Source organism: Callorhinus ursinus, unplaced genomic scaffold (assembly GCF_003265705.2).
Source record: "Callorhinus ursinus isolate GAN/ISIS: 27379988/994484 unplaced genomic scaffold, GSC_fseal_2.0 scaffold2, whole genome shotgun sequence".
Lineage (NCBI taxonomy): Eukaryota > Metazoa > Chordata > Mammalia > Carnivora > Otariidae > Callorhinus > Callorhinus ursinus.
In genome coordinates, this window is record NW_027397064.1 from 68,270,029 (window position 1) to 68,406,499 (window position 136,471).

The 136,471-nt window shown below is 39.6% G+C and overlaps 1 long non-coding RNA gene across 1 annotated transcript; it reads left to right on the forward strand.

Annotated features, from left to right (window-relative positions):
- The first annotated feature begins 56,696 nt into the window (after window positions 1–56,696).
- Window positions 56,697–113,497, forward strand: LOC141374774 (uncharacterized). Its single transcript, XR_012381898.1, has 7 exons — window positions 56,697–56,833; window positions 57,806–57,954; window positions 89,229–89,373; window positions 99,800–99,862; window positions 99,968–100,014; window positions 102,255–102,355; window positions 113,340–113,497. It is a non-coding gene; the product is annotated as an uncharacterized lncRNA (long non-coding RNA).
- The last annotated feature ends 22,974 nt before the right edge of the window (window positions 113,498–136,471 follow it).

Consider the following 136,471-nt stretch of genomic DNA (forward strand, 5'->3'; position numbering starts at 1 on the left):
CCCCCAAGTCCCCTTCTATTTTTGAGAATGAATATGTATTCACCTAAACAGTTTTAACCATCATTTTAAAAGTTCAATAAGAGGGGACAACTCTCCTATGTTTTCCATGTGCTCCATTTATTTCCATTTTCCATTTAGGTACTCCATTTTGAAATCACAACTATATCTGACTATTTTAAGAGAATATGGTGACAAATGATGAATGGATTTGAAGGCTACTGATCATTGACTGGGAAACATTAATTATAAATACATTTATTGTAATTCATGAGCTACCAAATCTATTTCAAATGTTTTACTATTGTGTTTTCTTCTTTTTCTTTTTTAATATTTTATTTGAATGGCATGGAGGAACAGAGGGAGAGGGAGAAGCAGACTCCCTGCTGAGTGGGAAGCCCCAAGAGGGGCTCAATCCCAGGACCCTGGGATCATGACCTGAGCTGAAAACAGACGCTCAACCGACTGAGCCACCCAGGCTTCCCAAGCAGTTTGAATTATTGATGTCTATTTCCTATAGAGTATAAATTTGGGGGCATTAGGGATGGTATTTTATTCACCTTGATTTTTCATCAAAGTACCAAGCAAAGTGCCTGGCACATAAATGTGTGGTGAGTTCTCAGAGTCTAGTATGGGAACCATGAAAAGCCAACAGTGTCTCCCTCAAGGCAGATGTCTGGTGTCTGGGAATGATTCTCAACCCCATATTAAGTCACCTGTCTCAGTTCATATTGCAGCTTTGGCTGGTATGGTGAGTGATCGTTGAAATCTTTCAAGTTGTTCAGGGTCAACCTGTATGTTTTGTGTTCTTCAGCTTTTCTTTGGATTATGGTTCTCGGAATTTTTTATTATAATTTTTCTTGGATTTTTCGCTCAGCACTATGATACTAAAGATGCCATACACTGACTCCTATAACCTCAGGAGTCTTGAAATCAGAAGAATCTGATAGGAAAGATTTGAGCTCTAATTGAACAATGACTATTAAGGTGTCAAGTGTTCCACTGGGAAGCAGTCATTTGACTAATGGATACAGAGACAGAATTGCTCTTCTATTACTTTTTTTTTTTTTACTTTGCTTTAGAGATGAAATAAATTTACAGTAGGTATAGTTATCTCTTTTTTTCTAAGTTTATCAGGAAATTTGTAGACTACTTTGGACCTCTGTGTTACCAGAGGCAATTAATTAATTGAATTGGTCCTCATGGCATCACAGTCATAATTTATAATGTCAGTGATAATTTACAATGTCAGCAAGTCGTCAGGGTTTGATGGTGCTTAGTTGCGAGGATATTAAAGAAATGCAAGCCATGATTATAGTAGACATTTGTCATGATTTTTGACTGTCTAGGGCTTGAACACTCTACCTATGTTTGGGGAGTTTTCATCTGAGACAATGCCTTCCTAGCACCAAAGAATGTGAAAATGCTAAATGCTTGCTTTCCTGGCCTTTTTTGCAGCCCCAGCATGGACATATGACTTGGTGCTATGGACCAAACAATTGTGTCTCTCCATAATTCATATATTCATATATTGAAGACCTAACTCCCAATCTTAGACTTCCCACCTTCCAGAACTGTGAGAAAGAAGTGTCTGATGTTTATTCAAGCCACCCAATCCATGGTATTTTCTGATAGCAGCCAGAGGAGACAAAGAAACTTACATCCTACCATCTGGGTGTGGTCACCCCTTTTTTGGAAGCTGATGAAACAAAGAAACTTAGAACACTCGAATTCTCTCCTAGGGAGGGTGGTGGCCACAGCAGCTGCCACTCAGAGGTTTCAGAGGTTGTTGTGGCAACAGTTCTATTTGCCGTGTCCGGTGTCCAGCGGTGGAGGGGTTGGCTGTGGACACTGGGAGGGCCGTGTCCCGTGACGCTGGTAATTTGTCTTCACAGGGCCTCCCCATTCCGTGGTGGGAGCTGGAGCCTCACTTTTGGCTGGATAGCCTCTAAGCCTAATTTTCCAGACATCCTGGAGATTCTGTGACCTACATAATACATTTTAATACATTCCTTTTCCTGCTTTAATTAGTCAGAGTTGGTTCCTATTGCATCTGAGAACTGTGATTGATCTATTGGCCATGCCCTCTGGAATTTAGAGTCTTGGATTGGAGGTGACTATCGTACGTGAAACATCTGGAATGTATAATTGAGTGCATAGTTTTGTCCAATACATTGTGCTTCCTATTAAAAAATACTACAGGAAGAGAGACTAGGAAGAGAAAGTCTAGTGTAATGGTTCAGGCTCCAGACCAGATTTAGGAATCCCCAGCTGAAATGACTTTAAGGGCCGTGCAGATAAAGTAAATAGATGCAAAAGGTGGAGGTTTGGGAAAAATTAAACAAGATGATGTTTATAAAACACAGCGCTTTGTTTATAGTAAATGCACAAAAGCGGTACCATAGTGATAACAGCAACAGTGAGGGCTACACCAATAAAATAGGCGGGACTTGGCGCGGCCTGTGAGCCAGACCCTGTGCTAGGGCTCTCTTCTTAGGTGACTATGTGGCCAGTTTGCCTACGGCGAGCCCTGGCGTAGCCTGTTCAGTTTAGCATAGACCTTGGATTTTTCTTTTTTTGACAGTTTTTTTTTTTTAATTAATAGCTGCATTAAAATAAGTCAGGATAACTTTCTACCATTGCTTTGCCTAACCTATAACAGAATCAACCAATGATAACCCACCTCTTTTTTCCAACCCCTTCCAGGTTGGGTGGAGTTAAGGAAGAGAATTCCATTTGTTGTTCCTGCCGTCTGCTTGGTGACCAGGCAGACATACCAAGGCCTGTGAGACATAGACTACAAGACAGGTAGTGGGGACGGGGCTCCTGGGAGGCTCAGTCGGTTAAGTGGCTGCCTTCGGCTCAGGTCATTATCCCAGGGTCCTGGGATTGAGCCCCACTTCGGGCTCCCTGCTCGGGAGAAGGGAGAAGCGGGGAGTCTGCTTCTCTCTCTCTCTCCCTCTGCCTGTCTCTCTGCCTACTTGTGCTCTCTCTCTCTGTGTCAAAAAAATAAATAAAATCTTAAAAAAAAAAAAAAGACAGGTAGTGGGGACAATATGGTTGAGAAACTGATTAAAATATGTGAATATGTACCAAGAATGATTATTCTGCTTATATTATTATTCTCAATGTTCAGAAAGTCAATATAAAGTTCAAAAAAATTTTTGGCTTTAACGTATATGGATATGTAGTATTTTATTTTCTTTGAAAAAATTTATTTCTGAAATAGTTTTTGAATAGAACTATTTTATAGGTCCACCGATAAGTAAAAAACTGTTGATCAGTAAATAAATATTTCAAAAATGGTACGTATTTTACTTATTTTTAGTGCTGCTTCTCACTTTCAGAAGTATTTTATTTTCTATTTATTTTTTTAAAAGATTTATTTATTTATTTATTTATTTGAGAAAGAGAGAAAGAGAGAGAGTGAGTAAGGAGGAAGAGCAGAGAGAGAGAAGGAGAGAGAATCCCAAGCAGACTCTGCACTGAGCATGGAGCCATATGTGGGGCTTGATCTCACGACCCTGACATCATGCAGAAGTATTTTATTTTAGACAATGAGTTATAAGGTCACCTTATTTATTTTTATTTACTCATTTAATCCTCACAACAACCTTCTCAAACAAATTTTTCTTTTTAAGTTTCTATTTACAGTTAAGGAGCCTGAGGGCCGGTGATATACCGTAATATGTTGCTTAAAGTTAACTAGTCAGTAGCAAGCTAAGATTTCAAACTTGGCAATTTGGTTCTAGATCCCGATGCAGTTCTAGAGTCTTTTCTCACAACCATTACTCACAAGGAGATTTCACAGAAAATATAGGACTCTAGCCCAAAGCCCTCCTCTCCCACCCAGCCACTTATTAGCATATAATATAGGGCAATTCACTTCCCCTCCCTGAGCTTCTGATTCTTTATAAATGGGGGTGCTACTCCCTATCTCAGAGAGTTGCTGGAAGGATTCAATGAATTAACATATAAGAAAGTGCTTTTGTAAGCTGAAGATGCTGTATGTATTTAACATCATCATATGTAGAACTTTCCCTTAAATCTAAGGCAGCATTATGTGGGCTAATGCCCCAAACTGAAATCAGGGACAGGCAATGACTCTTTGTTGCTCCAATTTCTATTTCCACTTGAATAGATTGTAAGAGAACTCTTCAAATGCATGTAGAGAAACACACTGTGCTCTTAAATACTAAGGACCCTCATACTGGTAACAGGAAGCACAAGCATGTGTGGTTGAATTGTCCTGAATTTTCTTTAGTCCAGATAATTTTTGGCACACTAAGGAAATTTATCTGACTTAACGGGAGTTCTCTGCCCTTTCTAGCCAGATTCTATTTAGACTAAATTATTATTTAGAGCAAATATCACTTCATACTCCAATACATTAAAAGTACCCCCTCTCCAAGAGAGAGACAGTCTTCTGCTCAGTGAGACTTGGATGAGAGTCTCCATTAGCCTCCAAACAGGTCTAGACTAGGCTGATCCCAGAATGAGTTGCTGGCAGGAAATCTCAGAATGGACCCTGACTAGTTGGCTTGGGAGTGGTTGGATGTGTAAGCTCAGGAAGATGTTGTTGTAACTGTCACAGTACTTCTAGAGAGTTAGTCACCTCCCACTCATTTCTCAACCCACCCTAACTAGCTCCTACCCCTTCCACAGAAACAACTGTTGCTCAAGTCATCAATGCATTGATTGTCACAAATCCGTTGATGTATTTTCATCCTTGTTTGACTTGAATTCTCATCAGCATTTCGATGCACACCACTGCTGCCTATCTCAACCACTTGCTTCTCTGGTCTTCTGTGACTCCAGCTTTACCTTTACCTTGCCAGGCCTCTTGTTTCAGTCTCTTTTTCAAGTTCATCTTCCTCCACACAGACAACTGGACCCTCAGGCCTCAGTCCTGGCCTTCCTCTGTTGACATTTTCCATTCTCTTCCTACAAGATCTCATCAAAACCCAAGGCTTCAATTATCCCCACCATGTACATGCCTCACAAATTTGTATCCCTAGCCTAATTTTCACGTAAGCATCAGACTTGTTTGTATAATTGTTCCCTAACAACTCTACTTAGATGACATCTCAACATGTCTAAAACCAAACTCCAGATCTTTGATCCCAAACACAGTCCTCCTCACTCTGTGTTTGCAATCTTAATGGAAGAGCACCATCTTTTTAATTTTTAAAAATTAAAAAAAAAGATTTTATTTATTTATTTGGCAAAGAGAGAGAGCACAAGCTGGGGGAGCAGCAGGCAGAGGGAGAGGGAGAAACAGGCTCCCCACTGAGCAGAGAGCCAGATGTGGGGCTCGATCCCAGCACCCTAGGATCATGACCTGAGCCAAAGGCAGACACGTAACCAACTGAGCCACCCAGGCGCCCCTGAGGAGCACCATTGTATATCCATTTCCTCAAGTTAGAAACCCAGATGTCATCTGTGATACCTTGTCTTCCCTTTTATTCAATCCATCTCTAAGGCCAGTTGAATTTATGGGAATATCTTTTGAATCTTTTCATCTATCCAAATCAAAGATTTTGTTCCATTACAATAATCTCCTGAATGATTCTCCAACTTATACTCTTTCCCTCCTTCAGTCTATTTTCAATCCTGTAATAATAATAATTTTTTTAAAAACATACATTTGTTTTGTGTCACCACATTGTTTAAAAATCTTTAATGGCATCCCATTGCTCTTCATTGGACCTTCAAGGCCCTACATGGTCTCACCTTTATCTATATTTCCTGCCTCATTTTGTACCTGTATCTTTGGTTTCTTTAGCTTTCTCTTCTTTGGGTCACATTGGCCCTGATTCAGCCATTCCTTTTTTGCCATGCTCCCTCCCATTACAGGCATTTTTACATGTTCCTTTCACTCCCTTTTGATCTGCTTAAGTCCTACTCATTCTTTAGTTTTTAGTCCAGTGGTCATTTCTTCAGAAGAACTTTCCATGACATGCCACTTGGGCTCCTCCGTGCTCTAACAGTGCTGAGGACCTCCCCTTCATAGCACTAACCACAGTTCTAACTGTATCTTTATTTGTACAATTATTAGATTATAGTCTGTCACTACTACTAGACTATTTTCTTCATGAGGACAAGGCATTCTGATTTTTTTTTCCCTATTAGTTAGGTAATACTACACAATACACCACCCTAAATCTCACCATTACATGAAAAGATGTTCAACATCATTACCCATTAGCAAGATAAAAGTCAAGATCACAATGAACTATTACTTCACACCCATTAGCATGGCTATAATAATAATAATAATAATAATGGAAAATAGGTGTTGGTAAGCATGTGGAAGAACTGGATCCTTTGTACATTTGTTTGTGGGAATGTAAAACAGTTCAGCTGCTGTAGGAAACAGATTGATGTCTCCTCAAAAAGTTAAGCATAAAATATATATGACCCTACAGTTCCAATCCTAGGAATTGCCTCAAATAACTGAAATGGGCACAAATAAATACATGTATATGCATGTTCATAGCAGCACTATTCACCGTGGCCAAAAGGTGGAAACAACCCAAATGTCCAACAGATGAATGGATTAAAAAAATTGTGTTATATGCATAGAATAGAATAATATTCAGCCACAAACAAGAGCGAAGTACTAATACATGCTACAATGTGGATGAGCCTCAAAAACATTATGCTAAGTGAAAGAACTTAGATACAAAATGGCACCTACTGTATGATTCCATCTATGTGAAATACCCAGAATAGGTAAATCCACAGAGATGAAATGCAGATTGTTGGTTGCCAGGGACTGCGGGGAGGGGGAAAATGGGGGAGAAATTGCTCAATGGATGCAGATTCGAATGCTTTGGAATTTTCCAAAAATGCTTTGGAACTAGATAGAGGTGGTGGTTGCACACATTGTGAATGTTCTAAATACTAATGAATCGTTCATTGTAAAACTGTTATTTTTATGTTATGTAAATTTCACTTCAATAAATTATTGAAAGAAACATTAATCATTTATTATTTTACAAGAGTCTACATGGTTTGCTAGACTCAGTTCTGTTGATCTAGGTGAAGCTCATTGATCTCAGATGGGCTCATTCACATGTCTACAGTTAGCTGTGGGGTTGATTGGGGGTTGGATAATCTAGAATAGGTTTGGCTTGGATGACTTGACTGTACTTCCTGTATCTCAAGGCACAGACAGGGATTAAGGGAGCAAGATCTCTCCAGAGCGAAGTTCAGATGTAGAACATTCATTTCCTCTGTACTGAGTTGGTCAAAGCAAATTTCAAGACCAGCTCAGATTCAAGGGGTGGGGAAATCAACTTTACCCCTTTATAGGGAGGCTGAAAGGTCAAATTACAAAGGGTTTGGATATAGGGGGAGTGGAGAATTTGGGTGATTTTGCAACTGATATACCATAGTTTTTATCCTCATGTCTGGCACATGGTGAGCACTCAACTAATATTTGTTCGATTAAAAAGTAAGTCATTAAATTTAGACCAGAAGGGAAGCTGGGTTCCCAATTCAACATTTGAAATTATGAGCACTTGTGGACTGAAAGGAAAAGTAAAACAAGATTCCTGGGGTATTTAAGACCTTCTCAGGTGATTTTAACTTTTCCAGTTATAGATCAGAAGCCTTTTCACCACTGGCAAGGAGGGTGGAAAACCCCTACATCATCTTCTCTGGCCCAGTTCCCTTCTTCTACTCCTTGTTTTGGTCAGGATTTGGAGGACTTTCTCCTGAGGTAACAAAATTTAGTAGCTATGGCAGTTACCACTGATGGTACACTGGCTCTCTTAAGAAAAAGATAAAAAGGCTGATTTGTGCAGATTTCCCTTCTAGTGCAGACAATTTCAAACGGCCAGCCTCAAGTCACTGAATGCAGAGTTGGGAAAAGGTGCACACATGTGGCTCATGAGAGTCCGTGGGAGCCAACTCTAGTCTACCACTGGTATGCCTCTGTCACTCAGGGCTCAGCAACACCTTGCCCGCTCTACTTTCAGGTCTTCTGGAACCACCCAAGTCCAGGATCTGCTGTTGTTTTTTGCCCTGCCATTTAAATTATGCCTTTCATTCATTCACTTAACAGACAACTATTCAGCAACTCCTACAGACTATTATGTTAGGCTCTGGGGGTAAAATGATGAACAACACAAACATGATCTCCATGGTCCTAGAGTGCCCATTCCCCTAACGGAAATAATACTTCCAGATCCTCTCAAGAGAGTTTTCTACCTCTGACATTTTGCTCAGTGATGCCCTGAGAGGGTGTTAGTGTGGTACCCCTCAGCCTAGAGGAAGATCCCAAGTTTCTCTCACTCACACACTATTGTCACTTAGCACAGTCTTTCTGGACTACTTTCTGGGTTGGAACCAAATATTCAATTACAGCTCAACTATGTAATTCAATTTTGATAACATTGCTTCATCACAGTCTGAAAATTGAGAGGTTATTTTAGAACCAAAGAGAACCAGAAGAAATCAGAATGCATTTAATGGTTACTGTATCACATATTATTCAACATAATGTAATCAATACGTAGCACTCTGTATAAATAAACCATTTCGGTTCTCACACATCTGAAGGAGAAAGAGGGCTCCATTCCCAGAAGTTCTTTCTTTCCATTTGTTAAACCATAGTTCACACCTTTGAGGAATCAAATATTCATGTAAAGCCAAATACTAAGCCTTGTGTTATCTTTTTTTCTTCCTTTCTTTTCAGATGTACATAGTTTTCTTTTGGTATACCATTAACCATGGACATCTGTTTTTCATTTTGCTACGTTACTGACACACAGTGTCTTATTTCTCTTCCAAGGGAGGGGAAGGTTGGGTTGGTGGGGATAATCAATATATAAAATATAACAGCTATTGCAAAATATATATGTATTTTTAGATGATTGACTGGAGTTCCTAACACAAATTATGCCTTAGTGAACAAAAGAAAAATTTGTGATTTATTTACTGTGTCTAGGACCCAAACATAAAGCTTAGTACAATCAGTCATCTACAGCACTCATGGCTTTAATATTAATTGCACTTGGAAAAGCAGCAAAATAACAAACTTTGAATGAGACAGAGGAGCCAGGAAGTGTATTTTCAGAATACAAAGCTGCTGGTTACCCTTGATGCATGTAGGGAGATGGAGTTGAAAAATAGTAAGTCATCCCAAGAAAAGAATGCACCCCACTCACCAGCTAAAGTCACAAAAGTCAGGAATCCTAGAAAAGAGGAAAAAGAGACTACTGCTGGGGCAATTTGATTTAACAGACTGTTATTTCCTCATGCAAAATACATTGCCTTCCTGCCAATTCTCATGAGCATGCAAAGAAAAATAACCACTGGCACAATTGCTTTGGGTACCAATGTCATTATGGGCTGTGAATGATGGGTTGTAGTGAAGTCCTGTGGAGGGCTCCCCAGGGATGTAGTGTAGAAAGATCTGTGTTCTGCTAAATTTCATCAGATCTGGTGTGTGTCTTCAAATCAACCCAGTGGCCAGACTCTCCATTGGGAAGAGGATTATAGAGAAGTGATTGAATGTTTCAATTTGACCTAGAACTGAGGGTTGGAAATATTAACACTAATTCTTAGTAACGGAATGAATTCCTCTTTGCTCTTCATTTCTATAACACATTATTCTACTTTTAGTGGAGCATACCTTCCATCCAACTTGAACAGAGAGTCCCTCGAGAGTGGAGGCTGCCCTGGTTCATCTTAATGTTCTCTCTGTTCTTGATATGTATGGAGTGAAGGTGTCTTCACTTAAAGTCAGAGGGAATTAAGTTATTTCACAGACTTTGCAGCCCCCCAGCTGATCACACATTTTCTGTTTAGGTAATAGAGCCTTTGGATCTACTACCCTGGCCACCCCTGGAACATTTGTGCCTCCTGGGTCTTGTAAGGGAGTAATGACATCTCATCTATTTAACAAGGGTTTTTGTAACATCAAATATGAGAACATGTAGAATTCTGAAGATTTAGGAAAGGCCTTTGAGTGACCGTAGTCTTAATTTCCCCTCAAGCGGAAGCCGCTACATCATCCCTACCTAGTGGTCATTTGGCTTCTACTTGGAGGCTATTATTGATTTCCAGGAGCCGGGATGTTTCAAAGCCATATAAATATGTCTACAAACAATATATAACTTTCCTTGTTTTTCAGTGATCGAACAGGAGTGTCTCTCTTAAGTTGCCATTGTACCTAGTGACAGAAAAATTAATCTAGTCAGTTCCAGGGTTTTTAATTATTTCAGGTTGTAAACTCAGCAGTTTAGTCAAATCCATCTCTATGGTGGCAGGTTTTAATGCCATGCGTGTTTATATAGTATCTGGGTATCTGAGAGGCATCTGGTCTTGGAGAAGGTAGTATTTTGACGCTCCCTGCAATATCCAATCCTGCCTGGTTCCTGGGTATAGCCTCTTTTCACATCGGTACCCACTACAATGTCCAAGTCCCCATTTATCTCAAATTATTGACCTGGACCAGCAGTTCTCAAACAGGAGCCATTTACACACTTAAAAATGATTGAAAGCCCAATAATTTTGTTTTTGTGGATTATGCCTACCAATATTTATTATATTGGTTATCACAAGAGGGGATTTTGAAATATTTATTCATTTAAAAACTAAAAAATCATCACATGTTAGTTAAATGACATACTGTTTATGAAAATAACTGTATTTGGAAAATAAAAAAGTTGGTGAGAATAGCTTTAAAAAACATTTCTGTAAATCTCTTTAATTTCTGACTTAATAGAAGATAACTAGATTCTCATCTGTTTCTGCATTCAATCTGTTTTGATATGCTGTTTGATTAAAACACATAAAGATATGGAGTTGGAAAAAAGAGGAATATTTAATAGCTTTTTCAGATAACTGCCCTTATTTTTCTTTAATACTATACCAAAACTCAATAAATGGTAGTTTCTTTTTTTTTTTTGAAAGATTTTATTTATTTATTTGACAGAGAGAGACAAAGTGAGAGAAGCAACACAAGCAGGGGGAGTGGGAGAGGGAGAAGCAGGCTTTCTGCGGAGCAGGGATCCCAATGTGGGGCTCGATCCCAGGACCCTGAGATCATGACCTGAGCCAAAGGCAGACACTTAACGACTGAGCCCCTCGGGCACCCCAATATGTGGTAGTTTCTTAAATGTTATTTGCAACATGGAATCTGAAACTATAGGAATAAACTTTCCATATTTTGTTATATTAAAGTCCGTTGGTCTATTTTGCACTCTGACTGGGTCTTCTACCTATGCATGATTCCATAACATTGTGCATTAGTCATTTGGAAAATTGATTCAGTGAATTATGCAGATATTCCAAATGTTGAGAAAAGTCTTTAATACTGGAAAGATATCAAAATCACAGTATTGGATACAAGTTTTCCAAAATTCAAATTTTTGCTTGAAAGCTTGAATTGTATGGGCAACAAATTCTGTCAATTTTTGTGTTTTTTTTTTAAAGTACCAGGCTCAGTTGGTTCATTTTCTAGAAAATACTCAAGTCTGTCAAATATTTAAGTCTGAATAATCATAATTTATCTTTCAGTCTATTGGGATAAAAACGATGTTCCATGAAAAAAGCAGCTAGTTCAGCTTGCAACTCAGTTGCACCCGTGCTGGTACTTGATGCAATCGTACTTTGAAATGCAGCAGAAGTGCTTTATGCCCACTTTCCACTACATTCCATAGAATATTAAAAATACTTATATTCAAGAGACCAGATTTAATAAACATAACAACACTGTATCATCAAGGACATTTTTTTTTTAAGATTTAATTTATTTTGGAGAGAGAGAGAACAAGTGGGGGGAGTGGGGAGGGAGAGGGACAAGCAGACCCCTTGCTGAGTGGGGAGCCCCATGAGGGGCTCCATCCCAGGACCCCTAAGATCACGACCTGAGCTGAACTTGGACGTTTAACTGACTGAGCCACCGAGGTGTCCCCATCAAGGACATTCTTAAGTGAAATTGGTATTTAAAGAAAACTTTGAGGGTATGGTGGTGCAGTTGGTGCCCCTACTTTGATTTGTGCTAAGGGACCAGCAGTTCAACTCACTATTGCTTTTTCATCATTAGTGCAAATGTCAACACAGTAAAACAGGCAAACAATATCTTAGTATTATGATGAAAATAGTTTTAACCTCATGGATGTCCAGAGTCGGTCTCAGTGACCTCCAGGAACTTGTGGGCTACACTTTGACATACAAACTCTGAGGACAGAGTTTCTTCACTCTAACCATGAGGCTCCAGCCAGTTTTTTCCGGCCCTCACTGAGCTGTGTTCAAAAACTTGGCCTTAAGGGAAGACGTTGGTTTGTTCCCCATGTTTTGAGGGGTCCCTAGGAATCTGTAAGGCTGCCTCAGGCCCCTCATGGTTCGATCTTTGTTTCTTTGGTGCTGTTGCAGTGCAGGGACTCTGTGAAGGTAAGTGGTCAAAAGCAGTTCTATCTTCTCTCAGATCTCCAGCTTTGTATTTGAGTGGGCTTTTTTTTTTAATCAATTTCAATTTTTTTTTTTAATCAATCTCAGAACTTGGTGGACACAACATACTCTCAGGGACACTCATCAACATTCATTCTAATATTGAACCCAAGTCTGCCTCCTCTTATATTCGCACATTGGTATAAATCCCATCTTTTGGACTTACAAAGAACAATTCTATTCTCTTTCCTACATGATAATCCTTGTGATTTTTTTCAAAAAGTGTATCAAAACCTCCTTGTCATTTCTATTCTCCAACAATGATATAATGGGACTGAGACCAACCTGGGTATAAGAGTTTGCACTGTCACTTATGAAGTGTGACCTTGGGCAACTCACTTCATTTCTTTGATTTCAGGTTCATCATCTGTAAAATGGGAGTAATAATTCAAATTTTATAAGGTGCTATGAGGATTTAATGAGATAAATGTCTAAGGAATCAATTCAGTGCTGGTGCACAATAGGCATGTGATAAATGTTATTTCTCTTCCCTTTTTGGAAAATGTCATAATTGAAATAAAATATAAATGTGTTTTGAAAATGTAATAATACTAAGGTGTTATTAGTCATAATGGCACCACGAGGCAGTAATCTTATTAAGAGTCATTGCTGTACTCCCACCTTGGTTTTTAAAGTCTATAAATTTGATCCTAAGAACTACCAGTTATAGCTGCAGAGCAGTGAACTGTTGTGATATCTATAACAATAATTGTCAGTTTGGGGCTCTTTCTTTTTTCTTTTTGGATGAGAGAATAAGGGGTTGTAGAAATAAATGTTCAAGGAGCTGAGATTGAAAATTTAATATCAACTCATAAAGTAGAGGTTTCCATAAGCAAAAGCAAGATGGATGCCTCATATTTCACAGAAAGAATTAAAGTTAAGGGGCAGATGTGGGACAGAATCCCTTATTGTATTACCAAAAAGAATAAAATGGATCCAATGGCTTTCTATTTTTCTAACAAGCAATGGACCAGTGACAAGAAAGCTTGGATTACAAGGGTACAGAACAATGATCTAATTATTAAGCTCTTATAAACTTGAAGTTCATAAAAACGGAAGTTGAGAGATGTGGAAATGTATCACATGAAGTCCCAGGCACTGTAAAATCATTAATCTCTTCCAGGGCCAGTCTAGCCAGTAATAGGGTGGTGACTGGCAAACGCCCCTCATAGCTTTATGAATTCCAGGATACCTCATTTATCTGGAATTATGTTTCACAGGAATAAAAAAAAATTTCCGATAATTCAATTATGCCTCTCCTGGAAGTAAAACTCTTTTTTATTTTAAAATAGTGGTTTAAAACCCAGGGTTCATGAATCAGTTCTAGGGGCTGAACTACCTAAAATTCTATGGAAGATTTTGTGGGGTTTCCTCACGTGCATTCTTCCAAGGAGAGAATCCATATTTTTTAGACATTTTTCAAGATGGACTGTACTCCAAAAAAACCCCTAAGCACTACTGTTTCAAGCAATTTTTGAAGTAAATTTTCTGGAAGTGATCTTACTTCCCTATTTTACTTGCTACCTATTGGGAAAATGACCCATTTAGGGATATTATTCTCCTATTAATTTGTCCTAGATTCCTATGATTTTGAAACCTTGTGTGTTACCTTTTTATGGTATTTCTGTCTCTTCCTTCCCTTTTGCCTTTTTACCAGCAAGCTTACTTCTAGCAATTTCCCCCTGCCTACTGTAAAGTGGTTGGGAAATGAGATAACAGAGCCTGTTAGGATAACAGTAAATAGTCTTTTAGAGAGACTCTGTCCTATGAATAACTGTGTAGCTGTTAGTGAACAGACAGGAGGACAGCATTGAGCACAGACACACGAGGCCTCCCATAGCTCGGACTTGCACCTGGTATACTCTTACTTCCACCCATCTTCCTCTGGCCACAGCAAATCACACGGGCAAGGAAAACAACCGGGAAGGGGAGTAGGTATATTCCTCCCAAAGACAGCAAGTGCATATTTGCTGAACGATTACTTACTCGACCACAGTCTGCTTCTTTTTATCACTGAATTCATATTTTTAAAAAGAAAAATAACTATAGATCAATCACCTTGCTATGATTTCTTGAAAGACAAATTAAGCATTCTAGTAAGCTTCAGAAACTTCCCGAAGCAAGGATTCTTTGTTGTTGTTCATTCAGAGATATAGGTAATGGACCAAAACAAACAAACAAACAAAAAGCAAAAACAAATAAATAAATAAATAAAATAAAAAACTCTGTTTAATAACTGAAGGAAAAATTATTGCCAATGTTCCCTCAGCTGTGAAATTTGAAATCCAATTCTGAATCACAGTTTATGGATATTGTTGATCGAGTAGCTTTTTGAGCTCCCAAGCTGCAGTAATCCCACAAGGGGCAGTTTGTTTGTTTGTTGTTTCAAATAATACCATCTGCTCTTAGCAATGTCTATCTGAAGTCCCCTTCTTTTCCATTATGACAGAGTCTTTGTGTAAGCAGAGAAATTTTGCCTTCCTAACTTATTCGCTGTGAGGGAAAAAGGGGCAGCCTTGGTGAGAATCACCACAGAGAGGCATTACCAGTCCTCCTCACTGCCTTAGGGACAGCTCTCATTCACTCTTCCAAAGAGCAACGAAAGTCGCTTTCTTTAATTTAGAACATCTCAAGGGAGAAATGCTCATGTTTTTGTGTACTTCCTGGCTTTTTGTTCTTTCTGGATGTAATTTTCTCTCTTAAAATAAGGACAATATGGCCTATGCCTTTAAGATTTAGTGAACAACCAGCCAAGGCAGGATACGGAATAACCTTGATGAGAAAGAGCACAGGGGTTGGTCTTCATTGGCCAAAATTTGAATTCTGGTGGCTATTAATGAGCTGTATGTCCTTGGGAAAGTGACCCAGCTTCTCTGAGCCAAGTCTCATTATCTCTAAAGAGAGTATGCTAATACCTCTCACAGCATTGTTGTGAGTTTCACACAAATTAGTCCGTAGGCACCTACAAAATGGAGGCTATTCATCAGTGTGCGTGAGTAGGAGAAACTAGAAGAATTTTGATTCTAGAGAGCTTAAAATCCACGGAAGAATCACCAAAATAAAATGAAGAATACCCTTTGATTCTAATCTTGGATGGCATCTGTACAAAATTAGACAGCAGAAGAGCAGAGAAGAGTGAGTTTCCAAACACCCAGATATTACAACAATTGTTCACAGTCATTGATTTTTTTTTACTTTTAAGTCTCAAAAGTTTCAAAAAGTTTAATTCAGACAACATAGTATCCCTTCTACTGATGTTAGATAGATGGGAGGGCTGGGAGAGAAGGAATAGAGTAACAAAGAAGGACAAATTTGCTACTGTTTTCAAGTTTCCAAATACTAGCTTTTAATGGAGAGACTATGTTTAACTCTATCATGAAAATTTCATCTTTGTAAAACAATGTAGAAATAAACTGTAAACAAAACATTAACTGTATTCTTGTTTAACATTCAAAGTAATTTTTGTCTAAAATAGAGATTTTGTAATAAGAGTAGTAATGAGTTAAGGCTTGTAAAGGTATGATGGAAAAATGCCTCTTCCGAATTATTTCATAGACCTGCATGAGGACAAATGCTAGACTTCAACTAAAGATAGAGGTATTGAACACTAAAGTATTATGAATGCTGATACAGTCACCTCCTAAAAGCAAATATCATTTACTTTACGTAGCTGCCCTAGATAGGAAAAAATACCATGAAATAGCGAAATGAAATAAGTAGAAATGGAAACACACATACAGCTCACTGTCAAAACAACAAGGAAAGGGCACTGGTGATCTTCTTTCACTTAGTTTCATAAAGATATTTTTATTTATATCTTATTACATTTTATTTGTATTATATTTTCATATTTATTTTGTATGTATATTTAAAAACCAGAGACATCTTGAAATAGCAAAGAAAACTTTACAGAACACTGCAACGTTCAAAAATGGGCTGGGGAAGTTGAAAGGAGAGCAACGTCTGATTGATGGTTAAATTACACAATGCTGTCACATCTCTGGTAACCAAAGGACATTTCTCCTTTGTGTTAAGAAACCTCTGCAGTGTTCGCAATAATAAATTCGTAGGTGGAATGTATAGCTGCGAATTTTCACAAGGGGGCAGTCTCTCACTGAAATGTGAGCGCATCCTGTCTGCATCATCTGATTTCAATAAGAAACCGGCCCAGGGAGGCACATATTCTCCGCACAGCTTCTAAAGGAAAATTTATGCATCTATAAAATGTTGGATCAGCACAGCCGCTAAGTGGTGAGTAAAGGAAGGAAAAAGTCTTGCATAAAATTAAAAGCCCAGCATCACTAGATGGTCAGCCGTACAAATGTTGTGTGCTTTGAACACAAAACGTTTGTAGCGCGTGTGCTGGGCCCTGGGAACGTGGGCTGCTGTCAAGGTTTTTTAAGAGAGTCATAGTTTAGCCTCTTTTATACACACACATACACGTGCACGCACTCACACACACACACACACACGCTGAATTAAAAGCCACTGTGCGAGTCAACATTGTATAGTCGGGAAGGGATTAAAACAAGTAGGAATTGATTAATTCCTTAGGCTCTTAAACCCTCGGTTTAAACTGAGCCGAACGCTGTGGCTGGGCTGTTCCTCCGCGGCTGTGACTTCTGCGTGACCCTATCTATCCACCTATTGTTTTTCCTCTTTGCCACTCTTTCTATTGCGTTTTATATTCCTCAAGTGATCTCACCTAACAAAATCAACAGCCCTGACTCCGAGGAGAGTCGTGACTGTGTTTTTTTAACCGGGCTCTGAATGGTCTCAAAGCATGAGGCAGAGGCAATATTTGAAATGTGATACTGCCCCGTTCTCCTGCGCGCCAGCAGGCTGTCGTGTCCTATTGGGTCTGTGACGGTAACTGAGAGGTCCGACATCCCCGAGCAACTGGTGTGAACTTGTGTGGTCTGGGAACCTGGGGTAGAACCACGTTGGCTGGGCACACTGTCACCTGGGACCCATCTGCAACACAAGGTGGCCATAGGGATGTTTGTGGAGACTTGGGGTTACTCCCAGCAGCCTGTAATGTGAACGGAGCTTTAAAAAGAGGGAAGAAAAGAAATCCACTAGACTAGAGGTGCGCATCCACGGGAACTCAGGCCCTCCCAATCAGTAATTCTTCAGTAAGGCAGAGGTCAGAACTTGTGCCAATAGACAGCATGGCTGGGTGTGGGCCCTCTGGCCAGACTGGAGTTTGAATCCTGGCTCCGCCTACTGATTGCTGGCTGCCTGACTTTGGGCAGACTACTTGCCGTCTTTGTGCCTCGGCTTCCTCTTCCATAAAACGAGTGCTTTGAATAGTACCTGGCACATAAGAGTTCAATGAAAGTTAGCTATTATTATTATTGTTGTTGTTGCTGTTGTTGCTATTATTGTTATTAAGGATGCAAAGATGAGGGAAGAGGACTTCAAATAAAGTCTCGGTTTCCCCATCTATAAGAGGAAGGAAGAGTAGAACCCCCTCTATAGAGAGGTATTATAAGATTTAAATGAGCTTCTATATGCAAAGTGCTTAGAATAAACTTGGCAAATAGTAAGTGCTCAATAAATTATTGTTATTAGATACATAAATAGCAGAAGTGCTACTCCCCACTCGCAGGAGCTAAAGAGGTGTTGTGAGAAATGAATATGTGTTCACTGCACCATAGTCACCCACAATGTTCAATAAATGTCAATTCATTTTACTAGCTTGAGAATTCTGTTGCTTAGGTTGCTTAGTATCCATGCTTGTACTACTCCAGAGGGAAATTTTAACAATTGGGAAATAAGTTTACATATAATCACTTCCATAAAGCAGTGGGCTATTTTATGTCTTTGAGCTCCTTTGATAACCTGAAGTTATCTATGGAATCTTACCCCTGAAAAAAGTGTATGTCTGCACACAATTTTGCAAACACATTCAGGGGTTTTTGTTTTGAAGCCCATCCAGGATTGTGTAGAAATCCAAGGGCCTGGGGGCTAATAATTCCTGTAACATAGAAAAGAGCATAACTAGAGGTGCCTGGGTGGCTCAGTCAGTTAAGCGTGCGACTCTTGGTTTTGGCTTAGGTCATGATCTCAGGGTCGTGAGATGGAGCCTGGGTCAGGCTCTGTGCTTAGCGGGAGTCTGCTTGAGATTCTCTCTCCCACCCCCTCTGCCCCTCTCCCTGTTTGCTTTCTCTCTCTCTCTCTCAAATAAATAAATAAATAAATAAATAAATAAATAAATAAAGAGCATAACTAGCAGGGATGATGATGATTATTTTTTTTAAAACTGGGATGATTCTTTTTTTTTTGACTGAGTCATCCAGAATTTATTCAAATGTATGATGTCATAAATGCTGCAATGCATTTGTTACTACATCATTTATTAGTGATTCTTTCTCTTATGTTGTATCAGTTTTATTTTGTTTTTTTCTTTCTTTTTTTAAATTTTGTTTTATTATATTATATTAGTCACCATTCATTACATCATTAGTTTTTGATGTAGTGTTCCATGATTCATTGTTTGCATACAACACCCAGTGTTCCATTCAATATGTGCCCTCCTTAATATCCATCACTGGGCTAACCCATCCCCCCACCCTCCTCCCCTCTAAATCCCTCAGTTTGTTTCTCATAGTCTCTCATGGTTCATCTCCCCCTCTGATTTCCCCCACCTTCATTTTTCCCTTCCTACTATCTTCTTCTTCTTTTTTTTTTAACATATAATGTATTATTTGTTTCAGAGGTATGGGTCTGTGACTCATCAATCTTACACGATTCACAGCGCTCACCATAGCACATACCCTACCCAATGTCTATCACCCAGCCACCTCATCCCTCCCACCCCCCACCACTCCAGCAACTCTCAGTTTGTTTCCTGAGATTAAGAATTCCTCATATCAGTGTAATCATGTACTTGTCTCTGATTGACTTATTTTGCTTAGCATAATACCTTCTAGTTCCATCCACATCGTTGCAAATGGCAAGATTTCATTTTTTTGATGGCTGCATAATATTCTATTGTATATATATGCCACACCTTCTTTATCAATTCATCTGCTGATGGACATCTTGACTCTTTCCATAGTTTGGCTATTGTGGACATTGCTGCTATAAACACTGGTGGGCACGTACCTCTTCGGATCACTACATTTGTATCTTCGGGGTAAATACCCAAACTGGGACGATTCTTAATACAGATTTCATTGGTAAGAATAAGGTTAGGAAGATGCCCCCAAAATCAGCATAGGCCCTTAACCTGTGGTTCCCAAACTGTTGGTGGTAGAAGCATAGTAACCTGGGATACTTATTAAAATTAAGATTCTTGAGCTATTCCACCAGTTTAGTTTAGTAGGTCTTGGGGGTGGTACAGTCCAGAAAACTGAATTTTAACATGTGCTTGGTTGATTTTGATGTTGGAGACCCTTAAAATACACTTAGAAAACTATTATGATTGCTTTTCTGAGGTGATAAATTTAAGGTTGGAAACCATATTTGATTATTTACCTGTATTCCTCTACCCCGATATCTGGTAGAGTGCTCAAAAGATACAGTTTTATAGGTTCAATAACTGCTTAATTATCTTATAATACAATGTGCTCTAAAGGCAATAATATAGACTCCAGTGGTCTTCATAGCTGTAATGAACATGCTTCTAGCCATGGCAATGTAGAAGGGCTTTGTGGTAAAGTGAACTCAAATTCATTTTGATCAGCTCTTCTCCTAGACATACAATAAGAGGATCAAGATAAACCCCTTTAGGCTGCATTCCTGTTTGGCAATTCTAATAGTGTTGGGAAACATTCTCTTCAAATGGACTTCGCTGTAGTGGGCTTACTTTGCCTAGTGTACTCCTGGTTTCTTAGATGTGCCCAAGGGCAGGGGTGGTGCTATTTCTTCTTTCCCTCTTGTTACACGAATGAGTTGTTAATGGCAGACCCTAAACAGAGCAAGGGATAAGTAAATATTGCCTTCTGACCCTCTGAGGCAGGTGGGGGACAACAGCCTCTGTGATTGCTACAGAAACCCAGAGAGTACCTGCGGACTCAAAGCCATCAGACTCCAAAAAATCAGGTTTTCAGGGATCCAGAGCTGAGAATAGCTATTCACCTCAATTACACCAGGGTTTGTGTCTCTGAATACAACTGATATTGTAGATATTATTTACATATGAAACTGTTATTTTAAAATAATGAGAAGAACATTTGTACAAAGGAATTTTCAGGCATATTGTACCAGGCCATGTTTGGGATTCCTGTAAGCCTCATTACTTTTGAGCCTCAAATTAAATCCTTTGTTCCTACCTGAATGCAATTGCCTAAGGACTTCAATTTTTTTTTTTTTTTTTGATGGTGGTTATTTTTAAAATGGGCTTTAAAATGTCTGGAGTCTTAGGAGTATTGCACAGAAATGTAGGCAAACAAAAGGCAGAGTAATGTAAGATAGTATTTTAGGCAAATATATGGTAACATATGGAAAGCTTAAAAATGAACATTGGTGCTACCTGGCAGCGCACGTCCTGTGTTTCATTAAACCCCAAACATCTGAAAAACAATTTTTGGCATTCCTCATCTTTAACTCCTAGAAGAATCTGCCTTCCTAGAAAAAGGCACTTAGAAGTATCACTTAGAAGTGACAGACAACACCATCCTTGGGCCTATGGGATCTGCTATGAGCATTCAGCACCTGGAAAGGGAGGGATGGCAAGGGGCAAGTAATGAAGAAACTCAAGCCACTTTGAAAAATGAGCAGAGACCAGGTGAGCTGCCTTTCTGCCAAGGATGAAAGGATCTTTTTGAAAATGTGGTTCTGCATCAGTAATAATCCCAAGGGAATCCACGGTGTTTTTAAACAAAAGAGCACAAGTAAAATCTGACACAGAGAACACATGGCCGTACAAGCCTCCCTAGATATTCACTCTCTTTGTTAAAATGACACCGATGAACCAGGAAAGATGATTAGAGCAGGTTTATTGAACTGAGAGGAAGTGGGCCACAGTTGCACAGCTCTTATCTGAAGAGGTCAGTTGTGGCAGTAAGGAGAGGTACAGCCTCAGACATTTGTCTCTGGTGGGGTCAAATTATCAGTATTGGAAACAGTTGCCCAGAGGAACTATCTATTGTTCCACCAAAGTTGTGATCTTTCTGAAATGGGTAAAAATCAATGGGCTCATACACAAATCTTTCCCATTGTGAGCAGGTGACTATTCAGTCAGTCAGGCTCTTTCCAGGAAACAGAAGGCACCCCCACCGGGAAAGGATTACGGGTCTGGGGAGAGCTGGAGGTGTGTGGAAGGGCTGTCCTTGGAAGCCTGAGTGGGCCAGGGGCAGGGGAAATAGACAGCAGTCTTGCAGCCTTATGACCTTGACTGGTGAATCCCAGAAGGCAAGGCAGCTGATGGTCCTAGGACACGGAGCAAGGCAGAGTTGGGCAGGTAATGGATGAGGAGCAACAAGAAACAAACTAAGCAATGCAACCATGCTTCAGGCATAACACACTAGAAGAGTGCAGTGTCTATACGCTATTATAAACCCAAACTTATAACAAATCATATTTATCCCCTCCCTTCTCTACCAGTCCTCATAATACACCCTCACTAGAAAGTCTGCTGAAGAATCTTAAAGCATTCAGGGTAGTATTTTATTTTGTCCAGTTGTTTTACCTTTCTTCTACCACTTGAGTAGAGCAGAGCATCCATGAACTTATATGTAGACTTTCCAGTCTACCTTTTGGTTTTCTTTGAGATAAATTCACTTGTAGCCAAGACTGCAAGGCCCTACATTCTGGCCTTCGCCAGGCAACTAGCATGTTCCCATGACCACAGTTAATGATGCTGTTAAGATCTCGCAGCCAAAACTTGTTGAGTAGTTCCCTATGTTAGTATCTCAAAGAGGGTTATCACCTGGGACTTCATGTAGCAAATAAGAACTGAGATTTCAGGGCTGTTGTGGAGGTAGATAGCTGGCTGGTGAGAGGAGGAATGGGAGACTCCCTAACTGTTCAACATTTATGAGCTTCTGCTCAATGCTGGACAATTTGCTAAGTCCAAGGAGCACAAAGATATAAGATGTGGGGAACAGGCAAGTACTTCAAGTTTTTGCAATTTAGTGTGGTAAGTGTTTTAAAAGGGAGATGAACAAAGTCCTACAATACCATGAAGTGGAACATCGGGGGACTCAAAGAAGGATTCACAGAAGAGATGATAAGTGAACCGGGTCATGAAGAAAGAGTTGGCATTTGCTAAGGATATGACCTGGGTAAAGATATATTTTGGGCCAGTGTGGCTATGACTAGTTGGGATAGGGTACTAGAAGAGAAGGTCAGAGATGAAATATTCTGCATCCAATGGAAAAGCCTTCCTTAACTCTCATATTTTGGAGTTTCTTTAACACTTAATTTAAACATTTAATTTATATATGATGCAGATTTGATGTTAATTTCCAATCTCTCCTCATTTAGGAAATAAACATCTTTCATCTTCTTTGGTCGCTCTACCCCACTGTTCTTCCCTGCTCCATGCCAGTTGCATAAAAATTTAGTATTAATTTTGTAGAGAGTTGGTAATTGCTCAATGTTTAGAGTTGGATCTAAACTTAGACTTAGTTAGCCTTCATGCATCATCTGTCCCTTGCTCAGGCTATCGCTGTCACTAATTTACTATTGCACAGATTCATGCACAGCTAGAACAGAAGAAACTTGGCTTTACTTCAGAATATATTCTGTGCAGCTTGTAAGCTGCTGTTCCCCAGGAAAGGTTAGTGTCTATGTTTTTTTCACTTTCCTCTCTCTAGTTATGCTTTGTTTTGTCAGTAAGGACAGGCTGAAGGAAGAGGGAAGCAATATAAGCAGCTCTTAATTTTGATGGAAAACAGAACAGGGTTCAGACTATTTCAAACCTGAAAGTAGAAGACAATATTTCTGCTATTTTAAGAAGTGGCCATCCCTTCACTTTATCAAGCTCTCATGACTCACGTGGCCTGAAACTTTTTCTTAGACCATTTCATGCTCCATAGGTTATGACAAGAATAACTTTATTTACATTGGATTTGTTTTTTATTTCATAGCAAGCAAATATGAAGGGAACCTAAAATACCCACTTAATAATTGCCTTTATTTATCCATTTTACTATCGTCATGGGCTAGCCATTAGCAGTGAAGAAAAAAAATTGTAAACCATGCTTAGGAAAGGTGGTCAATCTTAATTGACTCTAGGTTTTTATGATGAATGGACAGGTTAAAGTGACCCTTAAATTACCACTAGTGGGAGTCACGAAATGGGGTCATGAATATTTCAGTGCAAGAATGACATCTTTAAAAACATGTCTCTTTGGCAAAGTATGAAGCAATATTCCTTAATATAGCAAAATCAACTCCATTCTCTAAAGAGTGTTTACTCCAATCTCAAGCTAGGAAGCGATTTGTTGTGGATTTTTGTTATACTGTCAGATCTGGGTAGGAGTCTAAACAGCTTTCACTGTGTCATGAGCATGGGTATAATTACCCCACACCATCCCATTTTCTAACATACAGTCACAGATCAGACACCAGGATAGCAGGATTCGCCAGATCCTCCAGATTGTTCCTGTTGCCTCAGTTACTAATGTATGTGGGACAGACACTCCCCAGAACATTGCTATTTCTAAGAATAAGTTTCAATCATGCTATTTTAGGGAGATGATGAAGATGAATACATAATCATTCATATTTCTTTACTGTGTTAGAATTTTTACTTAATCATAAGTATTCTGTAAAAAAGTGTGATGGGGAAGGTGGTCAGTTTTGGTTGACTCTAAATTTCTCTTATGAATAGATTTGAAAAGCTTTGAGGCCTATAAAATTTTAAAAATACAATCTGTGAATACATTTATTTTATTTTAATCCTCAAGTGATTCTGGGAATAAGACAGGGCAGTTATTTTTATCCCCATTTTCTAGATGAGGAAAATGAATCCCATAGGGCATAGGTGACTTGGTCAAGGTTGCACAAGAGAATGGGGCAACAGGAGCTTGAATTGTATTCCTTTGGCTCCAAGGCCCTCCTGTTCTTCCCCTTGTATTCATTGAATAAAGATGGTATTCCTGATCCACTAGAGAAAGGGCATGGATGCTGAGCTGTCTCTCCAGAGGTGATGTGTTTAGGAGGACGCACACTCTCCTGGGGCTCCTGCTGACCAGTGGCCCACAGTGATGAGGAAACTTGAGTGTATTAGACTCTAGGCTGAGGTAAAGAAACAGAAGTCTGGTGCAAAAATCATGCCGGAGAAAGTTTATCAATTCAACACTTCATGAGCATGTGTTGTGTGCCAGGACCACTGCCAGGAGATATTTCTGGCACGATTTCTGCTCTTGAGAATCTCACAGTTTGGAGGGGGAGGTAATTAGAAGGCAGTGTGAAAAATGCAGTGTGCAAAGGGTATTGTGGGAACCTACGGTTAAATCTATACTCCAGCTGGAGATAAGGAATAAGATTAGGGGAGGAAAATCCTCTCTCCAGAGAGGGTAAGTCTGAGCAGACCCTGGAAGAAGTAGGAGTTAGTGAAGCAAAGTAGGAAAGAGAAAGAAAGGACATTTCAGGTGCAAAGGCAGGGAGGTGGGTGAGAACATAAAACGTTCCCGCATTTGCCAATACATCTCTGCTGAGCTCGGAATGGAGAAGGAGACAAGGCTGGAGAAAGGTGGCCTGGTAATGGAAAGTGTGCAATGCTAGACGAAGTGACGAGTTTTACTTCATTGTGCAAACAAGGGAAAGGGGCTTCAGGTTCTGTCTTTTTTAATTGAGCTAAAATTCATATAGCATAGAATTAACAATTTTAAAGTGAATGCTTCAGTAACGTTTACAATAGTGTCATATCTATCTGGTTCCAAAGCAGTTCATCACCTAAAAAAGACCCCTGTGCTCATGAGGCAGCCACGCTCTACTCTGCTTCCCTGCTAGTCCTCGGCAGCCACTAATCTACTGTTTGTCTCTAAGAATTTACCTACTCTGGGTATCTCATTTAAATGGACTCATACAATCTGTGACCTTATGTGTCTGGCTTTTTTCACTTAGTAAAATGGTTGTGATGCTCATCCATGTTGTAACATGTATCAGCACTTCCTTCCTTCTTATGGCTGAGTAGTATTCCACTGTATGGACATACCGACATGTTTATCCATTCATGACTTCACTGACATTTGGGTTATTTCTACATTTTGGCTAATGTGAATAGTGCTGTGGTGAACATTTATGTAGAAGATTTTGTTTGAGTACCTGTTTTCAATTCCTTGAATATATAATTAAGATTGGAATTGCTGGGCCGTATGGTAATTCTATACTTAATTTTTTGAGAAACTGTCAAACTGTTTCCCACAATGACTGTGCTATTTTACATTCCTGCTCACGAAGTATGTGAATTCTGGTTTTTCTACAATCACACCAACACTTATTATTTCCATTTAAAAAATATTGTAACCATCCTAGTGGGTGCAAAGTGGACTCTCATTGTGGTTTTGATTTGCATTTCCCTGATTATTAGTGATGTTGAGCATATTCTCATGTGCTTGCCGGCCTTTCATATATCTTCTTTGGAAGAATGCCTATTTAAGGCCTTTACCCATTTTATTTTATTGTCTTCCCATTGTTGAGGTATAGGAGTTCTTTCTATATTCTGGATGCTAGACTCTTACCAGAGATATAATTTGCAAATATTTTCTCCCATACTGCGGTTATCTTTTCACTCTTTTGACAGTGTCCTTTGATGCACATTTTTAATTTTGATAAAGTCCAATTTATCTTTTTTATTGTTGTAGTTCTTTGCATTTTTGGTGTCATATCTAATATCCATTGCCAAATCCAGAGGTTTTCATCTATGTTTTCTTCTAAGAATTTTATAGGTTTAGCTCTTACATTTTGGTCTTAGATCCATTTCAAGTTAATTTTTGTGGTGGGTAGTAAGGGTCCAAGTTCATTGTTCTGCAAGGAGACATCCAGTTCTGCCAGCATTATATGTTGAAGAGACTATTCTTTCTCCACTGAATGATCTTTGTGTCCCTGTTGGAAATCAACTGACCATATATGTATGAGTTTATTCTTCTCTCTGAATTCTAGCCCATTGATTGTATGTCTATCCTTATGCCAGTACTGCACTGTTTTCATTGCTGTAGCTTTGTTGTAGCTTTGAAAATGGGAAGTGTGAGTCCTCCAACTTTGTTTTCCTTTTCAAGATGATTTGGCTATTGCAAGTCTATATGGATTTTAAGATCAGCTTTTCCATGTCTGTAAAAAAAATATGGTTGGGATTTTGATAAGGATTGCATTGAATGTGTAGATCATTTTTATGAGATACTGCTCCTTTGGTTTTCTCTGGTTCTGTCTATGGTGTCCTTAATCTCTTTCAGCATCTTTAAGATGGTTGATATAAAGTCTTTGTCTAGTAAATCCAATGCCTGTGTTTCCTCAGGGACAGTTTCAATTAATCTCTTTTTTTTCCTTCTGTTAATGAGCCATTTCATTAGTGTGACTTGTTTCTATGTATGTTTCTTGTTTCTTAGTATGACTCACAATATTTTTGTTGAAAACTGAACATTTTTAATATTATAGTGTGACAACTTTGAAAATCAGATTCTTTCCACTCCCTGGGTTTTGTTAATGAGTCTTGTTTTGGGTTGTTGATGTTTGCTTGCTTAGTGGCCTTTCTAAACTATTTTAATAAAATCTGTATTCTTTGTTGTGTGTGGCTGCAGAAATCTGTGTTCTATTAACTTAGTGGTCATCTAGTATTTTTACAGAATTTCCTTAAGTGCCTAAAGGCAAAAAAGAAAAATGAAAAACATTCTTCCAAGTCTGAAAATTGGCTCTGTGTGGGGATATTTCTTGGACAGTTAGCCAGGCTATTTACAACTTTGCCTTTTCCTGCTTGCTCAGAGCCTGAAGGTCAGTCAAAGGTAAAATCTTCAGGTCTTTTCTGAGCATATATCCAGCTCTGGGAATGTTTGTGGTCTTATCAATTCCCTAGTATATGTAGGAGCTTTTAAAAGCCCTCTCCTCCACGGATCACCTTTCCCTACTTCTTTTTCCCCAGGTCTTCTACTTTGTTTCTTGTCCTGACTGCTATCCCTTGCCTCAGGCTCCCATGGCCAATATTTCTGCTTTTAAATGCTTTTGGCAAATGCTGCTTGGGAAGTCACCCCAGCCCTGAGAATGCTCTAAGTCAAGCAAAACAAAGACAGGACCTCGTGCTGGTCCTTTATGGAGCTACCAGAGAAGTTGAAACAACAACCACAATTTTTTGAGACTAATATCCATATTTCTTCCTTGCGCTCTGGCGACCCACACCAGGAATACATACCACCGTCTTCATGGGGCTGCTCTGGGGATGGGGAATGGTGGATGGGCCATCTGAAATGCCACAGTGCTCTTACTACAGTGTGGCAGCTTCTGTTATCATTAAGTTTTCCCTGAATGCTGTTAATTTTTGACTAGTTTCCAGAGTTCTGCACAAGTTGATTGATAATTTTGCTAGCTTGTTAAGTTGCATTTTTTCTCATGCATTCTTAATATTTTTTATTATAGTAAATGTACATATAATACATAAAATTTGCCATTTTAACCATCTTTAAGTGTATGGTGATATTAATTACATTCACATTGTTGTGCAATCATCAGCACCATCTTTTGTGCAACCATCGCTACTATTTGATTTTTTTTTTAAGATTTATTTATTTATTTGAGATAGCAAGAATGAGAGGGAGAGAGTACATGAGAGAGGGGAGGGTTAGAGGGAGAAGCAGGCTGCTTGCTGAGCAGGGAGCCCGATGCGGGACTTGATCCAGGGACTCCAGGATCATGACCTGAGCCGAAGGCAGTCGCTTAACCAAATGAGCCATTTTTTAAAAAAGATTTTATTTGTTTATTTATTTGAGAGAGAGAGAGAGAGAGCACAAGATGGGGGGGAAGCAGAGATGGGGGGAGACTGTGCTGAGCCCGACGCAGGGCTCAATCTCACCACCCTGAGATCTTGATCTTAGCCAAAATCAAGAATCAGAGGCTTAACTGACTGAGCCATCTAGGCACCACTTTAATTGCTTTTATGAAGGGCTGGAGCCATAGAATTTCCTTCTCTGCCATTTTCAGTGATGTCACTTCTTACTTCAGATTTTGAGGAGCGAAATAATGTGACATGAAGTGTGTCAGAAAAGTAAGAGAGTTAGTAGCTAAAATTTTAGTGATGATAAAAAGTGTTTGTTAAATTATAGGGTACACTGGACTTCTCAGTACTGTCTTTGCTACTTCTTGTGAACCTACAATTATTTCAAGGTAAAAAATTAAAAAAATATAATGGATAATGTATTTCAGGATCTTATATACATATTAATTCTGATATTCGAAGGAGAAAAGCCTAAACTCAAAATAGCAGATCAAACCAGTGGCAAAGAAATACAGAAAGAAATAGTATAAATAGTTTCCAAAGAAAATCCTGAGTTCATGCATGCCATGGCACAAAGGAGCACTCAGTAGATAAACACACTGAGTGCTGAATAAGTTTGGAAGAACATTTGGTTTGACTCAAAGGGAAAAAAAGGGTTGAGCTGGAATGGGTATTAAAAAAGCTCTCATAGGACCAATTTGATTACATTTTTCACTTGTCAACCAGGTTTGCATCATGTAAACAAATTATATTTGGAAAAAAAATTTAGCAAGAACCCAGGAAGAAGAAACTAGAACTTGAAAATAAATTAGGCTAGAAGAAAGAGATCAAAAACTACTCCAGGTATTACAGGGTAAAAAAACAAAACAAAACACTTTTTCTTTTATCTCTTAAGTTCATGAACTGAGGTCCTGCAAATTAAACTGACAAAAGACAGGAGAAAAAGACATATAAATTTTATTTGATGCTAATATTTTAATTTTTATGTGTACATGGGGGTCTCACAGAAAAGGAAGTGAAACCCCAGAGAAGCGGTGAGGCCTAAGAGTTCATGTACCATTTTAACAACAAGTGATAAATCTGAAGAAGTGACAACACGAAGAAAGTGTTTGGGCTTCCATGGGTGGTAAATTGTGGGAAAGTGATTATATGAAGTGAAACTAATAGAAGTTAAGGTTACTTCAGTAAGGTTTACTTATGTAGGTTCCAGTCGGTGCTGTCTCTGGGGATAAGAGTTGTCTTTTCCTGGTGTACTGGAGAGGAGAGAGGAGACAGCTTCACCAAGGGAAATTTATACCCTTCCTTTAGGCATAAAGGGGAAGAGTAGCGAGTTTTTCTATGTCTGCTATTTCTCAATTGCCTTTAGTTCAAAATAATTCTTATGCTAACATAGAATATTTTGGGGTGGAATATCCTGATCCCCTTCAGCAACTTAAGGAAAAACAAGTTTAACACAGGAAGCTAGCTACTCACAAAATCATTAGAAGAACAGAGGATCAGGCTGTAACAGGAGACAAGCAATGACTTCTAGAACACCACAGAGATGACCCTCTCAAGGTGCTGTAATCTCATCACAAAATGTAAGATGTGTGCTAAGAAAACCAGGCACGGGAAGCCACAAACACCACTATCATAAATGTTTCTTGACAACTCCCAGTGGAATGCAGTGATCACGTCTAGAACATGGAGTGTGACATCGGCCACCCTTATGTGCGCCCCCCACCCCCCGCCCCCGAAACTGGAAACTGGACACTAGCATCTTCATGACATCATTTCCCAACAGCTACAAAAAACACCAAGAGTGTTCCTATTTCATTTCCACTTTCAAAATCTCATGCAAATGGATTTCGTTATCCTCATTCGTATCCAGGACCCTAGCTGGGAGACTGGGTAATGTAATTTTTAGCTTTGCAGCCTCTGCAGTACAGAAAAGCACACTGGAAGGAAGTGGGAATGAATGTTAAGTGCCAATTGGGTATATTCAGCCCAGGAGGAGTTTAGATAGTCTCTCAATTTTTATCTGTTCCATTGACTGGCAGTTCTATCACCCCCAGATTGGAATAAGAAAAAAACCCTTAGAGATCATTTCATGCTAACCCTTTTGCAGATGAGGAAACGGAGACTCAGAAATTTTAAGTGACCTGTTCCAGATCCCATAGCTAATAATGGCAAATTTTAATTCTTGGGTCTAGGATCCTTTCCAGACTTTTAATTTATTTATATATATCCCATTTTGTTCCAAAGAAAATTCAAAGTGGCTTCCTGATATAAAAAACAATATAGCAGAATAAAATTCTTAAAAAATAACGATGTAATATGAGACACAGAGGAAGTGAGGGGGATCATTCCAAGGAGCCAGGACTCCAGCATGTAGGAGTAGATAATTTAGGGTTCTGAAGAGTAAGCGAAGATGCAATCTGTGATTGAATCTAATTTTTAGGTGCTTGATTAATGAATTTGACCTCAAGTTTGGTTTGCTTAAAAGAGTTCCTTTATATTTTACCAGACAAAAAAGATTCTTAGTCAAAAATGCCTTAAAAAGAATAGCGATTTCTTAAAAGCTATTTCTTCAAAACACAGAAAACCGAAAAGGCTGAAGAGACCCCATAGAATGTTTGGGTGCCTAAGACAGCAGTGATTTGTTTTGCAGAGGGTTAACAGCACCCCTAAAGGGTCGGAGAGGGGCTGTCAATGTCTCCATGTAGGTGAGCAGGTCACAGTTGGGGGCTATCTGCGCATGTCACAACTGTCAGCGGGAGGCAGCCAAGATGATTTGGGGAAGAAGCGGACATGCCAAGCGGCAGTTTGATTTCATAATTAATTTAGAAAGCGGTAAATAAAATTGCCTGTCAAGAGCCAAATAACAAAAACAGAAGGAACACTAAGTATAAGTTATTAGCTTTGTGTTTCTGTAAAATGTATTTTGGAAATGAATAACTTTTCTCTTACCATCTAGCTCCTTTCCTCCACATTAAAAAAAAATTTTTTTTCCCAGAATGCAATTTGATGTTCTCTCCAACCTGTTCCTCTAATTGCAATTAAACCCTGAGGGAGTAATCTTTCCAAATGCCAGAAAATAAGTTAGTGCCTAAGGGAATGGCAAAGCTGGAAATGTGATGTGAGTAATCACCAGACCAGCTTTTTTTGCTTTAGAACAAAAGAAGGGCTGGGAAGATGGGATCACCCACAATTCTCAAACAGGAAGCCCTGGTGTTCATTTCCCCCAAGAAAATAATTGTTCTGCAATCTTAGGATCATCTGACAAACTGCTTCCTGGCGTATTGATTTGCTGCCACACTAAAAAAGTAATAAATCAATAACCAGTTTTGTTGAGAAAGCAGGGAAAAGTAGTGTTAGCTTGAGGAACCACCGAAGACTTTAGAAAAGGAATTAAGTTTTTGAGAGAAAAAAGTAATGCATTTGGGAGGAACTTTAAGGACCCGAGAGAAGGCCACATAATAGGAATTTGAGAGCAACTTGTGTCTGGTGAGCCCTATGCCAGTGTCATTTTGCACAAGTTAGTACTGCAGGCAGGAAGCTGAGTCCTGGGCTCTCCTGGAGCCGTGGTTCATGACCCAGATTAGATGGTCAGACGTGGGTGCCTGGGCAGGAATGACATCATTGTAGCAAGATAGAAGTTGAACTGGCATCAGAGAGACTTGGATCTGAACTCCAGCTGTCACTAGCTGAGCTTGCCTGGGCGGTCACAATTTATAATTGCTTGAATTCCGAAGCTTCAGTTTCCTCATCTGTGAAACTGGAATAACAGTTTTCCCCCATTATGAGGATAACATATGATAGCTAAAAAGCAGTTGGGACACTGTAGTTGATAAACAGTTGCTATTATTGTTAATGAGAAGACTTTGGGGGCCGGGGAGAATAGATTAGGAAGGAGGAGTATCAGGAAGCTGGTTTGAATTTTTTAAGTCGATAGAGCAGTTTCTAAATTACAGAGAGACCAGCAAGTTAAGAAACGCACATGATAAGTAGCTAGAGTCATTGAAAGGAATTTGATGCTGTGTAACTTAAGGGAAGTCAATGATTTATTTGAGGAAAATGGTGTCCAATTTATCAGTAGAAAGCTATTTGACATTTGTGGGAAATGGGAGAAAAGTCAGGTCAAAATATAAAAATGCGGAAACCATTAGCTGGATGAAATGGAATGCTTGGTGATATGTGAGGGAGGGGACAGTGTGAATAAGTGGTCTTGAGATAATTGGAGGAAGATGGGTAGCAAATGGTGTATTTAGGCTGGAGTTCAGGGAATTCTTTGTGAGGAAAAATACACTTAGAAATGACATCAAATTTTTTTCTATGCAAGTGTTCTCTCTGAAATCTCTACAAGCATAACTTCCATAATTATAATTTTTTTTAAATAATAAAAATAGAGAAAAAGTGCCTGATCAGGATGCTGACAATCAGTTTCCCAATGAAACTGGGGACGTTGAAATGGTAGGTCAGGTAAGAAATTAAAAAATTTCAATTATAATACCTGTCAGTTGTCAAGCTGCCTAATTCAGGATGAAATGCAGAGATGAGATTTTAGGATGAGGCAAATGACGAATTCTAGCAAAGTAGAATAACCCCGCGTGGCATAGAGTGTTTGTGGAATGAGCAGAAACTGGTTTAGTCAGGTGTTTATGAGTGCTCTCTTGGATAATCATAGCACAATCAAGTCTGACATTTTATCAGGTGGGGTAAAGCCAAGAACACCCATTTAGATAAAATTCAACACTGATCAGAAAAACTTCGTCAAAATAGATTTTAAAATAATGTTTTAAAAAACCTGAAGGCTAACTAAAAATATTACTGTAAACACATGAAAACTGTTTGCCACAGATAAATCAAAATGTCCAGGTATTAGGGGTGAACTAGAAATTAAGTGGCTAAATCTAGAAGCACATTGCAAAATTTTTTGCAATTAGTAATAGCAAGATTGTTTTTAAATACATCAGATTAGAAAGCTATGCAGATATGGAAAAGTTATACATGTGGATGAAAAGGAAATAATATAATCCAGTGAGTTCATTTATTCTTCTTTTTTCCTGAATAGAAACGTGAACAGAAAAAAAAAGAAAAAAACAATTAACTTAGAAAAGATTGATTTTTCTCCCTTTGCTGTCTGACTTTTTATTACCTGGAAAAATTAGAAACATTCCAAATTTTAAATAAAACCCAGTTTTAAGGAAAACTGCTTGAAAAAAGTTCTGTAGCCTTTTTTTTTTTATTTCAAAGAAGATCTTATGGAAAGATGTTAAGGCTGAATTCATTTCCAAATTAACTTTGGAAGCAGATAATTGAGAGTTAATAAGGAAAAAGTCAGGGTGCAGCAGGATTATTGGGAGTGGCTGATCCCCACCGGAAATCTTTGAATGGACTTCCCGTATGGATGTTGCTTAAGATATATTATCAACTGTTAATTGAGCTGGGAGATTGACCATGTGACTCTAAATGCCCTGGGGCAATGGCTGGAAACAACCCCTGCCCACCCCCTCCCCCAAGCCTGTGGAATCTGAGAAAAAAGGCAGGATTCTAAACACCTAAGGGGCATAGCCTTCTTGAGGAGAAAGACAACAATATATACATATTTTTAAAGATTTTATTTATTTATTTGACAGAGAGAGACACAGCGAGAGAAGGGAACACAAGCAGGGGGAGTGGGAGAGGGAGGAGCAGGCTTCCTGCCGAGCAGGGGTCCTGATGCGGGCTCCCTCCATGCGGGGCTCGATCCCACGACCCTGGGATCATGGCTGAGCCAAGGCAGACGCTTAACAACTGAGGCATCCAGGCGCCCCAAAAGACAACAATATTAAAACAAAGAAAACTGTCTTTGATTAATCTGCTAGTTGTTTCTAGAACTAGTTTTATTGGATTGTTTTCAATCATAAAAGTCGTATACTGTCACAGGAAAAAAAAGACCTAGAAAATACAGAAAACCATAAAGAAGAAAATAAAAATCAATTACCATCCCACACTCAGAAAAACCTATGATAACATCTTAAAATACATTTTGCAGATTTTCTGCTATATGTATGTTTTCTGTCTTTTTGTAAGTTTTGTATAAAATGAGATAGTACTATTTTGTAGTCTGCATTTTTTTACTTAGAAACATATGAAATGCAAATCTTTTTATGTCAATAAATATAGCTACATATTATTTTTAATGTCTGGATATTATGTACTTTAATTTTCTACCTTTTGATATATAGATTATAAGTTACATAATTTAAATAAATATTTACTTTTAAAATCAGTTCAATATTTGACTCTCAGTATATTCTTTATGCACATTAGTACCTATACATTTCTGATCATATTATACTCTCAGACTGTAATATTATACTCTGTGCAGCATCTAGCACACCAGAGAATGACAAAGTCTCTTCACCCATTCACTGGAAGGGATTGTAGAACTCTGGCACTCAATATTTCATTATTAACACAATGCTAAGCTGAGTATCCTTGCTCGATTATTTCTTAGGACAAATTCCAAGAAGTTGAATTATCATCTCAGAGGTGATGCTCATTTCTAAGGCTTTTGCTACGTACTATTGAACTGACCTCTTGAAAGGTAAACCAATTTACCCTCATGCCCAGTTTCCCCATACTTCCTGCACAAGGCATATCATAATTTTTTACAAGGCTGATAGTTTGAAAAAATGGTATTGCACTCTAATTTGTAGTTCTTCAATTACTAATGAGGTTAAATGTTTTCTTATAGCTGTATGTTTTGTCTTTTTTCTCTTTCTCTTTTTAAATTTTTATTTATTTTTTAATTCAATTTATTTAAACTAAAACAAATGCAATTCTCCCATTTTTCCTATCTCCCACTTCCTGCCCCTGGCTAATCTGTTCTATCTATGAGCTCAGATTCCATGTATGAGAGAGATCATATGGAATTTGTCGCCTTTGTCTGATTTATTTCAGTTAGGATAATGCCCTCAAGGTTATTTCATGTTTTTGCAAATGGCAGGATATCCTTCTTTTTTATAGCTGAATAATATTCCAGTGTGTGTGTGTGTGTCTGTGTGTGTGTGTCTGTGTGTGTGTGTACACACCACATCTTCTTCGTCCATTCATCCCGATGGACGCTGAAGTTGTTTCCTTATCTTGGCTATTGTAAATAATGTTGCAATGAACATGGGTTGCAGAAATCTTTTCAAATTACTGTTTTCATTTTCTTCAGATAAATACCCAGAAGTGGAATTGGCAGATCATATGGTAGTTGTATTTTTAATTTTTTGAGGAACCTTCATATGGTTTTCTGTAGTGGCTGCACCAATTTGCATTCCCAACACAAGTCCACGACCTTTTCTCTACATCCTGCCCAACACTTGTTATTTCTAGTCTTTTATTTTTTATTTTTTTTATTTTTATTTTTTTTATTTCTAGTCTTTTAATAATAGCCATTTTAACAGGTGTGAGGTGATATCTCATTTTGGTTTTGATTTGCATTTCCCTGATGATGAATGATGTTGAGCATCTTTTTTGACGTGCCTGTTGGCCATCTGCATGTCTTCTCTGGAAAAATGTTCAGATCTTCTGCTCATTTTTTACTTGGATTGTTTGCTTCTTTGTTATTGAGTTGTATGAGTTCTTTATATATTTTGGATATTAGCCCCTTATGAGATATTTGCAAATATTTTCTCCCTTTCAGTAGGTTGCCTTTTCATTTCGTTGATTATTTCCTTTGCTGTGCCGAAGCTTCTTAGTTTGACATAGTCCCATTTGTTTATTTTTGCTTTTGTTGCTTTTGTTTTTGGTGTTCTATTAAAAAAGTCATTGCCAAGGCCTATGTTGTGAAGTTTACTGCCTGTTTTCTTCTAGGAGTTTTATGGTTTTAGGTCTTACCTTCAATTCTTTAATCCATTTTGAGGGAGAATCAACTGGCTTGGTTTATTTTTATAAAAATATTAAGTTTTTGGAGGGCAAGGCCTTGTCAGTAATGAGTTGGTCTCTTGGACTTACTACTGACTTGGTGAAGGATTGGGAAACACTTTTTTGACATCTTATAAATTATCTGGAAAGGAAAGGGCACTATAGACTTAAAATGATAAGCTACTAGGACTCAAGGATGGGAATATCTTGTGCACAGAGATAGCAGAGTGGAAGCTAGCCGTCATAGTTCACTGGTAAAATATCATAGTAGTGGCTGGAAAACATTTATTAATCAGACTTCTGAAAACTTTTTACTTCTATGCTAAGTTTAAAAATAAACTAACCATTTAATGTTTTAAGGGTTCGTTTCTTAAGAAAAATAATTAGCACACAGTGATATTGACATTTTTGGGTGTGTAATCCTGTGAGTTTTAATACATGGGTAGATATTTATAACCACCACCACAATCAGATTATTGGGAGTGGCTGATCCCCACCCGAAATTGGGGTGGGGATCAGAATGTGGAACAGTTATATCTACCCACCAAACTCCTTTATACTAACCCCTTATACTCAACCCCTGGCCACTACTGATTTGTTTTCTGTCACTTTAGTTTTGTTTTTTTTTTTTTAAGGGTTGTGTAAATGCAATCATACAGTATGAAATTTGGAGATTGGCTTCTTTCACTCAGGATAATGTCCTTGAGATTCATTCAAATTGTTATATCAGTGGTTTGCTCCTTTTTATTTCTGAATGAATCTCATTGTATGGATATATCATACATCCGTTGTTGTTTACTCACTTACTGAAAGATATTTGGGCTGTTTCTAATTTTTGGCTATTATGAATAGAGTTGCTATATAAACACTCTTGTATAGATTATTGTGTGGATATAAATTTTTGTCTCTCTAGGGTAAATATATAGAAGTGGAATTGTTGGGGCATGTGGTAAATGTATGTTTCACTTTATAAGAAACTGCCCAAAACTGTTTTGTGAAGTGTCTGTATCATCTTTACATTTTTACCAGCGATATATGAGTGATCCAATTTCTTCACATCCTCGTTAGCACTTGGTGTTGTCAATATTTTTTATTTTAGCCATTGTAACAGGTATGTGGTGATATCAGGGATTGAATCTGCCTTTCCCTAGTGGCTAATGTTGAGCATCTTCTTGTTTGCTTATTTGCCATCCAAATCTCCTCTCTGGCTAACTATCTGTTACAAGTCTTTTGCGTGCTTTAAAATTGTTTTTTTGCTTTTGTTTTTGTTTGTTTATTTCTACCATTGAGTTTTGAGAATTCTTTATATATTCTGGATACAAGTCCTTTGTCATATATGTGGTTAGCAAATATTTTCTCCCAGTTTTTAGCTTGTTTTTTATTCTCTTAGACGCGTCTTTCATAGAGAAAAAGATTTTAATCCTGGTGAAGTCTCAGAATTTGTCTTGACTACTCTGTGAATGCTGATTGATTACTCAACCTCCCAACCTCCCTCTTATCTAATCCCCCTGTATTTGGTCTCCATGTCCAAGTCTGAGGACTTTCCCCTCACCGCACCTGCTCATGAAAGTCAATTCAATTACATATGTTATGTTCGTGTATATATGTATATTAAATATAAATTATATAATGTAAATACTTTTAAAAAAAGATTTGTTTATTTACTTCAGAGAGAGAGCAAGAGAGCCTGGTGTGGGGAGAGGGCAGAGGGAGATGGAAAGAGAACCTCCTGCAGACTCCGGGCTGAGCCCAACCCCAGGCTCAATCTCATGACCCGGAGATCACCACCTGAGTTGAAACCAAGAGTTGGACACTTAACTGACTGCACCACCCAGGCACCCCGGTAAATAAATACTTAATTTGCTTTTAAAAACCAATTGAACATTTGGCATGTTCGTTATGTTCCATACACATTTTTTGAGTCATATACCCTTGGAAGGTAAACACTTGTCCTTTTTGCCTTTATTCTGAGCTGCACCCCACATCTGAGAAGATGACAGAGTATCATCCCTGGAAGGGATAATTAGAGTCCTGATAGTAAATGTGTGGTCTCTGGATCAGCGCCGTCAGCATTACTCGGGAGTCTAAGAAATTCACTCTCAGACCCTACCTCAGGCCTGTGAGTTAGAATCTGCATTCTAATGAGATCTCCAGGTGCACATTAAAGTTTTCGAAGCAAAGCTGTACAGTCCTTTGGCTCTCACTCTTATTTTCTAAACAAAGAAACTGAGGTTGAGAGAGAACAAGGATGCCTCCGAGCCCAGGGCAGCTCGTGCTAGAGCCCGGATGAGAACCCGGCCCTCTACCCCCACGGCCGGTGTGTTCACTGCCGCCACCTGCCTCCAGCATTTTGGATGACAACGCCAATGTCAACTTCTCCCTTCTCCTCCTAGCCTATTCATGGAACATCAGCCCTTGTCTTGACGTGGTCTTCCTCCAAAAAGACTCCCCTCGTTCTTCCTTCCCAATGTCCCCTAGGGATATCCAACTTTCAAAATGCAGACTTTCAAATTTTCCTAATGAAATGAACTAAATACTCTTTGGGGGGATGAAGTGAGTTTTCCCCTTGCATTTGTTTACTTCTCCGTAAGCTCCTGAGATGGCTAACATGCTAGTTGTTAATCACACCATCTGCTCAAACAACACTTCTAAATCATTTGATTCATACTTTTCTTTTTAAGGAATTTTTTTTTCAGAACAATATGTTTGTGTCTGTGTTACTCCCATCATTTGGCAATGCAGTATGAGCTATTTAAACTTTCCTATTTATTGTAAATGGCTTTTCAATCAGCAAATATTTTTTTAAATGTGCACACACCACAAAAAAGCTGTGTCTACTGACTTTTCAAACATTGGAAACAGTAGAAAAATCTGTTCCAGTCTGTCTGCTGTCAAATTTTTAACCATCTGATTATATTTAAATGAAGTGTTTAGGAAGATGATTTATCTGACTGACCCGGAGAAAATTTCCCCCACTGGTCCTGAAGATGGCAGTGCTGCGCAAGTTAGCACAACCCTTCCTCTACTACACACCCCACCCCCACGAAAGGAATTTCTGGAATGGCAGAAACTGGGAGAGGATTCGCTAAATGTGAACCTTCTAACACTTAGCATAAACCTCTTCTGAACCCTGGAACAATTTGGTTTATCTTTTGGTTCTTTTGTTTTTGTTTAAAGCTGTACCCCATGCGTTTCCTGTTTCCAGCTGGGATCAGAAATGGAAATAGTTTAAAGGTTATTCTCATATCATGGGTAACCAGGAAGTGCCTATATAGTTTACCGAGGAGCTGGTTTTCACAAGACTGCTTGGCTTAAAAAAAAAAAAATCCTCACAAAAGCTCAACCCGAGATAAGTGGAGCTAAGAATACTAGAGGTTTTGAATGCCTACTGGGACCACATCTCTTGGTTTCCTTTCCTCAACAACGGAGGCCTGCTGCCTGACAGACTTTCTATTTCCTTAGCAGGGTCTGGAACAGTGGGTTTAAAGTGACACACGCTTAAGCCCTAGGAAGTATAACCCAGAGGACAATTTCTTGGTCCTGTATAGCTAAGGTGTAGGCAGGGAAACAGAGGGGAGATGGGGGCGGGGGTGTCGATACACACACTTGATTTTTGAGATTGTCAACACTTGATGACAATTCAACTAGCCAGAAAACATTTATTGAAGACTTAATTATGTGAAAGGCATTCTATCAAGCACTGTTCTAAATAATCACCAGCACTTATTTATGTGCCATGAACCACCCCCTTGCCAAATGCGTCAGCAACATTTCATTTAATCTTCACCAGAACTGGATGAGGTAGGCCGTATACCCCCCACCCCCATTTTTTTTTTAACATAAGGAAACCCGAGGGGCAGAGAGGTTAAGAAATGTGCCTAAGATCATGCAACTCGTAGCTCAACAATATGATTGTTGAGATTCTAAGTCAAGCCTTGTAGCGGGCTCAATCAGTTGCTGCCTTGTGTTTTGATTCACAGATGAACTAGCACAGGTATCAAGCTTCTCAAGTTGGAATCAGATATATTTGGTACCCATTTAAGAATGTCGGACACTGGGAGACCTAGATCCCAGTATTTTCCTTCTGCTAAGTGCTATGGAGTTGTAAAGAAGCCAGGCCCGCCGTGACCATGTATGTCATTTGGGCTGGGGAGCTCCACATGGAACAGCACAACCTAAATCCCCTAAGATGTCTTTCTCCACTGGGATGTCCGCAGAGATCACAGCCTCTTTCTGGGGCTAAGATTTGCTAATGAAGCTACGGACATCAAGGATACCCATTTGGGTCTGTAGTTTGGATGCCTAGAGATGAAACACACCCAAATTGTCAAACTGTTTTTCCAGTGTATTGTACCACTGCCCAAACTCAGAGAATATCTCAAACTGATTCTGTTTAATTCCTCATATTTCAATGTGGGGCCTTCTCTTTCATCTTTGTCGCTAAAACAAAGACATATAGAATCTCATTTCCCTTCACTTTGCTCATGAATGTCTTACCATACTGCCTAGGGCTGTGATTCTCGAAGTGTGGTCTCCAGAACTGTAGCATCAGCTTCAGTTGGCAACTTGTTAGAAATACAAATTCTCAGGTCCCCAGAACTACTGAATCAGAAACTCTAGGGGTGGAGTCCAACCATTTGTGTTTTGACAAGGCTTCTAGGTGATTCTGATGCACATTAATGTGTGAAAAGCAGCAGACTATGCTGTTTGTTATCTACATGTGATTTGGAAGAAAGAGAGGGAGCTCCCAGTGAGTCACTGGTCACAGTGCTGAGTGCTGTGGAAGGGGGTCCTTGTTAGCTGCTGTGGGAAGGACAGGTAGCAGAGCCCTAGGCTGGACTGGCTGGTCCGTGAGGTCTCACTGGATCCAATGTCCCCTTCCAGGACTTTTCTCTCACACCACCTCCCTCTATTCTCCCACTCTTCCCGCAAGCCCTGGGAATTCTCTTCTCGCTTGGAGAGGATGTGGGATGGGAGATGGAGGTATGGTTGAGGACAACTTCCTAGGAGTCATCCCAATTTCTTCCAAATTTTTCATTTAGGCTTCTGACAGTCAAAAGCCAGGAAAAGCTCCTTTTTTTTTCCCCCCTACTTTCGGTGATTATATTCTCTTTCTAAGGCAATGAGCTTGAGATGGCTGGGATGGGAGGTGAAGGGAGGTCAAAGTAGGAAGGGGAATATGTTAGTGTTCCAGAGTTACTATGGCAACAGAATTGGAATGCAGACTGCTAGGCTTTCCATATTTCTTCCCAAATGTCTTGGGCAGAAATCTGACCACACAGAGATTAGAGGTAGCTCTGGGTTGCTGAAGGTGATTTGAGAAGCTCCAACTATATCCTCTCAGTGGGAAAATATCTCCTCTATGAAAGATCTAGTGTAACTTAAGTTTCTTCTTAGAAGTTTATTTTTATGAGTAAAGCTTAGATCCATTCAGGCACTGGTTCCTTAAAATGAAAACACTTCCTGGGGATGCACCTTAGTTTGCCAGGAGCTTACCAGGAATACCTTTCCCTTTCTTTCCATCTGTCTCTCCAAGTCGACTCCTCCTAAACGGCCCATCCAAAGTCTAAACTACCTTTACAAATATCTACTCATCAGTCCAGCCAATACTGATCACTCCTCTTTCTTACCACCCCATCACTTACATGTTTAATAATTTGTTCACATTCACTTTAGAAACCTCTTTCCTCCTGCCTTGTTTGCTTTTCTGTTTCAAGTCGGATTACTTTACTTGTAGACACTTTTTTGTCTCCTCTAAAACATCATCTTGCAGGAGATGGGAACCACTTCTGTTTGTGAGCAAACTACTTCCTCTGTATCACTTCACTATTATGTGAATGCTGAGGTTATTCTTTTCTATGAAGATGGCATTTTATTGTGGTCCTATATTTGGTTCTGGTCACACCCACACCAGGGACCCAGATGCAGCTAAAAAGTAAGGTTATGGCCAGTGTCTGTCACTTGTGGAAGGGACATGTAGTAGGCCAGCACTGATAGTGCAGGAGAACAGTGGGGTGCTATCTCGGTCTTGAGGTTGAAGGAGGTGTTGGGACGTCAGAAATGTGTATGTTTTGAGGGGGAGGTTGTGGTCACAAGGTGTGTTAAGAATGGGATCTGTCACATGGAAGTCTCTAGTTAAGGTCGAATGATGCTCAGAGACTCCCTAGGGTTCCATAGAGGAGCCTCCAGGTCAGTAGTACTGCAGGTCAGTAGGAAGAGCTGGGAGGACCGTCCCTCCTCTGACACTTACTAGAGCAGCTCCAGGGGTCTCTGTTTCATCTATTAGGGCTTTGTGTAAGATTCAGTTCAAAATATAGGATTTGCTGCTGAAAAAATAGTAGGGGAAAAGAGCTCCGTCTTCTTTGTAGTCTAGATTATTTTGATTACTGCATTCTCAATGTTCCTTTCCCTTTATTGATTCTTGGGATTTCACAAACCTTGGTTGAAAATATCTCAGCTGATCTACGGGAAAAGTTCTTGCTCACATGGAGATCACTCCCAGAGGTGATCATGGGAGTGTTGGAGAAAAACAGAGGGAGAGGCCTCCAAGGCAAAGGTAAAACCTGAGGTAGGAACAGAAATCAGGTCACCAAGCTCCTTCTCCTCACCCTTCTCCTTGTCCCAATTTTTTATTCCAGTGCTAAAGGAAGTTTTTTTTGTTTTAATAAAGATGCTTTTTCCCCCCTTTGAAGTGCATTCTCTTCTTCAAATATCTAGTAACAGTGCTGGGTGCTCAGTAGGTGCTTAATAAATACTTCTCGAATTAAATTGAATTAAGGACTTTGGTGCTGTTAAAGAAAAGAGATGCTGAAAGTTGAGGGGAGAATACAAAAAAGGAAGGATCATGGAAGATGAACTTGTCTTTCTTTCCAGATGGTCTCGAAGGCACCACGGTCAGAAAACCTCCCCTCCCCTAGTTGACTAGGCATGGCATTTGACTTATCTTATTAAGAGTGATATTTTCAGGAATCATAACCCAAAATCTGACAGTGTCTCAACAACCCAACGCAGCCCACATATGATGCCAAACTGGGTCCCAGAATTCTGATTTTTGGTTTATTTTCAGGGAATCAATGAGTGTATGTGATTTCATTTCAGTCTCTTTGATTGTCTCCCAGACTGTTCTAGAAAACAGACTTTGGGCTGTAATGTTATTTTATTTTATTTTATTTTTTTATGTTTTAGGAAAATCTCTTTTCGCTTTTCTCAGTAAAGAAATAAAAAAAAAAAAAGAAAATGGAAAGGTGCTTTGCAGCCAGAGCAGGAGCAGTGGCGGCGGCGGCCACCACTGCCCCAGCTGCCGCCATGCTTCATAAAACCATCCCAATGGGATGAACGCATTTAGCAGAATGATCAATCCACTGCTGCCATATCACTTCTATTTATAATCTTGGCAGAGCTACAAATTTCAAGGGTTTTCGGAGACAGAGCAACTCTGTTACATGAAGTGATTTTAGCTCTTATCTTTTCAGAGCTTGAATTCCAGGGAGTGGGATCTTCCAGCCTTTAAAGGAATTGATGTTCCTACAGAAGTCAACTAGCTTCCTGCTCACGGGTGATGAACAAGGAAACATACGGACAAGGAAAAGGCCCACAAGGGTCTTTTTTTTCTAAGGCATCTTTTTTATTTTTTTAAAGGACTTTATAAGATAGAAACCTATTTCATGTATTTTTGTATGTTTATCCACAGATAATAGCCTTAAATCACATAAGGGTTCACTCACACATCTCTCTGCCTCGCCTCAAATTATTCATTTCCAATACTGGCCTCTCTGTTAATTAAATGGTATGTCTATGGGGGCATTTCCACTTGAATGATAATTAATGTGTTTTTTCCCAATCCAGCTGCCCATGAACTCTTGGTAGATAAATTGTTTTGTAGCACATATTTGCGGCTGAGCCTGGATAATGATTTCCTGCTCAACTGAAAAAAAAAAAAAAGTAAACATCATCCAAAGCACAGCATCTCTTCTTTACCTTTTTACAATTTGGGAGTGTGGGGAGAGGAAGAAAGATACTCCCTAATTTGCAAATAAGATGACCAAAGGAACAAAGTAACCATGATGGAAGCTACACTGACCTTTTGGTAAATTTTCATAATTATTTGATATCCTTGCCTGTGTCCCTGGTGGTTTTATAAGGCATATGGTTTCTGAGACATGTATAAATTAAGGCTAAGTTATTTAAACGTTTTTGATTCCAGAGATATGTTAAAATGTGACAAATTTGCTTTTTAATGCACAAAGTCTTTGTTTTCATTTTGGTATGCTATAATGATTTTCTGTGATGGGCAGAATATGTCATCGTGGTTCCAGGCATCAGCTTTGGAATGAGAGCTGCATTTGAATCCTGATTTCACCATTTGGCAACTCTGAGACTGCAGGCAAATTCTTAACCTCTTTATAGCTTACTTTGCTCATCCATGAAATGGCAATAATACTAATTAATATCTCCCTTATAGGGCTATTGGGTGGATTAATAGCATTTTTTTATGTAAAACAAAATAGAATGGTGCCTGGCACATACTAATCATTGCATTAACTATTAATCAATATTTAAAAAAAGTTTTAACATTAAAGTAGATTTATGGGAAAAATTGTAAAAATTTGTCTAGTTTTATACCACACTCTTAATTAATTGACAAAAGTCTCTGAAAGTGCAATTTTAGCTCCAGAATACTAAAACCTCAGCAGATGGATAATTTGGGCATGAAATTTATAGTTTTAATGAATGTGAACCTCAAAAAGAGCAGGTATAGATCAGAATCTGAAGACAGGGGAGAATTGTCCACCCAGACAGGTGAATGTCTAAAGGTGAACAACACTCTCACGAGCAGGAAGGGTGAGGAAATCCTTGGGCTGGGACTCCTATCTAAGTATCTTGCTTACATAAACCCTGTTATTACATTTGCTCAGTGCAGACTTGACCTCCCTTACCCTGAGTGAAAGTGTTATAAAAAATCATATAGTGGGGCGCCCGGGCAACTCATTTGGTTAAGCGTCCGCCTCTTGGTTTCAGCTCAGCTTGTGATCTCAGGGTCCTGAGATGGAGCCCTGTGTTGGGCTCCACACTCAGTGGGGAGTCTGCTTGTCTTTTTGCTTCTCCCCCTGTTCACTCTCTCTCTCTGTCTCTAAAATAAATAAAATCTTTGAAAAAAATCATATAGTTAGGAAAAAGGAAATTAAAAAATCTTTGGCCTTACAGCGCCTCCTTCCAATGCAGAATGAAAAGATTAGGGAAAGTGGCATATCAGAACTGGGTCAGTCTACCAGCTGATGCCAATTATGTTTAGAGAGCTCTAATCTGACTTGGTTCTTGATAATAGGATCTGAGTGGGGAGTCTCCAAACCAAAACTTTAGCACAGTTGCCTAGTAAATATCTAGAATGGAAGTCAATGTCATCTAATTTAGGCAAATCTTTCTGATGAAGGTTTTAGAGAGAAGCGGGTCAACTGGAATTTCCTTTGGAAAGAATGGTCTTCAGAGCTTTACAAACACTATAAGACGGACACTTCTTTCAATGCTCCCAAATTTGTCTGGAGGAATTAGGAACCTATAGGTGACCTAGCTAATGTTTATGAAATACTTCTGAGTTCTGGGCACTGTGTTAAGTACCTTGTGTGTTACTTTGTGTAATCCTCTTTGCAACTTTGATATTTTTCCATACTTTCCCAGCCAAGGAAGCTGAGTTTCAGACTTACAGCTCGTAGATAGTAAAGTTGGGATTCAAACCCAGGTAGTCTGGCTTTGGTCTTTTGTTAGTCTTTTGTTTTGTTTTGATACCGTTAGTTGTAACCACTAAATTCCCCTCTGTGATCCCACATAAAATGTTAAAAACACAAGAGTTGGTAAGTATCAATATAGCTTTATTATATCAATTTTAAGACCTAAAAACTAATTATCCTGTGAGGTTTCCATACCTATTAACAACAGTGCTGACAATTAGACTAAAATGTGAAATAGCAAATATTGCAATGTTGGAAAATAATGGTCTTCTTCCACAGTTACTGAGATCACTTTTTTTTGGAGAAGTGAACAAATCCCACAGGTAAAGCTAGTCCTAAATGGAGGCATTTCATTGATATGAAGGCGCAATAGTAGCACCTGGAGAAATATCACAGCGAAACCACTGCCGATGCTGGGCATTGCAGTGACCTGCTATGTGAAACGGTGAGTTTCACACTCTGCCTAATAATTAAAGCAATTTATCTTCTGGTGGATCTAGGCCATTTTGTTATTTCAACATGAAACTCTTGGGGAATGAAGATGACTGTAGAGAATCTCTGTTGTGCAAATACTAATATGAAAAGTAAGTAGGTAATTCTTTGAGATGCCATCAACTATGTGGTCATCTGAACTTTGGTTGCTAAATTGATGTCACTACATATGGACAGAAAAGACTTACTCAAAAATTAGCAGTAAGGTCACTGAAGCTTTATGACCATCTTGCAGGACCTAAAATGTAGACTACATGACAATGTTTGTACAAGTCCTTATCCGGTCCCAAAGGCCAAATTAAGAAACAAGTATGATAAAAGAGTGCCTGCAAAGGCCAAAGGATTCTGATATTATATGGTATGCCATTTCAGTATGGGTTTGTTCTGTCCAATTCAATACCCACTAGACAGTAGCATGTGGCTACTGAGCAACTGAAATGTGGCTAGTCTGAATTGAGATGTGCTGCGGGTATAAAATAAGAACTAGATTTGAGGATTTAGTATGGAAAAAGAATGCAAACCATCTCAATAATTTTAAAATATTGATTATATGTTATAATAATATTTTTGACATATTGGTTTAAATAAAATATATTATTAATATTAATTTCACCTGTATTTTGTTACTTTTTAAAATGTGGCTACCATAAAATTTGAATTACATCTGTGGTTTACACTGTATGTCTCTGAGGCAGTTCCGGTAGGTATTGCACATCAAGGCAGCTGAGGAATGAGATAGCTTTGTTCTTCATCATGGACAGTGAGGGACTTTTAGGAGCCAAATGGAGTATTTTGATGGCCTCATCATCTTTAGTGATTTTTCATGTGTTTGTTTCCAAGTTCATTAATTTCTTTCTTCTATTTTCTTTGGGTATTCTTCTCCCCCCGCCAATCTTCAATGGACTCTGTATATTTTTAGTCTTTTCTTGTTTCTCAGTAAATCAATTTAAGGCTTAAATATTGCTTTAGAAACATCCCCAAATTTTGACATATAACTTTTATTTTATTTTATTTTTATTGCTGTATAGTTTAAAATTTTTTTAATAATATCCTCATATGGTTCCCTGTTTGACTGCTTGGTTATTTTTATGATACAGATATGTGATATTCTTTGGCATTTCTTAAAATTTCCTTTGTGACTTGCTATGTCGTCAGTTTTTCTGACAGTTCCATTCATATGTGTATTTTATATTTTTATATTTTTTATTCATTATGTGCAGGCTTCTACATACAGTAAGTCTTCTAGATTAGCTTTTTATGTTGTTCAAATCTATATTATAATTATAATTATAAGTCCTTAAATTACAAGGATTATAAAATTATAATTATGAATCCTTAGTACTTTTTCTGTCTGCCTCATGTATTGGTTTCTGAGAGAGGTATATGAAAATTTCCCACTATGATTATAGATTTGTCAATTCCTCCTTATAATTCTGTCATTACTTTATGTATTTTGAGGCTATATTGTTAGGTACATAAAATTTCATGACTACTTTATTTTCTTTTTGAGTTGTTCTTTTTATCATATGTATCTATGTTTCTATCAATGCCTCTTGGCTTAAAATTCTATGTTGTTTGATTTGAATATAGTAACACCAACCATCTCTTGATCAGCATTTGCTTGGCTCATATTTGTCCATCTCTTTCTGTATCATTATGTTTTGCATATATCTCTTAAAATAAAAAAATAGCTGAATGTTAATCTTTTTTTAGAAAATTCAATTTGAGGTGATTTTATTTTTTTTGAATTTAGTATGATTACTAATACATTAATACCTAATTGTACTATCTGGCTTTATGTTTTTTTTCTTTTTTCTAGTTTTTTTTTTTTATTAAATTGACCAAGTGTTCTTTATTCTCTTTACAGCCTTTCAACTCATTTTGTAATTATACATTTGATTTTTATGGGTTTTCCTTCTGACTTAACAAATTGTGAAGTTAACCAAATCCTCTATCTCCCTCCTGAGCAATGTAAGAAATGAGAATGATTATTCCCTTCTCTATTCCAAATTATCATGTACTATTTTAGTTTTTTCTTTTATCTAAGCTACCAAATTAGTTTACGTTATCATTATTTTGCATCCAAAGTTCATTTAGATCTACCAACATGCTTACCAGCTTCTCTCTCATTATTTCTGGCATCCACTCTTTTCTTCCAGATTTACCATTATTCTTGTTGAATAATGTTATTTAGTAATTTTTTCAATAAACTGCTATGAGAGTAAACCCTTTCAGTCTCTGTATTTATTTACCTTCCCTTGACATAATTTAACTGGTGGATAGTAACTTTGCTTTACCACTTTGAAAATTTACTCCATTGCATTCTGGCATCTTTTGTTACCAATGGATGGGACATTTTCTGTCAGTCCATTTTGTCTCTATGCACACAGAGAATTAAATTTTGAACTTCTCTGTTTGTCATTGCTCCGAAGCCCCTATTAAGTTCTATAACCATTAAAGGTATAAACTATGAGCTACTTTGGTTTAAGCTCCTATTCACTTCTCTGACTTTGGTTCCATTTTTCACCCTCAGGGATTTCACACTCTGCATTTGAAATTTGCCTCTGTATCCAAATTTTGTTTCTATAGAGTTTAATTTTTCCATGCGGGAGAATCATTCTCTGTCAGTTCAGTCTGCCATATTGACTTGACATTCTCAATGGTCTCATTACTGCTACACCCCAAAGTCTCTGGAGGTGCCAATCTGACAGGATGGTCTTGACTCTAATGTTTGCAAGTTAGAGTCATGGAGAATTTATGATAAAGGTTTAAGACTCAGGGCACATTTACTTGCTGAGAACACTCATAACACCCCCACGTTCCACTCTCACCTCTACTCCTGTGGTACCTGCACATTGGCATCCACTCTCGTAGGCAGAATTCCATTGTGCATGCCCTCTGCCTGGCATTCCTATCATGGGCTCTACAGCTAGTCCCTAAGATATGCCTCTTTGACTAGACATTGGAGAGAAGTGCATTTATAACCTAGCTGCAGCCCTCTCTGTGCTGCCATGGGTTACTTGATGTTTATCAGGTAAGTCTGGTTCTAGTCTACCAAGTCACATTCAGGGAACATACATCTCTGAGAAGCCCTGTTGAAGCCTCCCCTCTCCCTGACTCTAGTCCTGGAGAGAAGTGTCTGCAACCTTCTGTCAGGGAAGGGAAGGGGGATGGGGATACAGGGCTCAGCTGTGCCAGAGAACACCTCCTCACGAAATTCTCTCTCTCAACTCTTTGCCCTTTCATAATGCCCCTTCCTATAGGTCAATAACTGAAACTTTCCTCAGTACCAACTTTAACATTTTTTCACGATTTCTTTTATTTATTCTCACTTCTCTTTATTCATACTAACCAACGCTTTGTTATTTTATATCTGAACTCAGATATGTATCAGATTTTGGTGCCTATTTACTCTAGTGACAGTAACTAATGAGTTATTAAGGATTTCTAAAATGTATTATTTTTTTCCTCAAGATTTTCCTTAAGTCTTCATTATTATGCAATATTTTTTCTCTTCTGAAAAGTGGTCTGTGATCTGTGGTCATCTATGTTAAACATGGTAAAAAAAAGTTTGAGTGAAGAGTCTTCTGGGAACAAAAATTACTTCAATAGTTGTTAAAAGTTTTAATCTCACTTTGATAGATTATCTTTCACATACCAGGCATTACATAAATATTATTGAATAAAGGAGTGACAAGCAATGCAAAATCTGTAACACCTTTTCTTGAATTATAGAACTGCCAGAAAGCATTGAAGGAATTGTTATTTCTCAAATTTCAAGGAAGAACAAAAACTTTTTGGTGTGCCTTTTCTGAGTTCCACCCACATTCCCTTTGGTGTACTTAAAACATTCTACCTAGATTTGCTGTGATGGTGTGTCTGCCATTATCTTTCCTGAATATGTGATATTATCTTACTTGCTTTTCAAGGATGCTTGCAGGTTAATTCATAACCTGGGACTGGTAGTGGGACTGGATGAAATTTAAGGTCTTTTCCAATCTAGAGATTCTGTGATTTCCTTCAGAATTCTGGCATTGTCTCTTCTCTTCACACTAGTGGTCCAGCAGAAATGAGTTATACAGGGCAGAGTTTGGGGGCCTGTGGAACAATTACTTTTCCAAATGTCTTCATTGGCAATAGTATGCTGCCATATGGCTAAGTATAGCATGCAGGTGTCACAGATGAAATCTTCCAGAAGCCTTCATGGCCTCACAAAGCCAAACAACTTGCTTTGGGAACACTATGTACTTTATAAGGAAAGTTAGATTTTGGTCCACATGTGTCTTAAGGATAATGAATTATTTAGAATGAATTGGGATATATCTACATAAAGGAACATTTTGTTTCTTCTTAGCATTAAGCACAGTGGCATATTAAACAAAGTATCAGAGGTAGGCTTTTACATTTTAAAAAATTATTCTCCCTGAAAGTTCACATTTTTGACTCATGTTTACTACAGCTTTCCATCTGTCTCCTATGGAGAAAACATATAACAGTAATAGGACTTTTGAGTTCTATTTGTTGTCTTATCAATGACTGTGTAACAACATGCTTGAGTTCTTTGTGATTCATTTTCTGTGTAACGAGGAGGATCTTTCTGTTCCGAAAAGGTCTAAGTATTATTTGGTGATGAAATGGACTCTAGAAGGACCATGTGTTTAAGAATACTAAGAGGTATTAATAATATATATAATAATAATAAAATAATAATTTTCTCTCTTAGCTTCTATACCTGTTTAAATTCCTATGATTGAATTCAGTAAATAGGAAACAGGAACATATACACCCCCATTCTAAATGACTGAAAAAGAAGTTGATAAACAGGACCACATTTAGCAAGCATTTTAATTTGGGGAAGAGACTGGACAAAAAAAAAAAAAGGAAAAGAACAGCAATAATGCTGAACTTCAGTGAACTCTATTAGCATCTATATTGTTCTCCAGTTAATACAGGGATAACATTTTGTGTTCTACAGAATAACTGTCATCTATGTTTCCAGTTATCAAAACATTCTAAAAATATCATTCTGGGGCGCCTGGGTGGCTCAGTCAGTTAAGTGTCTGCCTTCGGCTCAGGTCATGTTCTCAGGGTCCTGGGATCGAGCCCCGCATCGGGCTCCCTGCTCCGCTGGAAGCCTGCTTCTCCCTCTCCCACGCCCCCTGCTTGTGTTCCTGCTCTCGCTGTCTCTGTATCTGTCAAATAAATAAATCAAATCTTCAAAAAAATATATCATTCCGAATTCTTCAAAGCAGAAATCATGGATGCCAGATAAATGAGTGTGCTAACTTCAGCAGATCTGTACATATGTGGGCACATGTATGTATAAATGCAGATGGTGGTGGCACCTCTGGAGCTTTGTGACTGCTGGGAATCACCAGTGAGTTGTATACACACACACATTTGACTGTAACTAAAATAAGATGACTTGAAGGAGGGGCGCCTGGGTGGCTCAGTCATTAAGCGTCTGCCTTTGGCTCAGGTCATGATCCCGGGGTTCTGGGATCGAGCCCCGTGTCTGGCTCCTTGCTCGGTGGAGAGCCTGCTTCTCCCTCTCCCACTCCCCCTGCTTGTGTTCCTTCTCTCGTGTCTCTCTCTGTCAAATAAATAAATAAAATCCTAAAAAAAAAAAAAGATGGCTTGAAGGGAAAACTATTTAAAAAAGGAAGTCTCCCGGAATGAATTATGCTGTGTAGTCCCGTAGAGGCAATTGAATAGATTGTGGCTTCTGAGAACAATACAACAGAAAAAATTATAAGGAAACCTTACCAAGAGCATTTTAGTGACCCATGTCACAGAACAGCTCACCATAGACATGCCAAGTAGTCTCTTCAACTTATGGTTCACATTTTCATAAGAAAGAACCAGCTAGCTAGTCAAAAAAGGGTGGCAATAATTCCTTTCTCTGTCACTGGGAAAATGGGAAAATGAAAAACAGGATCACTTAAGAAAAGAGAACTTACTTTGTGCATTCTGAAACCTCTCAGTTTGAAGTCAAAACTAAACATCATGTTTCCTTCGGAAGCAACAAATTTTTTTCTTCATAATAGAGTGTTATCTCCTGTAAAGAAAAATAAAGCAGTGCTATTTATGTGTTTAATGCTTTAAAAAAAAATAAAGAGTAGCAGTCGCCAGAGTGATGGGACAATGGATAAAGAACAGACCCAAAGATTTCCTTCCCTCCTCCGAACCTCCACCCCACAGGTTCCCCAGAGAGGAGAATGCGGACATGGATCAGAGTTGCGAGGCTGGAGCTCTGGAAAGTTATCGCCTACACTTTCAGAATTTGAATCCCACGAGGTTGGCTGGCAGCTCCACTCTGGCCCTCTGGCTATTTCTGGAAAGACTCAGGGAGCCTCTTTAAGTCATACGATTTTGCTGTTAAAGATCTTGACGAGAAATCTTTCCTTGACCTGGGAGCAGGGTAAAGAAGCAAGGAATGAATGACCTAAAGGAGAATGAACGTTTCTGCCTGCCTCATGTCCCTTTCTTGAGAGGTGCTGTGCTTGGAATCTCAGCTGCATTTTTGGCTCAAGCCCTGGTGATTTACCTGCACCACCCCTGTGGAAGAACACAGCCTAGTCTTCTCCCAGCTCTGCCTGTTCATTCCAAAAGGAGCCATTATGTAGTGCCTGATTCAGCCAACCTTCCCCTTGTACAAATCTACAAATCTGTTCTGCTGGGAGTAAGGCATTCTAGGCAGGCAATGGACAAGAAAAATCACTGTAGTGCTTGCTTCTCTGCATGAGACTAAACTCTTCAACTGGCGGAAGGAGAAGCACAGATCTCTGCCCAAAGGGCTTTGCTCAGGTTGATTATCGAATACGTGGTTGAAAAATAAAATCATCTTGAATGGCTTAAATACTGCAATCAAGTTTGTGATTTAAATACTAATGATATTACCTCATCTTTATCTAAGTAGAATGACTGTAATTGGGATGTTGTTAGTTGTCCTCATAAATATAAGGTTTATGTATCCATCTTGGATGAGGAAGGAAATGGGGTGGGTTTCATTTCCCAGGGGGAAGACGGGGGTGCCATATGGGGCATTATGAACAGTGGTGGCCTTGAAGATTAACTGGTTTGGGTTTGAGGACGGACCAAGCCACACCTGGGCTGTTTGGCTTTGGTCAACTTACTTTCTGTGTAAAGTTTTTGAACTTCATCCCTTCCTCTATAAAATGGAGCTAATAATATCTCTGCCATTGGGTTGTTGTGAGATTTGAGTAAATGAACTAGAACAGGACCTGGTACATGGTTAGCTGATCAGGAAATGGTGATTCTATTTATAGTACTAAGATGGAAGACATAAAAGCATTAAAAATAGAAGGATGTAAATATCAACAGGTGTTGTCAGGGCTATGAGATTATGGGAAACTTTCTATTTTCTCCCTCATTCTTCTCTTTATTAAAAAACAAGCAAGATGAATGAAGTTTATGATATTGACTTTCTATATATAGCATGTCTGTATTTATATCTGTCCCTCTATCACTCTACCTTATGTCTACCTATAGAGATTTGAATGCATGCAGTATTTTGGGCCGAAATGAGGGCTTGCTCTGGAAAGCCAACTAAGACACCAGCAATGGCGCTTCTGTGTCAGGTGAGGACTCTGGTACTGGCTTCAGAGATCTCGAGGCTGTTTGGGTATTTACTCCAAACTAGCTGAGGAACTTTTGGCTTAGTTCCATTTTTCCTTTATAAAATGCTGTGGTAGGAGGGCATGATTATGAAAGTCTCTTTGCGCCCTGAAGTGATGCGATTCTGTGCTGATCACAAAGAGAGCAAACAACCACTCCTACCCTTCCAAATCCTACTCGGGAGTCCCTGGATGGAAGGTAGAGTGTATAGTTTGAATTGGGTTTCACAGGGAGAAGATTATTCTCTACAAATTTCCTGTCTCCAGACTAGGGGGGGAAAGAAGAAGAAGGTCTTGTAGTGTTATTCTGAGGTTTCTGACTCTCACGGTCATTCAGAATCATGCAGCTGTACCTGGCAGCTCTGGGTCAATGAGTCTCCACATCGACATCTACCTGGTTAAGCTTGGTTCTGCCTGCTTTGTTAAGTGGGTGCCTGCTCTGTTCTGCTCTGTTTCCCTGAACTAATAAATCATGAATACTTTTCTTGGCCATTGAAAGTCATTTCCTCTCATTTACCCTCGGCACCAGAAGCAGTCTTGTACATAAAGACTGATGTGTGTGTGTGCGCGTGTGTGTGTGTGCTTTGATTGCTGCCTTCAAAAATAGTATATGATAGCAAACAAATGCTTAGAGATTTTCAAGCCAAAATTTATCAACAACCTAAACTCTAGCAGTGTATTCAACAAAAAGCAAAGATGTATGACTTGTATTACTTAACCTTTCCAAGCCACCTGCTTCTTATTATATTTTTTATTTCATATTCAACTTCTTATTTGAAATTCAAGCAACTTATTATAATCATGTGCATGCTTTCTGAGCTAAAGTGGAACATTCTAAAATCTGGTGTTTCTTGTATAAAAATTGCTTTTACAATAATTCATCTATTCCACAAATATTTATTGAGTGCCAAGTGTGACAGATTTCTCGATATTGGAGATATGTCGGTGAGCGAAAGAGAGGATCACGTCTGCCTTCGTGGAGCTTAGACTTCTCGTGTGTCTGGGGTGAGGAGGAAGAGAGACAGACAGCAAATACTAATATTGTATATTAGACTGTAATGAGTGGTCTGGGGAAAAAGCAGAGCAGGAAGATGGCAAATTCTAAGAGTATGTGTGTGTGTTGTAGGGAAGAGAGGAGGGGTTCAAATTTAAATAAGGGTATGGGGAAAGACTCTGCTGTCAGGGTGACTTTGGAACAAAGGTCTGCAAGAGGTAAGGGAGTGGGTAGGGGTGGGGGGAATGGGGAGGTGGGAAAGCCTCCTGCTGAGAAGGGACAGCCAAGTACAAAGACCCCAATGCAGGAGCTGGCCTCACCTATTTGAGGAACAGTGACAAGGTCCATAGGACTGGAATGGAGCGAGGGAGGTAGGAGATAAAAGTAGGGGAGAAAAGGTGGCCAGATCAGAAATCCAGAAGTATGTCATTTGCAAATATATTCTCCCATTCTGTCAGTTGTCTTTTGGTTTCGTTGACTTAATGTATGGAGATTAACATAACATAATAAAATAAAATTAAAAAAAAGAAACCCGGAAGTATTTCAAAGAAAGAGAAATGATCAATTAGTATAATTATTAGGCACAGGGGCAGCATCTATGACCAAAACAGATGACAAATTTCTGCTCCTGGAGTTGATATTCTAATGAAGGGAGACAGTAAAAACAAAAAAACAAAACAAAACAAAACAAAACAATATCCCACCAAAAGTGATGAGATAGTATGCCAGGAGGGATAAATGCAACAGGAAAAGAAATAGGCAGGAATGCTGGGGTGGGGTGTGTGGGTGCTGAGTGGTTCACTGTTACCTAGAATGAGCTTGGTTGTGAACTTCTCGAGACTAGCGCCTAAATTCTTAGTCCCTTTATGGATTATTCAGTTCTCAGCATGAGCATGAGTAAACTAATATGAAATCATTGAAAATGATCCTGCGAAGTACTCTTTCAACAAATATGTTTTGGTTATGTTTTGTGTACCAAGGACTGTAATGGTTGAAATCTGTCTAGACAGTAATAGCTTCTTGCACGTAGTTTGAACCATATAGAAAATAAGAGGTTCTAATCTAAAGCTGGGTAAACTGGACTCATGATCCACAAAAGGCCATGGTACCTTGGGTGTTCTTTAGGGTGAGGCCTTTCATAGATTCTGGGATGGAAGTGAGATATTAGCCAGTGTTCTATTTTTTTTTTTTTTTATGAGGCCAGCAAGTCTGACTCCAACTCAATAACTCACTTTAGATAAACTTATTTCCAGCTTTGTTTGGAAGATGTAACTCTTGGTCATTCTTTACTGTCCATTACTTTAGATGACTAGTGATACAGTCCAACAATTGAACCAGAGATCTATTCAGTCACTAGCAGCAATGACGTATTTTTCTGCATTATGCCTGTCCTTGGCAAAGGATGCTTCAGCTGCTCCCTCTACCGCCTTGCTGTCAATTTGATAAACGGACAGGCTTCCTTCCCAGCAGGGCTGGTATGGCTCCAGGTTGCAGCACTGCCCACTTGAGCAGTCTGCAGGCCATTGTTCCTGCCTCCTGTGAGCTCACAGAGCCCGTTCTGAGTGCACCAGGCATTCCAAAAGATGCTCAGGCTGACAGCATCACACCAGTACCAGGAGAAAATAAAGTTTTGTTCTGTCTGTTAAACATCTTTGCCAGGCTCCACAGAGACGTACTGTGAGAAGAAGAAAAGGAAAGTTAATTCTGTCCGTTGCACAGAGTCACTTTGAAAATGTACTGCCAGCACCTTGCGACAGATATATTTGTATGTTTTAGCTTTTCTTTCAAGCATTGTTTCTAACTCAATGGTAATTCATATGCTGGATATTTAAAAGGGAGAAAAAAAGTAAAATCAGGTATTAATGAGCACAGTTTTTGATGGTAAAGAGAGTGAAAGAGGACTAACGGAAGGGTAGCTGGAGAAAACCAGTGCTGTCCAAGCCTTTGTGCAGAATCGATAGCATTAGCTTTCAGGAGTAGACTAAGTGTGGATGGATGATGCTGTACCAGGTGCTTCTCTTATGTACATGCTCTTTTGTCTTCTACTTACGTACATGTATGTACCACATCTTCCACAGTTATTATGTTCACCCTCCTACTCCCATCCCAATGATGCTCCTGTAGAGAGAAAATGAGGACATTGGTCGCCTTTTACAAAAGGGGAAACTGAGGCGCAAAGCGATCTAGTCCGAGTCTGGCTCACACTGCTAACAGTGGTAGCAGGCATTTGGTCTAGAGTCCTATTACTTAAACAAATAGGTCAATAAAAAGTAACAAGAAGTCGAGAGCTTTCGCGTTGTAAAAAAAAAAAAAAAAACCAACAACTAAGATTTCTCCATGAAAATTAGGCAAATTGAAAAAAGTAGGCAGATACATCTTAAGCTAGGTGGATGAAGCACAGATTTTTTTCTAACATTATTATTTTTTAAAGTATGTCATCTGTTACACACAGTCTTTTATATCATGTGTGTTTCAAAATGCAAACAAGAAATAAGAAGGAAGAGAACTAATTGTGTTTTAATGCCTACCATGTCCCTGGCATTGTGGTTTGCACATTAAATATATAGTCTTGTGTTTTCATATTAGACTTCTATTTTAAGAATTTTTCTTCACTATTTAAAAGTTAAAGAACATCATCATTATAGCTAGACTTACCTACACATTTTACTGGTTTCAATATTTACCACCATTTTTTATATACCACGTATTCCATTTCCTTGTTTTGTTCTTTTTGCAGTTTCCTCTGGTTAGAGATTTCCTCAAGTGATGCTTCTAGATGGTGTATGCTGTTGTGGGACTTTTGGCAATCCTTACATAACTGAAAATGTCTGTCTCTTGCTGTCACACCAGGGTAGTTTGGCTATAGGATCGTAGAGTCACATTCAGGTAAGTCCTTTGCAAACATTACTGTTTTCTAGTTTTTGGTGTAAGAGATGAGATTTTTCAGGACTGGCCTGATTTCTTTTCCCCTTTCCAGGTGAACTGTTATTATTATTATAGTTATTTTCTGCTTGGAAGCTTGAAGGATTTTATCTTTATCCTTGGGACTCAGAAATTTTGCTAGGATGCATTTAAGTACTTGCACTTTTTTCCAGTATTCTACCCCAGCTGTAGGCTATTTCATTAGGTATTCACAGTAATACTTTTGGAGATTTCTTAGCTTGGGTTCTTCCAAAAAGCAGAGCCTGAGACATGGATTTGGTGTAGTTTATTTTGGGAAAATTATCACAGAGAACAAGAGGGGGCTACTTGGAAGAGTAAAATGGAGAAGAAAAGAAAGCCAGTCTCAGGGTACCTTACTGAGTTGGTTACCAACATGGGCAACAAGGGCTTAAACCACTTTGGGGCCATTTGAGGAAGTGTGTAGGCTGTGCCTCAGAATGATCCACTTAAGGTAGAAGGAGAAAAGTGTTTATCCACCAGTTTCCATGCCTCCCTTGTTCAAAGGTTGCACCAGGAGGTGTTAACTTCCTCACATTTCTGGGTTTGCACATGTATCGCCAGGGACTGGATCTCTTAGTTGTTTTACCCTTGCTAAGCTGTGCTTGCTGAAATTGCATGGAAGCATTGAGAGAAGCCCCGGTGAATGTTGTGGGTTTAGAGCTTTATTCCTTCAGACCACCATTGTGTAACAAATACTTAATTTCTGAACGGTTGTCAGGGTCAGTGTGTCAACTCCCTTCTTTGTTGATCTATCAGTTTGAAAACCCCTAAATGACAAAATAGTAGTCATAGCTTTATTTTTTATTTTTAGATGTTTATTTATTTATTTGACAAAGAGAGGGAGAATGAGCGAGGGGAGGCGCAGAGGGAGAGGAGAGAGAGAAGCCCAAGAAGACTGCGCTGAGCGCAGAGCCCAACACAGGGCTCGATCTCACGACCCTGAGGTCATGCCCTGAGCCAAAATCAAGAGTCAGACACTTTAACCAACTGAGCCACCCAGGTGCCCCAGTAGTCATAGTTTTAAATTCAGTGGACGTCGTCCTGCCTTTCTGGGTTCTCTGGTGGAAGCCTCCTCCCTACCCTCCATCTTCACTCCCAGTACCAGGACTCAGAACTTCTAATCCAGCGGAGCTTAAGGCAACAAGGATGGGAAGCATGCATTCTGAGAGTGGGTCACTAGGAGTGATGATGAGAAGAGCTAATTCTACTTCTACGTCTTGGTTTTTCAGATTTATGCATTCTAGTTACACTTCACCGTATATTGGCTAGAGGTTCACTACATATACAGAGTCCTAGAGGACAGCACTTGACCTAATGTGGTCCCCAAGGAGACTCCTTAGCTGGGCCTAAAATAGAAGATTACATCATTCTACAAGGCTGGCTTCTTCACAGTGATGTGGTATATGGTGGGATTTGAGGATTCTCTAGTCATTTCATTTACCCTCACTGTAAAAGATGTCCCTTGGTCTGAGTCAATTTTATTGGGATCCTAAGATGGTAAATCGTATACTCTTCAAGCCCTCAGATGATGCTAGCTGAGGCAGCTTGGATAGGAGAGGCAAAGTCATAATGAAAGTCAGTGTAAATTCTGGCAAGGATATATTGCTGTCCTTCTAGGATGTCACTAACTTGTCACGAAGTGATTGGCCTTCTTGAGGGATGTTTCTATATTGAGGCACCATATTGTGTCTCTGCTGCTGGCAGCTTAGAAATTTAGCAGTAGCAATAGCTAGATCAGCCTTAGTGAGAGAGAGCCCATGCTGTTGGGTCTATGCATAGTCTCCATTCCTGTCACCAAGGCTGCTTCATTCATGGGACTACTGTGCAAGCACTCGGGGGGCTGGTCAGAGGCTGACTGATAGCCACTAGACAAGCCAACCTATTCTCCTTGTTGACAGCACCACTGTCTCCTAATTGCCCAGTATGTCTCTGAATGCTCTGGAATGCTTTCCAGTAGGCATTAAGACAAGACACAAATATCCATACATGCTTTTTAGGCCCTCTGCCAAAGATTCATCCACAAACCTGATCCTCACACTTCCTCGTCTGTTTTTAAGCCCTAATTGCGCTCCTTTCAAAAATCCTGACCAATCAGCAAAGCCCTCTGTCAGCCCAAAAGTTTGCATGTGATCTGTGCTTTAAGCAGTTTCTCCCCACAGACGGGGTGTATAGCCAAGTGGATGGCCCAGAGTTATACAACTGGGCCAACTTCTCTTTTCTGGTGCCCTTCAGGTTTGAGTGGGGTTGTATTGTGGTGGCAGTCTATCTTTACTTATCATAAATCTATTGGGCTAGTCCATATGTGAACCAGGCTCAAATATTTTCTCCTCTATGAGTTAGTCATAAGGAAGCCTCCATGACAGTATGGGTGTAACAGAGAAAGGTCACGTGACAGTTGAGGCCATCTGCTCATGCAACTTATTTGTGCTCTCTGGACCTACTCAGCACAATCCCAAATGTACTATTTATGTAATACAGTGACTGTATCTGTTCTTGGAAGACCTGTGACTGTGGGTCTCATAATCTCACTCCTCATAGGCAGCTCCAACTGCATAGTCACACTTGATGTTCTAGCTTCTTCTAGGGCCCCAAAACATGCCAGGTGATGGTTCTCTGCCTTTGGATATTTGACCTCCCTCCAGAACCCAGGGATCTCACAATGAGGTTTAACAGAGATTCTGCACAGCATTGTAATCCACTTAGGATACCTCTAGCACCATCCATCGTGTGGTCATCCTGCCTGAGCATCAAGGCAGCTTGTACTTCAGTCTGGACCTGCGATAGGATCCTCTCTTATTCTGGGCAGCATATATCACACCTAAAAATGCAGCTTTCCAAGACACCAATAAATGGTCCACGGTGTATTTCCATGTGTGGCATGTGCCGACACCAGTACCTGAATAAGCCTACTGTGCAGTGCCTCTCTCCTGGGGGCAGGAGGTGTAGGTGCAACAATTTATCATTTATATTAAACTAGACTTTCCCCACGTGTTATGATTCATTGGATCATTGAAAACATCACCCATGTGGTAGGTCCTTGAAGCTTTGAAGGTTTTATCATCTAAACTATGGCATGTATGTGTCTGATCATGGCACCCTAAATACTTACCACTTCCAGCTCACCTGGTCCAATCACCATGACACCACCAGTGTTGCCAACCAGAAATCATGCTGATTCTGTGGAATATCAAGGCCATTAAGGTCTTTGTAGACTATATTGGGACAGAGAGCAAGAGATTTAACCTAGTCCTAAGGTAAGACAGTCAACGTATACTACTGTCTTTTTGACATGACCATAAAGTGCTTTTGATCTTTATTATTTATGGGGATTGAGAAAAATACATTTATCTGCTCAAAAGCTGCATATTAAGTGCCAGAAGTTGGGATAATCACTTGTAGTCAGGTACCATATCTGCTGTAGCAGTTGTGATTGTGGCTACCACTTGATTTTCTTTTGGTCCACTGTCTTCAGTGATCCCTCTAGCTTTTTGCAGAGGCCAAACAGGTGAATCGAAGGGTGATACACCTTCATCCTTCAAATCTTTGACAGTGGTGTTAATTTCTGCAGTTCCTCCTGTGATGTAGCTCTGCAGTTTTAGGGACTTACCCTTATCCCTTTCAAATATAGTAGCTTTTATTCCATCAGCCAAGGAACTAATCTTAATTGCACTAAGGTAATGGGTAATAACTGCACAGATGGTCTGTGGACCCATGGGGCCACTAGGAGATGGATGTGGGCCAGGATTCCATTCATTGTCTGGCTTATATAAACCTTTCTCTAATGAAGGGTCACAATGGCAATTCAGATGCCTTGCTGTCAGAGTCAGCTCAGCCCCGGTGCCCAGTAGCCCTTGAATGGTCTGGGCATTCTTTCCCCAGTACATACGGATTCTGATAACTGGTTTCAGATCCTTTGCGGAAAGTTTAGGGGATATTTATTGCATATATTTGCAGTGGTGGTGCAGGGTACTTCCTCAAGAGGACCTAGCCTCTTCATTGGTCAATGGGTTCTGGATCCGAGACTGGGTTCTGAGTCTGAGAGTTAACTTAGATCTAGAAAATGAGTGAGTGTTTGTGATTTTCCACTGTAGTGGTTGACACCAGTTTTTTTGCTTGCCAGACTTCAACTTCTGGTTATACAGCTTAGACAAAACTCTAGTTGGTTGCCCTTCCATTGTCACTCCCACGATCCCTATCAATCAATGCCACAGATCCCTATGGGTCAAGGCACTCTGTCACTCTGGCCATCCTGCCCATTTCAATAATTATATCCAATCTCTGTAAAGACAAAATAGCCTCAGCTATTTCAGAATCCTATCAATTCCAGTAATACCAGAGAAACCAGTTCCAATGTAGTACCTCCCAGTGTCAACAGATTGACAACCAAGCTTCTCTACAATGTTGGTGTTTCCCTTCACCATGCATTCTTTATTGACCAGGTGGAATTTGGACCTCCTCAGGGAGAGTGGTCAGGTGGTGGTTTCTTTGATCTAGCATCAATCCACCACAACATTCCCTGAGCCTTTCAATCTCTTCCCCAATTCTCTGCTAAGGCAGTCTACACTTGATTTACTTTTGTAAGGTCCAAGCTTCAAGGAACAATCCCAGCAGTGTATTAGGACCAACTTTGCTCTTGCTAAGACATTGAACCCCGTATCACAGAAGAGTGTTCCATTGTCAATAAACTTTCCCCTCTCCAACCTTAGACTCTAACCTCATATGTAAGCCCCCTCAAAATCTACTCCCACACTGGTTCCCCTGGTTTCTACCTTGCAATTTTTTTTATAGTTAAGATTTTATTTATTTATTTGAGAGAAAGAGTAGAAATTGGGGGAGGGGCAGAGGGAGAAGCAGACTCCCTGCTGAGCAGGGAGCCTGACGCGGGGCTCCATCCTAGGACCCTGAGATCATGACCTGAGCTGAAGGCAGATGCTTAAATGACTGAGCCATGCAGGTGCCCCATGCCTTGCAATTTCTTTAGCTGTGCTGTTTTCTCTCAGATCAGGGAAATGTCCTGTGTTGGTGCTATGACCTAAACATTCCTATCATTATACATTCCTATCATTATAGCCCTTACTCCACAGGATAGGATAGGAACCAATGCATGGTTCTGTTAGCTGTTTACTATCTAACCCTTATAGGGCAGAGAAATAACCTTCTGATGAGTCCAGTCTGGAGCAGTGAAGGGGATGGGTTTGAATGTGAGAAGAGGAGCATATCTTATGAGGTGTTTTCCTCAGATAAGGCTTTTGCAGTGTCTCTTAATCAGGGTTTCTTGACACCAGCACTGTTGGCATTTGGGCTGGATAATTCTTTGTTTGGCGGGCTGTCCTGTGCATTGTAAGATGTTAACAGACTGGCCTCTATCTACCAGATGCCAATAGCGCTTCCCGCCCTCAGTTGTGATAACCAAATCCCCGTGGTGAGAACGGCTGCTCCGTGACAGGATCCAGACTCCCTTAGGTGATGGCAGGATTCTTCAGGGTGCTGCTAAGGTGAAGTGTCATCAGGCTATTCCTGTGCCCATGTGGTAGCTGCAGCAATGGCTGCAGGGGAAAAAAAAATAGGCTAAGAAGATGTGAGTTGGGGTATAAAATGTGTGTAACGTAGAGGTAGGCAATATGCACTCATTGCACTGAGCCTCAGGGAGGTCAAACAACGTAAGTTGATGCATTTAAGTTAGGTGCATTGGGCATAAAGATGAATAAGGCACAATACGTCCCCTCAAGGAATCTTTGGTCCAGCCAAATGTAAAATATTATATAATAAATAATTGCACATAAGTGTTAATGAAGTCATACAACCAGCAAGTGACAAGGCTAAAAATGGAATGAGGTTTATTTGACTTCCAAATGTATATTCATTTGAGCACACAGATATATCTCAAGATTTTATTCGGTTTCATTGCATGCTATAGAGCTTTTGCTAAATTAGTTGCATACCCGGTATCATGTAATATTCCTAGAAATCTAATGAAGTAGGCAGTCTCATCCCCATTTTTCAGATGATGAGACGGCCCTTTCTTGTACACCTTCATATGACCTAGACACATTATGCTTCAAGAGACACTGCTTTGTGGAGGAGGGTGGCCTTAGACTGATAAAACCACTGTGGATGAGCATGGAGCCACAGACACAAGACAGTGTGGTACCTGGCTGCCCACCTGGCTGCCCACCGCAGAGCCCAGGGACCATTCCCTTTCGCTCCATTTTCATTCTCCGCAGTGAGACTGAATAAGACATGGGCTGGTACCAACTGGCCCAACTCTTTTTAACAGGGGCTTGTGGAACTGTGGAAACTATCTAAAAATATATAATGAATGTGAGAGAAATAATGTTGTTACAAGGGAATTGATAACCGAGGATAATGGGAAGGGGAAGAAATAACAAGTTGGAGCTAATTACCAGGGAAGCCCCCTGACACTGAGAATGGTGAGCCAGGATCACGGTCTCTTGAGGGGAGCGGCAGAATCACCATCAGCTAGTACATTTAAAAATAGACAACAGAGCACTGGAAACAGGACCAGTGGGAATAATCTTGCATTAGGCAGGAAAGGAGGTAATTGACTAAGTGACCTAATATTAAGAGCTTTCTTGCTCACGAATTTCTAGAATTCTAAAAAAATAAAACCTTATAGGCTGTATACAGAAATATGGGTACCTAATGACCAGAGTTGCCTAAATATAGCCCCAAATTATTCATAAGTGGAAAATGAGAGCAGCCCGTGCCCCAGATGGAGCATAATATGAGGGTCAGAGGAAATGCAGGAGATGGACAGAGGAAGGGGTAACTCTGTCAGGAGTCAGATTTCTCTGATGCAGGCAGATGGGGCTCTGCCCAAGTGCACTTGAGCTGTAAGAAGGCTGCGTTAGTGAATTGCCTTAGTACTCTCTTTTTCTTTCCTCCTTCAGTCCTCCTCTTCCATGTATAAGGCAGGGATTGCAAGGACCACCTTTTGTGGACTCCTACATCATCCCTATCTTCCAAGTCAGTGCTCTCCTTTCTTAAAGCAGGCAAGTGGCACGATCTTACAGCACTGTTTCCCAGCTCTGGTCCAAAGCTTGGTTCACAGCCACAGGAGCGTTGGGGGAAAATGCGGATTGCAGGAACCCCCTGCAGATCCGTGGAATCTGGATATCCGGGGTGGAGCCCATGAATCGGCATTTTTAAGAAATTTCCCTGAGTAAGTCTGATGCACACCATTAAGTTGGAGAAACTGCCCTGGGAAGGGGATGCTGGCTAAACCAAGAGAAAGCACAGGGGAGGGGAGTGCAGCCCAACCCTCCTCTCCCTCATTTGCTTCCTCTGGTTTTCCTTTATCCCCAACCAAATGAGATGTCCGTTCACTTCCATGTCACTCTTGCACTTGTAAGTATGTATACACACATCTACACTTAGATTTTACCCACTTTCAAAAAGACTCTAATTTTCTTTTATGTTTAATATGCTAGTGATCACGTCTCTGCTCTGTATTTGCGGTACTGTTTTAACTCCCTAGAGTCAGGGGGTCATGTCTTTACCAGTTTTCTATCCTCCAGAATTTCATGGTAAAAAATGGATTTTTTTTTTTTTTGACTGCGAGTAAGTCAAATGTGCAAAAAGTAATAAAAACAAGGCATGCAATAGAAACTTAGGGTTTGTCAGCTTTGCCAAAGTGAGAACACATAGTCTGGTAGCTGAATGCTGAGCTTTGTGTCAAGACCTGGCTTTTGTTTCCAGCTCTACCAATAATCACATAGGAAACTTTCAGCAAGTCATGTGTCTTCTAGTTTATCTCCCTGTAAACAGGGATAACAATCGCTTTCTTACTTCTCTCACAAAGCAGCTGAGAGCATAAGCATGATAATATCACTCTTTAATATCAGTTTTCACTTAGGAAAGCTAAAAATGACATCAACACTATCAACATCATCATTTCATAATCTACAAACCATTGAACAGGAATTCAGTCTGGATTCCCCAGAGATAATTATTTTCCCTCACACCAGGACATTCAAGAAAAGATAACACAGTGAAAAACAAAGATGCCAGGAATTACGTCTAGTTAAAATGGATGTCCGCAGTCAGTCTTCTAATTCCCCAGATAATGCTAGATCTCAAGACAAGGAAAATAATTGGCATTGTTTAATTTTTGACATGCTACCTAATGAAGAGCTAAACCATTTTCATAGAAGGCAAAATTACAGTGCTGTTGCTGGAAGGCAGCTCCTATAACTAAAGTTAATTGGATTTTCCATTATGATGAGGCTTGTCTTTCAGAATTTAATCTCTGAGTCTCCCAATTGCTCTGAGTTGCTGGTAAGACAGGAGATAAATAGGGCATGTGGCGTGAATCATGGGTTGGGGAGGAGCCTCATTAGGTCAAAGCATCTGCAGGTATGTTGAGACATTACAACGTGCAAGCAGGAACTGGGACTTGTGTAGAGGAAGTGTCTTCTCAAAATGGAGTTTTTCAGAGGGGAAAACAGACTTCTTGTGACTGTAGCTTCTGTCTTTCTCTCCATCTCTCTCTCTCCTAGACAGTAACGTGCTCCACTACCATTAGGATGTTGAGCGTGATCTGTGCAGACTGGAACAAAAGAGCAATACCGGCTTTTCTTCTAGTCAGACAGATTGCTCTATAGTTTACCTAATTTAGCAACAGTTTGTACTCGCTGGGTGTTTTGAACATGAAAAGAGCTTTCCAAGTGAAAGAGCCAATTTGAAAAACGCTTCAGCCCTGCCGACGGGCCGGGAGAAAATGGGACTTTCCTGGTTGTGGAATGGTAACACTCTCCGTCTCCTTGAGAGCTGCAGCGAAAGAACCAGGGTAGGGCTGTTGCAGTGCCCGGCAGCCTGGCAACCTCGATGGGCCAATGTGCCGGCCGCGGGAGCCCGGGGAGGGTGAGCAGCCAGACCCATGAGCTCAGGACTGGGAAGGGATCAGGACTGCTGCTTATTGAGGTTTCCACACACAGAGAGAATGTCAGAGTTTTGACATCTCTACGGGAATGTCATTAAGGACTTTCTGGTTGCATGACCCTAGCAACACTTACATGTGATTATTTATCATATAACACTTCACAGTTTGCTGGACTGAGAATTCCTTGAGGAGGAGTATTGTGTCTTATTCATCTTCATGCCCAGTGGATCAAACTTAAATGCATCAACTTAAGTTGTTGATGTATCTATTTATGTGTTTTAAGGGAATTCATTTAAGTGTAAAACATAAAAAGTCATAATTTTGTTAAACCTATTAAAGTATTTCTTAATTTTTTAAGTCAGTAAGAGTCTAAAAATAAGGTGACCCTGGGCCTCTCTAGACTTCTAAAGGCCTTGACCATGCCTGGAGCCTGCTGGAGCAACTGACATCAGTGAGGAGTGTTTCACTAAGGCTCCTTGGAGATGTGGGAGGAAGCTGAGGGTGACAAATGAGGCGGACAGCTGGGAAGAGCCATGGACTCAGCCAGATACTAAAACCTGTTAAAAGCATTTCCCCAAATATCTGCTATTTTAATGCCCTAAAAACAAAAATATTGCTTCTGTCTGTGTCAACTTTTATGTTAAACTTGTTCAAGTGTTTGTGCTAACGCCATATTGAAGAAAGAGTACAAGAATATTGCCTGGCACTTGGATGGCTTAAAACAATTAATTAGCAAATTGATGAAATTGTAACCTAATTGAAAGTGGGCTCCAGACACTCAGAATTGCAATTCAGTCACAATTCTTTTTTCATTGCAAGGCTTAGTTTAACCATGCAATCGCCACAGGACTTATATTTAGACAGAGCTTTACAGTTTATGGAACACGCTCACATATATTATCTCAAGTACTTCCAATAGGAGAGTATTACATAATGCCTTAGAATGACATATTTGGGCTATGTTTTAAGGGGCAAAACTTTCTTAGCAATATCTTTGGAGATCATGTCATACCACAGATGAAAACCTGAACGTAAAGACCAGAACTCCAAATCCCGTGGAATCTAGGAAAAAAACAGGCTGACTTTACAGATGTCGAAGTGTACTCTGGTACTGGGTTTGCATGTACATTTCTAATCCCATTGAGTCCAAACAACAATTGGCCAAGGGCTATCTGCATTTTCTGTGACTATAATCTAGAAGTCAACCTCAAAGCAAGGGAGGCTGGTTTTCACTCTTCCTACTCATCTCCTGGGTGGGTGGAACAGTGATGTACCACACCAGATGTCCTCTCCTCCCCACTTTGGGGCCCACTGCCCACCATACAATTACAAATCCCTCTTCTCAATTTTTAGGGAAACCAAGTAGTTTAACATTCTCTGCATAGACAACACACTACTAGAAAAATGTTTTCTGTTTCCTTGCAGTCTAGCAAGTTAAAATATACTCCCTCTCCCTTTAGCATTGCATTTTTGGAAAGTTCCTCACTTCAGATTTGGAAACTGACAAGGAGATCTCAATGGTTTCCAAAAGTCTCAAAAACCAGTTCTTGTGGCATTAGGGCCTCCATCTTGCCTTCCGTACTTCTAGAGCACACCCACCAAAAAGGACATAATGATTGCCTTTTAACACTCTATTCCTTTTGGTCTCTAACAGGAAATTAAATCAAGGATATTAATGCCCTCCATGTGCTCAAAATTCTGAGAAGTAAATTCAAGATGGCAGCATTAATGGCCCTGTTCTCCTTCCTTAAGTATCCCAATGTTGAACCTGGGCTGCTTATATCCCTCCTTACACACCCGTTCCTGGAATTTTTCTCACTCCTCTTATCTTCTATGACGCCACTCTGACACCTCTCACCCCTGTGACATCCCTTTTCTGGTGCTGGATTGCCTTTCTCCGCCCCTAGTTCTACTTCCGGGTCATCAGACTCTCTCTCAATTTCATTAAATGGCCTTTGATAATTTAAGCACTTCCACAAAGCCTTTCGACTAATCAAAGGGGAGTTATTTTTTAGAACCACACATTTAAAAAAAATACATGCCTACCACTTTCCCTGTCTACTTTGTTTTGGTGTCATGGAAATATTTGTGCATAAACGTTTCATTCAATTACCACTGCTTTTCCCACATTCAATTGATCTACACAAAGTAAACATCTTCTTGCTGTTTTCCCAAGGGAATTTTAGTCTTCCAATAAAAATATTCAACTTCTTATTCAAACCTCTAGATAACCACCATATCATGATAGGCCATGTGTGGTGATTCACTGTCAATACACATCGAATATAATGATCATATGTATTTGTTAGCAACTTTCTACATTGCACAAGCCTCATCTAGCAGTCTTGCCCATGCCTAAACCAATCTTAGCTAAAAGTAACACTTGGTGACGAAAAGCAAGGTCCCAAACCAGTCTTCTCAAGAGTTTCCCACTCAACACACTTCCCTTGGGAAGAACAATTATGGAGGACAAAACAAAAGTGATTCTGTAGAGAGAGCTCAAGTGAATAATCAGAAAATAGGTTGGTGGAGAGAAATGCTTTAAAAATACTTGGGGTACAAGTATTAATTGATGGATATTTCATTACTTCAACCTGCCAACATTTTTTGAGTACCTAAGGATAAAGGTGAAAATGGCATAGTTCCTGCCCTCCAGAATATCACATTTTAGTGGGGAAAAAAGCCAACATTGGAAACAGAGATCTAAAACTTCTGAAGCAAAAAATAAATAAATAAATAAAAAAGTAAAACTTCTGAGGCATTTCGGAAAACTATTGTTCTTCCTATTTTGCAAGGAAAGAAAGCAACTAAATCTTAGAAAGAGTAAAGGACTAGGGTTACAAGACTAATATATGACAGCAAGTTGGCCAGGATCCACATGGAAAGAAGAGAGATGAAGGGGAAGTGGTTTTCAAAGTGCTTAAGAAGGAGACATTAGTCACAGACTTCCTCTTATTCACAGGAGTTCCTCACAAGTTTCTTTTTTCTTTTCTTTCCTTTTCTTTTCTTTTTAAAAAGGTTTTATTTATTTATTTGACAGAGAGAGACACAGTGAGAGAGGGAACACAAGAAGGGGGGGTGGGAGAGGGAGAAGCTTCCCGCCTAACAGGGAGACTGATGCGGGGCTCCATCCCAGGACCCTGGGATCGTGACCTGAGCTGAAGGCAGACGCTTAACGACTGAGCCACCCAGACGCCCCTCCTCACAAGTTTCTGATGATATTTTTAATAAATTTGAATTTTAGTCTGACAACTGAAAAAGAATAATTTCTTGTTGACCAGCTGAGTATTTTCCCTGAAAAATTAATATGGAAGGAACATAACAAAGTCCCTAATTATTAAGGTGGTGAGTAAACAGTAAAGGCAGGTGTGGTGGTGGTTTTGTGTGTGTGCGTCTGTGTGCGTGCGACGGGTTCCATTGATTTTGAACTTATCTCCAGCTTGTTCCTATATCATATGTCATACAAACTCAGACCCTTGTTCAAAACTTAACAAGATAGTTAAACATAAAGAACTCTGAAATAAATTCAACAAAAAAAGCAAAAATTTTTTTTGGAATACAACTTGGGACTCCCTGGAGAAATGCATAGTCCCCAGGTGAGGCTCTCTGCTTTCCTAGGAGATTTCTCTAAATTGTAATCTTATTTATCAAAAAACAGTATGTTGGTGTGTGTTCTAGAATTAGGGGTTTAAGTACAGCAACGTGAAAGCTTTTGCACTTTATACTAAATTAGATTGTAAACTTAGAATGGTGTTTTTCTTCTTTTCCAGTTCATCCCTTTGAGCACAATCAGCATTCACTTAGTCTTTATGAGCGACAGTGCCTAGCAGTGTGTGGCAAAGATTTGAATGTGATATCACGTAAACAAGAGGCATACATCATGCATACAGTATATACACTATTTACCTGATGAAGTCATGTCTTGCCCAGAATGTGTACTTGGAGAAAATCACCAATACTCATTATCCTCAGCATGCATCACTATTCACTCATTGGCTTATTCCCGCATTCAAATTTGTATTGAGCTCCTACTATGTTCCAGATACTCTCTTTGCCTGCCTGATGATAACTTTCCCCTTCTTCCATGTGGCACAGCCCAAACTGAGTGCTGGCATCTACTCCAGGTCCATATGGCTCAGCTAAAACCCAACTGGTTTAAACCAGTCTTGATTTCATACTCCTTGCAAGGGACTGATTTCATGAAGAGTGTGAATCCCAGCACTGGCCAATGGAGATTGAGAGGAAGTATGTTGAGGTGCTTCAGGGAAAAACTCCTTTGCTCGTAAGAGTTGCACAAGGAAGAAACTGCTTCTGATAGTTTAGTGTGTCAACTGGCTAGGCTAGATTACCCAGTTATTCAATTAAACACTAATTTAGGTGTTGCTGTGAAGGTATTTTGTAGACATGGTTACCATCTACAATCAGCTGACTTTAGGTAAAGGAGGGTGTATTTGATAATCTAGGTGGGCTTCCAATCAGTCGAAAGGTCTTAAGAGCAAAACTCTTTCTCTGAGGAAGAAGAAATTCTGCCTCAAGCCTGCAACATCAGCTTCTGCCCAAGAGTTTCCTGCCTGTTTTCATTTCCCACAGATTTCAGACTTGCCAGCTTCCATCCACACCTGCATAAGCCAATTACTTGAAATCTTTCTAGATAAGTCAATAGATAAATAGACTGATCAATAGATTGGTCAAAGAACAGTTAGATAGGTATCTTTTTTGTTCTTTTTCTCAGAGAATCCTGACTGATACACTGTCTTCTTGTCAGTATGGAAATTTAGATGAATGAGTAAAAACATGGACAGAACCTGGGTCTTCAGGAATGTGATTGAACTTCTGAATTCATCAGACCTGGAGCCTCCCTTATTTGGAATGCCTTGTGATGAGCGGTAACAAAGCACTCACTTTCACTGGCTAGAAGGTCAAACTAAATGCGTGCATTTAAAAGTTTAGAAACTAATTATTATCTCTCTTTAGGATTGGTATAACAGTGGGAAAAGATCTCCTGTGGTGATAGCCTGTTTCATTCTACAGAAGGAAATCTTGAAAACATTATTAATATTCAGAAAATAATAAAATTGTGCTCAATATTTTTGTAAATTATTGAATAAGTACCTTTTTCTTTATTTTGCACTTTTGAGGCCTTACCAAGAAAGGATCAGCTGCATGATTCCTTATTTTAATGTCTCATAACTCTCTATCTTAGTTCTTTTTCACACTCGGGATTAGAGTTACAGTTAAATTACAAACAGCTGTGATTCCTGCCCCAAGACTATATGTAGGTATGCCCAAAATGTTTAATATCTTCTGCAGGGAACAGGTGTTGCACGGGCAGTGTGTCCTGAAAAGAAATAAATTCACTTTTAGGCTGAAGCTGTGTAATCTAGTTGCTAAGATTTGTTTTTTGTTTTTTTTTTTTATTTTATTTACACATGTCCGGAAACGGATGCATGACAAAAAACATTGAAAGACTCTTAAAAAGAGAAGCTTCCATTTCTACTGTGGCATTATCTTCACCTTTTTATCATTTCTTCTTTTTTTTTGTTTTGAGTGTAGTTGACACACAGTGTTACATTAGTTTTAGGTGTACGATATAATGATTAAGTGTTATGCTATACTCACCACAAGTGTAGCTACTATCTGTCCCCATAAAAATTACTCACGGAAAACAAAAACATTTTTATAATAGACAAGATATGGAAACAGCCTAGTGTCCACTGATAGATGAATGGATAAAGATGATGCGAGTTATAGATATAGATATATAAAATGGAATATTACTTAACCATAAAAAAGGATGAGATCTTGCCATTTGCGACAAGTTTATCCTTTCTAAAAAAGTTTCAGTTACTTTGACTACCAATCACACAGAAGAGCAAAACAGTAGGTGAGAGCCTGAGAGGAGGCTCTCTTTCCCAGGGACCCACTAATTCCCTTGAGGAACATTGCAATTGCATGTAGTCTTAAAGATTTGTTTGAACTTTTGTTGTATTTGGTTTTATTTTTATTTTTAATTTTTTTAAGATTTTATTTATTTACTTGAGGGAGAGACAGCGAGAGAGGGAACACAAGCAGGGGGAGTGGGAGAGGGAGAAGCAGGCTCCACGCTGAGCAAGGAGCCTGATGTGGGGCTCGATCCTAGGACCCTGGGATCATGACCTGAGCCGAAGGCAGACGCTTAACCGACTGAACCACCCAGGCGTCCCATGGATTTGATTTTAAATGAAAGTTCCAAAGAAAGTTTTTTAAAAGAATTTTTTTTTTTTGCTTTTTAAAAGAAACACATAATAGACTTTCCAACATAAATTTAAACTGCATTCATTTTTCCTTTCTGTCCAGTCATGAAATGGTGGCCTTCAATGTTTACAGAGCACTTATCATCTACTCATTGTGTTGGTAGAGGGGATACAAAGACAGAGAAAAAGCAGTGATTTCCAGGGCAATAGGATACTGTCAAAAATTAAAAACTCTTCCCTGTGGGAGTGACATTCTGTATAATTGGTTTGAACAAACACACGAGGACATAGAATTGTGACCAGACTCTCTCCTGGGCTGATTTGGGTCCCACTAGAAGCAAAGGAAGGTGTAAGAGTCCTTTGGAGCCATGCCAGGTGGTGAGTCCTAGCAAATTAGGAAGGCCCATGGTTCACACACCGGTCTCCAAGACCTATGAGGCACGTGGGAAGAGGAGCAAATGCCTTCTTTCATGGTTGGTTAATCTGACCTTACTCCTAAGATCCCCCCATGACAAAGGGAAGAGAACCTGATTAAGCTCCTAGAAATCACTTATTAACCTATCTAGAAATTAACCTATCTACTACTTCAGTGTTCTCAAAATGTGTCTATTGACCACATATGTGAGAACCTGTGGACTGCTCAGGAAAACATCACATCGCACTTTTGTTTCTAACAAGCTCCCACCGGTGATCTTCACGTTCACGGAAGATGATTAATAGATGATTAGGGGGAAGTTGGGTCGTATACCTTCTCCACTCAACTCACTGACCCCAGAGCCTGACCTAGACAGTCTGATCTCTCTCTTGCTGTCTTCTGGTTGGATTTGACCAAGGGACCCTGGAAGTTGATTAGAGGGAAGGAAGAGCATGATTGAGGTATTTATTACCTGGGCTTCCTCTTTGCTCTGCTGCCTGCAGATGGCCTTCTCCAACTGATAGCACTTTTTCTTTCCCAATCCCTGCAATGACTCCTACCTCTTATCTCTTTGGTCCCAAAGAGACCAAATTGCTCCCCTGATGTTACCTGCCCCGAGTACTGCACTCTCCCCAGAACCCTGCCTGTACTTTGTAAGCAGTCTTTGGTAAACTCTCCTTTAATCTAACGTGAGTGTGTCATTTGCTCTCTGGAGGAATCGGGACTAAAAGAAATATATTTAGTAACAGTTGATAACTAATAATATTTTATGCTTTGCAAATTGCCTTTATATTTATTTTTTGATCTTTACAACACAATGTGATGTAAGTAAAGCAGATTTTTTTTTTTGAAATCACCATTTTATGAATAAGAAAACTGAGGCCAAGAGAAGTTTTTATACCTCGTAAAGTTCACCCCATTGGTCAGCGGGAGAGCCAGAAAACAAGTCTGGTTTACTGACTCTGAATTTAGAGCTCTTTGCACTGATCGGGCTGCCAGTCCTCTCCCTTCCCCACCACATGCAACATCACCTGATACTATTACCTAATACAAGTGCGATGGAAATGACAGTTTTTGGGTAACAAAGAACAATGAGAGAAAGAATTCAGTGTACTCTTTGTTTTCATTTCAATCAAAGCTGAGACGCAGGCACCCAAGGAGCTGGAAAGGAATGTTCTCAGAGGAGGCGGGCTTCTCTGCAGTTGCGCATATGGTCATGTGCAGCTGACTCTCACACAACCTGGTCTCTGAGAACCTTTCCAGCTGACAGTGACTAACCAGCCCCTCTGGATTCTGAGTGAGCTCCTTTCACGGTATCTCCAACACTTTCCCCCTGTATCTAACTCTTTTGGATTGGCAGCTCCTTCATAGAAGGAGACTATTTATTTTCATTTGCTCCTTTATCTCCAATTTCGTGCCTTGCTCTGGTCACACAGAAAGAGCTTAATAAGCATTTGTGGACGGAATAAAAAAAGCAGCTCCTGTCTAGTGCCTCTTTGTACCAACATTATTAGGAAAACTTGGAGTCACTTTCTCCCCCTCTAATCCAGCCCGTTGCCAATCTCTGTTGATTCTACGTTCGGACTCTTTCTTAGATACGTTTCTTCCTTCTCCTTCCCACTGTCACTACTCTAGTTCAGGCTCTCGATTCTTTTTTTTTTTTCCCCCTTGGAGTTGGTTGTAATGGTTTCCTAAAATTCCTTGCTTCTTGTTTTTACCTGTACCAATGCCAGCTTCATCTTCCAGAGGCCAGCTCAGATCATCTCACTCCTCATCACAAGCTTTCAATGGCTTCAGAACAACAGTTTGGACACCTTAGCATATCATTCCAATGCTGTGTACCTGGCTCCATATTTATTTCTCCAAACATCCTTTTCTACCCTCCAGATTCTAGCCAGCCCAAACTTTACCCTGCTGTTAATCCCGGTTTCCTCCCCACTCCATGCCTTTGCTGGTACAGTTTTAACACCTGAAATACCTTTCTACATCCGAAATATCTGTCTACAGGCTACACTAAGAAGCTACTTCTTCCATGAAATCTTCCTGCTTTTGCTCATGTTCCTCTTTCTCGGAAGTAATTTTTCCTGATTTTGAACGACCATATCACCTTATCAGTATCATTTTAGTATCATTTAGAATTCTCTGTGTATTACAATGATTTATGCTATCCCTCTGCATCTTACTTCTCTACAGATGGTCAGGTCCTCAAGTTCAGGATGCATATCTCAATTACCTTTGTATCTTCTTTGTTATGTATGGTGCTCTGTACATAGGATATTATCAGTAAATATTTACTGAATTAATGTGGGTAATTGCACAAGGAAAGCATGGACAAGAAATGGGGCATCGGGGTCAGTTTAAGTTTGGTAGATGAAGTGATCCTGAACGCATGAAAAGAAATTAGAGGGATGTGTGATTGTAGCAGACATAAAGGCAAAAGAAAGATGCCTGTGTCACGGGATCTCTGGGGAAGCTCTGCTTGCCCGAGTAAAAGACGAGACAATGGATAGTAGACATCAGGGAAGCAGACCCTGCAACTTAAGGAAAAAGGTGACTTGGACCCAAGGGTGATAGGTAGGCAGTAAGGGGTTCTTCCTGCCCCAACAACAGAAATCTTTGCAATAGACAGAAGGACAGACAGGAAGGAAAGGAGTGTTGAAGAAGTAGATTACAAAGTACTGTAATTAGGTCCCGAATAAGACTTAAAAGGGATGTGTCAACAAAAATGGGCTAGATTTGGGGACGAACAATAAACTGACATGTTTGAATGTTGGTGGACTATGGAAAGAGAGGAATCAGAGGCAGACAGAATTACATTAAAGCTAGATCATTAGGCTGACCCTGAGGGGGAAGACTTTGATATCCAAGGTGCTTTTAGGCCATTCGCATCAGAAATGTTCAATAGCAGCACTGACTTGGGGGTGGGGGAGTCAGGTGTTGAGGTGGCCTTGGAACTGGAGAAGAGGTCAGGGCAGATGTTCAGTTCTGTGAAAGCACTCATGCACTTCCCAGAAGCCTCTTCTTCCACATGTGACATGTATGGGACATCTGTTCCAGACGGGGAATAGTGATATCCTAAGTAGTCGTGTAGGTTATACTTCTGGTTCTATCTGGGTCACAGAATTCCGTTCCCTGTATATGTCACATATCTGATTCCATACCTGAGGGTCCTGCAACATGGAGACTGAGGCATTGGGAATTCCTGGATTCGTTCTCTAGACTTTTAAATGCTCTACTGAACAAGTCTAATTGCTCAATTTCTCTGCTGGAGTCTTGGCACTAGTTAAATGAATTCAGTAGTATTCACTTCAAAGTGATATTGTGAAACTTCATTAATGAATGTCTTATTTATAAATCCTCACAAAGAATTATTTTACTTCAAACCTTCAGGATGAAACCAAGTTGAACTTGAGTGTTTTTCTGCCAATGGCTTTTCAAAGGAATAGTCTCTTTTTCTCCCGGTGGGGAAATCAGCATAAATACTGTTGAAATTTATCTAAACAAAAGAATAGGGTATTTTCATCATTCCACAATAAAATGGATTTTTTTTGTTTTTGGAAAGGAGGTCCTTTTCTATTCAGTGTTCAATTTCTACTTGATTTTACCTTCTCCCACTGCTTGTCAATTATCTAGGACTAGGGAACACTTAGATTTGAGTGGTGAGCAGAGTTTATCTAGGGAGACAGAATTGGGGCAAAGTTGCATATTACATTCGTCTTTAAATTTCTGTATCCTTGGCTGTCTGTGGCCTGTAACTATAGTTACATGGGCAAATATTGTTTTTTCATATTTACCTCTCATGGGGTATGTGGGTAAATGCCAAAGAACAAAATAGCCGGAATAATAGTTCTGAGAAATCTCTCCACATTTTTAAAACTCACTCATTGTATGGGAGAGATGACAAATCTATGTAGAAATCTTGTTTGGTGCCCATACAAAAATAACCCCACAGTTCTCTGTGGTATTTGGCCATCTCCTGTTTTTTTGTTGCGGGGTAAAACAAGGTTACACAAATCACAAGTGCCATTCTCCTGGAGTCAAGATTACAGCACAGAAGAAAAAATTGGTAAAGGTTGAGGTCAGTGGTTGTAGAAAACAGAAGGGGTGGTGAGCTCTAAAAAATGGTAGCTCAGTTTGGGCAAATTGTGAAGCAGATAAAGATTAACTTCAATGTTCTCTCCTTTTTCATCTCCCTACTCAACTGCACCCCTTTCTCCACCTGCAGTCCATTCTCCATATGGCCATCTGGGCTTCTCTGTCCTTAGGTTTAAATGGAACCTAAAGTTCTACTGCTAAAGTGTTGACTGATGCTTGAGAGAGAGGTGTGGGAGGAATTGTCTTAGGCCCATGAAGAGTCAACTCTGAGGCCCCTTATAGAAGTACAAAGAGGAGAAATAGTTTCGGCCTAGTGAGAATGGGACTGGTAGGGGGAGACATCCTTGCAGGAAGTGGGATAAAGAATGACTTTAAGATCCCTATGGTAAAACTTATAGTCACTGTATAAACTAGTAAAAGAGCTGACTGTGAACCCTTCAAATCACAGGATGTAAGTTACCTCTCCTACTTCCGAAGGCACAGAACAAAAGATTACTGTAGCTGAGAGGAAAGTATCACTTGGTTGACCCAACCAATGGCCCTTGTATCCAGCCCCAAGACACTTCATTTGATTTTCAGAATTACACCAAATCTTTTCTGGGACTCAGAATCAACTTAATGTTTTTCATATCTAGTTTCCAGCTGGAACAAGGTTTCAAAGTGCCAGAATTCTCATAAGAAAACTACATTTTAGTAGTGATCCAAAGGGGCACATGCACCCCAATGTTTATAGCGGCAATGTCCACAATAGCCACACTATAGAAAGAGCCTAGATGTCCATCAAAAGATGAATAAAGAAGATGTGGTATACATATATAATGGAATATCATGCAGCCATCAAAAAAATGAAATCTTGCCATTTGCAATGACGTGGATGGAACTAGAGGGTGTTATGCTAAGCAAAATAAGTCAATCAGAGAAAGACAAATATCATATGATCTCACTGATAAGAGGAATTTGAGAAACAAGACAGAGGATCATAGGGGAAGGGAGGGAAAAATGAAAGAAGACGAAACCAGAGAGGGAGACAAACCATAAGAAACTCTTAATCTCGGGAAACAAACTGAGGGTTGCTGGAGTGGAGGGGGGTGGGAGGGATGGGGTGGCTGGGTGATAGACATTGGGGAGGGTATGTGCTATGGTGAGCACTGTGAATTGTGTAAGACTGATGAATCACAGACCTGTACCCCTGAAACAAATCACACATTATATGTTAATAAAAAAAAAAAGAGAAAACTACATTTTACACATATCCACCCAATTCTGCAGATGCCAAAGGTTTGGATGACCATTATTAATAGTCTTGATAAACTTTGTAAAAGCATCCATAATTTTGGCTTCTTGTCCTGATAGAATTATAACTCCTTTTTATTTCTATCTCTAGAACTTTTTGAAAGAATCACAGAGTGGAAAGTGTTTTTAAATTATACTATTTACATTTCATGAGCCTATTCTGTGTGCCACTTATTGGCCTATTTTGTAAGGAAAAAAAGTGTTTGTTTTCGTTTTCAGAGGACATATATGGCTATATAATTATCACACTGTGAAGAATCATGGACTGAGAAAAGCTTGAAAGAAAATAAGAAAAAATAAATTTCTGTTTTTATCTTACAGGGCAAATAAATATTGGATTTCTCACAGGAGGCCTATAAAGTATTTTATAAGCAATAAATCCTTAATCTCTTGAGGAGGCAGCATGCTATGTTGGAATAAGAATCAGAGAGCAGTTTTTCTTCTAACTAGCTCTGTAATATTACATAAGTGCAGCAAACACTCTAGGTTGTCTATGCGCATGCCACTCTTCCATTCAGGCCAATAGTTCCCCTCTCCCACAGTCTGACAGACCTCCACTTCCAGGGAGGCTGCATTGTTCCTCATCTCCAGGGATGGAATCATGTTTGGTTTACGTCAGTGACAGGACACCCTTCTTCTTTGTCAATGAGTGGGTTAGTGGTGACCATGTGACCTGTTCTGGTCAATGAGATGAGAGGGGAAGTCAGCTGGGGCCATCTCTCCCTCTCTTTCTTTTAAATAGGCTCCACACCCAGGGTGGAGCCCAATGTGGGGCTTGAACTCAGGACCCTGAGATCAAGACCTGAGCTGAGATCAAGAGTCAGATGCTTAACTGTGTAACTGACTGAGTCACCCAGGCCAGCTGGGACCACTCTTGAAAAAATGTCTTTGCACCTAAAAAAGGAATGCAAGAGACAACACCATAACTAAGTGATCCAACCTCACATCACCAAAAAAGGGGCAAAGTGGTATCATAAGACACCTGATGTGTTCCAATGTGAAGTGCATAATTGGTACATTAAAAAGGTTAACTTGAATCTATTCATGAAGAAGCAATCAAATCCAGATTATGGGACATTTTATTAGACAACTGGCCTGCACTCTTCAAGAATATCAATCTCATAAAAGACATTTCAAGAAAAGATAAAGCAACTATTTTAGAGTATAGGGTAACAAAGATGCATAATCCTTGATTGAATCTTAGATCAAAATGGAAAAAAAAACTGCTTTGAAAGATATTTTTGAGACAAATGAGGAAATTTAAATATGGGCTATATTTTAGATGAGGCCTTTTTTAAATATAAATTAAGTTTCTGTCATATATAATAGTATCTGATTATATGGAAGAATGCTCTTTTTCTTAGAAGAGTTACATTGAAGGACCTAGTCGAAAACTATCATGATGTCTACAACTTGTTTTTAAGTTATTCAAGATAATGAGAGAGAGAGAGCACAAGCAAGAGAGCGAGCAAATGGTAAAGTTTAGTCTAGTGGTCCACAGCCGCAGCAACATCCATCACCTGGGAGCTTTTTAGAAACACAGACTCTCAAGGCGCCTGGTTAGCTTGGTCAGTAGAGCATGTGACCCTTGATCTCAGGGTCATGAGTTCAAGTCCCACGTGGGGCATGGAACCTATTAAAATATAAATTAAAACAAAGTAAATAAAACAGAAATACAAACTCTCAGGTACCACCATAGAACTACTGAATTCGAATCTATCTTACAACAAAATTTCCAGGTGATTCCTGTGTACATTAAAGCTTAAGAAATACTTCTGTAGGGCTTATAGTCTGGCTGAACAGCCATATTGTTCTATGTACATGAACAAACGCAAGAGCCTGGTCTGTAGACAGAAAGCAGATGTGCAGAGAGAAACAGAGGGGCAAAATCACAATGCTCTAGACAAACAGAGAGATTAGTTCAGTTACTGTTGCTGGATAGGGGTGTAAAACAACAACAATCAATTATTAATATCTCTCATGGTTCTGGATTTAACTGGGTGGTTCTCTTTGGAGTCCCTCATGTGGCTACAGTCAGATAATATCCTTGGAAACAACTTGAGGGCTTCCTTACATATTTTGTTTCTGGACTAGGAAGACTCAAATAGCTGGGTAAGGAACTGGAATACTTGGGGCTTTGGGGGCATTTCTTTCTATCTCCACGTGGTCTTTCCAAGTGGTCTCTCCCACATGGCAGCTTCTGGACAGCTGGACTTCTGACACTGAGGCTCAGGGGCACATTCTAAGAGAGAGAGTCAGGTAGAAGACATATCACCTTTTATGACACAGTTTTGCTTCACAAGTCATCTATTACCCTTTCATCATGGTCCTCTATTAGAGGAGGTAGTCACAAAGACCTGCACAGTTTCAAGAGAAGGGGCCATAAACTCCAACTCTTGGTGTAGGAGTGGCAAAGTTCAGGAAGAGCATGTAGGCTATAAAATATTGTTGTGGCCATTTTGGGAATATACAATCTGCCACAGATGAATGATCTCCATTCTGGACCATCAAGAGATGAGACACAATTGTACTTCCTTCCCTTGTATTTTGTAAAGATTTTATTTATTTATTTGTGAGGAGAGAAGTAGAGGAGAGGGAGAGGGAGAGAATCTGCAGCATACTCCCCTCTGAGCTTGGAGCCCAACCTGGGATTCAATCTCATGACCCTGAGATCATGACGTGAGCTGAAACCAAGAGTAGAACTCTTAACCAGCTGAGCCATCCTGGTGTCCCTTCCCTTGGATTTTGTTAGATACCTTTTATCTTTCTGGAAAACTCATCTTTTCATTGTGTGTGGGGGTGCGTGTGGGAGTGTGTGTGTGTGTGTGTATGGGTGGGCGGGCGTGTGTGCCTGCATGCTAGATAGAGAGGGTTTCTCTTACTTAAAATCACAATAGTCCTGACTAATGGGTATAAGTAATGATTTCAGACATTCTTCTCCAAACTTGACATTTGTCTCAAAATGAATCCGTTTCAATCCTTATCTTATCCTAGCAGGTCATGATCAGATTGCTGGGAAGCATACACAATCTTTTTGGCTGATAGCTAGAAAAAATAAGTAGGATTTGATTGCCTGGTTGGTAGGATCCTTGCTAGCAAGACAACTAGCAAGGCTGTCTAGGCTCAATGTTGTGTACTCAGTAGGGAGCCCGATTACTGATTTTGCAGCTAATCAGCTGCTGCAGCAAACCTCTTGGGCAGTGTTTTCTAGGTGTGCTTCAAGAATTGCATGAATCCAGGTGACATGGAGGAGCTTAGTAAAATGAAGATTCTGGGGCTGTATCAGAATATCTGGGTGTATGGAGCCCAGGAACCTGCATTTTAAAAGATCCCTTTATGAAGCTCTTCCATAAATCTGTGCTTCTCAGACTTTAATGTTAATGTGAGGTGAGGTGTGACATTCTGCATTTTTACAGTGCTCCCCAGTGATGCTGATGTGGCTGCCAGGGGATCACACTTTGACTAGCAAGACCTTTAAACAAGACCTCAAAATGTGGTCCCTGAATCGAAAGCATCAGTATTCCTTGGGGACTTGTTAGAAATGAAGTTCTTGGGTCCCACTCTAGACCTCCTGAATCAGAAACTTTGGGGGTGAGACCCAACAATCTATCTAGGTGATTCTGGTGCATACTCCAGTTTGAGAATCACAGCTCTGAGGAACATTGGATTGATGGAGAACAGTGACTCCCTAACAGCTGATCAGAATCAGCTGGAGTGAGAGGCTGAGCATGAGCTTCCTATGGGTGTTCAGACCCACTCAGGAGATTCTAATTCCACTGGTCCCAGTAATTCTGAAATCAGCCATGGTTGGGAACCTCTGGTCTAGAGGGATTGGGGGCACAGTGGTCCTGAGGACAGGCTAATGCAGTCTGGGAGAGAAAGCTAGAGAAGAAGAAAAAGAGGGATCAGTCTGGGGGATTCACAGTTACTTAAGTAATTACTGTTTGACAAACCCTGGGTTTTTTTTTTTTTAAGATTTTATTTATTTAGTTGACAGAGAGAGAGAGAGACATAGCGAGAGCAGAAACACAAGCAGGGGAGTGGGAGAGGGAGAAACAGGCTTCCCGCCGAGCAGGGAGCTCGATGTGGGGCTTGATCCCAGGACCCTGGGACCATGACCTGAGCCGAAGGCCGACACTTAATGACTGAGCCACCCATGTGCCCCGACAAACCCTGGGTTTTATACAATGTCACTTAATTCTCTAGAGTGACCTACACACAAGTGCTATTATCTCCATTTGATAAATCAAAGATGAAACATAAAAACTGGCAAATAATTTGAAGTCACACAGCTAGTAGTGGAACAGAAAATTAAAACCAAACCTCTTTTACTTTAAATGTTTTCCCATTTCACTCTCTAATTAGAAAAAGATTTTGTAAGGTGGCTGAAAGGAAGTCTGGAGATTGTGAAGAGTGAGTGGAAAGAAACCACCATGGACAGTACAATATTGAATTAATGACCCACATGTCAATTTCCCCACCTAGACAGTGACAACTTGGAACGTTGTCATTTCTTTAATTCATCTATCAACTTAACAAACATTTATTGAGACTCAACAACATACTAGATACTGTCCTAGGTGCTGAGGATAGATGTAGTAGTGAAAAAAAAATGTCTTCAGGGAGGTTATAGTCTTACTTGTTTTTGTTTTTCAGTACCTACTAAAGCAGATGTCACACAATAAATGGTCTATAATTATTGCCTGCATTATCTGTGGATGGGTAATCTAGAATTAACTGTAGAATTAGTCATAGCCGAGCTATTTAGCCAATGTATTAGCTAGAGTCTAATTACAGAAGGCTCTACTTTCTCTTCCCACTCTGTTTTATTATTTTTTTGGGTGGGGGATATTGTTGATAATTAATGTCATACCCAGCAGACTAAGAAAGGAAATTTGTTACTTAGCAGCTGTGAGAAAAATTTTCTAGGAAGAAAGTTGAAGTAAAATCAACTGACTTGCTGTAAATGTGTCATGGGAATCAACTCAAATGTCATTGATCTGAGTTTTCTTATTGCCTCTAGTTCTGTGGGTAATAGATTGCTGAACATCTTTCAAGTGTTTCCCTCAAATATACTCTCCTGAAACTCTTCAGAAAATTTTTAATTGCTCCTAGAGAGAAATTACACATAGTAGTCAAGAACTTTTAAAATGAAGATATAATTAGGAGTCATGAAAAAAATAAACATATTAAATACATTTAATTTTTAAAATAGTCCATGAAAGATTTCATTTGCCTTACTAATGTTATCAGTGGAGTGCCTAAAGAATATTGCTGCTTCCAAAAATATACATTGTCAGTTAATACTTGTTGATGTGGTTGTGGATATTATGAAGATTCTCCTCATTTGGGGCGCCTGGGTGGCTCAGTTGTTGGGCGTCTGCCTTTGGCTCGGGTCGTGATCCCAGGGTCCTGGGATCGAGCCCCGCATCGGGCTCCCTGCTCTGTGGGAAGCCTGCTTCTCCCTCTCCCACTCCCCCTGCTTGTGTTCCCTCTCTCCCTGTGTCTCTCTCTCTGTCAAATAAATAAATAAAATCTTTAAAAAAAAAAAGATTCTCCTCATTTGAAGAATGGTAAACATTGATATTCTAGGTTGAAGTTTTTTAGTCTCACTCCATGCTTCCCTCAGGAAGCTCTTGAAAAAGAAATAGTGCTGCTCTTGTTTACATTTGAGAAGATTAAGAGGCAAACTACGAGCCGTCTAAGAATCTTCACTGCATTTGCTTACATGTGAAGGGTACCAACCATTCTAACGGTTAAGTAGGTTATTTACAAAAACCTCAACATGCCAAGTGTAACTTCAAGGGCAGGACAGCAAGAGAGGGGACGGACACTTGACATATACTATCCCCATTTTATGGTTAAGGGACCACCACATACAATAAATAACGTTCTTAAGGCCACTCAACTAATAAGCATCAGCCTACGATTACCTGACACTTTAGCACGAGGCTATCCCACAATATCTGAAGGAAGATTTCTTCAAAAAAAAAGAGAACCTGTTGCATTTGAATGAAATTATAGGGAGATTATGGTAGTTTCTAGTATTCACAAACAGAATAGATTCTAATGTATCCGGAGTAATCCATCCTCTTGAATGGGTCAAAGTTTCCCTCTTCCTGAAAATGAAGGAAATGGCAGAGATCAGATGTTGGCATTATTTTCTTTGATATTTGGGACTGGAGAATGCAAAATTTGCTTTGCCAAGATCCTCTTCTATGTGAAAACTTTTCTGATTTCTCTCTGTGCGATCCGTGTGCTCTGTTTGCATGACTCTTGTTCATGTGTTTTTCTCATTAAACCGTAGCTTCCCAGAGCAAGACGGTACTTTCTTTATCCCTGTGTTCCTAGCCGCTGAAGGAAGGAATCAATAGTCTTGTTTTTTTTGGAGGTCCTTTGATTATCAACATGCTCAAAACAAAACGTATTGAGCGCCTAATATGTGCTAGGCAGTGTGCGAGGCATAGAAGACAGATCATCAGTGAAAAACAGTACGTTCTGGGGCTTTCTTTGGGGTAGAGCTCCAGGGGCACCAATTCCACCAGAAGTCCACATGCCCCGTGCAGCCTGGCCTTGTGCCACACAGCCTGCATGGCCACGGGGCGGGGGGCCGGGTCATAAGTGCCCTTTAGCTTAAACTGCCACAAATTATATGATTTCCTGTGCCAAAATAAATAAACGTGCTGTGTCTGTGTGTGCCAGCTTGAAGTGTTTGACACTACCCCGTCCGTCTGTAGGTGCAGAACCATCTGACTTGACAAACTGCAGTGGAAAGTTTAGTGAAGACATAGGGGAAGGACAGGAGGACGTGTCCTTGCAAAGACTCATCAGACTCAACCCCTCCCCCAACCAACACATTGTCATCTCAGACAGGATCACGTTGTAACTTTGTCATAGCTAAACTTGCATCTGTTTGTGCATATGGTTTTTCTTCCTTCTCCACACTGTTCTGGAAAGAAGAGGACCCACGGTGTAGACCCCCATGTCCACGGCGACGTGGGCTGAATGCGGGGGACCTGCGCACCTCCTCTGCCCTCCCTTCTCACTCGTGTTTGCTGTTCCTTTCAGTAGTCTTTCGCAAAAATGTTTTAAACAACATCATAGGAGGTTTCTAGTGGATCCATATACTTGTGCTTTCAAAACAACATTTTATTTCCCTGACTCACAGGCAGAGTGGAAAAAAAACACACCAAAACAAACCCCTACACATTTGAAATAATCCACAAGGAAAGCCTGCATTAGAAATCATATTGCCATATAATTATCCTGTTTACAATCTCTCGTGCATCTTTTCTCATAGAAAAATGCAGATTTGGAAACAAAGAAGGAAAAAGATGCCAGAAAACCCTGGCAAGGCTCTGACCATTGCTTGCTTAGGAATGGCCACAGAAGGAGAGAAATGTGTTTGCAATTAGGACTGCCCAGAGCAGGTCTGATTACATCTGCACGTAGCAAAGCTGAAGAGATTTCCAGAGTGAACTTGTGGTGTGGGCCTAAGTGGATAAAAGGCAACTTAGGCTGGAGCCATTACAAGGAAATGAATGGGGCCTTCCACTTCCCACTCTCCTGTTACCCTTTCCTGGGCTCACTCCTACCTCTTGAATGAAGAGGAACAAAATTACCATCATTTTAGGTCCTCTTATGTTATAGTTCATAAAGTTTTCATGCATTTTTTAGCAATAGATGAAAAAAGGAGAGAGAAAATGGGTATTGGGAAGCGGTTTCCATGCCACTTTTGATTTACAGAATGACCAGGGGATGTTAAAGAGATCCCAGCAAGACTCTGAAACAGGCAAAGGCTCAGCATCTCAACTCTCTGCTTCAAGGAGCGGCGTCCCTGCTTTGCTTCGGGGTTCCAAAGGCCCCACCATGGACTCTTTAATCCCACGTTGATCTGGTAGTGCAGTCTGCTCAGCCCGCTCTCCAGGGCAAAGTGGGACATTCTTTGTAAAGAATTCAAAACCACTAAGGTTTCTCTCCCTTGCCACAATTTTCTAATGTTCCACCACGCCTGCTGCCACTCCCTCAATTAAAGGACAAAACCACAAATGTTTACTTCCTCATTGTGCCCTGATATACCTGTGGGTGGATATATATGCGAGTATGTTCTGTCCCACACAGAGAAGTTCTATATGCTTCATGGGACAGAAGAGATGTCTGACAGCCATTCAGGAACTTACCCCATCCCCCCATTTCCCTGATTACCTCTTTGCTTGGGAACTTTTCAAATGAATTTCTATTATTGTTTTTTAAGTCTTTTTAATCAATCATGACAAGTTGCAATAATACTACTTTGTATGAAATCTTTTTTTAATTTATTTTTTTAAAGGATTTTATTTATTTATTTGACAGAGACACACAGCGAGAGAGGGAACACAAGCAGTGGGAGTGGGGGCGGGAGAAGCAGGCTTCCCGCTGAGCAGGGAGCCTGATGTTGGGCTCCATCCCAGGACCCCGGGATCATGACCTGAGCTGAAGGCAGACGCTTAATGACTGAGCCACCCAGGCGTCCCACTTTGTATGAAATCTTTACTGATAGGACCCTAAGGCCTTTTAAGAGGCATTAATAATTACACACACACACACACACACACACACACGGCACACTTCCCCCTACTACCATCACCACTGCCCATACAAAGATGAAGAAATTAAGATAGAACTTTTAAAAGGGTCGACATTTCTCTAATACTCTACCTTTTATTACCAATTTATGAGAGCTGATTCTTTACTGAACAGAACCTATTTTAGCTATCTACATTTAGTTTCTACACACAATTTTTTGCACGCGTTTTTTTCAGTCAGAAGGTAGTTTTTGTAAATGGCGTTTCTAATTGTGTGCCCAGATGATATAGAACCCAAATTGGAATATTTAGGAGTAATGAGGCACTATTTACTGTTGGCACTGGGCAGACCAGTTTGTATACAGTTCTCCTTATTCCTAAGTGACCTGTCTGAATTTATGGGTTCATGGTCAGTGGAGCTCTACAGATTACAAAACCTTATTTTTTACATAGCCTTGCCCTTCCCTGTTTTCCCCCGTGTGACAAAGTTGCCCAAAGCTTTTGCCCAAACCTGCAACATAGCCATGATAAGGAGGGGTCCTGGGATTTGGGACCCGAGGCCCTGCATTTATTTGAAATACCCTCATGGTTTCCATGGTGGTTTGGAGAAGGTATCCTGGACAGTCCACAAAAAATATTGACATGGTGATGCTAGGGAGCTTTGTTATATTCTCATGACAAAGGGGATGTTTACAGCCTGAGGAGCAGCAAAAGCCCTTGTAAGTTACCTTTGGCTCTTCCTAGAGCCTCTTCCAGAGTCTGTCTTAAATGGAAAGACCAAGGACTATTCTTCTCAGCTGTGGACTAATCCAGGCTGGTTGGCTTCCCAATTAGTCACTTGAGGCCCTTAACTTCTGGTGACTTTTGGGAAGTCAGTCCTGTAGACCCCTTCTGACCTGCTGGCCCGCTGGCTCAGATGCCATGGTCTTGTTTCTCCCTGAACATTTGGTCCCCAACTCCCCCCTTTTACTTGACTTGCTGACACAAATTCTCTCCCTATACAGCCAAACATGTGATAATTTTCCTTTCAACATTTGTTCCTTAAACGTAATTGATTATCTTTGAGACGTTTCATTCTCATACAAATTCTGAATGCCACCCGTGTCGATTTTGCCCAAATTCAGATTAAAATTTTTCCCTGAAATTATAATTCATATACCATGGGTTTAAAAATTGTCTTCCCAAGGGGCGCCTGGGTGGCTCAGCTGGCTAAGTGGCTGCCTTCGGCTCAGGCCATGATCCCAGTGTCCTGGGATGGAGCCCCGCATCTAGACCCGCATTGGGCTCCCTGCTCTGCAGGGAGCCTGTTTCTCCCTCTCCCTCTGCCTGCCACTCCCCCTGCTTGTGCTCTCTCTCTCTCTCTGTCAAATAAATAAAATCTTTAAAAAAATAAATAAAAATTGTCTTCCTTGGAAATGTGATCATTTTGGATCAATCTCCATCCTCCTTGCCCCAACAACAACAAAAAAAATCAAGATTATTTTTTTTGTCCGTCATATAGTCCTTTTTTGTGTTTTCTCAAATGAAATGATCTGCAAGACCTTATATCTTGATTTTGGCAGACACATTTTGCTGATGGGATGAGAATTCCCAGTAGTGTAGCTGAAGGACAGGGGATTGGTGTGCCCCTCTATATTTCTTGAGTACTGTTATAGCAATGCTGGTAATAAATGAAGAATGCTGCCTCTTAACTGCCTCTTGCTGACAATTTTCAGGGACTGATTAAATATTTGCATGATGTGGCCGTAGTCCTGAAAAACGCCTGAGAGGTCAATGAAAAGCAATCCAGCCCTCTCCCTTCCTTTCTGTGGCAGATGAAAAGATATCCAGCATTAAGCTCAGTAACACTGTAATACAAAGGTACAGTATCTTTCCTCAGATGACTCACTGCTGTCTATTTTAAAATGTAAGTACATTTATATAAAATGATAATGTCATGGTGTGCCTAGGCTTTTCACATTATTGCTTCCTTTTCTCCTGTCATGTAGCTATGCATTAATTTCTAATGGAGATTTAAAAAATCAAAATGTTATCAATTTGACTGCCTGGGGTAGCTCTGGATATTTGATTCAGCTCTTGCAGCAACAATAAAGAAGGCAGAACAAGAAGGTCTTCTGGAATGCTAGCAGAAGTGTGATGAAATGTGGTGGGTCCAACTCTCTTTGATGTTATGCATCGTTGCTTCTTGTAATGACACATCATTTGGTTGACATTGCCGGGGAATGAAGTGTTCCACATAAACACGTTTTCCAGATAACCGGAGCCGACTCTTTTTCATGCCAACACTTTCACATTTTAAGGTACGAGTGTGGATGAAAATCTTTCTAAAATATACAACAGTTTCTTGCCTTCTTAAACAGAGCAAAGAAAGTACAAGGAATATTTTCTTTTTGATCCAGGGATATCTAATCGTGCTGTCAACCCTAGAGCAGTAGGGTTTGGTTTTTTTTTTTTTTTAAGTTTGTGTTATTTATAATTTATATTCTAGTTCCTGCTGCCAAGAACTCAAAGTAAAATACAGTAAAATTACCCACAGTGGGCCAGGTAAAACTCTCTGACAAGTATCTTGAGTATAGATATATTTTATATTGAAGCCATATACTTGTACTTTCAATATCAGGCAGCAAATGGGACCGCTTGTTTTGAAAACCAAAGAAGTTGGCTTATTTATTCCCTCTCAATTGGAGTTCTATCTCACACCAGTACAGAGGTGGCGTAGGAGAAGTTTTGCTATAGCTGTGAGCCATCTGTAGCTCATCCTATCTGGAACAGTAGTGTCAGCCAACCCCAAACCCTCCTGCTAACAGGTCACACTCCCAGGATTCCCTGTCCCCTGTCACTGACTCTGCCTCCCATCTTCCTCTCGACCCGTAGCTTCTCTCATTGATCTTTCTCAGTCTCCAAAACCTATTCTGTTACCTCTTCCACGATGGCAGGCTTTCCCCTCTTTTCCCAAAGCATTGTTTAGGTAAACACCTCTACTTCCTCAATCTTTTCTTCTGCCCAGAAGCTGTATAACTAAATCCGTTCTCGCTTCTAATAAATAAGAGGACTAGAGACAAGTTATTGAAAAGATTTGATTTAGTTAAGTAGATTAGTGGATTAGTTGAGTGGATTTAGTCAAATTAATGGGTCAGAATACACGAGAAAGAAAGTATTGGTGCAGCTAATGGGTTTTAAGGTTGATTTAGTAGTCTCTTTTGGCAAGAAAAAATTAATTGCTGATCACTGTAATTATCTGAGAGAGAATATGAGCATTACAGGTATGCATAATGATGAAGGGACTTGATCGTGCCCACCTGTTGTCAGAACCTACGTGACCCCCCACCCCAAGCAACAACAACAACAACAAAATGGAAGATGGAGATTCATCCATCCATGAGAAGTGAAAGCAAAAAAGGGTATTGTTCATTCATAGTTGCTTAACCCTCTCTCTGGATATTATAATCCTTGTTGGTTTGGTTCCTTTCAAGTGGGCCACTCTCCTGTTTGTCTTAGAGTGACTCTAAAATTAAGTTTTCTAGTTCAGTTATGACTATTTAATGCTTATTACTAAGAACAACAACTTGCTTGAATTAACCCATACATAAAGCCACATATACTTGTGGGAAAGATGTTTAGCATGACTCAAATTTTGTGTCAAGAATATTTTCAAGCTTGTATGTATAACTCCAGGAAATTCCATGAGGATTGTGAAGGCTTTCAGGGGTCTATGCTACCTTGCTCCTGGGGCCTCCCTTCTTTTTGTGAAGGCAGAAGTAGGAAAGTGAACTCCCAGATCAGTGCTTGTGTCCTTAAAATACTTCAGGGAAATAACAAAGTATTATTCTTCAGGGAAAGACTGGAGATTCCTGGTATATGAGATATTTACATACTCAATACCGTATTATTTGCTCAATCTCCACAATGGCTAGTTGAAAAGTGAGGCATTCTATAAATAGTGTTGTGTGGTAGGAGGGAATTGGGGAGTAAGGGGAGTATGGGGAAGGGGGGGTTAACCCTCACACTTCAGTACTTCTAATATTCATTAGATTAAATCATTCAAACCACATAGCACTTTCCCTCAGATGATGATTAATACAGCTGATGTACTTGCTTGAGTGAAGTCTTTTAAAACTAGGTTATCATTTCATTACTATTTTATTAGGTGCTAGTGCCATTGATTGATGGATACAAACAACATTAATTGGATTTTGTGCTCTATGTTAGGCCAGGGCTTACAGAGATGGAAAAACTATATAGGTGTTGCTGTCAGGTCGCTTATAGTCTAGCAAGAAGGTATATGGCCAAGCAAACATTAAACGGTAAGATAATTGCTGTAAAGGGCACTTCGTATTTGCAGGACCCTGGATAACTTACCTCTTCTCTCTGAATTTGAGGTGGAGGAGTAAATAAAAGAGGTCAGATAGGAATTTAAAAATAGGCTTTCTTTGTCACTAATGGATTGGACAATGTGACTCAAACCTGAGGCAAATAGGCTTTGCTTCCCCCTGAATCAACCTCATCTGGTAGTGGGTGGAGCAGCGGCTCTTTTTAGTGACGACAAGGAAGCAGGAATCACAAAGGAGAATGTGGGTTGCTTGTGGGCAGTCAGGTCCAGAAGGCTTCAAAGAGCCTGGCTCTCTAGTAAGGAGGGTGGCCTTGTATCCAGTTTCATCACTCGTGTAAGTTACTCTCTTCCCATTTGAGTAGAGAGAAGGGATGGAAGCCATCCCCTCGAACTATTTGGTTCAGGGTTTTAAAATTTCCCTTTGACCCGAAAAGCTTGCCTTTTGGGTGCTATGTGTATAGCGGTCTGCTTGTCAAGGGAGAGGGAGGGACAGAGGAGCTGGTGTGCGGGGAATACAGACGCGGAGGAAGAGGATCTGCCTGCTGATGCTCCCTAGGCCTTGGGAGAGAAGTTGTGGGATGAAGTGGGTACACGGTGCATTTTCCAAGTAGAAACCTATGTGAATCCTAGGCCCCCAGTTGTATGGCAAATAGGAAACATTTGTCTGTCAGTGGATGTCGCTCTGCGTCTGTGCCCTCAGATAAAGAATGCGTGCATACTGGCGTTATAGCAGTGACTCCAGTAACTGATCACACATTTATGCACACACAGTGTGATGCCTATTTCCTTTGTGGGGAACCCTCATGATCCTTTTGTGATAACTGTGTAAAGAATTTTCTTCTAAAGAATGAAATCATTTTTTATGTAATTTTAGATTGAAATGCAGTAATTTATCTGCAAAAGACTTTTGCATATGTGATAGAGGCTGGTCCAAAATAAGTAACAGATGTGTAGGGCTCCACTGAAACACAAATATGTGCCAGGCATTCTTTAAATATGAAAATTTGCCATTCTAAGAGATGTGTCAGGAATTTAGCCTTTTATGTCGGTCTAGTTTTATTTAGTCATGAGCAAAATATGATAGAGAAAGCCCCAGTGAACGTCTCAGCTCAAGCTGGGAAGGCAGGGGTCCAGATTGTCTTTTGGAAAATGCCAAATGTGAACTCCAAAGCAAATGTAGACTAGAAATCAATGATGGTGGCCAAGTATTAAGTAACGTACTGCCCCAGATGCCCATGACCCATTCTTATTCTCTGCTCCTTGGTCGCTGAAATTATTTAGTAGTGTTAGGAACTTGGGATGCTTAATGTGCTGAAGTCTTGAATGGATAGTCCCAACTTTAACTAACTAGTTTGTTGGCAAGAAGACAAGTAACTGGTATCAGACCTCAAAACACAGGCTAAGCTTAGAAATAGGATTATTAGAAATGTTTACCACAGACCCATTCCATATCCTGGAAATAAGTCTTTAGAACCCTCTTTCTTTATAAAACTAAGTTCCTTGAGTTTGCCTCTTCCAAAATCGTATAATGTATTGGCAGATCTACTTTTGAACACAAGCATATTTAGAGAATATGAAAATCTTACTATATTTTATTGAAACAACTGTTCGGTTTGCACAGATGTGTACTTGAATTCGCCCTTTTCAAAATGAATTGAGAAAGCATAATTTTTGGAAGGAGTCAGCAAAACTTTACTTGCTTAAAATACCTATAACAGGCATTTTACGTCCTCATTAAAACATCTCTCCTCAGTCCTGTTTAGTGAAATGGTCTGCTGTATTGCCTGCCTGGGGAGACTGAGTGATAAATAAGCAAATTAGAATTCTTTTTCTCTTGTTTATGTGAAAAAGAAACATCAGGGGCATCTCCACCAAAAGTCGCCCAGGAAAGTGAAAGAAGTTTGAGAGATGTGGCAGTTGCGGAATTAATTGTGTAATGTCTTTTCACTAAATTTTCAGACTCTTCCTGCTTCCACTGTGGATCAATTTAGCAGCAACGCTGCTCAGATGATAAGGATTAATTTTCTGTGACCTATTTTCTTTAACCTCTTTATGACCTTAAAGCTTCCCCCCCCCTTTTTTCTTTTTCTTTTTTTCTTTTCTTTTCTTTTGCCTATCTTTTCCACTTACTCTGCCTGCCTTCTACCTTGCACAGCCATGGGTAACTTCAAAGCAATTCTGTCTGATGCTAGGTTTTATTGCATGGTGATTCATTCCACTACATAAAACACCATTTGCTTATAAATGTTCTCCCCCCGAAATAGGGGCAAAAAGAGTCATTACAATTTTTCTCATGTTTTTCTTTTCAGGGAAATGTTTGGAAGAGGAAAAATGTGGATTCTTTACATGCGGTGGCATATTTTCTGTGGGCTATTTATAATTCACATTTCTCCCCATGTACTTGAGATAAAGGTCACTTTTTTAAAAATAGAAGCTCTAACTTTTAAAATACAGAAATCAATAGTCAGAAATCCCTGCAAATAAATTAGCACAGACACTTCACTGTTCCTTGTTCGAATTCTCTCTCCATGACCCTTTTTACTTTTAATAAGTGCTCCAGGATACTTTTCGCCAAGTCTTTCATTCTTTCAAAGATTGTTATTTTTAACACTATCAACATATCCACTGTAAATGTAATGATGACACGCACGTGATCTACACATAGGTTAGGCGACTAAGCCCTAAGAATATGTTTAAAGGCAATTTTAAGTTAAATACCTACATACATCCATACTTGCTAGCTGGTAGGTTAGTATGTTGAAAAAAAAAATGGAGCACTTATAAACACTGAAAATAACACAAAGCCGTAGCCAGACTGAATTTTGGACATGGATAATCAGAACAATCTGTAGCCCGTCTGTGGCTAATGGGATGTTTCTCCCAGCTTTGTCACCATGGCAAATACTTTATAATACACAAACATTTGTAGTGCTAAAAATCCACCCACTCTTGTTGAAAGATGGCCAGGTTTTGTAAAATTACATTCCAGCTAGTGCTACCCTGCTGATTTTTCAGATAAGTTCTTTCTGTTCGCCATTCATGTGCTTAACAAAGGACCAAAGGGGAAAAATATATCTAGTTTGTAAACATTCATTGCACTTTCATAGTTCAAGCACCTTATAAACACACGGTGAAATTTTGTGCGGGCCAGATTTGGGGTAGGGAGACTCTCTAATTTGCAGTGGTGGGGTGGAGAGGGGAGATCTCTAGGTCTTTAGTACCCCCCCAAAACCCCATCATTCTTCCAAATAAACATATAATCAAAGTAAAAAAAACAGCACATTTGTGGAACAAATACACCTCAAAGGCAAGTCTCTTTGTCCCTTCAACTATCAAACTGCTGCCTTAAGCAGTTATGGAGAGTTTGGGGTATATGTCTTTATAACGAATGCCTTCAGGGCCGGTATCCCATTGAAGTGGTAGCCTACTCCAACTTCCTCTTTAGCTTCTGGAAGCAGGGCCAGGAGCATCACATGCATGGGTCAAGAGCATCCTGGTTCCTTTCTGACCCTCTTCGGTCTTGCCAAGACAGCAAAGTATAGCACATACTCCAACTCATTCCTTTGCTTAGAGGGAGGGGGGAAGAAAGCCTTGGTAACACTCCATTGCAGAGCCAAATTAGAGCAAACTGTCATGCGGCAATGCCAAAAAAATTCAGAATACGTGTGACTGGGGAAAACAAATGTAGGCAAAACAGTCTTTCCCACAAGTGGGTGGAAGAGGACGAGTCCCAGTTTTGAAAGCATAACATAGGTGTATAGTGCCAGGAAGGGCCAGTCCAAATATTTACACGCAGTGGTTATATATGAGGAAAAGCTTAACAGAATGCTTGGGGGAGAAAAGAGAACACGAGTGTTACTGGAAGCTCTAGGCACAACACCGGTTTGTTGGCGACCTGTTTGAGTTTTACAAGCCTGTTTATACTGTCTGTTACCCCAGCATCATCTTGCTGCATCATATGGTCTTTCCCAGAATCCCACAGCATCAGGCGGGAAGGAAGGAGACGAGAAGACGAAGGCACCAAGACAGCCCAATGATGAATGCCTCCTTACGGAGAATGACTCTCCCTCACAATTGCTGTTAATTTTAGGGATTATTAACCTTCGATAGAACTAGGAACATTTATTTTTAAAACTTGGGCTTTGTAGAATCAAAAGATGCCCTTAGATGTGGCAATTCAAAGTAGCAATTGTTTGCTTTAGTTTTACTTTGGAAAGCATTTGGATGCTAATTCAGAATTTGCATTATTCAGTCATTGCTAGCGCTTAAGAGAGTGGAGGCAAAAGACCATCAACAAAACTTGCAATCATGTTTTCCCTGTGTAAAATGCTGCATGTCAAATAGCAACCCCAAAGGGTTTTGACTGGCAGTAGCTTTTTAACAAAAGCAGAAAATAACCTTATTTGATTTCACACTTATGGGCAAACTTTTAGACTAATAGTCATTAGCATAATGAAGACTTCTTAGGAGAGATGATTCAAGAGTTGTGTTTTTTTTCTTTTTTCTTTTTCTTTTTTCTTTCAAGAAAAGATATTACAGTAAAATAGGAAGTAAGTCTTGGTAAATAGCAAGAATTTTACTGTGAGTTTAAATATTTATTTTATTGCCCAGTGCAAAATATCTAAGTTCTTGATATTTCTAACAAGTTAAATACATACCCAAAGTAGGTTCTACACAAGCAACACCTGGTGATTGAAGTTGCCTTTTTAAATTGCAATCTTAACAACTCTCAAACAGAGATAGAAATACTACTTTCTATTTTGTTTAAAGTTCATTTCCTGTCTCTAGGATATTCACTGACCTTTCAATGTTAGCCGGTTTGCTTTTTTACTTTTTCCTGTGAGTCTTATTCCCGTTCTCATTGACTTCATTCCATTCCTGACCTCTCTTCCCCTCAAGAAAATTAAATGCAGCCCAAAACATATTGGACCCCAATTAGTTTTACAACTCTTCTTAGCTTCCTACTACTTCATTCTTTGGTTTGTTACACGTCATTTGGCCATACACATTCAACCTTCACAAACCTGCGCATTCACATACACAACAAACTTTTTCTACATTTCTTATTTACTTAATAGATTGCTTTTCTACATTTCTTATTTACAAAATTTGAAATCCCCTTAGGCTTGTATCAGAAATTTCTCGGTAACCCTTAATTATATCAGTTTTATTCAATGTCATTCAGTTCCTGGAAGCAATATCTGTTCTTATGGATATTTTTCTATCTATCGTATTTTTATTAAAACCCATAATAGACTCTATTTTATCTTCTCCATAGATGAGTGCATTAAAGAAGAATAGTGCGAGTAAAAGGGATATTTTTATGGGACATGTCCTGGGATCACACGTTGAATGACTATAAATAAACCACATATGATTCTGTTTCACCTAAAGTGTTGAAGAGGACAGAGCATTCTTATCTGTGTGATGAGATGATTTGTAATCTTCTCTTCTTCCTTAGGGCAACTAAGTGCATGTGTAAGCTTGTTTGTGCTTCTAGAAATGTCTTTAATATTTCCCCGAACTCCACCACAACATTTTCAGTGAAAAATGGCTCTGCAGTTTGTTTCATCATGCTAATTGAAATGAATTATTATACCATACAGAAAAAACCTTCTTCTCTTCGAAATTAGACTTTGCAGATATATCTGATTTACCTGCAATTGGATTACAAGGGCAAAATAATGCTTCAGAGTTATCTAGTTAGAAAAGGAATATGCATCTTAGCAAAAAAGAAGTGAATGAAGAAAGGAAGCCTTACAAAAATGGTATAAGTTCATTCTTACACTTAGATACATCAGTTAGGTATTAAGTTGAAACCATTGTATGAGTCATATTTTTAGCCTTTGGTGACATTAAAATGGTAGTTAATTAAATTAAGATACACTTCTCACCCATTCCACATTCATAAGCCTCTCGCCAAGGAATGTGCTTTTCCTTCCTATTTTTCTTGTGATTTGTGTTACCCTGAGAAAAATGAGACAGTACAGTTCTGTGGTTTGCAGGGTACTGTTGCTCTATTATAATGCCTAACAAGTTCAATACATAAAATTGCCTCCAGGATTCCTTTAGTCTGAATCTGGGGCTAATAATCATGGCCGTTCCCCATGTGCTGACGACCCCTACTCCAGGCTTGCTTCGTTTAAGTATTTCCCGCTCCTGACACTCAGAAGCCCTCGTAGAATCTCTTTCTCCAAACATCTTCAAATCCTCTTGGGCTCTGTGTTTACACTGCATTACCACAGATTTTTAAAAACACACTCAAATGAAAACAAAAACAAAACTCTGGATGGGTTCCACTCTGAAAAGCGGAAGTGCCAGGAGACAAATTTTGACACCAGTGGATGCTGGTGTTTCTTAATTTCCCTGCACGTGTGGGCTAGGGTTCTAACTCTGGGATCCATGTCCCCCTACACCCAGCAAGCCCTCAGAAAACCTCTGCCCAGGCCCCTCCCTTTCTCCTCACATTCCGCTCCCAGCGTGGCCGCCTTCACGTCCCAGTCCCAGACTCCTTTTCGCCTCACCCACTTATACAGCACCTGTGTGGTGAAACCACCCAGCACCGTTTATGATATTACAGGGGAGAGTTTTCCAAGCTCTGACTCTTCAATGCATAAGTGGTCTTGAAACCAGTTTTGTGGGTCCCGATCCACTTACTATCTTCTAACTTTTTATTTTGAAATTAGTATAGATTCACAGGAAGTTGCAAAGAATGCACAAGAGAGGCTCCGTGACCCTTTACTTTCCATCTTGCGTGACTGTAGCACGATATCTAAACCAGGGACTTGACATTGGCACAATTCTCAGTTACTCAGATTGCGTTACATTACAGATTTTGCAGTACGTGAATTTATTTGAGTGTGTATGTGTATAGATCTATGCAATTTTATCATATTGTGTAGACTCGTGTAACTACCAACTAAATCAAGATAATTACAGAAGTAAAATTAGTCTTGAAAATGTCACAGCTGTGGGATGCCTGGGTGGCTCAGTCGGTTAAGCGTCTGCCTTCCGCTCAGGTCATGATCCCAGGGTCCTGGGATCGAGCGGCATGTTGGGCTCCCTGCTCCGTGGGGAGCCTGCTTCTCCCTCTGCCTGCCGCTACCCCTGCTTGTGCTCTCTCTCTCTCTGTGATAAATAAATAAATAAAATCTTTAAAAAAAGAAAATGTCACAGCTGATCAAGGTAAGAATTGTTCTATGAAGCTGTTGTTTCCATTTTACATTCATTTATATCCATCTTCACACATGTTACATGAGTGTATATAAAGCTATGGCATAAAATGTGTAAATATAATGTATAACATAAAATATATTTCTTACTCTTGGGGATGATCAACACATTTTAAGAGCCACTGTCCTAGATCCTTGCTACTCAAGGTATGGTCTATGCACTGACGGCATCAGCTCTTCGGGATCTTGGTAGAGATGCAGAATTTCAGGTCCACCCCCAAACCTACTGAATCAGAATCTGTATTTTTAAGCAGGATCCTCAAATGATTTGACGTGTACATTGAAGCCTGAGAAGCACCTTCCTGGCAGATACTTTCACTGAATCTGGAAGAGGGTAAAATACAATCTCTGCATTTCATTGAGAGCCGAAATGAGGGCTACGACCTTTGCAAAGTTTGAATAGAGACCTGGCATCACAATTGTTTTTCCTTGCCTGCTTTAATAGGAGGTGACCCTTGTCAGAGTCCATAGAGCATGGCTGCCGCGGAAACGGTGACAGAGTTTACATCGGCAAGTTCTTTATTCTTTCAGGATTTTGTAATGCTTTCCATCAGCAGCCAGGGCACAAAAAAAAAATCTGTGGTCCTTTTTAGTTTCCACAGAATAGTGATGTCTGGGGAGGGAGTTTAGCCCACAGTATTCAATAAAGGTGGTTGAAAGCTCACTGTCCCCTGCCTGCTTGGTGCTCCTACCACACAGTGTTATTTTTCCTTCTCTTTTCCAGGTAGGTGACCCAAAGAATACATATGGGGAAAAATAAGAAAACAATGTGGCCTTGCTCATTAAGGTCAGAATCCTGTATTATGTGTCCATGATTCCTGAGGAGCTCCCACTCTGTGAGCTTCATCATTCTTTATGAGATTAATAAAATTATCAAATATTATTCTTGCAGCGTCTGTGCTTTCATCTCAAAAATAACACGCATGACAGCAATTCCAAGTGAGTAGCGCTTTCCAACATCCTGGTGTTTTTGTAGTGGGAAAGCCGGGGTGGGGGGAGGGGGGAAGGGAAGGGAGGTTTTCGAATGACAGTCATCTAACTCAGATTCATTCCACCAACTCCTAGCTACTGTTCTTGAAGTAAGGCTAATTAATGTAATTAACACACTTCAGGCAAAATAACCCACCCAAATATTAACAGAATGTCTTTCATAAGAAAAAACACAAAATGTGTTTCTGTCGTTTTATTTCTGCTTGAGGAGGCAATATTGTGAAGGAATGTGAAATCCTTTAATTAGACACAATTTAAAAGCCAGACAGAAAATTGAGATGCTGAGAATTCTACCTTGAGAAGCGATATTCATACTCAAGAGCATCAGACAATGTGCCACACACAGATGCTTTACAGTGAATAAGGTGATCTCATCACGCCAGAATATTACTCTGTTATAATAACCACATTAAGATAAACTTCGATCACAGCTAGTTATAGCTTCATAATGAGATTAAAAGTCGACCCAGGTAGATGTCTCAAGTTACATTTAAACAAGAAATTCTGATTCCCACCCCCACCCGCATCCTAGGTACTTCTTGTATGCACATACATTTTCCAGTTAGGAGAGAAAGCAGGAAGCTGATGCTAACGCTGGATCCAGGGAGTGCTCTGAACACGGAGCTGAGATCGCACCTGTCTCCGGACCTATTGTACGTTACTGGAAAGCACACAGGCCTGGGAATCACCAACCAGTCTCTAGGCCTGACTCTGTAGAGATTACCAGAGCTTCCCAGGGTTAGTTTTTCCCCTTCTTGGCCCTGGTCTCCTGACTTCAAAATGAACAAGTTTGTCCCTATGGTCCCCAAATTTCTTTCCACCCCTGATATGTTGCTATTTTGTTCCATTGTTCCAAATAATGCAAAGAATGTAGAATTTTAAGATTTCAAGATCATCTAGGGCTCAAAGACCCTCAGGCCATGCGGCCCTCCTATCCCGCTTGAAGACATCCAGCACTCACACCCAGATTACCAGCCCATCCATGAACTGAATCTCCCATCCTGCAAAACCATACCCTGCTGAGGCTCACATTTAATGCCTGGACCCCCAATTAGTGATTCGAAAGACTTCCTATAGTCTTGTTAGTTATCAGTTATCAAATGAATATCTTGAGTGTCTACTTGCCACCCTGCCCCCAGCACACAAGCTACCTGGGAAGTATTTAAACCCTGGGCCTTGTTCCCATCCCCCATGTTAAATAGATTTCTTAAATAAAATGGTTTTAGGTTTTAAATCTTTAACTGCTGGCAGAACTAACCAATTTCTAACTAGTCTCAAAGGAGAGTCTAATAACCCTTTAAAAGTAAACGTGGAACTTAATTTATTCTCAACTGTGCCGATTGAGTTTTTCTTTTTCGGCAGATTTTTTTCCTGCTTTCCTCACCATGTTCCCCGCCCTCTCCAAACACGCATACTACACCTACAAAGTAAGGTAGAATTTATGAGATCTCACTTGACTTAAAAGTGGCATCCTCATAAATTAATGATATAATTATGGTACTTGGGACAGTCGCTATGGACTTATTTGGAAAGAAAGATATTTTAGGATTTTGCCTTTTCCTGAGAGATTGCAGCTTGTAAGTCACTCTTTAAAAGCTGTCGGGATTTATTGTCTTTTCCTTAAGACCCTGTGCTAGGCTCTATTGTATGATATTATGAACTGCGGGTGTTCAATAAATAGCTGACAATGATGAATGACAATGAGTCCGTGAAATACTTGGTGGCATCTTCAAGTGCCAAATATTACACTTTCCTAATGCTGGGACCTTAACTGACATTCAAGGACAACCTGTTATACCAGATTTTTACAGCCCATATAGCTACTGGGATTTTCTGATCTATCTATTAAAGAAAAAGTTAAAATTGGGAAGAATATTTATTTCTTATAAATAGCTGTGGTATTGTTTATAAGGGTGAATCATTTGGCTTACTAATATTTCTACTTAGTTATATGATCAAAACATGTTTGACTGAATGCTGAAATATTTACAAGTATAAAATATTCCAAGTATACAAGCATATTGAAAAGTAGAGAAAATAATATAATGGACCCCAATGAATCAATCGGTAAATCTAAAAGATTTTAGCAGTTTGCCATATTTGCTTCAGATCACTTTCTAGTCTTTTCTTTCTTTAAAAAAAAAAAATCCAACTAATGTTTCACATGCTTCCATCCTTTTTTCCCACAGTCCAAGATAAACATTATCCAGAAGTTGATGTGTGTGGTGGACACTGGGATACCCAATCCAGATGCAATGCCCCATTCTGATCACCCCTCAGATCTCATCTGGTGAGAGTTCTATGGAAGAAGGCTCCCAGTTGACAGCCTTACTTGGGGAGAGATGGGATTAGGGTGGTAGGCAGATCATGTAGGATCTTGTGGGCTATGTTAAGATGTTTGGATTTTTTTTCCTAATTGTAATAACCATATCCTGTTGTTTTTGCTAAAGGAATTGGTTTAGTTGTGGAAGCCACTTGAAATTTTCATATGCTAGCTCACAGAATAAAGTCTCACCTTTTAGCTTGAAATATGGAGCCCTTTTTGAGCTGTACACTCTTAACCTTTCCTACCCTATACCCCCATCCCTCCTTTGCTGGCCCCCACACCTACATCTGTCAGACTGATCTGCTGATTGTCCTCAGAAGACAACATTCTTCATCCTGCCTTTGTCCCAACCCTCCCCACCTCCCATTTCCCATGGCCTGGAATGCCCTTCCCCTGCCTATCAACACCACTTCCCCCTACAAGACCCAGCCAAAGCTTCTATCCCATGAAGCCTTCCCTGACCACCCAAACTCAGCAATTTTCCCTCCTCTAGATCAACACTCTTATTTGTTATCTGTCCTATTGATTCTTGGTAATTTCTTGTCCCAGGGGAATGAGGAGGGGACTTGTTTCTCTAAATAGAGTCCATGTGGAGGCAACCTGGGCAGACATGCCCCTTGTAGTAGGTGACTTCTACCACTTTTTGAAAAACCGAGGGCTTAAATGCTGTAAAAATAAGGTGGGTTGAGCCAGGCCAAGGTAAGGACAGAGGCAGATGGGGTTTTATATCCCTAAGTGTAGGAGCAGTATTCAGTATTCCTTCTCTGAGGAGATTATCTGTTAAGAGTGTTAAAGGTGGAAAAACTGAACAACAAACCTCCAGTTGGAACCATGAGAGCTCAGGAAAAACTGGTTGTTGTGCTGCAGCTGGAGCTGCCCCTCCTGATGGAGGAAGCCTCATCTCCATTGCCTGGCTGGAGACTGAAATCGGTCGTACTGCTGAACATACTGGAATCAGTCTTCATGGCTTTCCATGTCAGCCCCGTCCACTTACTATTCTGAGACCTTAACATTATTTAATCTTTTGGTCCCCTACTTTCCTTATCTGTAAAAGGAATCAAAAATAGAAACAATTTCACTGGCTTGTGAGACTCCAGTGAGATACAGAATGGACAGCATTTGGCCTAGTTTACAGCATCCAGGAAGTCCTGAAAAGTGCCAGACTTTCACTCTATGTTACAGAAGGGTCAGGCTCAGTGGAAAGCGACGGTCTGCTGGGCACATTTCTGTGCTCCTAGAGCAGGGTAACTCTTCTACTTCCTGGTTGGAAAACTTAGTCTGTGGGTGGGGTTCTGTGATGGGGAGGATGGGTGTCACAGAAAGGAGTCCTGGAAACAGGTGGAGCGACTAATGAGCTTTGGCCTGAGACGGTGCTGGGTGCATGTTGAGGAAGGGTAGTGCAGTCAGCAGTTAGAGGCATTTTAGAAGGCTGTTTCCATCTCGGGCCCTTGCACTAGCTCTTCTCTTGTCTGAGATGTGTTTTCAAGGATGTGTCCTTCTCACCATTCAGGTCTGAGTCCTAATGTCACCAGCTTCTGGAAGGAGGCTTCTCTAACCACCTTATTTAATGTTATTCCTTATTGTTATTCCTCTTGTTATTCTCTATCCTTTCTAAATTTTCTTCATGGGATTTGTCATTAACTGATATTATCATATCTATTTATTCCACTCCATGAGATTGTAAACGCCTTAGAAACAACCTAGAACAGTGCCTGGCACCAATAAAAAACTTAAACTAGAGAGAGGAACTCAAGAGTTGTATGGCTTGCAACTCAGTGGGAATGACAATCATGTCCCAACTATATATACACAGAGCACTGGCGTTGGCGGCCGAGGGCAGAACAGACTCCCCAGGGTGGTGGTTATGTCACTTTAGCCAGACATTCATCACCCAGTGGCCTATTCTGTCACCAAGCAGGTATGACTACTCCATCTGGGAGGATGCCTTCCCACTCACTACTGCCAAGGCCAACAGTTTGATCTCAGAATGGCTCAGCTATAGCAGTAGAGGTTTAGCCATGGTCCAGAATATTCCTCCAGCTTTACTCATGAATCACTTAGTTGTGCTAACTTACCCCAACCAATTGGTCCTTCAGTATTCTTTGTGGCCTTCCTACAACAATACTATCAACCCAAGATCTTTCTACCGTTGGTCCTGGGCTACTAATGAGGAATCAATGATGGGTCAGTTCTTCCTGGAAGAGTAGGTGAACAGCGAAGTTGACCACATCGCAAGGAATGAGGCTACCAAACATGTAGCCTGAGAGAGGTAAGGGATTTAGAATAATCTCTCTTGAGGAGTCAATAAACCTGGTTACCCTTGGGCCATATGTTGGGGTTTAGTCATTCATTTATTTACTTATTCAGCTGGCATTTGTTAAGTACCTACCACATCCCAGCCACTGAACTAGGTGTTAAGAACCAAGAGGAATTTTATTCCGTGCACTTCCTGAAGCTGAAGTTTATTACTACAAGGGCTATTCTTTCCTCAGTTATACTGCAAATGTGTCTGTACATATGCTCCTAGGACCCGGGTCTAGCCTCTCTTTCAGTTTGAGAGATTCTGTCTTTGGAATAGATGTTCTGTTCTGCTGCGCTGAGTTTTCTGTGGTCCTGGGCGAGTTGCCTTGGAAGGGACTTAAGTTAGTCTCTTTCCTTTGGCTGCCACTGTGGAGAAAATTGTATCAATCCTTTCCTTTTCACAGAAAAAAATAGCTTCCGGTTTGGGCTATAAGATGAAAAATGGATCTTCCTCTTTTCAACTGGGCAGACATGATTATTATGATACTTCTTTGTAATGCTATCAAACACCACCTGTTCAGTGAGCACATTAGCATTTTAAGTATATTTTCTGTTAGGAGAATATGACGTCTGAGATATGATACAGGGATGTGTGTTTCAGTTATCTCTAGTGCATTTAGATAGCCAATAACTGTAATCATAAAGAAGAAAAACTTCATACTTAAAAAAATCATACCCCACAAAACTAGACAATCAAAAGGATGAAATCTCACTCACAGAACCTTCCAGAAACTGATGAAAGCTAAATGACAAGGTATTTCAATGAAAATGTCAGAGGAAACAGTATTCCATTACTTTCATTTAGGATAAGCTGAAGGAGGCAGTTTCAATCTGAAGAGGAAGAATATGGGCTGCCTGACCAAAAGTAAACTGCCTCCCAGAAAAAGGTACTGGGAAAAACAAAGAAAAAAAACAACAACTTATTTTGACTTTCAAAATACACTGATCTGCAATGTTTACTGTCAAGCAGAGTGGTCTTGGTTATATGCAACTAGCAATGCATAAAGCAGATACAAAAGCATGCTCATAGGGAGAAAACACTTAAAAACAGAGAAGTAGCAAAAAGCTTGTAACTCTGACCTCTCAATTATTCCACAGAACATTCCTGGCATAAATATTCATGGACAAGATCCATGGACAAGATCCCAGCAGAGAGGGGTCTGCCTTGGCTGTTGGTCAGAGAGTACTCCAAGAACATAAATGAGTCCTATGCCCACACCATAGTACCTATTTGTAGGTTTAGCCTAGGAAGGGTTGGGAACATCTAATTTTTCTAAGTTGCAATACATATATCTATCAAGGGACCTCTAGGCAAAATTAAGTCCATAGGGAGTATGCATACTGGACCCTGGGAACAGTCTTGTCTACCAAGAATGTGGATATCAACCAAAGGCTTTGCTATCCCTCTGCAGACTGGCTCAGTCCAGCTAAGCCAGCTCTCAGCTAAGCTATTAAAAGAAAGCAGATGAACCTCTTAAGGCCATCTACATTTGTTGCTCGTCAGTGGGGAAAAGGATTAGTAAAATCAACTGAAGAAAAAAGAATCTTTATTTATGATTTTTATAAAGATCTCTAGCACCTTACAGATGATTATTTTGCCCAGCTGAACTGAAATCTTAGTAATGGATAATCACTCTAAGGAAATCAGGGAAAATCATAGCATTTAAAGTCTGAAAGACAAACATGCCTTGGAAGTTACAGACAGTGTATGGTTCTGGAGAAATTATAGACTTATCTCCACAGACACCATTTTTTTACACTCCAGGATGGTGAAGAAAAAGTAGAGATCTTACCCTCTTCTCTCCAGAGGAGACTTGTTTACATTCTGGAGTAAAGGTCTCTCTCCCTCTCTGAAGCGGAAGATGAACAAATGTGTGAGCAACCTATAAGAGCCCCAAGTTTTATAACTTGAGGGTTCCTCTCCTGTGATGAATTCCATTGCATGTGCAGGGTGACCTCAGGCTTCATTGAATTGCTCAGTGGGGATTAAAACTCATGATTAAGATGTCAGTGATTAATAAATTGTTTGTCTTCTGATCTAGAGATTTTGTGTTTCCTGTTAAAAAATGTAGCTATGTATGTGTGCATATATGTTATGTATTACACACATACATGCACATACTCCTGTGTGCACACATACACATATTACCCAAATAGGACATCACCATCACCTCTTAGTTTGGAAAGAATAATGATTCTCAAAGATAAAGTGCCTCATGAATTGACATGAGCAATTGGCCTATTCCTTGTCAAGATGATTAATTTTATGTTTCAACTGGACTGGTCCATAGAGTGCCCAGATAGTTGGGCAAACATTTTTCTGGGTGTTTCTGTAAGGATGTTTTTGGAGAGATTAACATTTAAATCAGTAGACTGAGTAAAGCAGATTGCTCTTCCTGATATGAGTGGGCTCCATCCAATCAGTGGAAGGCTTGAATAAAATAAAGAGGTTGACCCCCAAGCCAGAGAGAATTCTTCCTATCTGCCGTCAAACTGGGACATTGGCTTTCTTTTGGTCTCTGCACTCAAACTGAAACATTGTTCTTTCTGGGTCTCAAGTTTGCCAGCCTTTGAACAGGAACTACACTACCCTATTGGTTCTCCAAGTTCTCAGGCCTTTGGACTCAGACTGGAACAAAACCATAAGGTGACTCCAACCTGTAGATGCACCCTGCAGATCTTGGGATTTGTCAGCTTCCATAACTGTGTGAGCTGATTCCTTATAATAAATCTCTCCAAATATATACACATCCTATGGGTTCTGCTTCTCTAGAGAACCCTGACTAATACAACTACCATGAAATAAAAGAAATCCAGTCAACAGCAGGTTCACTTGCTTTATGTTTATGATGTCCCTGTTTCTACATACATCTAGGGATTAAGGAACACATACAAATACTAGAATCCTGGGGTGCCTGGGTGGCTCAGTCAGGGTAGGGTGTGCAACTCTTGATCTTGGGGTTGTGAGTTCAAGCCCCATGTTGGGTGTGGAGATTACTTAAAAATAAAATCTTTAAAAAAACAACAACCAGATATTAGAGTCCTGAAGAAAGTTGCCTGTTCTTGGGCACCTGGGTGGATCAGTTGGTTAAGCATCTGCCTTCAGCTCAGGTCATGATCTCAGGGTCCTGGGATTGAGCCCCACGTCGGGTTCCTTGCTCAGTGAGGAGTCTGCTTCTCCCTCTGCCTCTCCCCTGCTCATGCTCTCTCTCTCTCTCTCTCTCTCTCTCAAATAAATAAAATCTTTAAAAGGAAAGAAAGTTGCCTGTTCTCCTAAACCTGTCCACACCTCTGTGAATAGCCCTCCATTAAAGTCTCTTTATTTGAACCATTTGGGACAAATTCATTTGGGCCATGATACATCTCATTCTAGAATTCAATGGCACAATTAAAAAAGAATAATGGATATATGAATGTTCTACCAAATTCACAAAGACAAGAGTGTTGTCTCCATTTAAAATGTAAAAGTCACAAGAAAATTTCACTTCCATCCTAACAATGAATAAAAGCCTAAAATGGTCAAATAATCTATTCAATCATAACTTTTCTTAAAGCTATCAGAGCGCTGAGGTCTCCGAGGCAGCACACATGAATACACATGAATTATTTCACCTTTGGCAGAGCGTGGGAGGAGGAGGTAGCCCCCATAGAAATGAATAAGAAAAGAATTGGCTACGATTTTTATAAATTCCTAAAGGCAAATGTGGGCTAACATATCAATTTACAATACCTGGAAGCCCCAGACATAAAGGAAGCTCACACCCAGTTTCAGAGTCTTCCTCTAGGAGCTCAAGAGAAAAACTGGGGGGAGGGAAGGAGACTGGAGAGACCTCCCCTCAGGGGTATCACTTTGCAGGATGTGATTTGTTGCCCGTTCTCCTGCACCCTTTTTCATGTAAAACAAAAACCTTAAGTTGCTGGATAGAGGCCGTGGCCTCACCTCTAAGGCCTCTGGCGGACAGATAACAAATAAAAGCCATTTGCTTCTCGACAGCATGTCTTTGAGTGAAGACAACTTGAACAATACAATAACATTTCTGTGGAAAAAAAAAAAAAATCCAACACCACCCCAGAGCAAAACTATATTTCTGTAGGTCTATCTCTATGTATATAATATGCACCCAAACTGAACTGGTAATTATAGTTAACCTTTATGGAGGAATGTGGAATTGGTAGTGAAGGGGGAGGGGGCTTGAGTTGTACTGGTGAGATCCAAATAAAGGCTATAATTTAGTAAATAGTATTTGACCAATGTTAATTTCTTGTTTTTGACCAATGGACCATGGTTTTTATATAAGATGTTCACATTAAGGGAAACTGGGTGAAGGGTATATGAGATCTGTACTATCTTTGCAACTCTCCTGCAAATCAAAAATTATTCCAAACTAAAAACTTCATTTAAAAGAAAAAAACTAAGCTAGTACAGACATGAGATGTTTAATGGAATTTTTAAAAAGTGAGTTTGAGATGAACATATCATGATTATCTGGAATTATCTTCCTAGTTATTGCAAAACCTTTACCAAAATGAGACAACTTTTTGGAAAGCTTATAAGTCAAGGCATTAAAATGACAACAATAATCAATGAAACGTTAACTGTTTCTTTTAGAAGTATTTAAAAAACATACTAAAAATATGAAAATTTGAAGCTATGAGACTCAGTCTCATGGATAATAACCTTAATGTTAAGAAAAATTATCTTTTTCCTGAGACTTAATGGCAATCCACTTAATGGAGAAGCCATTCAAGGAGTCTGATGGAGTTTTTTAAGTCAATTTATGGTTCAGATGAGTTTACCATATAGCTAGTGACAGCCATGTCAAACAAACAAGCCAAAACACAAAAACTAAGTGAGAAAAAAGATAACATTAATTTTTGAAAACTGATAAATGATTTGGAAATTCTCAAAATGACTTGATGAATAATTTGTGGTACATGTCATGTTACTTGATTAAAAATAGTTTTTGCCTTGGGGCGCCTGGGTGGCTCAGTCGTTAAGCGTCTGCCTTCGGCTCAGGTCATGATCCCAGAGTCCTGGGATCGAGCCCCGCATTGGGCTCCCTGCTCCGCAGGCAAGCCTGCTTCTCCCTCTCCCACTCCCTCTGCTTGTGTTCCCTCTCTCGCTGTGTCTCTCTCTGTCAAATAAATAAATAAAATCTTAAAAAAAAAAGTTTTGCCATAAATACATCATCATCATATGGTTACATTTGAAAAAAGGGGGATTATATTTTTAATTGTATTATTTTTACTATAATTTATATTATAGAACTGGTTTCTAAGTATTTTGAATATTAACTCTGTTTACAACCCTTATATCCATTTATCTCGAAGACAGTTGGAAATTGGATTTCTAATCCTAACCATGTGAAACTTTTGTTTATCACTGAACCTCAAGGGCTATGGTGAGAATTGCAAAAATATTCTGGTAACAAAATTGATTAAAAATTTAAAATAAACCTGTATTAGATAGCAATTTTAGCAAGAGAGACTACCATAAAATAACATAGTAAGTATTAAAATCAATTTCTAATCCAACTTTTTGGAAGTTGGAGACTAAGGGAGAATAGAAGCTCTTTGGTAAGCATGGCACAGCAGGAGCCAATTCTTCTGCTGTAAGACCAAAGGCAGGAAACATAAGGAAATAATAATGATTGTGTGGTGAAACCAATTTAAATTTCTTTTAATAAAATTTTGTACCCAAATCTTCAGCCCTTTATGTCCCATCTCCAGAAATGGCTCTGGAAAGAGCCAAGATAACAAAGCAACATGAATGACATGTATAATACAACTAAGAAATCATTTTACATCAAGAGCCAGATTCCAATCATGCAATAAAAAAAGTCAAGAAATATACTGAAAAAATTTGAAACTTTTTTGAATAGAAAGAAAGAACTGCTCTGGTTGGCTGGAGATGGCTAAAGGAGCCCACCTTCTTTATACAAACTCTTGAATAGTAACTTCCATTTTTGTAGGAACTCCATAGATCCTTAGGAGAACCGATGCCGTAAGAAATTAATCAATTTCACAAGGCAACATAGCTAATAAATACAGAGCCCTGAGTTTCAGTTCAACTTGGGAAGACTCCAAATCTCGTGTTCTTTCCTCTACCCAATATTTTCAAACTGGCTTCTTATTAAAATCAGAAAACTCCTAAAACACACTGTTGTTCATGCTTACCTCAAGATTCTAATTAAATTGGTCTGGGAGGAGTGCCCTTTCTCATTTGTTTTTCTTTTTGCTTTTTTAAAAAGCCCCGCATGGGACGCCTGGGGTGGCTCTGTTGGTTGAGTGGTCGACTCTTAATTTTGGCTCAGTTCCTGATCTCTGGGTCATTGAGATCGAGCCCCGCATTAGCTCCACGCTCAGCAGAGTCTGCTTAAGATTCTCTCTCCCTATGTACAACCCCACCCCCACCCCTGCTTTCTCTCTAAAATACAATAAATAAATCTTAAAAAAATAAAAAAGATAAAAAGCCCTTCAGATGATGCTTCTGTACAGCCAGGGGAAGAACCACTGCTCTATGTGTGCTGACTCTTGAAACCCAAAAGCTGTCAAAAAATTCATAGTAATATTATGGGCATGCAGTTTTCACATTTGGTTGTATGTTATTGAAGAATCAATGAAATAGCTCATTTTGATCAATTCAAATACCTATACTGAGTTGAGGGATTTTCTTTGTTTAGAGCTCATTCATTCAGTTAATCAGAGAAGGTTTTCCTTGTTAGTAATTATGGGGTTATAGCTTAAATAACAGAACGTGTGATCATTGGACTTGAATGGCTTTTTTGCCCTAATAGGATGATAATGATTAAGGGCTAATCTAACACCTGCTATGGACTTTTCATCAGAGATTGTCAATGAATACCATCAAGTTCACAACTAGAACAGGACTTCTGTGTAATAATCAGATTAAGAATTTGACCCTTATAAAAGTCTATTAATACCACATATGTAGTATTTACAGAGACCTTACTCTGGCAGACACGGTATTAAAAATTTTAGCGATTACTTGCTTACTCCTCCCCACATCCCTGCGAAGTAGTATTATTACTTTTATTTTACACAGGGAGTTCACACAACCTGCTCAAAGTCTCACAGCTGGAAGGTGGAGCCAGAATTCAAACCCGGGTCAGTTTGACTTGAAAGCCAGTGCTTTTAAATCTTGATTTTTTTTTTACTGGTGAAATATCAAACATGATATGAACGTAATAATAACCCTTCGATGAAGTTTAAAATGGGAGAACATTTGTGCATCATCCCCTTCCTCCTGTTCTAGCTGCATGTAGCTGCAAGAGCTAAAAACTTTCCATCTCTATGAGAATCAGCACAGAATGTAAGGTCTGGAATCGCTCTGCTGTTCTGGCCAGAATTCCCAGGTGAGTCCCTGGGCCACTGATCCCCAGACTCCAGCATCAACCCCACACAGGTCCCTGGGATGCTGTGTGAGGTCACCTACCTGAGCATGAGCATCAGATGAGCAAAGCTCCAAATTATCTGCTCTTCCTCTCTGCCTCCACCGCCCCACCCCCACCAACTCTCCTGTCTGGTGTACCAGTCCCAAGTCAGGCTTCACCAAGGGTAACTATAACCTTTAGGTGTGGTGACTCACGTTTTTCAGGGGGGACATCCAGCTAGCTGACAAACCATTGCTGGCTCCTCTCTCCCACAAGTTTGTTAGAAAAAAATCCTAGCATGTTTATGTTCGGCAGATAAAATATAAGTTGCCTAGTTAAATTTGAATATCATATAAACCAGAATGATTTTTTAGTTTAAGTATGTCCCAAATATTGCATAGGACACACTTACACTAAAAACTACTTATTTGCCTGACATTCTTTTTTTTTAAAGATTTTATTTATTTATTTATTTATTTATTTATTTATTTATTTATTTATTTATTTAATTGAGAGAGAGAGAGAGAGAAAGAGAACACGAGCAGGGGGAGCAGCAGAAGGAGAGGGAGAAGTGGGCTCCCTGAGGAGCAGGGGGGCTCGATCCCAGGACCCTGGGATCATGACCTGAACTGAAGGCAGACGCTTAACTGACTGAGCCACCCAGGGGCCCCTTACCTGACATTCTAATTTAACTGGGTGTCCTGTACGTTTATTTGCCAAATCTGACAACGTTAGCACACATAGTCACCAAGATCAGGCAGGTCTGAGCATCAAGGTAGGAAAAAGGAGATGAAAAATCCACTCTTGTCATAGCAGAATACATACAATGAAGGTTCTAATAGAAAACTTGACTTTGTAACAGAGTTTTCTTGTTTCCGTGTCAAACTTTTATAAGCATCAGTGAAAATTGGCTTAATTATCTTAAAGTGATAAAACATGCCACAATTTGTCTCTCTCCTTTATACCTTGATATACCTATATCTCTCCTTATACCTTATAGTAAAATTGTTTTACTACATCAGAAATGCTTTTCTTGTGCTTTTCTTTCTGATTGCAACCTCAGATGAGTTTTTCTTTTCTTTTTTAAATTCTATGAGACCTAGAACCAGAGGGTAAAGAAGAAAAGTCCTTGACAGCGCCATTATCAAAATAATGTATTTATGATATATAATATAACAGCAGTGGAATTTGTTGTCTAGAAGTGCTAAGAGATTTTAGAGCAGTTTTCTAATTCTTGCAACATTCCTTTGCAGGGACTATCACTGTCTGGATGTTCCAGATAGAAAAATGTAAGTGCAGATAATTACCTTCTTTGTCCAAACAAGAAATTTGGGACACCACGTGTTAGCCACAAGCTCACTACAACCTCCTCTGCCCAGGAACTTAACTCCTGGCTTCCCAGCCTCATGAATCCTTGTCCAATTGTTTAGAGTTACTAAACAGTTAATGTAACCAAAAATTAAAAACCGAAAAAAAATCTGGTGATTTTAGAAAAGTGTCATGACTATTTCATAACTTGTCAAGTTCCCACGGGGAGGAGGGAAGAGAGTGAGAAGAGCAAATTCAGCACTTCTTTGTAGTTCAAATATAAAATGTGTCTTGCCCTCAAGTGACTCGTGAAAAATAAAATTAAATCTGATATATGCAAACTAGCACTGGTTTTTCAGGCTGGATAAATTGCAACTTGTTTTTCCTGACACTATCTTTCCATCTATTACAGTGCTCAGCCTTCCTTCGGCTTGGCTAGATGACAAGTGGTTTGAGCGTCCATACTGTTTTTGATAATGTGTTCACGTGACTCTTTCTACTGTTCTAAAGTGCAAATGTCCCCAAGTCCGTAAGTGGCACATAATGTTTCACAGTGAATCGGGGCTTTCATCAGGAAGCCAATGACCCAAATTGGCGTGTTTGTGAACATAGTCCATCTACACGAGCCTTTTAATAAAGGAGGCCTTTGGAGGTGCTGGGGGAGGGGGGTGGATGGTGCAGGAAAGAAGTATACCACAGACAATTTACTGTGTAAGCATGAGTCTTTTCAGCAGGATCCCTGCACGAGAATTACCCGTAGACTGAGTAAATCTAGAGATTAGTCTGTGGTGTCTTTTGTGTACTAAAATGCAGCACATTTTTTCCAGGCCTAAGCCCTTTCCTGAAAATGGGTTTCTAATATTATGTCTAAATTCCTTGTTCACTGAACCTATAAGGAACTTACGGAGCAATGGAATTAAAAGATTAAACCTCCAGCCACTTGTGCTAAGTCTTTAAATACCTTATGGAGCCCAGTTTACATAGCAACCCAGTCTACAATGGGAGTTGCACAACTCAGTTGCTTTTGGAGAGTCTTAGAGACTCAGGTGTTAGGAGAATTTTTTCTGCCCTGCGTTCCTATTGCAACCACAGGCCCAGGGGCATTAGAGTTCTTCCTCGTGCACAGCGTTAAGGTTTCCCACACGGCTGTACCTAGTTAAGCTGTGTATAGGTTTCATTTTAAATATTACCCGGTGACCACGCATGATCTTGGCATGGAAATAAGGTCCTCTTCAGACATCATGGGCAGCTTCCTGAGTAATCTCATCTCACAGCGTGTCAGAACTGGATAGAGCTTTAGAAATAAATACATGCCAGCTAATTTTTATAGATGAGAAAAATGAGGCCTAGAAGAGTTAACAAGAACAAGAACAAGAACAGCAACAACAGAACAACAATAAATAGTAGTAGTAATGACTAACATTTGTTGAGCACTTTCTCCATGCTGGAAACAACTACTCTTCGTGCATGATTTTTTTTTTACTTCTCACCGCAGGCCTGTGAGTTCTGTGTTAATATTTTCCTTAATACGTGCTTTTGTACCACAGCCTTTCCTTCTCTCCTGGGGTGGGGGTGGGAGGGGGGATCATCAGTCCAGCATGTCTTCCCTCTCTCTCCTATATGGTCACTTATTAGCCATCCATTAGATCATGCCCATTAGAAGGCAAGCATGGTGTTATTTCTTTTCCTTGAAAGGACTAAATAACAGGGGTGCCTGGGTGGCTCAGTCAGTTAAGCATCTGCTTTCGGCTCAGGTCATGTTCCCAGGGTCCTGGGATCGAGCCCCACACTGGGCTCCCTGCTCAGTGGGGAGTCTGCTTCTCCCTCTCCCCCTGTCCCTCCCTCTGCTCATGCTCTTTCTCTCTCTCAAATAAATAAATAAAATCTTTAAAAAAGAATTAAAAAAATAAAAGACAAAACAACAAAAGAAAACAACAAAGCCTTCTCCTTACTCTAGTTCCCTTACTGACTACTGTCCTTTCTCTTGTTCCTTTCTGTGGAAAAACGCCTTGAACTAGCATTCAGCTCAGCCAATTCTTCTCAGTCCATTTCTTCCAGCTAGGTATGTGCCCCCACTGCTCTGCACAAACCCCTCACGTGCAGGTCACCAGTGGCCTCCATCCATGCTACTAAAGCCTGGGGCCAACTTTCAATTTTCATCTCACCTGACATGACCAGCAGCTTTTGACAAAATTATAGCCTCCTTCCCTCATGTTTTACCCGCCTGGGATATTGCCCCCATCTAAAACAGAGTTTGACTCCTGGTATCAACTCAAAAAATATTTGTTATATTGGGCCTCCCACAAATTTTCATATGTTTTGGTTAGATTTTCATTCAATTCAAAATATCTTCTAATTTTCTGTGTCTTTTTCTTTGACCTAGGAGTTGTATAGAAGTGTGTAGTAGGATTTCCAAGTATTTAGGGATTTCCAGATAGCTTTCTGTTATTGATGTCTAGCGAAATTCTGTTGTGGTCAGAGAATATACTTGGTATAATTTTAGTTCTTTCCATTTTTTTGAGATTTGTTTTATGGTCTGTCTTGATGAATGTTTCATGTGCACTCGAAATGAAATGTGTATGCTGCTGTTATTAGGTGGAGGGTCCTATAAATGGCAGTCATGTTGAGCTGACTGATACTGTTGTTCTATATCTTTATTGATTTTTCTATCTCTTTGTTCTGTTGATTATTGAGAAAGGAATGTTAGAGTCTCCAATTATTATTGTGGATTTATTTATTTTTCCTTTCAGTTCTGTCAGTTATTGCTTCATGTATTTTGACTCTTTGTTGATACACACATAAACACTTAGTGATATTATGGCTTCTTGATAATTGACCCCTTCATCATAATGTAGTGTCTCTCACCCTTGATAGTATTACTTGTTCTAAAATTGACTTTGTCTGATATTAATATAACCACTGCAGGTTTTTGAATAATTAAATGTGAATAGTATATCTTTTCTCATCACTGTACTTTTAGCCTACCTATGTCTTTATACTTAAAGTGGGTTTCTTGTGTAGCATATGGCATACAGTTGGATGTTACTGTTTAATTCAATCTAACAATCTGCCTTTTAATAGGAACATTTAGTCATTTCATATTTAATGTAATTATTGATATAGTTGGAGTTAAATTTACCATCTTTTCATTTGTTTATCTCTGTTCTTTGTTCTTTTTCCCTCTTTTCTTGTCTTTTTTATTATTTAAATATTTTTTCATAATTCCATCTTATGTCCACTTTTTAATTTTTCTAGTGATTGCTTTAGGGTTTACAATATCCATCTTCAACTTATCACGGTTTACCTTTGGTCATTATACAACTTCTCTTTTTTTTAAGATTTTATTTATTATTTATTTGAGAGAGAGAATGAGATAGAGAGAGAGAGCATGAGTGGGGGAGGGTCTGAGGGAGAAGCAGACTCCGCTGAGCAGGGAGCCCGATGCGGGACTCAATCCCGGGACTCCAGGATCATGACCTGAGCCAAAGGCAGTTGCTTAACCAACCGAGCCACCCAGGCGCCCTATACAACTTCTCTTAAAGTGTAAGAACCTTGAAATGTTGTCAATCCCTTTCTCACTCTCTTCTACTTCCTCCTCCCATATTATTGTTGCCATACATTTTACTTCTCACATAACCCACTATAGTTACTATTTTGCTTCAGATCAGGGGGACAGCAAAGTATGATCTGCAGTCCAGATCCTGCCCAGGGCCTGCTTTTATACAGCCTGTGTGTTTTTTTTAAAGATTTATTTATTTATTTATTTGAGAGAGAGAGAGAGAGAGAGAGAGAGCAAGAGCAGAGTGTGCAAGAGAGAACACTGGGGCGGGGAGGGGCAAAGGGAGGAGGAGAAGGAGAAGGAGACTCCCCGCTGAGCAGGGAGCCCAATGCAGGACTCCATCCCAGGACCCTGAGGTCATGACCTGAGCTGAAGGCAGACACTTAACTGACTGAGCCACCCAGGCACCCCTAAGAATGGTTTTTATATTTGTAATTGGTCATATAAACAATAACAACCAGAAGGTAGATTATGCAACAGGAAACCTATATGGTCTGTAAAGCCTAAAATACTATCTGTTTTTTTAATAGAAAAAGTTTGCCCACTCTTGTCTTAATCAATTATCTTTAAAAATATTGAAATTAAGAAAAATATTTTTACATATACTCTTATTTTTACCATTTATGATTCTCCTCTCTCTCTCATTCTCTCTCTCTCATTTTTTGTAGATCTAAATTTCCATCTGTTATCATTTTCCTTGCATGTGAAGAACTTTCTGTAATGTTTCTTATTGTACAGATATGCTGATGGTGAATTCTTTTAGCCTTTGCTTATTTGAAAACATACCTTCAGCTCACCTCTCATTGTTGAAAGGTATTTTCAGTGGGTATAGATTTCCAGGTCAGCAATTTTTTTATTTTTCCTTGTGGCACTTGATTCATTGTCCTCTAACTTGCAAAGTTTCTAATGAGTAGTCTCCTATAATTCTTTGTTCTTCTGTATGTAATGTTTGTTTTTGCTTTTTCTGCCTGCAAAATCTTCTCTCTGTCTTTGGTTTATAGCAATTTGATTGGTGGTATGAATATTTGTGTGTTTATTGGTGTTCACTCTGCTTGAGGTTCTCTGGGCATCTTAGATCTATGATTTGCTGTTTTTTATTACTAATTTTGGAAAATTTGAAGACGTCTCTTCACATATTTCTTCTGCTCCATTTTGTTTCCTCTCTCTGGGACTCCATTTTCATGTATGTTAAAAGTTTAATATTGTGCTCAGCTTTTGGACATTCTGTTCTTTATTATTATTATTATTCTCTTTTCCCCCCTTTGTGTTTCATTTTGAATAATTTCTATTGATATATCTTCAAATTTACTGATTTCTTAGCTCTTCCAGCCTGCTGATAAGCCTGTCAAAGGAATTCTCTATTTTTGATATTATGTTTTTTATTTGTAGCATTTCAATTAGTATATATTTTTTAGTAATTTTTATCTCTTTATTGGAATTCCTTCTATGTTCATGAAAATTAATCACCTATTCCATCAGATCCTTTAACATATTAATTATAATTGTTTCAATGTTTTTAGCTGATGGTTTCATTATTTGGGTTATCTCTGAATCTGGTTCAATTGGCTGTTTATCTCTTAATTTTCTTTCTTTTTTTTAAATTAATTACCAGGTATTGTGTATATAATAGAAGAGACTGAGTAAAATAATATCTACACCTAGAAATTTGCTTGCCTTTTTGTCAGGCCCTTAGCATGTGGGATTGAGTCAAATTAGTCAGGAGCTGAGCTGGGGTTGGGTTTTGTAGTTGCTATTCTCATCTTCTTTTCACCACAGGCTTCAAAATTTTCCAGAGTTTAGTTTCCCTTGTTTTGTACTCAGAGTAGAGCCTAGTGTGCTGGAAGGTTTTTCTCTGCGTTCTTGGTCCATCTTCAGCTTTAGCAGTCCCCTTTGCCTGTGCTAAAGATGGGATCTCTGTCCATGCTCTTGCATGTGGTTGACTGTTTTGGCTTGTCACTCACTGCTAGTATCACAGCAGGAGAGGGTTCTCTTTTCCTGACCTGAATCAAGCAGGCCTTCTATACCTTGTCCTTGGGGGTTGTGCTTTTTCAGCATTCCTGCTCTCTTTCCCTGTTGCTGCCAAGCTCTGCCTTGTATCTGTGGTTGGTTTTGGGTGGGATGGTTTTCTGCTCCATCCTTGTAGTAGCCAGCTTCTGCTTAATGGTGGAGGAGCCTACACCCAAGATGTTTTCTGCCTCTTCCTCAGGAGCAGAGGGTTTTTGCTGCTATACCTCCCCTAGCAGCAATGGATCTGTGCCTATGTTCCACACTCTAGACAGACATAGGTTTTGTTTCCAACTATCCCCCAGAAGCAATGAACTTTTACTTGGGCATCAGGGATGAGAGGATTTGCTGTCCTCACCCAGAGGCTTAAGGCATTTTCTTCATAGAAGGATCCTGAGGAGCAAAAAATAGTGGTATTTATCTACCAACTACTGTGATTTGTTGAGGCCTCTATTCCAGAGAGCATTACCTCCCTGGCAATTTTGCCTACCCCAAATGTGAGTCAAGCATCTTCCTGTGGTTGAAGAGAGTCATCTGGAAGGCACTTTCAGGTGTTTTCAGTCAGAGTCATTGGAGTGTAAGGAATAGTGAGTGCTCAAAGTATGTGGTCAAGGCATGTGCATGTGCACACACACACACACACACACACACACAAGACATTGACTACTACACATGGTCCACCAGGTGATAGAAATGCCCATTTTGCTTGCTTCTCCTCCCAAACCCCAACTCTTGGTCTGGGTATCTGTGAGTTATATGTGATCATGGTTTGCTCAAGTGGCCCAAGTGAGCTGAAGTGAGCCAAAGTCAAAAATTTTGGGTAGAAAAAAACACTCTAAGATGAAAAGCCATCAAACATCAAAGCCTTCCTGACACAAAACAATAGGAAACTATGACTTTTTTTCTTTGATCAGGTCTCAGACAGATAACGAGATTGAGGAATAATTCAAGTTTTTCTAGAGAAGGACTGGAGCCACAATGGAAAAAACAAACAAACAAACCCAACAACACAACAGTTTCTATGCCCATAATAGGGAACATGTTGTTGGTTTGTAGTAGGGCTATAAAACCACACCTACATAGGAATGGCTGTTACTGCTTATAGTACCAACTTCAAATACCACAAATGAATTAAAGAGTAGACAAGGGAAGAGAAAAATGTGGTTGGAGTCAAGGAAGGTTTATCAACATTTCTAGGACAGGTAAACCCACACTATATCTTGGTGTTATAGTGAGTCAGTTACAGGTAGACATGAGAAGAGCATAGAAGAAGCAGGGCTACTTCCCTCTATATAGAAAAGCATTGGTTATGAGCCAGGGATGGAAGTCTGGAGAAGCAGACTAGTTTAAAGGAAATACACGTAAGGAAAATAGATATTTGTTCTTTTTTACTATTCTACATCCATTTAGTCAGCTCCTTGTCACAATGCTTGCCTTTCCCTTTGAGAAACAACTGTTAGCTCATGAGCTTCCAGGGGAGTTAACTCTAGCCTCAATTCAGGTGTGGACTTGTGGCTCAAGTCTGACAATCAAAACATTGCATTCTCTAATTACAATGATTTGTTAGTGGTTGGGCACATGATCCAATTAGGATCAATGAAGAGGAATTAAATTTTGCTGGAACTATTGGAAAGAAGGGCATAGTTTCTTTTCTGGTGAAACTGAATCCAGAGGGTATCGTGTTGCAGAAATCATGATAAAGGGCTTCAGGGTGAAGCCACAGAACAGAAAGCAGGGCTAAGAGAATAGGAAGAACTACTGATAATATTCCCTTTTTTCTAGAGCCAATACAACCCTAGACTTACAGTTTTATAAACTGAGAAATTCCCATTTTTGTTTGTTGATTTGAACTGAAATTTCAGTCAAAAGATTCCTTCCTGACTGATATATTGACTCAGGACAGACCCTCTAGGGGCCACAAGGTAATGGAAAACAGAAGTATTCACCTGGAGCTTTGTTTGATGTCCAAAATGTATTACTAAGTTGCTTGACTGAAGAAGCTAAATTATAGACAGGATACCTAGGGAGTTAACTTTAGCACAATTAAAAAAATTTTTTAAATAATTTTTTTTATTTTGAAGTGATTACGTATTTACAAAAAATTTCAAAAACATTATAGAGAGTTCCCATAACTTTTTGCCTGTTTTTCTCTACTATTAACATCTCACATAACCATGGCATGTTTGTCAAAACAGTGATACATTGTTATTATCTAAGCTATAGATTTTATTTGAATTTCACAAGTGTTCCCGCTAATGTCCATTCTCTGTTCCAGGATCCCACCTAGGATATCACATTGCACTTAGTTGTTATATTTTCTTACTTTCCTCTGGTCTGTGGCAGTTTGTCCATTTTCCCTTGGTTTTCATGACCTTGACAGTTTCGAAGAATACTGGTTTTGCATTTTGTAGGATGTCCTCCAGTTTGAGTTTTCTGGTATTTTTCTCATGATTAGAATAAGATGATGGGTTTGGGGGAAAAAAATGCCACAGAGGTGAAGTGGGATAAAATGCTAACAGAGTTGATTAGATGATGAGGAAATGAATGCACTGTGCATACCATGGAGTTAAGGAGGCCTCTGAGTATGAAATATGGTGGTCCTCCCAGGGTTGGCTGTCATTTACAATCATATTACATTGAATACTAAGCATGGAGCTCTTTGTATTTCAAGGAGACAAAAGTGCATAGTGATTTGCAGTGAGTCTTTTTATAATCAGTAAGTTTGAGTGAGTTTTTACTTTTTGGAAGTTTAAGATACAGAGTTACTAATTCATTTCAATAAGTAAAAAGTCAGGCTTTCCCAAACTGAAACTGGAAGGAAGGGCCCCATTACTCTTTCTTACTTCCATGAGAAAGGCACCTTCATTTTGCAGAGACCTCTTTGCTGTAAGAGTTCTGTGATTGGATTTATGCCTATGCTTCCAAATGATTTTCATAAAATGGTTCAATAGTGCTTTGGACTGAATGTTTGTGTACCCTGCCCACCTCTAATTCATATGTTGAAATCCTAACCCCCAAGGTGATAGCATTTGGGGGTAGGACCTTTGGAATGTGGTTATGTTGTAGGGTGGAGTCCGCCTGAATGGGATTAGTGCCCTTAAAAGAGGCCCCAGAGAGCTCCCTCACTCCCTTTCACTACCTGAGGACGCAAAGAGAAAGTGGCCATCTATGAACCAGGAAACAGGTTCTCACCAGACACCGGATCTGCCAGTACCTGGACCTTGGACTTCCCAGCCTCCAAAATTGTGAGAAATAAATTTCTGTTGTTTATAAGCCACCTAGTCTAAGGTAATTAGTTATAGTAGCCTGAACAGACCAAGACAAATAGTCATGACCAAATATTTTCATACACAGGCACATAAACACACATACACACATAATTATCAAGGGCTATATAGTTTCAAACAGAAAATGCATTATTGGATCATCTTGCTATAATACCAGGAAATAGTAAATGGACCATCTACTTCCTTATTTTTACTAATCCATCAACTATTGGTATAGTTATTGAACTCACTGGGCAAATCACTGGGAAAAATCAGTAGAAGAGAAACCAAAGATTCAATGCTAATCCAAATGCCTTATGTTCTAACACAGATATTTATTATTCACATGTCCAGATTAAGTTATGTATGTGAAGCATTGTAAAATGCATGTAACAAGTTTGAAAATTTAACTCTCAAATGAATCCTCCTGCTGAAGACTCATTAGAAAAAAATAAGACTTATTTTCTGCACCTCCTCATCCACTGTTGTTCCTGAGCTATGATGAATTTCCCTTAACTCCAGTTAAGAGTAATTATCTTCTTTTTTTAATTCTAGGATTAGAAAGTAGAATTTACCAGAAAGAATTTGTATTTCCTTAACATACACGTGCATTAGAAGATCTATGTAAAAGTTTCCAAAATTGTTGCCTATTGATTATAGGCTTTTTTATTTTGATCTGAAGGGCATTTTAAAATATTTTAAAATAGCCACTAACTTTTGAAATTTGAGAGAATTCCCCTAAAAGCATGTCTTCTTGGCTTCTCTTGTTGAACCATAAGACTTAGTATGGTTGAATAGTGCTGCACCCTATAGACAGGGTTTATGGTCCCTAACTTGTCAGTCTTATACCTGGCCAGGTCTACTCATTTGCTCTCAAGTTCTGGTCAACAGAAATTAGAATTCCTGGTCTACATCTATCCAAATAATTAAGGTAGATTGTCTGGAGGGGAAAGGTTTATACTTTGAAGGTAAAGAAGGGGGTGATTTAACTTCAGTGGATTTGCATCTCCCAGGAAGGGAAAAGAGATAAGAGAGAGGTTGGTAAAGAGCCCTCTGGAGGGCACCTGTCTGAGATGTCCAGATGCAGAAGAGGCAGGAAGAGCCTGTGAGTCCTGTGAACTAACTTCTCTTCCTTGGTTAAGGTTTCTAGTAACTGAGCTTACCACAAAGGACTAGAGCCACTGAAGAGCTGTCATCTTTTTCCAGCCCCCAAGGGCATCTGCAAAGCATGATGGTACCAGTAATCCCCAAAACCTGAGATGCAGTCTTATTTCCATTTTCTAGGACCTAATATGACCCAGAGAGTAAGAGTCCCAAAAAGCCACTGACACTGGAACTGAACTGCAAATTTTGGTGGGCAGAGAATTGGAATTGGATTTTATTAGATTTAGAAAAATAAAGAAATGTAACATTACCTTCATCTCAGGGTTTAGAACAACTTATTCCTGTGAATCACAATAAATCTTGGTTTTTCTTTAAAAGAACCCAGATATTTTTTAAAAAAACAAGAAGCAAGGAAGCATAGTAAGATGATAGTAATGAAATTAATTAGGTTCAAATTAGGTTCATATTCGAGAATAAGTGGTTGAACTAGATGGTCTCCAAACTCTTTCTTGGATCTAAACCACAAAATATTGGTAATCTAAGGGAATAGTCAGAACATAGTTGATAAATAGAGGTTGAATTATCCAGGCTGGCAGGTAGAATAATTTAGCAACCAGGCATACAAGGATGGTGATGCAGATATCTATCTTCATTTAGAAGGCACTGTCACTTAACAGACAAATACATTGCATGCAAAAATTTAAATTTAATGGAAATGATGGTTCTTAAACCAAAGCTGACAGTTTACTAAGTTAGAATTTGCTACAGGCCTCTTTACAACTGTGAGAAATTTTATTTCTTTCTATCCTGATAAAGAGGATTTATTTCTGAGCTCAGGACTTAGGTGTACAACTGTGTCCTAGACATTTCCCCTGGTAAGTCCCACAGACACTCCAGACTCATGTAATCACAATGTTCCAAAATCTCCAACCCTCCCAAAGTGCCCCTCTTCTCTATTTCCGTTTACTAAGTTGCCTGAACTAGACACCTAGGAGCTACCACATATCAATATCCCATATCTAGTTAGTCGCCAGATCTCTGTGGACTCTATATCTTTAACTCTGCAAGGCCATGACACTGCCCTCTATCCTCTCAGCTGCTCTTTTTTTAAAAAAATTTTTATTGTTATGTTAATCATCATACATTACATCATTAGTTTGTGATGTACTGTTCCATGATTCATTGTTTGTGCATAACACCCAGTGCTCCACGCAGAACGTGCCCTCTTTAATACCCATCACCAGGCTAACCCATCCCCCCACCCCCCTCCCCTCTAGAACCCTCAGTTTGTTTCTCAGAGTCCATCATCTCTCATGGTTCGTCTCACCCTCTGATTTACCCCCCTTCATTCTTCCCCTCCTGCTATCTTCTTCTTCTTTTTTTTTTCTTAACATATATTGCATTATTTGTTTCAGAGGTACAGATCTGTGATTCAGCAGTGCACAATTCACAGCGCTCACCATAGCACATAGACCCTCCCCAATGTCTATCACCCAGCCACCCCATCCCTCCCACCCCACCCCCACTCCAGCAACCCTCAGTTTGTTTCCTGAGATTAAGAATTCCTCATATCAGTGAGGTCATATGATACATGTTTTTCTCTGATTGACTTATTTCACTCAGCATAACACCCTCCAGTTCCATCCACATCATTGCAAATGGCAGGATCTCATTCCTTTTGATGGCTGCATAATACTCCATTGTATGTATATACCACATCTTCTTTATCCATTCGTCTGTCAATGGACATCTTAGCTCTTTCCACAGTTTAGCTATTGTGGACATTGCTGCTATAAACATCGGGGTGCACGTACCTCTTCGGATCCCTACTTTTGTACCTTTGGGGTAAATACCCAGTAGTGCAATTGCTGGGTCGTACAGTAGCTCTATTTTCAAATTTTTGAGGAACCTCCATACTGTTTTCCAGAGTGGTTGCACCAGCTTGCTTTCCCACCAACAGTGTAGGAGGGTTCCCCTTTCTCCGCATCCCCGCCAACATCTGTCGTTTCCTGACTTGTTAATTTTAGCCATTCTGACTGGTGTGAGGTGGTATCTCATTGAGGTTTTGATTTGGATTTCCCTGATGCCAAGAGATGTTGAGAACTTTTTCATGTTTCTGTTGGCCATTTGGATGTCTTCTTTGGAAAAATGTCTGTTCATGTCTTCTGCCCATTTCTTGATTGGATTATTTGTTCTTTGGGTGTTGAGTTTGATAAGTTCTTTATAGATTTTGGATACTAGCCCTTTATCTGATATGTCATTTGCAAATATCTTCTCCCATTCTGTCGGTTGTCTTTTGGTTTTGTTGACTGTTCTTTTGCTGTGCAAAAGCTTTTTATCTTGATGAAATCCCAATAGTTCATTTTTGCCCTTGCTTCCCTTGCCTTTGGTGATGTTTCTAGGAAGAAGTTGTTGCAGCTGAGGTCGAAAATGTTGCTGCCTGTGTTCTCCTTTAGGATGTTGATGGACTCCTGTCTCACATTGAGGTCTTTCATCCATTTTGAGTCTATTTTTGTGTGTGGTGTAAGGAAATGGTCCAGTTTCTTTCTTCTGCATGTGGTTGTTCAATTTTCCCAATACCATTTGTTGAAGAGACTGTCTTTTTTCCATCGGACATTCTTTCTTGCTATGTTGAAGATTAGTTGACCATTGGGTTGAAGGTCCATTTCTGGGCTCTCTATTCTGTTCAGTTGCTCTTTTTCCAGATATTCATTATCTCTGGCCAGAACCACTGCAGCAGTCTCTTGACTAAATTTAACCTCCAGCTTTTAATTATATTAACATCTGCACACTGCCACCAGAATGACTTCCTCATCATTCATTGAAAAATGCACAGAAGGACAGACACTTTGGAGGACAGTTCAGCAGTTTCTTACAAAGCTAAATACAGTCTTATCACATAATCCAGAAATTATGCAATTAGGTATTTACCCAGCTGATTTGAAATTTTATGTCAACATAAAAACCTGTGCCAGAATGTTTATGGCGGCTTTATTCATGATTAGCAAAAACTGGAAGAAACCAAGATGTCTCTCAACAGGTGAATGGATAAATAAACTGTGGTATATCCGTACAATGGAATAGTATTCAGAGATAAAAAGGAATGAGTTTTCAAACCTTGCAAAGACATGGATGAATCTTGATGTGTTTGCTAAGTGAAAGAAAGCTACTCTAAAAAGTTTACATATTAAATTATTTCATTTATATGGTGTTCTGGAAAAGGCAAAACTACAGAGATGATAAATAGTGTTTGTTGGGAATTCAAAACTTGGGAAGAAGGAAGAGTAATAGGCAAAGCACAGAAGATATTTTAGAATGGTGAAACCATTTTGTATGATAACATAATGGTAGACACATGACATTATGCATTTATCAAAACCCATAGAACTTTATAGTGAGTAACTTTTAATGGACACAAATTCTAAAATAATTTAGGAGGTCAGGGAGATCTTAGGGTGAATGTAGACTGTGGCAAAAAAATCTAACTGTATTACAGCAATGTCAGTTGAGCATCCAACTCTTGATTTCAGCTCAGGTCATGATCTCAAGGTCATGGGGTGGAACCCTGAGTCAGGCTCCATGCTCAGTGCAGAGTCTGCTTGTCCCTCTTCCTCTGTTTTTCCCCCTTCCCCCTCAAATAAATAAATAAATAAATAAAATCTTAAAAAAAAAGAATCTAACTGTATTACGAATATGAAACAACCTCACTGAAGCAGGTGAAGGGAAAAGGAGCCGGCAATCATTTTGGAAATGATTAGAATCTGTGAAGGGAAAAGGAGCCGACAATCATTTTGGAAATGATTGGAAATGATTTGGAAAAGATTAAAGGTGAAAGGAACTATATATAAGCACTGTAATCTAGTTAATGAAGTTGTTTCCCATGGGTGTATGGATTAACAATTCTGAAACCACTATACATGTATGATGGAATTGAATAGCTAAGTAACTGGACGGCAGATGGGGTAAGCTGGGTTTCTCACTGTTGCAGTGGGAAGTTACAGAAGACAAGGGTGGGAGGAGGTTAGAATGAGTCTATGTCAAGCGATCAGAGTTGGAGATATGACTATGAACTCATGTTTAGCTCCATATGCATATGGTCACAAATAGAAATATTTATGGAAATGTGTGTAAAAATGGGTTAGTACACAAATGTACTTCTTGCTCTTTCAGCTGAGAAGGCCTAGAAGCAAACAATCCCCTGGTAGGAATGAGCATACCTAGTGCCCAGATCTTGGTTTCTAACTTGATTCTCCTGTAAAAAGAACCAGGGCTCCTTGGAAAATAGCCAATTCTAGGGCTAGGGCAGGAAATAAAGATGATGAACTTCAAGCATCTTCTCATGCCGGAGAGTAAGGAGGGACACAGGAACCAACTAAAAGCTCCCAGTGACCAAAGCTGAAACAATTTGAACAAAAAGATAAATAAAGTAGTATTAGATTATAAGACAAAGTATAAAATAAATTACCATGAATTACTACTGATATAAATGATTGAATAAAAAAACAGATGAGAATAGACAAGTTTCTCATGTAGGAAAAAAAAAATCTATGTAATTTGTGTAGAGATTCCAACTTCAAAGAGGTAGAGCATAAATCCCTATTCCTTAGTGTGGGCTATGCTAGTGACTTCCTTCCAAAAATATAGTATGTGAAGGGTAAAAAAAAAAGAATAACTTTACAGTGGAGAAACATACAAAACTGCCTTAATCAGGTGATCAAGGTTAACATCAGTAATGATAAATCATGTATGCACCCTTGAAATGATGTGATAAAAATGACACTTCACTTTTGTGGTATTCCTGCCCCAAACCCATAACCCCAGTTTAATCATGGGAAAAACATCAGACAAATCCCAGTGAGAGATATTATACAAAATATTTGACCAGTACGCCTCAAAACTCTCAAGGTTATCCATTGTAAGGTAAGCCTGAGAAATAGTCACTGCTAAGAGGAGACTAAGGAGAAATGATGACTGAATGTAATGTGATATAATGGATGGGATCTTGGAAAAGAAAAATAGCATTACATAAAAATGGAAAATCTGAATAAAGTATGGGCTTTAGTTAATAATAATGTATCAATATTTATTCATTTATTGTGACAAATGAACCATACAAATGTAAGATATTAATAATAGGAGAAACTGTCTATTGGGCATATGGTAACTATCTTCACAATTTTTTCTGTAAATCTAGAACTTTTAAAATAAAAAATTTATTTAAAAATTCAGTGTCAGGGTCCCTGAGTGGCTCAGCCAGTTGAACGTCTGACTCTGGGTTTGGCTTAGGTCATGATCTCATGGGTTGTGGGATTGAGTCCGGCCTCAGGTTCCATGTTCCATGGGGAGTCTGCTTGAAGATTCTCTCCCTCTACCCCTCCCCCCACCGGCGTGTGCACACATGCATGCTCTATCTCTAATAAATAAATAAATCTTTTAAAAAAATTCAGTGTAAATAAATAAGTAAATAAATAAATAAATAAATTCAATGTCTATTATGTGCCAGATGCTGAGATAGACATTGGGAATAGATGTAATAGCTTCTGCACTCATGGAAATTATTGACTGGTCAGGGAGAGAGGCATTATGTAAATAATAACATAAATAACTATAGAATATGTACAGAGTGTAGAGGAAAATTACTGAATGATACTGTATTGTAATGGAAGCCCAAGGGGCTGATCAGTAGAACTTTTTATTTCAACAAAACTTGTAACCCTATGTACCTTATGCATTTAAAAATATTATTCTGAGGGGCATCTGGGTGGCTCAGTCGGTTAAGTGTCTGCCTTCAGCTCATGTCATGATCCTAGGGTCTTTGGAGAGAGCCCTGTCTCTGTGCTCAGCAGGGAGTCTGCCTCTCCCTCTTCCTCGGCCCCTCTCCCTGGTTGTGCTTTCTCTCTTTGTTGCTCTCTCTCTCAAAAAAATTAAATCTAAAAAAATATATTATCCTGAGAAGAGGTTTATAGGCTTTAACAGACCTCCAAAGGGGACGAATATGGCACCATGTTAAGGATATTACACTTTATCCCAAGTACAAAGAGAAAACATTGATATATTTTGGGCTGCTTAAAATTCTTCATTGGTCAAACTTGCCTATAATATAAAGTCCAAAATCCTTAGCAAATCCTACAAGACTCTCCATGAAATGGTCACCACAGTTTTTTTCAGAATTTTTATTGTTCAGCACATGCTCCCCAATTTATCTTTCTTGTTCCACATTCAGATCTTAACAAGCCTCTTGGAGTCATCAGATAAGATCTGCTGTTTCCTCTCTTATTTATACACATGTTTCCTGTGCCAATAAAAGTCTTTCTTTTTTATATGGTCATGTTCCTAGAGTTTGGTCAACAAGAACCTTCTCTATAAACCTTTTCCTGTCTCCCCAGATTGAAATGAAGCTCCCTTCTCCTGTGGCACATTATACCCTAGGTATGGTAAGCAGAATGAAGCGCCCCCCACCCCCCTGCATCCAGTGCCCCCACCCTAATCCTGGGACCTTTGAAATATGTTACCTTACATGGTGAAATGGGCCTTTGCAGATGTAATTAAGTCAAAATTTTTGAGATAGGAAGACTACCCTGAATTATCTAGTACGCTCAGTGTAAACACAAGAGGTCAACATAATAAAGAAGCAGGAGTGTCAAAGTGGGAGAAGGAGGGGGAACAGTGCAATCAGAGAAAAAAGTGGAAGAGGGGGAGGGAGAAGAGGTTTGAAGATGTTACTCTGCGGGCTTTGAAGATGAAGGAAGGGGCCACAAGCAAAGAATGTGGGTGGCCTCTAGAGGCTGAAAAAGGCAAGGAACCCTTCTTGCCTAGAGCCTCCAGAAAGAATCCCTGCCAACACCCAGATTTTAGGACTTCTGAGCTCTAGAACTGTTAAGGCAACAAATTTGTATTGTTTTAAGCCCCTGAATTTGTGGTAATTTGTTATACCAGCAATAATGAATTAATGTAGTAGATAGACTTCTATTTGGTTTCTCCTACAGGTTACTATATTTGCTTATGTCCCCCCAATTTGTTATTATGTATTCAATTACCTATTCAACAACACCTTTTATGTATCGAGGGCCTTGTCTGGGCTTGGTACTCTTCACCATGCTGCAAATACAATGGTGGACAAAACAGATGAAGTTCCTGATCTTATGAAAATTACAACACAATGTCTAGCATGAAATGTTTTTTTTAATGAATCAATCAAGGTGGTTTTATAATTATGAACATTATTTGTGTTACTTTTATTCAAGTAACAATTCTATAAAAAATGGGTGTTGTTAAAATTCATCAGAGATGGTAAGGCCATGCTCAGATTTTACACCAAAGTAAATTTTATACCACTGTTTCTGAACAAGGAGGAATCCATAGAGAGTTGGAATTCTTATTATTAGTTTTTTTTAAAGTTCCTGAAAAACCAAATGTACACATTAGGGTGAATATTATACATTTTATACATGCATTTGATCCAAGGTGATATTTGGGTTGATGAGATAGAACTTCCTGCTATTTGGTCTACCTTGTAGACTAGTAATAACTTGAAAACAAATTCTAAATAAGTAAACAATTGGATAAGCCCTCACAGATTATTAGAAGTATGTTTATGACACTTTTCACAGTGGCCAAGAAATAAAACCAGTGTTACAGTAAACATAAAGAATAAATATCACTTCTTCTCAATTATCAGTGAAAAATCTAAAGAACCTTTCAGAGACCATCCAGAATAGCTTCTGAGCTTTTAAATTACTGTCCCCTTTCTTCTCAGTGTTGTGCCTACCAAAAGCTAAAAATCTAACTAATGACTAATTTTTTAGTAGACACTGATCTTCTGGTTTTCTGTAAGGGTCAGGCTCCCAATCCTAAGATGTAGAGGTCTCTATTTCCATCTTAAGCTCAAGACCAGTCTGTATGAACTGTAGGCAATTTGTTGTAGATACAGTAAGAGGACAAAGCACCAAGGAGAGTGAGCAGAGGAGTAACATAGACCTGGCCATGGAAGGATATATCTGATTACTGAGTGAGAGCCTCTTGGAAGAGCTGAGAACCAGCCTACATCCCATAAGGACTTCTTAGATTTTCAAGCAGAAATTTCTATTGGGAAAGACTGAGTCTAAATAGCATTTAGCACAAATTCTTTTGTGACCAGAATGAAGAAGAAAACATGGCTTTGGAAACTTAGAAAACTATCTGGACTCACAGGAGAAAAATTTTTAGAGTCTAGGTAGAGATACTTTCCTTTTCTTCCAGCGCCTCTCTAAAATGATTTAAAAAAGAAAAAGAAGAGCATGAATCCGTAAAAATAAGTGAAAGGAAGACATAACATTAGTAAATACAAGTTTTTGTTTTTAATTTACTTTGCAATGGGAAGGGGCTCAGTATTTGGGAGACTACATACACATCACTATCTTCTTTCTCTAGTTCACATGCACTCACCTAATTCATTATGTCTATTCATAGTAGAACAAAAATGCTGACTCCAAAGACTAAGTTATAAACAACTCTGCTTGCTCAGCCTAGAATCAAAAGTCCTATTAGCGCAACGTATCACCTGCTGAAGCATCCAGGGTGCATGTGAGATTTAGAACAGTCAGAGAGTAGATGGAGCTGTGATAGCTGAGGAGCAGGCAGAGCGGCCATGATTTATACTGCTTATAGAGAGAAAGGCTCAACGAAGAGAAAGCATTGTCACGGCAGAACCAGTGGGAAGCTGAGCATTTGGAGGGTTGAGAGGCAGAGGTGAGGCCCCAGATGGAGCAAATGGGAGCTGAGTTAAAGGCTATATAAGAAGACTGTCACCCCCAACATCAGCCCTTCTACACAGAGCACCAGACTGATGCTCACCTGCTATACATGCTTACTCTCTCCACGCAGGAAGAGACTAGAGCTTCATTTTCCAGAGCATAGGCAGATTTTCAGGAAATGTAATAAGCTTTAACTTCAAAGTCCCTCATCTGAATAGACCCCTTCTAAGAGAGAGAGCCTGGGACAGAACCAACAATGTGTTCACAGGGTCATAAATAGTTTTTGACACTTCGCAAAAGGAAATATTTTAACTCTAATTATTTAATACTGCTATCTCTTTCCAATTCAAGTTCCTTTCCATCATATTCCCTCTCATTTCAGACAGCTTTGGAGTGGCTATGGGCATTTTGGAACATGTCCATGGGAAAGGTGAGCTGGGGATGCATTTAATTCGAATTTACTGAGATATGTTTCTGTGGTTTGCAGACACTTATGTGCATAAAGTGTTCTTAGCCATCCCAATGTAGAAGGGACTACCATTGTATCAACTACCACTCATTCTATCAATAAATCTTCATTGTGGCCCAAAGATGCAGGGACAAAAGTTAAACAATGGCATGAATGTGTCTTATGGTGCCCAGCTTAGGGAATAAGTAAATAATGGAGAATAAACAAGCTAGTCTGTGGAAAATTCTTCCAATCATCAGATTTATGAAGAGTAAACAAAGGATTTCATTCCCATAAATGTCTGGTTAAAATGGAGATTCTCTCTTGTTGGAAACATACTTGATAATTGTAAATGTGTACAATTATTACATCATACAATATTTTCATGGCAATTGTACAAAATAGAATAAGCTAGAATTTCCACATTTAGGAACACAGACTCATACACACAATGAGTGTGTATGTGTGAAATCACATGATTTAGGTATCCCAATGGATCAGATTGCCTTCAAGGCAAAATGGCCTAAAACAGCAGTGTAAAAACTCTTATATATATTAAAGACTAAGACAGAATATGTAATATAAGTATTTATTTAGATTAACATTTAAAGGAATATGAAACTAGAGTGATCACAATAACTGAAATTGGTAGAAATTATTCTGAGATAAAGAAGCAACTCGAAAGAAGCAATTTCAGGTTATACTAAGTCAATGATTCATTAAGAGAGAAAACTTTTAAATAGAAATAATGGGTTTTGGATAATTTGATAATCCAATTAATGAAGAAGTGAGAATCATGTGAACACACTGGAAAAAAATCAATTTCTGGCTGTTTTACATGCAATATTGACTTGTAAAGATAACGTGAAACTCATAATATACCACCATGATGAAGACATGATGACAAGTTGGTTAATGAATGTCATCAATTTAAAGATTTTTTAAGACTAGTCATTACACAACACATATGAAATGCCCTGAAATCTCTCAGCTTGTAACGGAGGAAATGGCAGCAAATTTGGCAGCAATCTTAATTTATATGACATTACCAATGAATTGTGAAAGTCAAAGAAACACCTTTAAATTACCAACATTTTTTTAAATCAATCGAGGTGGAGGAATTATTTTCTTAGTTTCTGTACAGAAATGATCTTATATTATTGTTATGTAAATAGGCCAAGAGTCTTTAGCAAAAAAAAAAAAGTAGAAGAAGAAGTATCATACAGTGAATTAATAAAAACTGTTATTTTCCTGGATTTTGTGACATTTGTGGAATTTGTCAGCTTTTTAAAATGTGCTATTTGGTGTAGCCCTTTTTTCTCATAAATAGTCACTTTTGTGCTAAATTTAGATTTATGATTTGGTATTCTTTTCATTTATGACAGTCCCATATTGTAAAAGCTTCACGTTCCACAAAACCTGTATCTGTCCCGACTCAAGACATCCTGAAAAGGACAGACTTGGGACTCCCAAGGAGATGCCAGGCTGGATAGGGGATCAGCCTAAGTCTACAAACTGCCTGCACGGGGGTCTGTCCAGTCACCCAACGGGGAAGCTCCAAGTCCACAGGCCTTATCCACAAATGTGGAGCTCTAGCTAGCTCTTTAATACCGTTATTAAAAAGAAAAAAAAAAGTGAAAAATGTCAGAGAACCACAGAGAATACTACGAACCCATGCAACCCAGACTTATGAAATATATTAACATTTCCCCTTATTCTCTTTGGATATATATTTTTAAAGAAACAAAAGATCACACTTATAGTTGAAGGCCCCCTTGAAACCCTTCTCTTTCTGACATATCCCTCATGCTAATTTGAGGAGTTCTTGTTGGATTTGGTTCTCAAGTATATCCCAGATCCACTCACTGCTCCCACCTCCCCTGCTACCACCACGCCCCAGGTTCACAGACACCAGAGCAACCATAACTGGTCCCTTTGCTTCTAGTCTCACAGTTTTCCACACCGCACAATGATCTTTCAAAAACTTGTCACAGGGCGCCTGGGTGGCTCAGTTGGTTAAGCGACTGCCTTCGGCTCAGGTCATGATCCTGGAGTCCCGGGATCGAGTCCCACATCGGGCTCCCTGCTCAGCAGGGAATCTGCTTCTCCCTCTGACCCTCTTCCCTCTCATGCTCTCTGTCTCTCATTCTCTCTCTCTCAAATAAATAAATAAAATCTTTAAAAAAAAAACAAAAACTTGTCACATTGTTTCATTACCCAGGGTCCTGGGATGGAGTCCTGCATCACGCTCTCTGCTCAGTGGGGAGCCTGCTTCTCCCTCTGTCCCTCCCCTCCCCGCTCATGCACTCACATGCTCACGAGTGCATGTGCTCTCTCTCTGTCAAATAAATAAATAAATAAATAAAATCTTTAAAAAAAATTAAAACCTTCCGGTGGCTTTCTGTGGTCATGAAGAAAAACATCCATGTTCTGCAAAAATCTTCATGAAGTAGGACCAGGAGCAGGACTACCTGAAAAATCCCCTCTCCTCACTGCTCCACCAGGCTCCAGTCACACAGCCACTTCAGACAAGCCAACTGGATTCCAGCACTGCCCCCCCATGCCCTGTGCTGCTTCCCCCCACCCGCAGGACCACCCCTGGACCCTTTGGGCATTGTCCATGTTTGGGTGTAAATGACACCTCCCTAGGACAACCTCCTCTGACGACTGTCGTAAAGCAGCATCTCCATGCCCACCCCTTTACATTGTTTTATTTTCATGGACTTTTCGTAATCTGTAATGATCTCATTTATTTGCTTTTTTTTTCTGTCTGTTTTCAACATTGAAATGTAAGCTCCATGAAGGTGGGAGATCTGCTACTTTTTATATTGCTGCATTTTAAGCAGTGCCTGTTATATTGCAGGCGGTCAATACATCATTGTGGAATAACTGGATTAGACTCCTCATAAACACCACTGGATGTTATCCAATAATGAAGCAATGACTTCAAAAATCTGAGAGCACATGATCTTCCACTTGGAATATAATATCCAGCCAAATTATTAATCAAGTGTGAGGGCAGAAAAGGGCATTTCTTAACATGTTGGGACTCAGAAAATTTACTTCCCGTATCACTTTCTTGAGAAGCTGGATAGGTTCCAATTAAGAGAAACACTAAACTAAGTAAGAGGTGGACATGGGATCCAGATAGCCGTGTATCAAACCCAAGAGCACAGGAAAGAGATGTCTCAGGATGAACAACAGGCCAACAGAGCAATCAGTTCAGAATGCAGCCAGAGGACAGAGGGTACCAGGAGAAGGCCCATCTGATAAGAGAGGTCATTTGGAAAAACAAAAGAAAACAAAAGCAAAAACAAGATAAGTGGTTGGAAGATACTCTGGTGCTTTTAGAAAAAAATTAAGAAATAATGTTTGTATAGTCATAAAATGTAAACTGAAAATAGCCCTATAATTCTATTTAGAAAACAGGTTAGGGGAGCTATATCCTATTTATAATAGGAGGAAGTTAATGTCTAAAATCAGCAAATTGAGTACGCAATGATTTGAAAATAAAATGGTAACTCTCTGATGGAATAGCCAAGAGAATGTAAAGGGGCTGCCTCTGGTAAATAAGCTGGGAAGTTAGGAAGTGTGGGGGTGGGAGGGGAGCATTGTTGTCTTCCTTATCAGTCTTTTAGTGCCACCTGACATATGACTTCAGTAAAAATACAAACATCTAGAAATCTTAGAACTATAATTTCTTCTCATAACAATAATGATGACCAAAGTAAAAGCAAATAAACAACTCAGGCTTATACTGGCTTCATTGTCTATGAATTTGGAAAAGATGTAGGACTGTCCTGGAGATCTTTCTGTCTCATTCGTGAACTACATCCATTCCCTCCTTTGGGTACAGTGGTTTAGATAACCTTACAGATTTGAAAACCAAATTGTGCAGTGCATTTTTCAATGCTATGTGGTTTAGAAACTATATGCCAGGAGAGAGAGAGAGAGAGAGAGAGAG